The 144,179-nt window shown below is 42.4% G+C and overlaps 2 protein-coding genes and 1 pseudogene across 3 annotated transcripts; all 3 read right to left on the reverse strand.

The window, feature by feature from the left end:
• Positions 1 to 2,353: 2,353 nt before the first annotated feature.
• Positions 2,354 to 21,359, reverse strand: LOC311104931 (proton-coupled zinc antiporter SLC30A9, mitochondrial-like). The gene is made up of 18 exons (XM_084146917.1): positions 21,060 to 21,359; positions 20,281 to 20,429; positions 19,956 to 20,162; positions 18,872 to 19,022; positions 18,274 to 18,366; positions 17,968 to 18,050; positions 17,505 to 17,563; positions 14,277 to 14,347; positions 13,521 to 13,623; positions 12,535 to 12,590; positions 12,283 to 12,418; positions 11,966 to 12,005; positions 11,513 to 11,584; positions 11,139 to 11,246; positions 10,346 to 10,511; positions 7,955 to 8,084; positions 5,820 to 5,933; positions 2,354 to 4,086 (listed from the first exon to the last, which is right to left on the reverse strand). The coding sequence occupies exons 2-18, from the start codon at positions 20,387 to 20,389 to the stop codon at positions 4,042 to 4,044; spliced, it is 1,743 nt and encodes a 580-aa protein (XP_084003043.1). The 5' UTR covers positions 20,390 to 20,429; positions 21,060 to 21,359; the 3' UTR covers positions 2,354 to 4,041.
• Positions 21,360 to 24,454: 3,095 nt separating this feature from the next.
• Positions 24,455 to 108,565, reverse strand: LOC311104639 (glutathione reductase-like; annotated as a pseudogene). The gene is made up of 6 exons: positions 108,386 to 108,565; positions 31,639 to 31,809; positions 30,866 to 30,978; positions 28,165 to 28,291; positions 27,682 to 27,722; positions 24,455 to 24,604 (listed from the first exon to the last, which is right to left on the reverse strand). The product of its transcript is annotated as a glutathione reductase-like (transcript).
• Positions 108,566 to 115,776: 7,211 nt separating this feature from the next.
• Positions 115,777 to 127,695, reverse strand: LOC311104930 (heparan sulfate glucosamine 3-O-sulfotransferase 1-like). Its single transcript, XM_084146916.1, has 2 exons — positions 127,254 to 127,695; positions 115,777 to 117,902 (listed from the first exon to the last, which is right to left on the reverse strand). The coding sequence occupies exon 2, from the start codon at positions 117,764 to 117,766 to the stop codon at positions 116,825 to 116,827; it is 942 nt and encodes a 313-aa protein (XP_084003042.1). The 5' UTR covers positions 117,767 to 117,902; positions 127,254 to 127,695; the 3' UTR covers positions 115,777 to 116,824.
• Between the last annotated feature and the right edge of the window lie 16,484 nt (positions 127,696 to 144,179).

Consider the following 144,179-nt stretch of genomic DNA (forward strand, 5'->3'; position numbering starts at 1 on the left):
TGTACAATGCTGCTTGAACATGATTCTACAAGGCAGCACTGTAAAGAGGCTAAAAGCAAAGAGTAAGGCGCATCACTTTCACTCTCGACACTAGACTTTAATAGATGCCACACTGACTGCTAATCATTTATCATGTAGCTCATGATATGCCTGATACATTCGGTGGGATGTGGAGCATAATCCGATTTATTTCATACATTCTTAATCATAATCTAAGATTGGGGAATAATGTAAGGACATTGGGTCGTGGAGATGAAGAAACCCAATAGCATGGCCGATCATGGTCTATTGCGCCCCCATCCGTAGGTTAAATCTTGGAAGAGAGAAAAACGGTGCTGGAATATATATATATAAAAAATCGAACAATGCATTGCATTGGCCATATCATTAGCATATAGTATAACCTGTCAAATTTACTCTACACAACACCGTTTGTTGGTGGCGTTGCTATAGGCCTACGCACATGTTGATAACGGTTGATTATCTCAAGAGTGTGCCTTTGGTTATTTCCCACAGGTTTGCAATACGAGACATATGTAATCATGCTGTTTTATAGGCGTTGTTAATCCCACATTAAAAACGCATTATATTACTTAAGGGAGAAAAGGATACATGAAAGAAAACGACAAGATGGGCAGAAGCACAATTGACCTGGGAATGGCATGACATTGATGCGCACGCAATCTCAACGCCCGATTAAATATGTTACACGACATTTAATAAGAAAAAACCTTGAACGTAGCGTGTCCTTTTTCAGCATTTTCTGATGTGCCATAGTGGACAATTGTTTCTCCTTCGGAGAAGCCTACTTGGTCCTGCCGTGATGCTGTGCGTAATGTTTTTCAATGGTTGGTTAATGCGCATGCTGGTTGAATATGACTGTTTTTTATTGACGTCATCGCACAGGCTACTGCTTTTTCTTATTATATACAGAGCCTCATTCCTATAACTGCACCGTCCAATTGCCCACATTCATCCATAGGGAATGAAGATGCGCGCGTAGCCTATAAACACCAAAATCTGCATGATATGCTTTTCAGATAATTTAAATTGCCCTGCTGATAAATTGAAGCTTACGGGACTTATTTATTTTTAAGTTTTTCTTTTAACTCAGGGTGATCCAAGACAATCTTGTAGCCTATGTTGGCTATATTGATAACTAATAATTGACTAATACGTTTTATGCTTCAGCAAATGTTGCATAAAACATTAAGCATGGGTCAGAAATATCTAGCCTAGTGCAGAGAGGCCTGTTGTACTATATTGGTAAATACATCTAAATTGTTGCACCCTAATACTGGCGCCCAAACATTCAGCACCATGGACAGTTCCAACGCCACACTCAGCTCATAATAAGCGAAGATTTCACACATCTAGTCGCGTCTAGTTGTGTAGGGCTGTGGCTGTAAGGCCTGCACAATACACTGAGTGTACAAAACAGAAGGAACACCTTCCTAATATTGAGTTGCAGCCTCAATTCCTCCGGGCATGGACTCTGCAAGGTGTGGAAAGCGTTCCACAGGTATGCTGGCCCATGTTGACTCCAATGTTGAGCGTGAAAAAACCAGCAGAGTTGCAGTTCTTGACACACTCAAACCGGTGTGCCTGGCACCTTCTACCATAACCCATTCAAAGGCAGTTCAATATTTTATCTTACCCATTCACCCTCTGAATGTCACACATACACAATCATGTCTCAATAGTCTCAAGTCTTAAAAATCATTCTTTAACCTGTCTCCTCCCCTTCATCTACACTGATTGAAGTGGATGTAACATGTGACATCAATAAGGGATCATAGCTTTCACCTGGTCAGTCTGTCATGGAAAGAGCAGGTGTTCCTAATGTTTTGTACACTGTGTAGACTGCCATGCTTTTTGCTATCGTACACATTTCCTTTCCCCCTGAACTTGGAAACGTACTGTATACTACGGCCAGTTTCCTGGACTTTGATTGAGCTTAGTCCTAAACTTAAAAACACTTTTAACGGAGATTCTCCATTGAAAGCGCTTCTTCCAAGACTAAGCCTAATCTGTGTCTGGGAAACTGTCATATTGGGAATACATTTGAAGGTTATTGCAATACTGCTCTCCCTGTAGGTATCCAATAGGAACCCGAACCACCACTAGATAGTAGGGCCCCACAATAGAAAAAAGATAAGGTACCGGATGGGAAGACAGGGAGAATATTAATATTCTGTCTCTCAAGGGGACAAATACCCAGTGTGGAATTGTGATAGTCCAAAGTTTCACAGGCATTCCTTGTGTTGAACGACAGTATGTCCTCCCCATTAAAAACCATTACAGGAGTAATTCATCAGTCTTTGGGAAGATACTAACAACAACAAAAAAGATAGATGTTCATAAATGTATTTATTTATTTTAAGTCCTTCAGCAGTTATTCCATTGTTCTATAACCAAAGGGAAATCTTACATAATCAATGAACACATTTAAAAATATATCCACCCCCGACAAAACAGAAACAACTCCAGGCCACCTCTAAAGAAAGCAGAGTATGTATTCACCATTGGGGTATAAGCTTACAGCTGTGTCTCTGCAACCTGCTGTATATTGGCCAGACTGTCTGTTACATAAACACAGACTTCAAAGAAAAGCAGTCACTGAATGCAACAAGTCTGTTCAGGAGGGTGACATTTTACAGAACATTCAGACAGATATTAATTTTATAGCACAGCTATGATTTTCTGTCATATAGAATAGGAATCGTGTCAGCTCTATTCATTACATTTCTATCTGCAACGTTGTGAATGTTTTACCTCACTGAATACACCCCAGGTTGGAGCAGAAATATCAAGCTGGGAAGGTCAAAGTTGGGACAACGGCTGTACAAACATCACAATCTTTTATGGATAGTCAGAGCATTAATATTATGTATTATTTGTCCTGGTCTTATTAGTTTTTACACTGAACTGTCCACGGTAAAACATTAAGAGTTTTATTATTTCACAAAAGGCTCAGAAACAAATTGGCTACCGACAGCCCATTACTATTTACACTGGTAAAGGAGGGGACGTTCGTTCGGTCTGGGTGTCCGAAGACCACTTCATCTTTGGAGCAAAACACACAATCTGTCGTCTGCTGACAAGCCCGCTGAGAGAGCAAACGAGTGACCGTCCCCACGTTTGCAGAACTTCATAGCAACACGCAGAGGTCAGCTGTGCTAGCAAAAGGGAGCGAGGTAAGAGCAAGGGACACTACTGCCTACAACTGGATGAATTGGGAAATGATGCATCTTTAAGGGTGCCTGATACACCAGCAGCAACTGGTTTGATTTCTCATTAAGTGCTACTGTATTCAAGATCAGTCAGCTTACTCTTTTAAACATATAAAATCACTAATTCTTAGAACACTTTTGAACAACTCTTCTTTCATCAATGGTATATGCTACCAATAACATTGTTATTGGAACGCAATCTAGTCATCACTAATTCAAAATTCCAATCAATGAACTGGTGAGATGCCAGCTTTGCAGTGCACATAGGTACTTGTCCCAAAATATAAATAAAAAATATATATACTTTCTCTACATACTTCAAACTCATACTCAAGTAAACTCTTCTATGCTGCTTTTGTCAAGAGCACTTGTATAATTATTTGCATTCATAAGGGAATTTTTGCAGAGGGAGTGTGGTTCTATGTAGCTTCATGTATAACTGCTTATTGATACTGGTCCATTTGACTCTGAATAGTCCGAAGACATGATTTTTCAACACTTATTTTTCTTTGTGCAGAAACATGAACAAAAGTCAACGAATGAGAACTATATTCAAAAAGGTAACTGTACATCCACTGCCTGAGAGTGACAACGCACTACAACCATGTCTAAATAAATCAACACTGTCCCAGCACGTGTGTCTGGTGCTTATGTGATGCAGGGCTATTCTACAGTAAGACTTCTTCTGATGAGTTGGTTAGAGACGATGGGAGACAGTGGGAGGGAGATAAGCAGAGTGCAGAGGTCAGCTTGGCTCTCCTCCCCCCTTCTTGTTGTAGCACAACTTTCCCTGTGTAGATCCGTAGTGTTATAGAATCTCCAGGTCGACGTGCCGTACCTCTGGATTGCGTTGCTGTTGAGGGACAAAAAACACAACACATTAAATCTTACCACTTCTTTTTAGCATTAAATGAATGTCAACAATTATCTTGGATGATAATGGGATATCATGAGAGTGATATTTCTGGTTCTGATCACTAACCCATCATTGGACAGGAAAAGTTACAATGCTCACTCACCATTAAAAATACATAGTTTTATTAGACAAGTTTTAAAATAGACGTTTCGGCCTACAATGGCCTGCTTCAGAATAATCCCAAAGGGAATGGACAAGTTCATACAGGGCATGGGGAACACAATTAGGGAGAAAACTCTCTTCAGCTGGTGGTGCTAATGAGAGACAGCGTGGTAGACCATACAGGTTAGTACTAAGGGTCTGGTGTGCTGTGGTCAATGTCTCCACCTATTGATGAAATACAGAAGTGATACTAGTAAACAACAATTGGAAAACTGTGCAAGCTTTTTTAAACTACAGTAGGTGTAATTGATATACAACCACTACTATATAATACATGTTTAATATGTTGTGTATTGAAAAATGAACAGGGCTAAGCAAAACTAGGGATAGCAACAATAAACATCAAAAGCTCAGGCAAAGTGGTCTAACAACTGGTTTGGACAACAGTTAGTGAGCTAGTAAGCTCCCTCCATGTGTAAACAAGAAGTACAAATAGGGGGGGGGGGGGGGTTGTCAATGGACCAACAAAGGGATGGAGCTCGTCACCAAAGCATACTATAGTCCTCTTGATTAAGACTGGGGACTAAAGTATCTAAGTAATGGATCCAGAACGTCTCTCTGGACCTTCGGTGTATGTCAACATCGCCACAACGTTTGTTTTTACTGACTTGTTCAATTCCAAACAAAAAAACAAAACAAAGAGAATCACAAAGCGAGTGTCCTCTCTTTGAAATGGAGGGCCACTGGGCTGTTGGGGTCAGCACGTGTAATGGCACTTCAGTGCTCACACATTCTAGTGCGTAACTCCCTTGAAGTTTATCCTACGTAAAATAAGCCGCACGGCCAGCGAATCACATAGATCACATTGCGAGGTGATGATGGTACTTTTGATTTTTATGTCTCCACCCGGTCTGGGGTGCGAGAAACTTTTCATACGTTTGGTGTACTGGCATTGAGTAAATTGCCACACTTGTAGTTGCCGGGGGGAATATGCAGGAGGCTGGTCTTGTTTGCGCCTTGGCTGATGTCGGATCGGACAACACAGTCTTTAATGTTTTTAGCTCTACGGTAGGCGGCCGCAGACTGAAATGTATTACATAGAGTGGAGTCTGAGCGTAGAATATGCCAATGTTTTTTAATGATGCCTAGTAGTTCTGGACTTTGTGGGGTGTAGGTAGTGACCTGTTGGACAGAAGGTCTGGCTCTAGGGCTTGCTCAGTAGTTGTGCTGAACATCCATGAGTTTACTTTCAGCTTGATTTAACCATGTCTGATTGTAGCCCTTTGCTCTAAATCTTTCTAGGAGTTCATCCTTTCTTCTGTTGAATGCACTTCAACAGATCACCAACTAAGAGTTAATACAAGCTATGTGTATGGTGTTGAAATGTAACATGTTGGTGGTGGAGCTACGGAGGGGTAAGTACAGACATGCATTCCAATTCCCTAACATGAAGTGTGCACTCCCTTACTCTACTTCGTGGATTGGTTCTTCAAGCATTGAATCGATATAAGCATGTGCACACTTGGGGAGAAGGGTACATAGAGAATGGGAGTGCGGTGCCACTCTACCTTGAGTTCCTTCTCCAGGCGGTCCACCTCGGCCCCCAGGGTGTCGATGATGTTCTCACCGTGCTTCAGCATGAAGTTCTCCAGCTCATCAGTGGTCTTCACCTGCTGGATGTCCTATAAGCCACAACAAAGTAACACAAACATACAGGTAACTGCCAAAATAATGGATACACTTGAGTAAATGAGGGATACAAAGTATATTGAAAGCAGGTGCGGCTCCTGAGTTAATTCAGCAATTAACATCCCATCATGCTTAGGGTCATGTACAGTGCCTTCGGAAAGTATTCAGACCCCTTGACTTTTTCCACATTTTGTTAGGTTACAGCCTTATTCTAAAAATTATTACATCGTTCCCCCCCCCCCCCATCAATCTATACACAATACCCCATAATGACAAAGCAAAAACAGGTTATTAGAAATGTTTGCTAATTTATAAAAAAAACAGAAATATCACATTTACATAAGTATTCAGACCCTTTACTCAATACTTTGTTGAAGCACCTTTGACAGCGATTACAGCCTCAAGTCTTATTGGGTATGACGCTACAAGCTTGGCACACTTGTATTTGGAGAGTTTCTGCCGTTCTTCTCTGCAGATCCTCTCAAGCTCTGTCAGGTTGGATGGGGAGCGTCGCTGCACAGCTATTTTCAGGTCTCTCCAGAGATGTTCGATCTGGTTCAAGTCCGGGCTGTGGCTGTGCCACTCAAAGACATTCAAAGACTTGTCCCGAAGCCACTCCTGCGTTGTCTTGGCTGTGTGCTTAGGGTCGTTGTCCTGTTGGAAGGTGAACCTTCACCCCAGTCTGAGGTCCTGAGCAGGTTTTCATCAAGGATCTCTCTGTACTTTGCTCCGTTCATCTTTGCCTCGATCCTGACTAGTCACCCAGTCCCTCTCCCATCTCCACAGAGGAACGCCAGAGCTCTGTCAGAGTGACCATCGGGTTCTGTATGAACAAGGCCCTTCTCCCCCGATTGCTCAGTTTGGCCGGGCGGCCAGCTCTAGGAAAAGTCTTTGCGGTTCCAAACTTCTTCCATTTAAGAATGGAGGAGGCAACTGTGTCCTTGGGGACCTTCAATGCTGCAGAAATGTTTTGGTACCCTTCCCCAGATCTGTGCCGTGACAAAATCCTATCTCAGAGCTCTACGGACAATTCCTTCAACCTCATGACTTGGTTCTTGCTCTGACCTGCACTGTCAACTGTGGGACCTTATATAGACAGGTGTGTGCCTTTCCAAATCATGTCCAATCAATTTACCACAGGTGGACTCCAATCAAGTTGTAGAAACATCTCAAGGATGATCAATGGAAACAGGATGCACCCGAGTTCAATTTCGAGTCTCATAACAAAGGGTCTGAATAGTTATGTAAATAAGGTATTTCTGTTTTTTGATACATTTAACATTTATTTTCTAAAAACCTGTTTTCGCTTTGACATTATGGGGTAGTGTGTGCAGATTGCTGAGGATTTTTATTTATTTAATAACATTTTAGATTAAGGCTTTAACGTAACAAAATGTGGGAAAAGTCAAGGGGTCTGAATACTTTCCGAAGGCACTGGGCAGGCCATTATTTTGCTGGGCAGGCCATTATTTTGGCTACCATGGTTATGCCCCCATAGGATGACAATGCCCATAGGATGACTTTGCCCCCCATCCACTGGGCACTTGTAGAATCTATGCCAAGGTGCATTGAAGCTATTCTGGCTCGTGGTGGCCCAATGCCCTATTAAGACACTATGTTTGTGTTTCCTGTATTTTGGCAGTTACCTGTACACTCAGTACTTTGACTAGATAATCATGCACACACACCTAGCTCTGTTACATTCGGCGAGTCATGTATCATTAAGCAATATTCAGTCACTGTTACATAAAGTACAAGACAGTATTAAAATCAGTTTGAAATAAAACATTTCGCCAGCACCATCCTTCAGCTGTATACCAAAACAAGTGGAAGGGTTACCGTTTGGGTGAAAAACACAATTTCAGATTGCAGCTTTAAAGGATCGTACAATGGCTATCAATGCAGATGGATTACTAGGGATGTCTAACTCTCCAAACCAGAAAGACCAAAAAAAAAGCTATGGTGATAAACAGTCGCCTTCATGAAACACTTTTTAGCATTACATTAGCCTTACGTTGAGGATCTGTTCGATGTCCTGCTTCTCCAGGTAGGAGCGTGTCACCACCCTCCCGTCAAAGTCCACCTCCGCCTTGAAGCGCACTTTACTTAGCCCCAGGTCTGTGGCCTTCACATCGTGGATCGCCCTGGTCACAGCAAAAACCAAAAAAAAAGTGTTAGTTACATATTTTTTCAAATGTATTTTATATTAGAGACCACAAGTGTAAATGAGCTATGTATCCAACTCGTCGGCAATATTTATTTTGTGTATGGTCACTGACAAATAAACCATAACATTAATACATTTCAAGAGCAGATCACGTACTGCAGGGATCGGTAACATGCAGCCAGCGGGCCAAAACTGTGATTTATTTTGTTTTTTTAAAAGTAGTCGTTTCAACAAAAAAAAAAAAAAAAGGAGAAACAGGAATTCAGCTAAAAATGTGTTTAATTTAGGAAATACACTACATGACCAAAAGGTCATGGGCATTAATATGGAGTTGGTCCCCCCTTTGCTGCTAAAACAGCCTCCACTCTTCTAGCAAGGCTTTCCACTAGATGTTGGAACATTGCTGCGGGGGCTTGCTTCCATTCAGCCACGAGCATTAGAGAAGTCGGGCACTGATGTTGGGCGATTAGGCCTGGCTCGCAGTCAGCATTCCTATTCATCCCAAAGGTGTTCAGTGGGGTTGAGGTCAGGTCTCTGTACAGGCCAGTCAAGTTCTTCTACACCGATCTCGACAAACCATTTCTGTATGGTCCTCGCTTTGTGCACAGCGGCATTGTCATGCTGAAACAGGAAAGGGCCTTACCCAAACTGTTACCACAAAGCTGGAAGCACAGAATCGTATGCTGTAGCGTTAAGATTTCCCTTCAAAAGGAACTAAGGGGCCTAACCCGAACCATGAAAAACAGCCCCAGACCATTATTCCTCCTCCACCAAACTTTACATTTAAGTAATTTAGCAGACGCTCTTATCCAGAGCGACTTACAGTTAGTGAGTGCATACATTATTTTATTTTTCATACTGGCCCCCCGTGGGAATTGAACCCACAACCCTGGCATTGCAAACGCCATGCTCTACCAACTGAGCTACATCCCTGCCGGCCATTCCCTCCCCTACGCAGGGCCAATTATGCGCCGCCCCATGGGTCTCCCGGTCACGGCCGGGTACGACAGAGCCTGGATTTACAGTTGGTACTTTGCATTGCGGCAGGTAGTATTCTCCTGCCATCCGCCAAACCCAGATTTGTCAGTCGGACTGCCAGATGGTCAAGCGTGATTAATCACTCCAGAGAACGTGTTTCCAATGGCGGCGAGCATTACACCACTCAAGCCGACGCTTGGCATTGTGCATGGTGATCTTAGGCTTTTGTGTAGTTGTTCGGCCTTGGAAACTCATTTCATTAAGCTCCTGACAAACAATGTATTTCGGCTCTAATTTCTCAGATTCCAAAATGCTAATTAGCATCAAAGTAGACATCATGCAAAACTACAAATCCCTGCAAGCTCCTGAACATCATCTCTAGCTGACACCTTTGCTAACAGGTATTGTGTCAATTAAAAAACTTCAATTCACAAAACAGTTCACAGAATTGCCCATTTAAAGAAATGTAGCCGATTTATTCATTACTACATTTAGCTAACATTAGATAGTTAATCCAAAGATTCTTATCTTTGCCTCGAGTCGGCAGTCTCGTCCAGATCATCATGGCATTTGTAGTTCTTTATGATAGCCACATTAGCATTTCATTTTTGGGAGGGGTAAATACAGGCAAATATATTGATAAAAGTCACCTTGTCCTAGAGAGATTTACACGGTTATCAAAACGTCACGCCAGGGTAAGCCTACACAAAACACAGCCCTTATTTGAAGTGTTTCTAAAATCCCCTATGGGAAAAGTGAATGGTGGAAAAACGATTGGAACCATTTCCCTGTTTGAGCGCTAGGTTTTATGGGTATTATAACTCATAATGTGGTACTCTATGGTGTCAGTGCTGAGCGCTGAGGCCTGATTGTGTGGTGGGATAGGCCAGGGTCATGGTCATTAGGAGGTATGCAACAGAACACATTTTCAATCGCGTTGCATCTGAAAATGAAAAGGAGTGTTTCTTATTGGACCAAGTCAAGGTAGTCCCACCCTGTTTCAGTCTGTTTTTCCTTCTGATTGGTACCTAATGAACACAACCCTGGTACAGGGATAGAGAGGCCTGGGGCTGGAGCGCCACTGACCTAACAGCGATGTTGCAATAGTAAGACAAAAATGAGTGTTTCTTATTGGAAAACTCCAGGTAGTGCCCTCCTGTTTGTCTTTTTGTTTTTGTCATTACAAAAATAAATAAAACATCTGTTTGGTGCCTAATAAAAACGACCCTGGGACACTGGACATGGCGGCCACTGACTAACCGGACAGCGGGATCATTCTCCAGGAACTCCGTGAGTTTCTGGACGTGCTCGGCCTGGATGGAGCGTCCCAGCAGTGCCTCCGTGTTTGTGTAGATGAGGAAGGCTGACACTACGCCCAGTAGGGTTCCCACACCCAGAGAGCCCAGGCTGTCGTACAGCGGGTTACCTGGCACAGGGCACGAGGGAAAAAGAGAGAGTTGGTCTATGTCCAAAATTGTACCATATTCACGGTATAGTGCACTAGTTTTGACCAGGGCCCATGGGGCTCCAAATGGCACCCTATTCACTATTTAGTGCAGTACTATGTATTGCACCATCTAGGGAATAGGGTGTCCTTTGGGACGCATACTAAATAAGGAGTTGTGGCTTAACCATTGACGCGTTCCAGGTCATCTGCATTTGTAGGCTGCATAGGATGTTAGTACTGTGTATATATTTCAGACTCAGAATACACAGCACTGGTTCACACAGAATACATAACATTGGTAATATTAAGTATTTGACTGGCCAGAGAATTTAGACAGCTGGGTTACTGTTAGGGTAACTCGAGAACTCAAGTTGTGCAATGTTGGCCCACTGGAGGGGCCCGTGGTTGTGTGAGCACCTGGGAGTGAAGTGCCTACGTGTGGGGAAATGAATAGCATCTCTGTGTAGGTGTGTGTACACTTGTGAGTCCTGTGTGTGTGTGTATGTACATGTGAGTGAGATGAGCTGTGTGTGTGTGTGTGTGTGTGTGTGTGTGTACACCTGTGAGTACCTGTGAGTGAGATGAGCTATGTGTGTGTGTGTGTACCTGTGAGCGAGGTGAGCCCCATGCAGCTTGAGGCCATGATCACTCCCAGCACAGCAGCAGAGTCTTCCAGCAGCACCACATTAGTGCTGGGGTCTCGGCTTTGCATCACTGCACATCAAAACAACATACTGCTTTACTGATCACAACAATAACTACTGATGTACATACATATTGTAAGGGATGACATGTAGATAACTTTATCTCACAAAATCATTGATGTAGCTACATAATGCAATACATGCTAACAACTAACTTATAAAATAATTTGGAATTAAGACTGGGGTAATGTTAAAACTTGGGTAGGTACTCTAGTTATTGATGCATACCAGTACATCAAATAAAAAGGTTACAAAACAAATACGCATTGTACGAACCATATTCATAGAAGGACACTCCTTGCTGGCCAGCACTCTTTTTAATTTCATTGATGGCCACTAGCAGTGTTGCTGAGAGGGAGATAGAAGAAGCAAAAAGAAACATGCAAATCCATAGAACAGTCAGTGTACCTTCCTATTGAACACATATACTGCATTACATCCATTTTAAATACAAGTACATATCATGGGTTCCATAGAACAGTCAGTGTACCTTCCTATTGAACACATATACTGCATTACATCCATTTATTTTAAATACAAGTACATATCACGGGCTATCAAGCGTCTCAGAATAGGAGTGCCGATCTAAGATAAGTTCCCCCCCCGTCCAGGTAATGTTATTCATATTGACCTAAAAAGGCAAAACTGATCCCAAATCAGAACTCCTACTCCGAGACACTTGATGAATACAGTCCCAGAGGGTGATAGTAATTTCAGACCATAAGATACCTCCTTCTGAGACCAGAGATCCTGCCAATATACAGTAAGCCTGCAAGAGACAAAACACAAACCAACAATTAAGAGGGACATCGTTCCAAAAGCACGGTTCGATCAACCACTTTGGCAAATAGACAAGAGGACGTAACAGTTACTAAAATCAAAGATTATGTGAATGTTTGATACCGACAACATTGCAGTCGGACTGTGCAGAATCACTGTACAAATCTTGCATTCCAAATAGCTAGTATGTGATTAAGATGAGCTATTCTGCACGTGGTCATGCCCAAACTGATCCCCTCAGCAGCAGTAACAATGTGGCCACTCACCCAAAGCAGAGACTCGATTGGCTGTGGGTGCAGCAGTCCCATGATGCCGTGGTACCAAGAGAGACCCGCTCCCATCATGAAGATGCCCACGCCGCTGATGAGCGAGGCGATGTAGCGCATGTTGGAGAAGCCGTACCTTAAAGTCAGAGAATAAAACATGTGTTTTATATCTGCACTCACCCCCTCCAGAAGACAGACACACACACACACAGGTTGGAGCAGAGTATCATTTAATGGTGGTGTGGTCCTTACGGGTGGACAGCGTCAGGGTTCCGGACAGACTGGCTGATGCCGATTGCAAGAAGAGCCTGCAGGAGAGAGTGATGAGGTATAAATCGAATCTGCAGCCTTTACAAAATATACTGTATATGACACATTGTTTACAATGACTATCATACAGTTCATTCCAGCTCTGGCTTTTAAGACACTCATGGTAACTGGTGTTATCCATTGCAATCAGGGATGGGACTGTGATGGAACATTTTATGTTTGTGCTTTTCTAATAACAGTTTTCTGTGTTCATGCAAGTGACTGATTGAACGAACCCTCACTATCAGTATCTGTAAATTGGCACTACGCCCAGACCCTTGTTTTGAGAACGAAAGATATCGCAGTTCCAAGGTCTCAGCTTAGAGAGAAGAAGCCTCATGAGGTATTGGTCTGTCACATGCATGACCCAGTATAGGTCAGTCAAATGAATGAAGCAAACGTTAATTATGAATTAATTATGAATGAATAAGCTAAATCATGCAAATATAACTTGTCTGTATATAAGAGATCTAACGGGACTTCCCCGGGAGAGCTCCTGACAGACATTCACTATGGCGCATCAAGTTTGTTGGAACCTCTCCAGTTAACTGATAATAAACAATGATTCATTTAAGATTGACTTCGAGTGTCCCTGTGTAAGAATGTCCACAACAGGACCAACTCTATTAATCACGAATTCTAACTCATCCCTAATTGCAATATCAGGGTATGTGACGATATGTGCACTTCTTGGTAGCCAGTGGATTTGGAGGGCATGTCCCAATAACATATATTTCCTCCTGAAGTGTGCACTCATTCACTACTTCCCACAAATCTCAAAGCATTGGATTGATTGAGGCATGGGATCGTGGGAGTTTCCACAATATTTCCGATACCAGTCATTACCTTTCAAATCAGCGAAGGGGAGTGAACAAGGGCACACTTTAGGAGGAAGGAGAGATAATTAGGACATAGCCACTGTATCTGACCTGGTTGCAGGTGTCAGCCAGGGAGTGAATGGCCTCTGAGAACATGCTGGCTGATCCAGTGTACACCCAAGCCAGGAGCTTGAAGAAGAAATTCAGTCCATTACTGAGGGCAGAGAGAACAACACAATCAACCTTAAAAACCTACTCACATCAATCAGAGAGGACAATAAAATAGTAGTTTTCATATAGGGCGAGTTAAAAGTTTACGCTCTCTAATATACAATTCAATGGCCGGTGTTTAACCCATAGAATAATGTTTTGTTTTACTTCCTTTTCTTTGCATGATTGAGCATACTTTCCAACTCAATGTATCAACTGATAACAATTACTTGGATTGAGGATGTATCCAGAGAAGAGTTAAGACCCATACTGTGTGTCTTGTAAATTAATTACGCTAACTCCTAAACTTCCTGCATGACATGGGGGTTAATGTGAACAGACACAGTGGAGTCCCTCATGTGACTGTCATGCCTGCTAACTCAATAGCTCTAATCCAATACACCAACAGTGTCTCGTGTGAGAACCTACCCCTTGCCCTGATCAACTTGTACTTTACTCACATTTGAATCCCCGGCTGAAGAAAATGAAATGCAACTACAGTTAAACTATTCTGGCATGCATAAGAATAAATTGGCTGTTTTTTTGTGGGGTTTTCGTGAGTTTTCATGAAGGTCAATTTAACAGTAGGGTATGACAAAAGTAATGAGACACTATTCTGGGAGGAGGGGGGAAACAGGTGAGGAAAAGGAGACTTACATGCATATGGCCACCATCACCACCTTCCCCGGCCCTTGTGAAAATGTCGCCCTATTGCTGCCTGATCGGGGCTACATGACAGGAGAAGGGAGAGAAAAGATCAAGCCTACTGGAGATAATGTCTGCTATATCAGAATTATGATTCTAGGAAAAGCAATAGCGTCAATTCCATTCTAAATTAATTCAAATAAAGTATTTTTATCTGAGGATTTTCAATGAATGTCTTAATCTGGAATAGACCCCTACATAATATATACTTCCAGAGAATGTTACAAAATAAGTTAGAGACACTACCCATATTTCGTTTAACCATCAGAGCCCTTCCTATACAGTGCCTTCGGAAAGTATTCAGACCCTTTGACTCTTTCCACATTTTGTTACATTATTATTCTAAAATATATATATATTTTTTTATTCCCTCAGCAATCTACACACATTACCCCATAATGACAAAGTGAAAACAGGTATTTATAAATGTTTGCAAATGTACTACAAATTAAAAACAGAAATACCTTATTTACATACGTATTCAGACCCTTTGCTATGAGACTCGAAATTGAGCTCAGGTGCATCCTGTTTCCATTGATCATCCTTGAGATGTTTCTACAACTTGGAGTCCACCTGTGGTTTGGAACCACCAAGACTCTTCCTAGAGCTGGCCGCCTGGCAAAACTGAGCAATCAGGGGAGAAGGGCCTTGGTCAGGGAGGTGACCAAGAACCCGATGTTCACTCTGACAGAGCTCTAGAGTTCCTCTGTTGAGATGGGAGAACCTTCCAGAAGGACAACAATCTCTGCAGCACTCCACCAATCAGGCCTTTATGGTAGAGTGGCCAGACGGAAGCCACTCCTCAGTAAAAGGCACATGACAGCCTGCTTGGAGTTTGCCAAAAGGCACCTAAAGACTCTGACCATGAGAAACAACATTCTCTGGTCTGATGAAACCAAGATTGAACTCTTTGGCCTGAATGCCAAGCGTCACGTCTGGAGGAAACCTGGCACCAGCCCTACGGTGAAGCATGGTGGTTGCAGCATCATGCTGTGGGGATGTTTTTCAGCGGCAGGGACTGGGAGACTAGTCAGGATCAAAGGAATGATGAACGGAGCAAAGTACAGAGAGATCCTTGATGACAACCTGCTCCAGAGCGCTCAGGACCACAGATTGGGGCGAAGGTTCACCTTCCAATAGGACAACAACCCTAAGCACACAGCCAAGACAACGCAGGAGAGGCTTCGGGACAAGTCCCTGAATGTCCTTGAGTGGCCCAGCCTGAGCCCAGACTTGAACCCGATCGAACATCTCTGGAGAGACCTTAAAATAGCTGTGCAGCAACGCTCCCCATCCAAACCAAGCTTGAGAGGATCTGCAGAGAAGATTTGTAAAAACTCCCCAAATACAGGTGTGCCAAGCTTGTAGCGTTATACCCAAGAAGGCTCGATGCTGTAATCGCTGCCAAAGGTGCTTCAACAAAGTACTGAGTAAAGCGTCTGAATACTTATGTAAATGTGATGTTTTTTTAATATTTGTAATACATTCGCAAACATTTCTAAAAACCTGTTTTTGCTTTGTCATTATGGGGTATTGTGTGTTGATTGATGAGGGGAAAAAAACTATTTAATTAATTTTAGAATGAGGATGTAATGTAACAAAATGTGGAAAAAGTCAAGGCACTAGCTGAGTCAAAGGTAGCATATTTAGAGGATTTTCAGCACACAAAAATTAAGTACAGTATAGAATGCACCATCACATGCTAGGTGGTGCAGTACTGTACTGTAAAGGATCATTGAAAGGAGACCAGCGTTATACAGAGGCACTGTGTCAATGAACGTTGGTGAGAATGAAACAATGTCATGTAAATGCATACCCTACCGTTCAAAAGTTTGGTGTCACTTAGAAATGAGTTGCAAAGAAAAAGCCATATCTCAGACTGCCCATCTTAATCTTTTATTTTTATTGGCCAGTCTGAGATATGGCTTTTCCTTTGCAACTCTGCCTAGAAGGTCAGCATCCCGGACTCGCCTCTTCACTGTTGACGTTGAGACTGGTGTTTTGCGGGTAACTATTTCATGAAGCTGCCAGTTGAGGACCTGTGATGCGCCTGTTTCTCAAACTAGACACTAATGTATTTGTCCTCTTGCTCAGTTGTGCACCGGGGCCTCCCACTCCTCTTTCTATTCTGGTTAGAGCCAGTTTGCGCTGTTCTGTGAAGGGAGTAGTACACAGCGTTGTACGAGATCTTCAGTTTCTTGGCAATTTCTCGTATGGAATAGCCTTAATTTCTCAGAACAAGAATAGACTGACGAGTTTCAGAAGAAAGTTATTTGTTTCTGGCCATTTTGAGCCTGTAATTCGAACCCACAATTGCTGACGCTCCAGATACTCAACTAGTCTCAAGAAGGCCAGTTGTATTGCTTCTTTAAAATCAGCACAACAGTTTTCAGCTGTGCTAACATAATTGGGTTTTCATAAAAGTGTTTTCTAATGATCAATTAGCCTTTTAAAATGATAAACTTGGATTAGCAAACACAACGTGCCATTGGAACACAGGACTGATGGTTGCTGATAATGGGCCTCTGTACGCCTATGTAGATATTCCATTAAAAATAATCTGTTTCCAGCTACAATAGCCATTTACAACATTAACAATGTCTACACTGTATTTCTGATCAATTTTATGTTTTTTTTAAAAATGGACAAAAAAATGATTTTCTTTCGAAAACAAGGACATTTCTAAGTGACCCCAAACTTTTGAACGGTAGTGTACATTTTTCCTACTGATCCACCATGGGCATCGTACCCACAACCGTAGCGCCATGCTCTACCAACTGAGCCACACGGGACCAGTGATGCAGGGCTGTGAGGGTTAAATAACCCTGCACTGGGTCAAAGGTCACGTGAGGGATTTTGGTAGCAGCCAGCAGGACAGGTGTCCATTTCTCTGTCCATCACACTCAGTCTGGTCAGGAGATCCTGGCTCCCCATCCATTTTGTTGTGGCTATCATGATATGGCTAAATATATAGCATGGCTAATATGATAGTAAGAATTGTGGATAGTTGCGTTTCTATCCTCAAGATATCTTGGTAGATCTCCATAAATGACCACCACAGAACTTCTGGTCAAAATGTGTAACATGGATATATTTGCACTTTAAATATTAGCTAAGCTTGAAGGCTTTCAATAGGGAACCACATCACACTGCTTCAGGTCACATTGGCCCTGGACTCACCTTTGTGTTTCCCCAGAAATCTTTGTACTCCTTTAGCAACTGCTGATTCCGGAAAATATCTGAAAGACAGTGAAAAGGAGTGAAGAGAGCATAAACGGAGACAGTGAGTGCAAGCTCACAGCACAGACCATCATTGTAATTAATCGCAACACCACTGAGGAACCAGGTAGCCACTGGTGGGTCGTGTTCATTAGGGCCTGCACAGAAACGTTTTGTAACGGGAAATGAAAATGAGCATTTCTTATTGGACTAGCCAAGTTAGTCCGTTCTCTTCCATTTGTTACCTAATAAATATGACCCAGGCTACATGTCAATATGTAAAAACCACATCATCACACCAACTACACAGCCTAGGTTGGGCTGGGTTACAAAAAGAAAACAACACACATAATAAACAGAGCAAGTATAGACGGTTATTGTACAGTTAGTCACAGAATGCACATGCAGGGTGGAGGATACCTACTCTCTTCGTACTCTCTCTCCTCCACTTTCCTGAGTTTCCGCTCTCTGTCAAGGGCTTCAGGACTTCCCCACACATCTAGAGCTCTGGAAGTCCGATTGAAATAACATTTTCGTTTCGTATACAATATGGTCTACCTATTAGCATCAATATAGTCTACCTAATAGCATCACATTGGCTTAAGGTTGCTAATGTGCAGTCAACTGTAAAGTGCATGATTCCAACAATTGATGTTAATTTTGGTGCTGTAAACACTTGTTTTTTGTGACATGATTTTACTGGTAAGTAAGGAATGTAAAATGTACTAACTTGACTTCCACGTCTGATCGCAGGAATACAGTGAATGCCTCAGTGTCGTCGTGTGGGCTGCGTCGACGGATCTTCCTTAGCTGCTCCAGGTCACTAAGGTCACACGAAAGATAAAAGAGAGAAAGAAAAAGAGAGAAAGAAAGAGAATAGTCAGAAATAGCGAGCGAGACAGAAAGAGAGACAGCGACAGTGGGCTGAGTACATCAAGCAGTCCCTGCATCAATGACTGAGCCATGGGCATGTTAACTTCCCTTAATGTGATAATTTTACATTTTAGTCATTTAGCAGACGCTCTTATCCAGAGCGACTTACAGTTAGTGAGTGCATACATTGTTTCTGGCCATTGTGAGCCTGTAATCGAACCCACAGTGTGTTTCCCCATTAGCTCAGTGGAAGATTGTAATGCTAAGCAGCACTAGTATGGTCTGGAATACACTGAATTCAGAAAAGGATAGCTACAACTTCTTTCAAAGTGTACATTGCCCACGCACCAGCAGAAAACACACAAGAAATAGCAATACTTTTGCCATTGTGAGTTTTGGTTAACCTGTATCCATTAATGCCTAATTGTCAAAATTCCCTGTTATTGAGGGTTTACCTTGGCTTGAGACAGAACTCGTTCATAGCTCTGACTGCAGTGATAAAGTTGTTCTGGGTGTACTTGGATCCATAGTCCCTCTTCTTAAGCACAGCCCGCACTTTCACTTGAATTGTCTCAGTTTTTGTCAGACCTTGGGGCGTTGTTGACCCTGAGATTAAAAAAAAGAAGAGTGCCAATTTTTTTTTTTTTTACTGAACACCAGTGGTGTAAAGTACTTAAATAAAAATACTTTAAAGTACTACTTAAGTAGTACTTTAAAGTTTCTGTACTTTACTATTTATATTTTTGACAACTTTTACTTTACTACATTCCTAAAGAACATAAATTTACTTTTTACTCCATACATTTCCCCCTGACACTCAAAAGTACTCGTTACATTTTGAATGCATAGCAGGACAGGAAAATGGTCCAATTCAAGCACTTATCAAGACAACATCCCTGATCTGGAGGACTCGCTCAACACAAATGCTTAATTTGTAAATTATGTCTGCGTGTTTTAGTGTGCCCCTGGCTATCCGTAAATTTAAAAAACAAGAAAATTGTGCCGTCTGGTTTGCTTAATATAAGCAATTTTTAAATGATTTATACTTGTACTTAAGTATATTTTTGCAATTGCATTCACTTTTGATACTTAAGAATATTTGAAACCAAATACTTTGACTTTTTCTCAAGTAGTATTTTACAGGGTGATTTTCTATTAAGGTAGCTTTACTTTTACTACAGTATGACAATTGGGTACTTTTTCCACCACTGCTGAACACAATAACTAAAAAAGACATAGCTAGATAAGTCACATTGCCTATTCACCAGAACTACTTCCAGCTGTTTTAGGGGTTAGGGTCAAGCATGTTTAAAAAAATAATTAAAAAAATAATTATAAAAAAGAGTACCAGAACATAAAGACTGATAGAGATACTTTTCAATCCTATTTTGACAATGTTCTTACTACACCTGAACATAATACTGGGGTGTATTATTAGCGGGCACCATAGCAAAACGTATTACAAACAAGTTTGCTCCTGTTTGGTTCCTAGTGAATACACATACATATTGCCAAAACAGGACAAGCAGTGGCCATTACCTGGGGAGTCTGAGGAGAGTTGTGCAGCCCCAGCTAGCACCTTCTCCACAGTAGGCGGACTGTCTGGTCCTTGTGTAGTAGGAGGAGGGAGGCCATCCTTACTGCTGCTGGAGGTAGAATAGTACTGGACACGGTTTGTTGTTAGAGCGGCTACACGGAAGTCAGGGAGGCTGAACCACAGATTGTGCATCCCTCCATTCTGCCACCCTGTAGGGAAATGTGTGTTAGCTAAAACAGACTATTAGATACACTACACACATTTTGCACTGACAGTGTTATGCATAAAAAAAAGTGTCAAGCATTGACTTGAACATGTGAGCCTCACCGTGACATGGTCGGGCAACCCTGTGGGGTCGTTGTGACAGTGGGGTTCTGTGCTGCCGGTAGACCCTGCAGAATACTTGCCATGGTCTCTGTGCCAGGCCGGGGAACATCCTCGCAGTTGCGGGCTTCGTAGAGCAATGCTGGAACTTGCTGTTTGAGTGAGAACAAGCACTGTCAGTAGGCATCGGTTGAGTTCGGCCAAACATACCTAGCTATCTACACTAAGTTAACAAGACAAACCCGACTCGCCTCCCAAAGAAATCATCATCATGATGATACAACTACCATCTAAAATGATCGCAGTACCTGGATGTAGCTAGCTAGTTAGCTAATAATGCCGCATCACATCAATTAGCTAGTTCTAAGTTGGCTGACCGGCTAGTATAGCTAGATAGACAACTAGTTGGCTAACTAGCTAGGTTAGCAGGCTGAGGTTCAAATGACACAGAACTTGGCATTACATCGAAAGCGCCCTGTTAACCTGGTCAATGTTATGTTATAACAGTACTGTCAATACATAAAACGGAGGGACACTGTTACCTTGCGGTCTAGCTTGCTTGCTAGATAACTTGATCTTGGTAAGCCAGATAAAGCCAGCCACTGCCCCCGGCACTGGACGGTGAGAGGCCAAACGGGTTTGGAATACCTAGCTAGCTATTGGTTAGCTAGCTAACGTTAGCCTGCTAGCACATGCTACAATAAAGCATCTCCCTACGTATACATTCATTGTGCGTTTGTTTTGGATGGCAGATAGTCGTTGTTATTTCAGGACGGCCTTACCTTTCTTGTGTGATATTTGCTCCGCATATCTCAGTCCATTTTGAGTTATGTTAACCCGCTAGCAAGATAACCACTGCGGCCGTAAATAAATTCACTGAGACGAATGCCGCGTTGAAAGCAACTGGGAACTCGAATATCTCTGACTTCCAACTCCAGTGCGTTCAAGACAACTGTGAACTCGGAGGAAAAAAAACGAGCTCGTTTTGAACGGTTATCCAACTCGGAATTCCAAGTCAAAGGTCAAATCATAACATCAGTGATCTTCAGGTCGTAAAGTCAGAGCTCTAGAAAGATGCCAGAAATTCCGAGTTGAAATTCCAAGTTGGATGACCGTTCAAATCGATTTTTGCCAGTCGGAGCGCGTTTTTTTCGAGTTCCCAGTTGTTTTAAACGCACTGAAGTCAGAGATTTCCGAGTTGTTTGGAACGCGGCATCAGGACACTTTCTAAAGATCCGACTTTCGGACCTGAAAATCACTGACGTCACGATTTGACCTCCTTTTCTTCCGAGTTCTCGTTTGTCTGGAAAGCGTCATAAGTTATTTGCGTAGAGCTTCCTATTGTAATGGAGTTGGAGTTCCGTGGTTGCCATGGCGCCGTGCTGTAGGCAGAGAGCTTTGTAAATATTGTACATATTTTAATACTTTTAGCTAGGTGTTTTATGACAGATTTTTATTTTAAAAAACGTTTTATTTTGTTAGCTAATTAAGTTCTGATTGTATATACACTACTGTTCAAAAGTTTGGGATCACTTAGAAATGTCCTTGTTTTCGAAAGAAAAGCAAATGTTTTGTCCATAATTTTTTTATTTTTTTTTATTATTTTTTTCCACCTTTATTTAACCAGGTAAGCCAGTTGAGAACAGGTTCTCATTTACAACTGCGACCTGGCCAAGATAAAGCAAAGCAGTGCAATAAAAACAACACAGAGTTACATATGGGGTAAAAAACATAAAGTCAAAAATACAGCAGAAAATATATATACAGTGTGTGCAAATGTAGCAAGTTATGGAGGTAAGGCAATACATAGGCTATAGTGCAAAATAATTACAATAGTATTAACACTGTAATGCTAGATGTGCAAAATAACATCAAATTGATTAGAAATACAGTGTAGACATCGTTAATGTTGTAAATGGCTATTGTAGCTGGAAATGGCTGATTTTTAATGGAATATCTACATAGGCGTACAGAGGCCCATTATCAGCAACCATCAGTCCTGTGTTCCAATGGCATGTTGTGTTTGCTAATCCAAGTTTATCATTTTAAAAGGCTAATTGATCATTAGAAAACCCTTTTGAAATTATGTTAGCACAGCTGAAAACTGTTGTGCTGATTAAAGAAGCAATAAAACTGGCCTTCTTGAGACTAGTTGAGTATCTGGAGCGTCAGCAATTGTGGGTTCGATTACAGGCTCAAAATGTCCAGAAACAAATAACTTTCTTCTGAAACTCGTCAGTCTATTCTTGTTCTGAGAAATGAAGGATATTCAATGCGAGAAATTGCCAAGAAACTGAAGATCTCGTACAACGCTGTGTACTACTCCCTTCACAGAACAGCACAAACTGGCTCTAACCAGAATAGAAAGAGGAGTGGGAGGCCCCGGTGCACAACTGAGCAAGAGGACAAATACATTAGTGTCTAGTTTGAGAAACAGGCGCCTCACAGGTCCTCAACTGGCAGCTTCATTAAACAGTATCCGCAAAACACCAGTCTCAACGTCAACAGTGAAGAGGCGACTCCGGGATGCAAAGAAAAAGCCACATCTCAGACTGGCCAATAAAATATTAAGATGGGCAGTCTGAGATATGGCTTTCTCTTTGCAACTCTGCCTAGAAGATCAGCATCCCAGAGTATTTTTTTACTATTTTCTACATTGTAGAATAATAGTGAAGACATCAAAACTATGAAATAACACATTTGGAATCATGTAGTAACCAAAAAAAGTGTTAAACAAATCAAAATATATTTTAGATTCTTCAAAGTAGCCACCCTTTGCCTTGATGACAGCTTTGCACACTCTTGGCATTCTCTCAACCAGCTTCATGAGGTAGTCACCGGGAATGCATTTCAAATAACAGGTGTGCCTTCTTAAAAGTTCATTTGTGGAATTTATTTCCTTCTTAATGCGTTTGAGCCAATCAGTTGTGTTGTGACAAGGTAGGGGTGGTATACAGAAGATAGCCCTATTTGGTAAAATACCAAGTCCATATTATGGCAAGAACAGCTCAAATAAGCAAAGAGAAACGACAGTCCATCATTACTTTAAGACATGAAGTTCAGTCAATCTGAAACATTTCAAGAACTTTGAAAGTTTCTTCAAGTGCAGTCACAAAAACCATCAAGCAGCAATAATAATAAGAGACTTGCTTGGGCCAAGAAACATGAGCAATGGACATTAGACCGGTGGAAATCTGAGTCCAAATTTGAGATTTTTTGTTCCAACCGCCGTGTCTTTGTGAGACGCAGAGTAGGTGAACGGATGATCTCCGCATGTGTGGTTCCCACCGTGAAGCATGGAGGAGGTGGTGTGATGGTGTGTAGGTGCTTTGCTGGTGACTCTGTCTGTTAAACAAATCAAAATACATTTTATATTTGAGATTTATCAAAGTAGCCACCCTTTGCCTTGATGACAGCTTTGCACACTCTTGGCATTCTCTTAACCAGCTTCATCTGGAATGCTTTTCCAACAGTCTTGAAGGAGTTCCCACATATGCTGAGCACTTGTTGGCTGCTTTTCCTTCACTCTGCCGTCCAACTCATCCCAAACCATCTCAATTGGGTTGAGGTCGGGGGATTGTGGAGGCCAGGTCATCTGATGCAGCACTCCATCACTCTCCTTCTTGGTCAAATATCCCTTACACAGCCTGGAGGTGTGTTTTGGGTCATTATCCTGTTGAAAAACAAATGATAGTCCCACTAAGCCCAAACCAGATGGGATGGCGTATCGCTGCAGAATGCTGTGGTAGCCATGCTGGTTAAGTGTGCCTTGAATTCTAAATAATGTGGGAACTACACATGCGGAGGTCGTCCGATCCTACACTAGGAGCTAGATTTCCTTACCACCAATTCAGTGACTTGACAACAATGCCTGTAGATCCACCTCTTCCATTTCACAGTCATTAGAAAAATCTTGCATGTTTAATAAATTGATAAGCACTGTTAAACACCCACAGTACAGAAAAAAATAGTAACTTAATCGTCTTGGTCCCAAAAATTCAAACGAGGTAAACAAAAGAGGTAACTTAAAAGAAAGAAAATGGAAGTAGAGGGCTGTTATTGAACATTGGGCAGTCAAGCTATTGCAGAGGAAAAGGGTCAAGCCACTCGTTTCCTGGTATGGTGATTCTCGCTGGTGCTGTATAGGAAATGAAGGGTCGTCGAGAGGTTTGCGTTGTTAACACATCGTAACAAACTCCTCGGACGAGGTGGGGTGAATGGCAGTAGTCTTGTCAAAGTCTGCTTTGGTTGCGCCCATCTTGATGGCTACTGCGAAGCCTTGCAACATCTCGTCACAGCCAATGCCCTGCATATGAAGGCCAACCACCTGGGGGGAAGGAGACAGGTCATTTTTGTTAGAGAGGCAGGCTAAACATGCTGTCATGAATCTTTTGTGTGTTGAGCTGAATATAGAGGGTTCTAGGGTAGTGTTTTCAATTCTGGGTCGTGTTCATTAGGGCATGCAATGTAGAATTTGAAATGTACCACAACAGAAAACTAAAACGATATTTTCCTATTAGACAAGTTTAAGTAGTCCCACGCTGTTTCAGTCCGTTCTCTTCTGTTTGGTGCCTAATTGTCACATTGTATAATGATTAGAAGACAGGCGCAGGAATACATATTAGGGTTTTTATTTACTCCACCCAACACAAACATACATACATACACCAAAGGGATGTAACCCAAACAAAGAGCGAGGTGTAACCTCCACACAATACACGGACGAGACCCGTAAACAACAAGAGCACTATACACGGTACTCACGAGACCAACAGACATGGGAACAATAATTGACAAGGACAATGGGGAACAGAGGGCACATATATACACACACTAATCAGGGGAAATGGGAACCAGGGGCCGTACCCCTCACAGTCGATGAGGTACTGGAGACGCCCTGCCCGACGCCTCGAATCCAGGACTTCACGAACCGAGTACGCCAGACCTCCCTCTATGTCAAGAGGAGGAGGCGGGGTGTCACTGGATCCAGCCTCAGCGAGGGCACCAGGCACCACTGGCCTGAGGAGAGACACATTAAAAGTTGGGTTAATGCGGTAATCAGCAGGGAGTTGCAAATGGTATGTTATCTCATTAGCCCTCCTCAGGACTTTAAACGGCCCCACAAACCGCGGGCTCAGCTTCCGGAAGGGCAAGCGGAGGGGCAGGTTCCGGGTGGAGAGCCAGACCTGGTCACCTGGAGAGAAAACAGGCGCCTCACTGCGGTGGCGGTCGGCCTGTTCCTTGTGCCGACGCACGGCCCACTGGAGACGAGTGTGCGCAGCGTTCCAGATCTCCTCAGCGTGACGAAACCACTCGTCCACCACAGGGGCCTCGGTCTGGCTTGGATGCCAAGGTGCCAGGGCCGGCTGATACCCCAAAATGCACAGGAAAGGAATGAGGTTAGTGGAGGAGTGGCGGAGGGAATTCTGCGCGTACTCAGCCCAAGGTAGAAAATGCGCCCACTCCCCTGGCCGTTCCTGACAGCAACACCTCAGGAACCTGCCCACTTCCTGATTGACCCTCTCCACCTGCCCATTAGCTTGAGGACGGTACCCGGAGGTGAGACTGACCGTGACCCCCAGGCGTTCCATGAACGCTTTCCATATGTGTGAGGTAAACTGAGGACCACAGTCTGACACAATGTCCTCCGGGATCCCCTAGTGCCGGAAGACGTGCGTAAAAAGAGCCTCCGCGGTTTGCATGGCCGACGGGAGCCCAGGCAGAGGAAGGAGACGACAAGCTTTGGAAAACTGGTCCACAACGACGAGAACGGTGGTGTTCCCCTGGGAGGGGGGAAGGTCAGTAACAAAGTCCACTGAGAGGTGAGACCAGGGTCATTGTGGAACCGGCAGGGGAAGGAGCTTTCCATAAGGGAGGTGTCTGGGTGTCTTAGACTGGGCACAGATGGAACAGGAAGAGACGTAAACCCGGACATCCCTAGCCAAGGTGGGCCACCAGTACTTCTCAGTCAGGCAGGCGATGGTACGGCCTATCCCAGGATGACCCGACACAGGCGCCGTGTGCGCCCAGGAAAGGAGGCGGTCCCACACAACCATGGGCACGTAGGTGGTTCTCCTGTGCAGATGCGGGTTCCATACGCAGGGCCTGCCGTATGTCGGCTTCCACGTCCCACACCACTGGCGCAATGGAGGGATGATGGGGGTCTCCTCTTCCTGCCTCTCCTCTGCCTGGGTTGGAGCATGGGAATTCCCTGGGTTGTCACCTCCTTGCCTATTAGTGGATAGAGGGCAGGTCGGGGAGAAATGACCCCTTTCTCCACCATAGGAGCAGAGGCCCAGATTCCTCCTTCTCCTACGCTCTGCCTCTTGCAAACGTACAGAGCACACCTCCATCGGCTCTAGCCACGGAGCAGATGTAGCCATGGGCTCTGGATTCAACGCAGGTCTTCATCCGGACCGCAGGAGGTTCTCCAACCAGATCGTCATGCTGATCGTCCGGTCAGTGCCGAGATGACTGTGGCAACCCTGTCTCTCCCGGAGACAGCCTCGGCGTAGCGAGCAAGGTACAGGTCGCATTGCAGAAGGAATCCCTTGCATCTCGCTGGCGCGCCGTCAAAGCACTCCGGGAGGGCCAGGGGTATTCCGCGGACCGGCTCAGATGGAATGGAGGCAGGTAGTGGTGGTGTGGGGGCTGGGGCCGGAACCAGTGCTGGGGACTGGAGGGACTGCACTTTCCCCTCCAACCGCAGGATGGTTGCCAGCACACTGTCCATGGCACTACCATGTCTGGAAAGACAATCCTCGTGATGCTGGACTGCCTCCACGATTGTCGCCAGCTCGGCCTTTCCCGCTGTCTCCATTTTTATGGGTCTATTATTCTGTCACGTTGTATAATGATTTGAAGACAGACGCAGGAATACGTATTAGGGTTTTTATTTACTCCACCCAACACAAACACATGTGTATATATATATATATATATACAAAAGGGATGTAACCCAAACAAAGAGCGAGGTGTAACATCTACACAGTACACTGGACGAGACCCGTAAACAACAAGAGCACTCTACACGGTACTCACGAGACCAACGGACATGGGACATTAATCGACAAGGACAATGGGGAACAGAGGGCACATACATTATATACACATACTAATCAGGGGGAATGGGAACCAGGTGTGCGTAATGAGACAAGACAGTCCGGGGTTGGTGGAAATGATCCATGTCAGTGACGCCTAGAAAGCCGGTGACGTAGACCTCCGGAACTGGTGAACGGAATGAGCAGCAGTACCGGGTGGATCCGTGACACTAATGCACACAACCCAAAGATTTGTTCAAGCCCAGCTATGAACACACCTGCTTCATCAAATCAAGGGGTTGATTAGTTGATCAGGTGTGTTAATACTGTGCTAGCCTAGGGCTAGGTTTAAGGAGCCTCTCACCTTCTCCTCCTTCCCCACACACACCAACTTCATGAATCTTCCTGGTGGTGATGGCGGGATAAATGGGGGTGAAGTACGTCTTGTAAGACTTCACGTTCTCCCTGCTTTTAAATCGCCTCCTCTGTAACACAAGGAGACCATAGACCATCAGCTTCTCTACTAACGAACAACAGAAAACAAGGCTGCATTCCAAATGGCACCCTATTCCCTATATAGGGTAATACCTTTGACCAGGGCCCATAGGTTCAAAAGTGGTGCACTATATAGGGAATAGGGTGCCATTTGGGATGCAACCAATGGCTGCAGTGCAATGTTATAGACAACAATAGTTGCTGGGAAGAATGTCACACTTTTGTCAGTTAGGCTGGGTATTTGTCCAACAGACTGACAGAGAAACAAACCAACTCATCCCACTTCAGTGGAGGACATTTACGATAAGGGGAACCACCCACTTGAGGACCTCTTTGGTAAGGGCACACTCACCTTCTGTGAGGCCCACCGTGTCGATGGGTGGTTGGCTAAAAAAACGGAATGTTAGAGTAGTCGACCTTGGCATCCTCCTTGCCGTCAAACAGTCTGTGTGCCAGCTTTCTGCCCGCTGCAATGGCGACTGTGTCACGTTCGTTGTGTAAAGGATCGGACCAAGGTGCAGCGTGGAATGCGTACATAGTCGTTTATTTTAATAAACACCGACAAAATAACAAAATCCAACAGAACGTGAAGTTCAAGAGGCTAAACATCAAACAAGCCAAACAGAAACAAGATCCCACAACTAAGGTAGGCAACATGGCTGCCTAAGTATGATCCCCAATCAGAGACAACGACAGACAGCTGCCTCTGATTGGGAACCACACCCGGCCAACATAGAAATATATAAACTAGATTTCACACCCTGCCCAACTCAACTAGAGATCTCAATGTCAGGGCGTGACAGACTGCCCAAACCCAACAGAACAAATGTCAAAATCGAGATTTGCAATGCAAAAATGTATCTGAGCTATCGACGGTACACCATGAGGTAACATTGCTATTTTTCTTTCTTAACCATAACAGACAATCTATTCAACAGAATTTTACTGAGGGCTCCCGAGTGGTGCAGCGGTCTAAGGTACTGCATCTCAGTGCTTGAGGTGTCACTACAGACCCCCTGGTTCGATTCCAGGCTGTATCACAACTGGCCGTGATTGGGAGTCCCATAGGGCGGCGCACAATTGGCCCAGCGTCGTCCGGGTTTGGCCGGTGTAGGCCGTCATTGTAAATAAGAATTTGTTCTTAACTGACTTGCCTAGTTAAATAAAAATAAAAGCTGTACGTGGTTGGAGTTAAATTACCTAAAAGGAGCTGGCCGGACTGACTAGTCATGGTAAAAAGGCTACTTTTAGTGTTAAACAGCGTAAAAACAATGATGCACTCCTCTCGTGGAATTGTATTCCTTTACTACTACATATATGATATTTAGTGCTATTTGCAAGTGGAAATGCTATATATATATATATATATATATACAGTGGGGAAAAAAGTATTTAGTCAGCCACCAATTGTGCAAGTTCTCCCACTTAAAAAGATGAGAGAGGCCTGTAATTTTCATCATAGGTATACGTCAACTATGACAGACAAATTGAGAAAAGAAAATCCAGAAAATCACATTGTAGGATTTTTTATGAATTTATTTGCAAATTATGGTGGAAAATAATTATTTGGTCAATAACAAACAAGCAAGATTTCTGGCTCTCACAGACCTGTAACTTCTTCTTTAAGAGGCTCCTCTGTCCTCCACTCGTTATCTGTATTAATGCCACCTGTTTGAACTTGTTATCAGTATAAAAGACACCTGTCCACAACCTCAAACAGTCACACTCCAAACTCCACTATGGCCAAGACCAAAGAGCTGCCAAAGGACACCAGAAACAAAATTGTAGACCTGCACCAGGCTGGGAAGACTGAATTTGCAATAGGTAAGCAACTTGGTTTGAAGAAATCAACTGTGGGAGCAATTATTAGGAAATGGAAGACATACAAGACCTCTGATAATCTCCCTCGAACTGGGGCTCCACGCAAGATCTCACCCCGTGGGGTCAAAATGATCACAAGAACGGTGAGCAAAAATCCCAGAACCACACGGGGGGACCTAGTGAATGACCTGCAGAGAGCTGGGACCAAAGTAACAAAGCCTACCATCAGTAACACACTACGCCGCCAGGGTCTCAAATCATTCAGTGCCAGACGTGTCCCCCTGCTTAAGCCAGTACATGTCCAGGCCCGTCTGAAGTTTGCTAGAGTGCATTTGGATGATCCAGAAGAGGATTGGGAGAATGTCATATGGTCAGGTGAAACCAAAATAGAACATTTTGGTAAAAACTCAACTCGTCGTGTTTGGAGGACAAAGAATGCTGAGTTGCATCCAAAGAACACCATACCTACTGTGAAGCATGGGGGTGGAAACATCATGCTTTGGGGCTGTTTTTCTGCAAAGGGACCAGGACGACTGATCCGTGTAAAGGAAAGAATGAATGGGGCCATGTATCGTGAGATTTTGAGTGAAAACCTCCTTCCATCAGCAAGGGCATTGAAGATGAAACGTGGCTGGGTCTTTCAGCATGACAATGATCCCAAACACACCGCCCGGGCAACGAAGGAGTGGCTTCGTAAGAAGCATTTCAAGGTCCTGGAGTGGCCTAACCAGTCTCCAGATCTCAACCCCATAGAAAATCTTTGGAGGGAGTTGAAAGTCTGTGTTGCCCAGCGACAGCCCCAAAACATCACTACTCTAGAGGAGATCTCCATGGAGGAATGGGCCAAAATACCAGCAACAGTGTGTGAAAACCTTGTGAAGACTTACAGAAAACGTTTGACCTGTGTCATTGCCAACAAAGGGTATATAACAAAGTATTGAGAAACTTTTTTGTTATTGACCAAATACTTATTTTCCACCATAATTTGCAAAGAAATTCATTAAAAATCCTACAATGTGATTTTCTGGATTTTTTTTCTCATTTTCTCTGTCATAGTTGACGTGTACCTATGATGAAAATTACAGGCCTCTATCATCTTTTTAAGTGGGAGAACTTGCACAATTGGTGGCTGACTAAATACTTTTTTCCCCCACTGTATATATATCACTAGATATCTAGACACTACTATAGTTCAAATTGGCCACACTTCACCCATGTCTGGCACAGCCTACCAGGAGTGAGGAGGGCCTTCCCGCACACGTCTCCCACAGAGTAGATCCCTTTGGCGAGTGGTGTTCTGGAACTAATCTACAACGATGAAGCATCTCTCATCAATATCCACACCCTGTCGAAGAAAACATCAAACGGTCTTTAGCCTTTTACTGCAGTTGGCTTAATCAGGGTCACACAGAGTGTTTCTTGGTAGTCTTAAACAAATCTACTTTGAAACAAATGTATACACCTCACACACATGGTTACGGGCTTTAGAAAAAAGAAGACACCTGTACCATGTCAGATATAGAGTTGAAATGTATTCAATTTTGAGTTTGCGTCCCAATATCATACTTTATATACAGAACTGTTTGACATAGAAACAACAGATTGAGTTTTTTTTCCAAAACAATGTTTATTAATTATGAAAAATATTAATAACATTCCACCCAAGAGGCCACCAGGTCATTTGACTGCAGGAAAGGGCTATTAAGCCACACATTCCATACACTGACACAGGGTTTGTCCTTTAAATGGAAATCGTTTGACTGTATTATTCACAACACTCATACATGTAGCTGAAGCTGCATTACTTTAAAAACATTTAATTTATATTTTTGCAACATCCATGAGAAGACAGTGAGCAATGCATGCAATGGGATCTCAGTCTACAGTATTCCCAAACTCATTTCCGAATCAAGTCCCTTGCCATGTACTGAAATTATACGGTTTTGGCAACATCTCCATATTTTCTCAAGAGACTTTTGTAAACAGTCTGAGGAGTGATCTTTGCCATCTGGCTGAGGTTGAGGTCGGCGGTGTTGGGCTCTCGGCCGATGGCCCACAGCAGACAGTCCACCTCCTGGATAGTGCCGATCTTCTCCCCGTCGTTCTTCTTCTCGGGGTCTTTGGTGACCAGTGTGACCTCCAGCAGGCCATTGTCTGTCTTACTCACCGACTTCACCTGCCAGCAGACAAAGGTTATAGCAGATAGACAATCAGCATGTTTCAGGGGATCAGTTTGAGCAAGGAAATGCGCATAATCGCTGATCTTGGTGATTTGTAGCTAGTGATTCTGCACAGTCTGACTTCAACATAGTCGATCTCACCACAAACAATAACCACTTTGGGATAAGAGTGGATGGAGTATGTGCATGCTATGCATAAATGTTCATAGACAAAATTGTGGATGCATTATAATCATAATGTTACTCAAAACAAGACAATTAATCGGTATAGACTATCCTCATTAAATAAATTATTTTACCTTAGTATTTTTCCACAACTCAATTCCAGAGATCTGCAATTCTTTGGTGCAATTTGAGCTTATCGAAGTTTCTCAACACCTGTAGTGCAAAAGTGAAAAGGATTAGACAATATAGACACGCCATCTTGTGGTCAACTCTTGTACATGGCACACCTCTATTCGAATTGAAAACTGTCACTAGTGTTTGTGGGATGGATATATAAGCCAATGGTTGCCTGGATTGTTTAATCTTTGTCTGGAAAGCTTTTGTTCTCCTATTTCCAACAATGTGGATGTATTCCTACTGCTACTGAAAAAGTTAATTGATAATCATAGTAGAATGGAATTGAATGTGAAAATGAAAATGTATGCACTCACTAACTGTAAGTCGCTCTGGATAAGAGTGTCTGCTAAATGACTAAAATGTAAAATGTAATGTCATAGACTTACTTAGCCTACATTCCATTTCAATGTTCACTTAGTGTCAGTCTCTAAAACAAGCACCTGTGTCTGAGTTAAATGTGCATGTTTCCTTGCAGGATTTATAGAGACGAGGAGGCATCATCAGAAAGGATTCAATATTTAGCCATTCTCGGGTTCCATTTACGAATTGGGTAAAAAAAAATCATCGATAGGGTAATGAATTTGACACGCTAAGAAAGTTTTAGAAAGAGCAATTTTGACTCTGAACAATCCACTAGTTTTGTTTACCTATATTCACTCAGGAAATGTAGGCTCACTTAAAACTGTGTTTTAAGTGAGCTTTTGGGATTTTCATCCGTTATTACTGGACTAGGTAAAGGGGCACTCCAAGATTGAACATTTAGCTTGCTTTTCCAACCATCCCGACCAGTGTTTCCCACAGGAATTTAGATTACTTGTCATGGTGGCAGGCTGGGAAGGGCAGCATGGTGCGACTGGGGAGGCTTGCACCACTGCTGCTGCCCAAATTTATTATTCTTGTGAGCCTACAGTATTCTGGCAAATGAAGTAAAAGCTGTTACAAATGTGAATAACAACAAAAAAATCCAGAAAAACGCATGTCAAAAATGTTATAAATTGATTTGCATTTTAATAAGGGAAATAAGAATTTGACCCCCTCTCAATCAGAAAGATTTCTGGCTCCCAGGTGTCTTTTATACAGGTAATGAGCTGAGATTAGGAGCACACTCTTAAAGGGAGTGCTCCTAATCTCAGCTTGTTACCTGTATAAAAGACACCTGTCCACAGAAGCAATCAATCAATCAGATTCCAAACTCTCCACCATGGCCAAGACCAAAGAGCTCTCCAAGAATGTCAGGGACCTACACAAGGCTGGAAAGGGCTACAAGACCATCGTCAAGCAGCTTGGTGAGAAGGTGACAACAGTTGGTGCGATTATTCGCAAATGGAAGAAACACAAAATAACTGTCAATCTCCCTCGGCCTGGGGCTCCATGCAAGATCTCACCTCGTGGAGTTGCAATGATCATGAGAACGGTGAGGAATCAGCCGAGAACTACATGGGAGGATCTTGGCAATGATCTCAAGGCAGCTGGGACCATAGTCACCAAGAAAACAATTGGTAACTCACTACGCCGTGAAGGACTGAAATCCTACAGCGCCCGCAAGGTCCCCCTGCTCAAGAAAGCACATATACAGGCCTGTCTGAAGTTTGCCAATGAACATCTGAATGATTCAGAGGAGAACTGGGTTAAAGTGTTGTGGTCAGATGAGACCAAAATCGAGCTCTTTGGCGTCAACTCAACTCGCCGTGTTTGGAGGAGGAGGAATGCTGCCTATGACCCCAAGAACACCATCCCCACCGTCAAAAATGGAGGTGGAAACGTTATGCTTTGGGGGTGTTTTTCTGCTAAGGGGACAGGACAACTTCACCGCATCAAAGGGACGATGGACGGGGCCATGTACCATCAACTCTTGGGTGAGAACCTCCTTCCCTCAGCCAGGGCATTGAAAATGGGTTGTGGATGGATTTTCCAGCATGACAATGACCCAAAACACATGGCCAAGGCAACAAAGGAGTGGCTCAAGAAGAAGCACATTAATGTCCTGGAGTGGCCTAGCCAGTCTCTAGACCTTAATCCCATAGAACATTTGTGGAGTGAGCTGAAAGTTCGAGTTGCCAAACGTCAGGCTCAAAACCTTAATGACTTGGTGAAGATCTGCAAAGAGGAGTGGGACAAAATCCCTCCTGAGATGTGTGCAAACCTGGTGGCCAACTACAAGAAACGTCTGACCTCTGTGTTTTCCAACAAGGGTTTTGCCACCAAGTACTAAGTCATGTTTTGCAGAGGGGTCAAATACTTATTTCCCTCATTAAAATGCAAATCAATTTATAACGTTTTTTCTGAATTTTTTGTTTGTTATTCTGTCTCTCACTGTTCAAATAAACCTACCATTAAAATTATAGACTGATCATGTCTTTGTCAGTGGGCAAATGTACAAAAACCGCAGGGGATCAAATACTTTTTTCCCTCACTGTACATCTCTCAATGCTCTTGGAAACGTATCAGTGTTTCCTAGGATCATGTTTCGGGTCTTTCAACATTATGCAGCCACGCATCAGACCTTAGCTTGTGTCATGAGTGACATTATGCTAGTTCCCATGGATTTACTGATCCCCCGCCATTTCACGGTGTGACTGGCCAACTCCCTGTCACAAAACAACGATATGCACTTGTTCCTATCATTCAGTACAATCGTGGAAGGATGGTGCCAACGTGTTCAAAAAATTGTGGAAAACTGCTGACAGGCAACCTTAATCCCTATCATCAGATGACATGTGCGAAGAGGTTCCACCATTCTGAGAGACTGCAGGAGAGTGTATGTCAGGTCTCTGAATAGGCTGGGTTACAATCACCAGACAGTCAACCTCACAAACACGTTTGTGGATTCTCACACAACACATTGAAAGAGTGTGGCAGACAATAAAGGGGCAGGTCTGGAGGCTAAAGGCCACTCAAATTTTATTGAGTGGATGTACTGGTTGGGTAAAGAAAATAAGAAAGGAGTACTCTCTCTTCTCTTCAAAAACATCCGATTAGTATATCGGCTGTAAGATTTTCACTCTCAGCATGCACCCACTAAAGGAAATGTTTTCTCAAGACTATTCCAAGCTGTAAGATCAGACATTGTTTGTAACTTAAGTAGGGTCAATGTTATCTTTCAAATTAATGTGTTTCATTCTTTTGACAGGGTTATAACCATGTTTTGTTGCTATCAGTGTTTTTTGGGTCACTCCAGGTAAATTTTTTTGATATCACATGAAATGGGAGACTATGGATACATATCACTGTCCGATCAACAGGCTATGTACCAACCCTCAAGAAAGTGTATTGCCAAACTTCACCTAATGCTATCAAAAACACAAAAACACTTTGAGACATAGTAACTACATATTAATTACATGAGTAAATCACAAGGAATAAATACACAAGTGTGTAATGATAACTTGGCTATATACTACACGGGGTACCAGTACCAAGTCGGGTACGAGGTAATTGATGTAGATATGTACATATAGGTAGGGATAAAGTGACTAGGCAACAGGATAGATAATAAACAGTAGTGGCAGTGTATGTGATGAGTAAAAATAGTTAGTGCAAAAAGGGTCAATGCAGATAGTCTAGAAAGCTATTGGTTAACTATTTAACTATTTAGCAGTCATATTGCTTGGGGATAGAAGCTGTTGGTTCAAGACTCGGTGCATCGGTACCGCTTGACATTTGGTAGCAGAGAGAACAGTCTATGACTTGGGTGGATGGAGTCTTTGACAATTATTAGGGCCTTCCTCTGACACCCCCTTGTATAGAGGCCCTGGATGGCAGGAAGCTCGGCCCCAGTGATGTGCTAGGCCATAAACACTACCCTCTGTAGCACCTTGCGGTCGGATGCAAAGCAACTGCCATAACAAACGGTGATGCAACCAGTATAGATGCTCTCAATTGTGCAGCTGTAGAATTTTGGGGGGATCTGAGGGCCCATGCAGAAACCTCCTGAGGGGGAATAGGTTTTTATGTGCCCTGTTGTATTGGTGTGTTTGGACTATGATAGTTTGTTGGTGATGTGATAGCGGGATTTCTTACAAGTCTCCAGATTAGTGTCCCGCTCCTTGAAAGCGGATGCTCTAGCCTTTAGCTCAGTGCAGATGCTACTTCTGGTTGGGATATACAGTGGGGGAAAAAAGTATTTAGTCAGCCACCAACTGTGCAAGTTCTCCCACTTAAAAAGATGAGAGAGGCCTGTAATTTTCATCATAGGTACACGTCAACTATGACAGACAAATTGAGAAAAAAAATCCAGAAAATCACATTGTAGGATTTTTTATGAATTTATTTGCAAATTATGGTGGAAAATAAGTATTTGGTCACCTACAAACAAGCAAGATTTCTGGCTCTCACAGACCTGTAACTTCTTCTTTAAGAGGCTCCTCTGTCCTCCACTCGTTACCTGTATTAATGGCACCTGTTTGAACTTGTTATCAGTATAAAAGACACCTGTCCACAACCTCAAACAGTCACACTCCAAACTCCACTATGGCCAAGACCAAAGAGCTGTCAAAGGACACCAGAAACAAAATTGTAGACCTGCACCAGGCTGGGAAGACTGAATCTGCAATAGGTAAGCAGCTTGGTTTGAAGAAATCAACTGTGGGAGCAATTATTAGGAAATGGAAGACATACAAGACCACTGATAATCTCCCTCGATCTGGGGCTCCACGCAAGATCTCACCCCGTGGGGTCAAAATGATCACAAGAACGGTGAGCAAAAATCCCAGAACCACACGGGGGGACCTAGTGAATGACCTGCAGAGAGCTGGGACCAAAGTAACAAAGCCTACCATCAGTAACACACTAAGCCGCCAGGGACTCAAATCCTGCAGTGGAAGACATGTCCCCCTCCTCATGCCAGTACATGTCCAGGCCCGTCTGAAGTTTGCTAGAGTGCATTTGGATGATCCAGAAGACGATTGGGAGAATGTCATATGGTCAGATGAAACCAAAATATAACTTTTTGGTAAAAACTCAACTCGTCGTGTTTGGAGGACAAAGAATGCTGAGTTGCATCCAAAGAACACCATACCTACTGTGAAGCATGGGGGTGGAAACATCATGCTTTGGGGCTGTTTTTCTGCAAAGGGACCAGGACGACTGATCCGTGTAAAGGAAAGAATGAATGGGGCCATGTATCGTGAGATTTTGAGTGAAAACCTCCTTCCATCAGCAAGGGCATTGAAGATGAAACGTGGCTGGGTCTTTCAGCATGACAATGATCCCAAACACACCGCCCTGGCAACGAAGGAGTGGCTTCGTAAGAAGCATTTCAAGGTCCTGGAGTGGCCTAGCCAGTCTCCAGATCTCAACCCCATAGAAAATCTTTGGAGGGAGTTGAAAGTCTGTGTTGCCCAGCGACAGCCCCAAAACATCACTGCTCTAGAGGAGATCTGCATGGAGGAATGGGCCAAAATACCAGCAACAGTGTGTGAAAACCTTGTGAAGACTTACAGAAAACCTTTGACCTGTGTCATTGCCAACAAAGGGTATATAACAAAGTATTGAGAAACTTTTGTTATTGACCAAATACTTATTTTCCACCATAATATGCAAATAAATTCATAAAAAATCCTACAATGTGATTTTCTGGATTTTTTTTTCTCATTTTGTCTGTCATAGTTGACGTGTACCTATGATGAAAATTACAGGCCTCTCTCATCTTTTTAAGTGGGAGAACTTGCACAATTGGTGGCTGACTAAATACTTTTTTTCCCCACTGTATATGTGAGGTCGTCGATGCACTTATTAATGAAGCCGGTGACAGAAGTGGTAAACTCCTTAACGCTACCGGATGAATCCCAGAACACATTTCTGTGTGTGGAGTAAAGGTGATCTAGAGTTTTTTCGACTCTAGTTGCACAGGTGACATGCTGGTAAAAAAAACTGGTAAGACAGATTTCAGTTCCCTGCATTAAAATCACCGGCCACTAGGATGTGCATATTTGCTTATGGCCCTATACAGCTCGTTGTGTGTGGTCTTAGTTCCAGCATCGGTTTGTGGTGATAAATAGACAGCTACGAACAATAAAGATGAAAACTCTCTTGGTAAATAGTATGGTCCGCAGTTTATCATGAGGTTGTTAACAAAGAGACACACATCTCTCCCCTTAACCTTATCTGAAGCTGATGTTCGGTCTTGACGACACATAGAAAAACTAGCTAGATGTTGTTCAGCCACGGCTCCGAAAATCATAGTATATTACAGTTCTTCAGGTCCCATTGATAGGATAGTCTCGAATGAAGCTCGTCCAGTTTGTTCTCTAGTGATTGTAAGTTCGCAAATAGAACGGAGGGTAGAGGTTGTTAATTAACTCGCCAGCGTAGTCTTCTCAGGGAGCCCGCTCATTTGCCTATCTTGCGACGTTTCTTCCTCTTTCGAGTCCTGGGGATTAGGGTCTGGAATGAGCAGTACATCCACAGCTGCTGACTCGTTGAAGTAGAAATCTTCATCCAAATCGAGGTTAGTGATCGCAGTTTTGATGTCCGGAAACTGTTTTCGGTCATAGGAAATGATGTAATTTAAAAAAACACACAAAGTAGCAGAATTGGTCAATAAGACAGCAGCTAGCCATTGTAGCGCAAGCTTCCCATTTGGGTAACACTTTATTTAAAAAAAAACTGATGAAAGTCAGATGTTTCTATTTCAAACAGTTTTGTCATATTTCAGTGTTCTGAGATGTATATAAAGTGTAATAGTGTGATGCAAACTCAAAATGGAATACATTTCAACACTACATTATATTTGACATGGTATATGTTCTTCTTTCTTTTATGCCCATAACCATGTGTGTGAGGTGTATACTTTGTTTTAAAGTAATTTGTTTAAGACCAAGAATCACTCTGCGTGAGAATGATTTAGCCCACTGCAGTAAAAGGGCTCCATTCAATCTGCATCGCTGAAGCGTAACAGATAGAGCGCAAAAAATGTCAACGTAATTTCCTATTGAGCCGACGTCTGCAGCGTTTACCATGTATGCAGTCGCCGATAACGTGGGAACATTGCCTTTAAATTTCAATCACGCTGTAATGCTGTATTTTGCAATACGGTTTGAATAAAACTATACCTTTTTGATATCCTGGATGTTCAGTCCTTGCATCCATAGCTGTGTGTATGAATTTGAGAGTCGTTACATTTCTCAAGGCCCATCCCTCAGCTTTTTACCAAAACACAGGTGGGGAGAACACTTTGTTAATGTTTAAATTAAGGATTCTAGCTTTAAGATTAATTTTGAAGCACATTATTGTCCTTTTTGGTTTGGTAGAAATCACCCATTTGGAGATGTGTGTGGGGTATTCAGGCCGCACACCTGACAAGTTATTTCCTTGGGGACAAAGACATGCTGCTCCACATCATCTTTGGTTTGAGGCCACTCATGGTGTTGTTGGCGTTTCACTGAGGCCTGCTCTACACAGCATAAAATAAGACAGCCTTTAAATTGGATTTACCATACTCGAACCAGTATAATATAAATAAATATAATATGCCATTTAGCAGACGCTTTTATCCAAAGCGACTTACAGTCATGCGTGCATAATTTTTTTTTTGTGTATGGGTGGTCCCGGGGATCGAACCCACTACCTTGGCGTTACAAGCGCCGTGCTCTACCAGCTGAGCTACAGAGGACCACAGTTGTAGTTTATTTTCTATGTTTAAATTGGAGATCAATGCAATTGAAGGTAAGCAAAACGTTGTGATGGCCAGGCCTTATTTACCTGGGGTATTGTGCCTTTGTTGTAACCTAATTCAAGAATGAAATAATGTTTTATCATAAAACATTGAAAAGTGAATTAGATTAGTGGGTTTAAAGGACTTCACGAAAATTCCTCCTATGTACCTTACGTCTGTGTGGAGTTGAGATTCAAAGTCCAGTGGATATCTTTGGAAAAATTTGTATTTTCACATTTTCATGTCAACTAGGGCAGTCAAAAGATTGAAAAAAATTGAATCGGTTATCACAGGATTTGCTGTGAATAATCACGAATAATCACGAATTCATAACTGTATGAAATTGAGCTGTATTTGTTTTAAAATACAAAAACCATTACAAGAATATTGCCGTTTTGAATTTGTCCAAAGTAACGGTTAGCAAAATCAGGTAAGTTGGTAAACACACTTTCTTTAACCTCAAAGTCATGAGAATGCGCTGACCAGCTGGCAAGTGTCTTCACCACATTTTCAACCTATCCCTGGCCCGGACTGTAATACCAACTTGTTTCAAGCAAACCACCATAGTCCCTTTGCCCAAGAATGCCAAGGTATGCCCTGTAGCACTCACATCTATAGCCTTGAAATTATTTGAAAAGCTGGTTATAGGCTCACATAAACACCATCATCCCAGACACCCTGGACTCAAACCAATTGGCATACCGCCCAACAGATCTACAGATGATGCAATCTCTATTGCAATTCACACTGCCCTCACCCACCTGGACAAATGGAATACCTACAGTGGGGAGAACAAGTATTTGATACACTGCCGATTTTGCAGGTTTTCCTACTTACAAAGCATGTAGAGGTCTGTAATTTTTATCATAGGTACACTTCAACTGTGAGAGACGGAATCTAAAACAAAAATCCAGAAAATCAAATTGTATGATTTTTAAGTAATTCATTTGCATTTTATTGCATGACATAAGTATTTGATCACCTACCAACCAGTAAGAATTCCGTCTCTCACAGACCTGTTAGTTTTTCTTTAAAGAACCCTCCTGTTCTCCACTCATTACCTGTATTAACTGCACCTGTTTGAACTCGTTACCTGTATAAAAGACACCTGTCCACACACTCAATCAAACAGACTCCAACCTCTCCACAATGGCCAAGACCAGAGAGCTGTGTAAGGACATCAGGGATAAAATTGTAGACCTGCACAAGGCTGGGATGGGCTACAGGACAATAGGCAAGCAGCTTGGTGAGAAGGCAACAACTGTTGGCGCAATTATTAGAAAATGGAAGAAGTTCAAGATGACGGTCAATCACCCTCGGTCTGGGGCTCCATGCAAGATCGCACCTCGTGGGGCATCAATGATCATGAGGAAGGTGAGGGATCAGCCCAGAACTACACGGCAGGACCTGGTCAATGACCTGAAGAGAGCTGGGACCACAGTCTCAAAGAATACCATTAGTAACACACTACGCCGTCATGGATTAAAATCGTGTAGCGCACGCAAGGCCCCCCTGCTCAAGCCAGCGCATGTCCAGGCCAGTCTGAAGTTTGCCAATGACCATCTGGATGATCCAGAGGAGAATTGGGAGAAGGTCATGTGGTCTGATGAGACAAAAATAGAGCTTTTTGGTCTAAACTCCACTCGCCGTTGTTGGAGGAAGAAGAAGGATGAGTACAACCTCAAGAACACCATCCCAACTGTGAAGCATGGAGGTGGAAACATAATTCTTTGGGGATGCTTTTCTGCAAAGGGGACAGGACGACAGCACCGTATTGAGGGGAGGATGGATGGGGCCATGTATTGCAAGATCTTTGCCAACAACCTCCTTCCCTCAGTAAGAGCATTGAAGATGGGTCGTGGCTGGGTCTTCCAGCATGACAACGACCCGAAACACACAGCCAGGGCAACTAAGGAGTGGCTCCGTAAGAAGCATCTCAAGGTCCTGGAGTGGCCTAGCCAGTCTCCAGACCTGAACCCAATAGAAAATCTTTGGAGGGAGCTGAAAGTCTGTGTTGCCCAGCGACAGCCCCGAAACCTGAAGGATCTGGAGAAGGTCTGTATGGAGGAGTGGGCCAAAATCCCTGCTGCAGTGTGTGCAAACCTGGTCAAGACCTACAGGAAACGTATGATCTCTGTAATTGCAAACAAAGGTTTCTGTACCAAATATTAAGTTGTGCTTTTCTGATGTATCAAATACTTATGTCATGCAATAAAATGCAAATTAATTACTTAAAAATCATACAATGTGATTTTCTGGATTTTTGTTTTAGATTCTGTCTCTCACCGTTGGAGTGTACCTATGATAAAAATGACATACCTCTACAAGCTTTGTAAGTAGGAAAACCTGCAAAATCAGCAGTGTATCCAGGCTCTGTCGTAGCCGGCCGCGACCGGGAGACCCATGGGGCGGCGCACAATTGGCCCAGCGTCGTCCAGGGTAGGGGAGGGAATGGCCGGCAGGCATGTAGCTCAGTTGGTAGAGCATGGCGTTTGCAACGCCAGGGTTGTGGGTTTGATTCCCACGGGGGGCCAGTATAAAAAATATAATAAAAATCATGTATGCACTCACTAACTGTAAGTCGCTCTGGATAAGAGCATCTGCTAAATGACTAAAATGTAAATGTATCAAATACTTGTTCTCCCCACTGTATGTAAGAATGCTGTTCATTGACTACAGCTCAGCATTTAACACCATAGTCCCCTCCAAGCTCATCACTCAGCTTGGGACCCTGGGTCTGAACACCTTCCTCTGCAACTATAACGTAACTCCATCCATGATCTAGCGAGCTGTAGTTCAGCCCACACACAAGCTCACGTCACAGTGTGAAAATCTAATCTGTTACAGGGAACAATAGCAAGTCTATTTTTCTGCAGAGAAGTAGCTAATCTTTCCCTCATTGGCTTTCATGGTATCTAGGTTTCCTTAGCATCTTGTACACAGCCCACAGCCCTTGCGGCTAGGACAATGGGGTGTCCTGTGTGACTGTTTGAATCCCTGTTGTTTGTTGCTGTTTTCATCTGCCCTGTGACCTGCCCTGTCTAGAACTGCTAGGAGTAAAGCGTAGCCTACGTTGCTGCCATGAAAAAAGCGAATATCGTTCAGGACAGTGGTCTTTTCAATTAACAAAAAGAGTTCTACAAGCAGTTTTTACAACAACAATAAAATAGCTTCAAGAGTTGTGTCCAAATACTGGTTGAGTCAATTAATAGAAGAATGGACGACCTTACCAGAGAAGTCGAGGACCTGAAGAACAGTTTGCTGTTCTCCCAGGGTCAGCTCGATTAGTTTAAAACAGGAGAGCAGAAAGACGACAGCAATCTGCAAGTCATTGGGAGAAGACATCAGTTCTGTATGTGAATCCATGATAACAATGACAAAGAAATCTGATTGTCTCGAGGGATAATCAAGGCAGAACAACATTGTTGTGAACGGAATTGCAGAATCTCCCCATGAGACCTGGACGTAGTCTGAGGACAAAGTGAGGGAAATGATGATTGACAAACTGAAGATGGACCACAGGAAGATTGAGGTTGAGCGCACCCATAGGACTGGAAAACCCACCACTGGTCCAGGTGTTCTGGAAAGAGCCAAGAACTTGAGAGGAAAGTACATCTTCCTCAATGAGGACGATCCCGAAGCTGTGCGCCAGAAGAGGAAATAACTTATCCCGGCCATGAAAGCTGCCAGAGTGCATGGTGACATTGCTTACATTTGCTATGATAGGATCATTGTCCACCCTCCCTCCAAAAATCGTGGAAGGGATTAGAGAGCCAAGCCTGTGGGTTCGTAGCTTTAATTCCGAAAGCACACACACCAACAGATTGATGGACTGCTGAATAATGTGTTTTTGTTGTTGTGTCGTATCGGGTGAATGGTGGCATATTATTGCTGTCAACAAAGAGTCCGTTTATGCTGCATCGTGTTAGAGGCTTTTATTAAAATCACGAGGTTACAGCATAAGTGACAGGTGACATGACACCCGGAGAGCGACGCCTCAGAATGGCTGCTCGTTCCCACTTTCTTCTTCATTTCCCCCCCTATTTATAACCAATGATGCTCCCTCTTCTGGCCAATCACCAGTCTCCCCTGTCTACAACACACTTCCGGTCTGTTGTGGGTGACGTTACACTAAAACATATACTAACATAAACAACATTCCATTTCTTCATGAAAAACATTTAACAAAGACATAATCTTCAGATACGATATTCCCCCCTTCGAGACGAACAGTCTCGAAAACAAACAGAATAGGATTATGACTAGTAACAATTTATCTTATTGAGTAAACATTCTCCTCTAGAGTGTAAATACCTTTCTATGAAATATGAATAACTGTTTATGAAGTGTGAATACATTACTATATTTATGAAGTGTGAATATATTACTATGACATATGAACAAATCTTTATGGAGTGTAAGAGCGAAAAACTGTCCGGCAACCTTCCATCCATCAATCAAGACAGTAAAATTATCTCACGGTCCCTCTGCCCCAGGCAACCACCTTCGGTACTCCAGATAACCTCATAAACCATGTAAATGCATTTGAAACTATGATGCAATTAAATACACATGTAAGCCCCTGCAAACAAAATCCTATCCAAAAACATCCACTTGTAAGGCTGGTCAACCCATTGGACCTTACAGTGAACCTCTCCCTGCCTAGACTTTCATGTCCCTAAACATTCACGAAATAAACAAAAACATCTAAGATCCTCACATGTATTCAATAACATCAAACATCATTCTACAAAAATTAATACCTAAGAATATGACACAAATTATGTATTACACATCAACTATGTCTATATTTCATTGCAGACACTGGAATGTAGTCCACTACACTTCATCTCCCTGTAGTCTCCTCTTCCAATGGATTTGTTGATGATGGAATCGGCCACACTCTCCTTGTTTCATCTCCTCCAGTCATATTGTCCCTTCATATTGTCGTTGTTTGAGTATTTCAATCTCCATATGTTCCCCCAAATGCTTCTGGAAGAAAAAGAAACGACCAAACAGTATCTTTTGCAAAACAACACTTTCAAATTGAAATCAATATCAACTAAGAATATAACAATGATATATAAATGATGTATGAATCACATTAACCATTCCCCCCTTTGATTCATAAATCATACTAAAAATCACACTAATATTGGATTTTTTTTTTGGGAAAATGATCAAAACATCAAAAATGATATTTATCCATTCAGTTCCACTGGTCCATCTTTATCCGGATCAAGAACAGTCAACACCGGCATCTGAGTGTTGTCTCCAGGCATCACTCTCCAACCTATCTCAATATCATAGCTTTCTCAAAGATCAGTAACAAATTACAAACATCACACAGTGCTATCAAAGCTGAAACTAAAATCTGACCCATCACTGCCCCTACTGGGCCTAACTGATCTTGCAACCAAATATTCTCAGACCTCCCAAATGCATCCCTTATATTCTTCAATGCATATCTAACTATCTGAACTATCTGGACTCAAAGTATAACTATTATCATCAATAGGATCTTCCCAAATGTTACACCATACCATGGAAAAAATCCCCCCTTCTCCCTTAGATTTATCCTTCAATGATAGGCTTGAAGACTATGACATGTCGCCATGTCACCCTTTTAACCCTAGATTTAGCTGTGTCCGGTGCTATCCCTCTTATAATGGTAAAAACCTCATATGGAAGCTTCAACGTTGACATGTAACAAAATCCTGTCCATCCATAATGTAAGAATATATATGCTTTATCACCACAAACCCTCCAAATATCTCTAAAATTCCCCATAGTCACATTGTCAGGCAAAAGCTAATCTTTTAACCATCAAAGTCCTGCTGTTCCTACTAACTGGTACATAAAAAGTAACATATTTGTCATCTCTAACCTTATGTTCATACATACCCAAAGTTATCATATAGTCCTCACAATCTGATATTCCCATAAACATACCCCTTATATCATATGTTCTATTAGAACAAAAACAACTTTTAGCCCTCAATGGTTACACCTCAAATGCTTCAGTTACGCTGTTACCTGATTTTTCTTTACCATCCAACAAATTCACACAAGTCAATTCACTTAACCCAATAACACCTAACCCTAGGCTTAAACAAATGTTTTGACAACGACATTATTTTATCTATTACTGACTGTTGCTGTTGATACAACAGTCATGACAACACATAAGATTGACACATACTTGATAGAGGTCGAACGACCGTCTCTAACATGTTTGACTGGAATTCTAACCAGACATGGACCCTCAAGATTCCTCACTGACCTTACAGAATGAGCTGCTGGAACCTGCCCATCTATCTCTAATTTTCACAACAGAAGAATCAAACCACTCCCTTTAGTTTCTCTCTTCCCTAACGAGCGGTACTGATCAGATACCTCTCCTTGTCTGTCATTAAAATCAAAGACCTCATCCTGTCCTCCATGATGAATCTATATTCTCTCTACTACTATCTGTTCTCCTATTTTAACCCTATTGGTACTATAATTGACAGCACTCTCCATCCGTAACATAACCCATGAGTCCTTCTTGCTACCCCCTTTAATTTCAGAAAAGTTGTTGTCGATGTCATACTCCCTACATTTGCTATTGCCATCGTATCACTAATCCCTTCCAAAGTTACCATTAAAGTAGTTGATGTATTAACCTTAATTACTTCTAGTGCAAAAGTTCCCATTATTCCTGTGTATTATCTACTGTTGGAGTGACTACTGTAATCTACTCCTCCTGAACTCCCTTGGTGACTGTGAAACTTCAACAGATTTCCAATCTTCCATCATAAGCGTCACTTTACGAATTACATATCCTTTTAACCAATAATTCTTAACCGGAACAAATTCTAATGCTTGCACTAGATAAGTACACATATATTCTCCCTGACCTTTCTCTGTAACATTACGCAACATAAGTGAACAGTCACTCCTAACCCTCTTCCAAACCATACCTCCTTTGACTAGGTGCAACAGCTTCTACTCCTGGTCCTGATAACAATACTTATTCTCCATAATTATCTCTCCATATGGGAGAAACGTCCCCATCCTAACCCTAATAAGTATTTTTCCCTAACATTGGTGCTGGATTGGTTGTCTTTGCTTGTACTTCCATCTATCACCACTAGTGTCACTTTTTCCCCAAATCTCAGTCCTTTCTCTAATCCCTGACTTTCAAACTTTTGATTATAAACAATACACCTATAATTACCTTGATCTCCCTGCTGGGAACTGTAACTATAGATACTCAATCACCCTCAATCTTCTCTTATCATTCAGCAACACATACTTTCTCAATGCATCTGCCCCTAACAGATCTAACCTCCTACCATATCTTCCCACTAAACTTTAAAATGTCCTTCACTACTGTTCTCTCTCTCTCTCTTACTACTAACTTTGAAACTTAGCTTACTGTCTTAGAGTTCATTCAACCTAGTTCTCCTAACTTATTTTAATCTAATCTTTTCCCTCATAACATTTAAAAACTTTTTCCCCTGATTTATTCACAAAATCCCTTTACCACCAAATTTTTAGAATATGTGATAGAGAAAGTCTCCACCTGCCTTTGACTCATTACACACAGACTTGGCAAACTAAACACCTTTTAGCCTAGCCTGAAATCTCTTGGTGTAAGAATGTAACCCAGAATAACAGTCACCCCTTTTTAACTTTATTTTCCAGACAGATTGTCTAGTGTACATCCTATTGTACAGTTCAATTTACACAATGCATCTTTTTCCAATAATGCAATAGGTATATGCTCGAATATTAGTATCTTAAGAGTAATTAACTGTTTACTACCTCAAATCCCTATCCTAATTAGTCAATTTTACATAGTGAGATGTTTAACCTCTTTAGGCTGAACACAGATAAGTTTTTCCACTATTCACCATCACTTCTAATGGTCGGTTTTACTTCAATTGTTAGATATTTTCTCTTCTTCTCTAATCGATGCTATCAGCTAACACCCCATTCCGGATCTTCTAGGCACTCTAGAATCCTTAGGGTTCACCTGGAGAACAGGTGATCTTGAATTGCCCCTGTATCTTCCTTAAAAATGTTCTCTGTTTTTCCTCCTGACTTGTTGCACTCACAGGTAAAGTACCCAACCTGTCCATAATTATAACAGTCTTCTGAAAGTTGCTGGAAGTGTAGCTGAAATCTTCCTCCTTCTATTTATTCTCGTCCTCTTCCTCTCCAATTCTGTGTCTGTCCAGAAACTGGCTGTGGATATGGAACATTTGGTACCCCCCTTGGCTGGTACAATTGCATTTAATATTGTTCAGTTGAAGCTGTAACAGTGATTGTTGATTTGGTTCACTCTGATTCTTCATAACCAAAGCTTCTCTTCTCCTTCTTCTCCAGTTGTAAGTTGTATTTGATTGAGTTTTCAGAGAGTTTCTTGGTCCTGTTCCTTCTCGCCGTTGACATATCAGTATTCTTCAACAGCTTATACTCTAAGTTCTGTCCTCGAAATATCATCTTCCATCATCTTCTTACTTTTCTTCAGCATCTTGGCCTCAATGTATTCTTCTTCTCCTCCAATTATTGGGATTAAAAATGTTCTCAGCAGTTTCTCCTCTTCTGTATCTTCAGCTGTGTTACTTCTTCTAAACTATTTGCTTTATCCAGGCATGATAAACATCGGTCTATATCTCTATTTCTTCTTTGCTAGTCATTGTAGGATAAAATCCTCTTGAACATAAAGCACCTTTAATCTCCAAATCTTCATCGCTTTCTTCATCTTGGCTTTCATCAGAGATCAAATCTCGTGTATCCTTCTTCTTTCAACTTCCTTCTGATCACAGAGTCATATCCACCCATGCATGACCTCTTCATCATCACTCTCATCTTCATCATCCTCGTCTTCTTTAACCTCACTCTTCTCTTCCAGACATCTCATTTTCTTCCTTCTGGAGTTTTGGATTCACCTTTATCGTCGTTTCTGCTTGTCCTCTATCTATTATTCGTTCATCTCTGATGCAACAATCACCCTGCTGGATGATCACTGAAAGCTGAGGATAAACATCCCTAAGCTCTACTTTTTGCTGAATCCGTATGTGAGAAAGGTGTACTAACTTCTGCCATTAGTTTTTCTAACACTACTTTCTAACACTACTTTAGTTAAAGGATTACTATTTTTTCCCTATATCAATCGGTGTAATCACCTTCATCTAGCCTTGCTGTCCTTTCTCCCCATTGTAACAACCCTTTTATATTCCTTTATTATGAATTATCTTATTTTAGACTGTATAGGCTACGGCTTCCCCCCCTGTAATTATTAATATAACACTAACAACTCAAAAAAAATAAAAAATAAAAATCCTGAATAATTAAAACCAATTTTTATTCCTATATCCTATGTCACCAATTTATCCATTAGTGTTGGCTATCTTACCACAACCCATCAAATGCAAGTAAATGCAAGTTAGTCAACTTCAGACTAAAATACCCATAAACAAAGCCTCTAACCCTTCAATACTACAATTCCCATAAACCCCTTGCTCTATCAGCACCTAATTATCTTAAATTTACAGAATAATGTCAGTCCTTGATTCCCAACACAATTCCAATCAAACCCCAGTGATGAACAGAGCCTCCAAAATGCAATTTTTCATGAAATAGTATTTGCCAAGCCTATGTGAAATTGTCATCAAATATTTTGTAAGGGATGATTTTGTGAACTAGCCTGATATCTGATCCTCTGCCTCGTCACACCTTGTCACGTGACGCACGTCAGTCACACGTTAGCCCCTCCTCTCTCCTGTCGTATCGTATTGCTCCTCTCATATGCCAGAAAAACAGAGACACAGAATCACATTTTAGTAGTTAATGCAATCACTGAGTTATTTCAACCATATTCAATATTCCTTCGTTCACCCATTATTCACTCTAAGACTAACCTCAGAACTAAATAGATCGCTCAAAAACATTTTTATTTTATTTTAATCCGTCATTTAATTTAATTCATTATACTCCGTCAACATATATTTAATTTATAAATTCAATAGGTCACAAAACAAGTTTCATCTTTAACCAACCGCCGATGTAACAACTAGAATATTCGTGTTAAAATTTCTCCTCTGTCTGTCTATTTCTGTCTCCCCCTGCAGGGTAACCCCAGATGGGACCTATGACCTTTACCCATAATGCAGTGTTTTGTAGGCTTAGCACAACCTCATGTCGTAGTTTTAGCCCCGTAAAATCAAAACGTGTCCTAATCTCGTGCCATAAACTCCTCCTTTCTGTAGTGGTGTCGCAAAATTAAACGCATGCGCAAAGCATTCAATGATACGATTCCCGGACAATAGAACGATAGCATTACGCTACAGCTTCACTATTTTATACCTTATACTCACACAATTACACATAACAGAGCTCACATTTGCGTAGAACTTTAAATTCTACACACACATACATATTTTAAGAGGCTTAGTCCATCGCAATGGGACCTCTAAGGATACATTAGCATGTAGCACACCACACAATTAGCATTTAGCATTAGCCGCCCTGTACCATGTAGCATGAAACACACTCCCATTTAGCATTAGCCTCAGCCTCTAGCTAACTGCGGCCTACCCAGCCCTAAGTAACCTGCACTGCCCTTATTCCTTTTAAACATATTTATCCTACCGTTTTTGTTACCGTGGCTTAATGAGCATTACACCGAGAAATTAGACCCAATCAGACATCCCGTCGGACGAAAGTCAAATCATAATCACAATCAGATAAACCCCATTAAATCCGAGCTCTCTTTAAAAAAAAAAAACACCGTCCACCCATTCTATCGTGCAAACGGATTTGCCGGCCCAACATCTAAAATGGCCCCCCCTGGAGGTCTTAAGTGGTACAGTGCCCTAATGATGCGCATATCCGCCTTTATTGTACACTTTCAATACTTAAATCATACCGTTTAATGCTCTAAAAACGTCCAATTATCTGCCGTTTCCAATGGAATAAATTTTAACAGACTCTGGTCATCAGCAATAACGCCACCCGAGGCAAGGTTGTATGGTACATCTCTCCAGTGTACACAAGTCGTATCCAATCTAACAAACTCCGAAGCGGTAAGAAAAACTCACCCTTTTTGGCCATGCTTCAAAGCGAGTTAGCCTGGCGGTTGACTGAAACAAAGAAGAGACGCAACCCAGCCCCACGTTGGGTGCCATTATGTCGTATCGGGTGAATGGTGGCATATTATTGCTGTCAACAAAGAGTCCGTTTATGCTGCATCGTGTTAGAGGCTTTTATTAAAATCACGAGGTTACAGCATAAGTGACAGGTGACATGACACCCGCAGAGCGACGCCTCAGAATGGCTGCTTGTTCCCACTTTCTTCTTCGTTTTCCCCCCTATTTATAACCAATGATGCTCCCTCTTCTGGCCAATCCCCAGTCTCCCCTGTCTACAACACACTTCCGGTCTGTTGTGGGTGACGTTACACTAAAACATATACTAACATAAACAACATTCCATTTCTTCATGAAAAACATTTAACAAAGACATAATCTTCAGATACGATAGTTGCTTTGTTTGTTCTTTTTCATATTATGTCTGTCTCTGATAAGCTACACATGTGGCATTCTACGTAGCCTTAGAAATACCATTTCATGAAATCAATAACTTGCTAACATCAGATAACCACTCACTTGGATCATTCCTTTGATGATACAGCAGTAGGAATACAAGGATATAACATCTACAGAAGAGACAGGAATGCTGTTGCTGTATATTTTCAGAGTCAAGTCACATCCCTGTAATGCTTAGAGAAGATCTCATGTCAGGTGTTATTGAAGTGTTGTTCACCTGCGTCATCTAAAGCCTATTCTTTAAGGGTGTTGCTATAGGCCACCAAATGCTAAAATTCAGTATCTAGATAATGTGTTTGAAACGCTTGATAGTGTATATGATGTAAACAGAGAGGTCTACTTTCTTAGGGACCTGAATATTGACTGGTTTTCATCAAACTGTCTGCTCAGGAGGACTCAAGAGGAAGCTTCTCACTGTAATCTGGTTCAGGTTATTAATTAACCTACCAGGGTGTTTACAAACACTACAGGAACTACAGTTGAAGTCGGAAGTTGTACCTGTTTCCTCCAGCATTTTCATAAGGTCCTTTGCTGTTGTTCTGGGATTGATTTGCACTTTTCGCACCAAAATACGTTCATCTCTAGGAGACAGAACGCATCTCCTTCCTGAGCGGTATGACGATTGCGTGGTCCCATGGTGTTTATACTTGTGTACTATTGTTTGTACAGATGAACGTGGTACCTTCAGGCGTTTGGAAATTGCTCCCAAGGATGAACCAGACTTGTGGAGGTCTACACATTTTCTTCTGAGGTCTTGGCTGATTTCTTTTGATTTTCCCGTGATGTCAAGCAAAGAGGCACTGAGTTTGAAGGTAGGCCTTGAAATACATCCACAGGTACACCTCCAATTGACTCAAATGATGTCAATTAGCCTATCAGAAGCTTCTAAAGCCATGACATCATTTTCTGGAATTTTCGAAGCTGTTTAAAGGCACAGTGAACTTAGTGTATGTAAACTTCTGACACACTGGAATTGTGATACAGTGAATTATAAGTGAAATAATCAGTCTGTAAACAATTGTTGGAAAAATGTCTTGTGTCATGCACAAAGTAAATGTCCTAACAGACTTGCCAAAACTATAATTTGTTAACAAGACATTTGTGGAGTGGTTGAAAAACTAGTTTTAATGACTCCAACCTAAGTGTATGTAAACTTCCGACTTCAACTGTGTATATATATATATATATATATATATATATATATATATATATATATATAGTGCATTCTGAAATTATTCTGACTCCTTTAATATTTCCACATTTTGTTACTTTACAGCCTTATTATAAAATTGATTAATATATTGTTTTATAAATCTACCCAATACCCCATGATGACAAAGTAAAAACAGGTTTTTAGAATTCTTAGCAAATTTATAAAATAATAAAAAAAACGGAAATACGACATTTACATAAGTATTCAGACCCTTTACTCAGTACTTTGTTGAAACACCTTTGGCAGCGATTACATCCTTGAGTCTTCGTGGGGATGACGTTACAAGCTTGCCCCAGTCTGAGGTCCTGTGCGCTCTGGAGCAGGTTTTCATCAAGGATCTCTCTGTCCTTTGTACCGTTCATCTTTCCCTCAATCCTGACTAGTCTCTCAGTCCCTGCAACTGAAAAACATATTCACAGCATGATGCTGCCACCACCATGCTTCACCGTAGGGATGGTGCCAGGTTTCCTCCAGACGTAACGCTTAGCATTCATGTGAAAGAGTTCAATCGTGGTTTCATCAGACCAGAGAATCTTGTTTCTCATGGTCTGAGAGTCCTTTAGGTGCCTTTTGGCAAACTCCAAGCATGCTGTCATGTGCCTTTTACTGAGGAGTGGCTTCCATCTGGCCACTCTATCATAAAGGCCTGATTGGTGGAGTGCTGCAGAGTTGATTGTCCTTCTGGAAGATTCTCCCATTTCCACAGAGGAACTCTGGAGCTCTGTCAGAGGTACCATCGGGTTCTCGGTCACCTCCCTGACCAAGGCCCTTCTCCCCCGATTGCTCAGTTTGGCCGGGTGGCCAGCTCTAGGAAGAGTCTTGGTGGTTCCAAACTTCTTCCATTTAAGAATGATGGAAGCCACTGTGTTCTTGGAGACCTTCAATGCTGCAGACATTTTTTGATAACCTCCCCAGATCTGTGCCTCAACATAATCCTGTCTCAGAGCTCTACGGACAATTCCTTCAACCTCATGGCTTGGTTTTTGCTCTGACATGCACTGTCAACTGTGGGACATTATATAGACAGGTGTGTGCCTTTCCAAATCATGTCCAATCAATTGAATTTACCACAGGAGGACTCCAATGAAGTTGTAAAAACATCTCAAGGATGATCAATGGAAACAGGATGCACCTGAGCTCAAGTTCGACTTTCATAGCAAATAATCCATATTTAATTAACGTGTCTAATGCACGTTTTCAACTTGTCTCAAACTGGCTGTACTTTAGTCAAATCATTATGAGATTGTTTGAAGACATTATAAAGTCTTACAATGCCTTACAATTGCATCATTCCTGGATATTTTAAATAAACTGTTACTGACACACACTGTAAACATTTATCCTAAACTTGTGCCTCAAGTTACTGGGTCTTGGTTTGCGTAAAAAAGGCTTGACAGCAAAGTCCCACAGGAAACTGTGGGTTGCTATTTCGAGTTGACATAGTGAGGTAAGGATTCACAGGTGGGTTCATTTGTATCTTACAAGCTGCACATCAGCCTTCCATTCCACTCCCCATCTCTGGATGTGTGTGTGAGCAGCAAGCAGGAGGGCAAGGAGTGTGGCCAGTGGGTTATCTGTGCAGAGTGAATAATTAACGGTATATGGAGATAGGGATCTGTAAACAGCGGGGTCGGATGCTGCTGGACGGATATCGGCCTAGGCACAGGAAGGGGTGGTGGTGGTTGTGGAAGGAGCAGCATTGCTAAACCCAACCCTTGACACCCAGAGTAGCATGGTCATGGGATGATGGTAATGGATGGATGTCCTAGACTGACTGAGTCAACCACAGATATGGAAGTTGATCAGTAAACTATTCACATGTACTTTATGCATTACTGTGTATAATTTCAAGGTACTGATTCAAGGCTAAAATGATCAGCCACCGTCAAGATTATTTAACTTCATTTCCAGACATAGATTTTGACAATCATTTTGTGAGCAAACAAAACCCCAATGGAAAAATGTCTGAATAACTAACTTCTTCTGTAGGAAGTAGAGATAGTCCACTAATAACTGCATACATTAGATTTTCTCTAGATTCAAATGGCTCCCTGCAATACATACTGAACCAAAATATAAATGCCACATGCAACAATTTCAATTGAAATTCATTAGGCCCTAATCTATGGATTTCACATGACTGGGACTACAGATACGCATCTGTTGGTCACAGATACCTTTAAGAAAAGGGCCTCACAATGGACCTCAGTATCTAGTCACAGTATTTCGGTGCAAAAAATTGCCATCAATCAAATGCAATTGTGTTCGTTGTCTGTATCTTATGCCTGCCCACACCATAACCCCACCGCCAACATGGGGCATTCTGTTCACAACGTTGATATCAACAAATCGCTCACCCACACGACGACATACATATAGTCTGCGGTTGTGAGGCCAGTTGGACGTACAGCCAAATTCTCTAAAACGACGTTGGAGGCAGCTTATGGTAGAGAAATGAACATTCAATTATCTGGCAACAGCTCTGGTGAATATTCCTGCAGTCAGCATGCAAATTGCATGCTCCCTCAAAACTTGAGACATCTGTGGCATTGTGTTCTGTGACAAAACTGCACATTTTAGAGTGGCCTTTTACTGTCTCCAGCACAAGGTGCACCTGTGTAATGATCATGATGTTTAATCAGCTTCTTGATATGCTACACCTGTCAGGTGGATGGATTATCTTGGCAAAGGAGAAATGCTCACTAACAGGGATGTAAACTAATTAGTGTACAACATTTGAGATAAATAAGCTTTTTGTACGTATTGAACATTTCTGGGATGTTTTATTTCAGGTCATGAAACATGGGACCAACACTTTACATCTTGCGTTTATATTTTTGTTCAGTTTAGGAATACTGGGTGTTATTGTTCATTTCTGATAAAACCTGATGACATGTTTTTTTACACAGACCCTCATGGCCATCAAAAAATATGCCATATCCTGCTGCACTGTTAAGTGGTGCTTTGATTCCGTGTGTGAAATTCTGTGGTCTTTTCTGTCCAAAAGTATTAGTAAAAGCTGTCAGTAAAAGCTACTTTGTAAATCCTGTGATTGGACGCATACCTCATTTAGCAGTCTGAAAGCACACTGGGCTGATGTGTGAATGACTCAGAGGAGGTGTTTCATGTTATTGTCACACCCTGGCTCTGGGGACTCTATATGCTGAGCCAGGGTGTGTAGATTCTATGTATTTATGTTCTGATTGGGAGCCATATTTAAACAGTCTGTTTCCCTTAGTGTTTGTGGGATCTTGTTTCCGTTTGGTTGTTTCTGTGTTAACCGTAGGACTGCACGTTTCGTTTATTGTTTTGTTGTTATATTATCACTTAAGATAATAAAGTTAAGTATGTTCGCAACTAACGCTGCGCATTGGTCTACTCCGTATAACGATCGTGACAGTTATCATCTCTTATGCAACAACAGACTTGACCTCTATGCATGGAAGACAGAAGACTATTTGCAGACTCTAGAGAGCGTGTGGGTCGTTCCACGAAATGAGTGCCATTTGCGTCCCTTAGATATTTTAAGTGGACATTGTGCACAAATACTGCATTTTAAAAGCCTGTTATATTAAATGAAGCGCCCTTTAATATAGACCACATGGAAAATTCAATAAATGTTCCTCTGTGCATCCTCTATGACTTCTAGGAAGATTTTAACCAACTTAACCGCAACATCTCGCTAAGTTTCCTCCATCAATGTAAAGCCCTAGTTATTTTGTTGCTATGAAAAAGTCCTTCCTGAAGATTATTATTTATTTAATTTTATAGTATTAGTGAGTAATTTTAAGGTAAACCCTGTTACATGAACTGAACTCTTGTTTAATATGGTGAAACTATTCCTTTTTAAATATATTTTTCAAAAGACATTGAACATCTATTAGTAAAATCACAGTGTAAAAGCAGGTGAGCTCGTTATACTTTTTTTCTGGTGTTTTGCAGTGGAAAACTGAGCGGGTCAACCCTGTTACCCAGGGACTGGAAGCTTGTTCTGTGCAACAGAGAGGGGCAATTGAATGCAGCTTCAATAAAATATTTAAATGCTTTTAACAATTTAAATATTTTAATGAAGCTTGCATTCAATTGCCCCTCTCTGTTGCACAGAACAAGCTTCCATTCCCCCTGTCACAAGGAGATTTATGGCGGTTTTAAGATGAAGTCATCAACCCTGTTACGGTCAACCCTTTTGCTTTATTTGCCACTTAATAAGCACTTACTATAGTATTTTTTTAGAGATGGGAAAAAGTGTTTTTTATTAAGTTTAACATGTGCTCGTTATGACAGAATGTTGAAAATAATGTGAAAGAAAATGTGGGGTTTTCATCAAGTTACAATACTCAAAAGGCACCTAATTGGTGGAAAGACCCATAAATAGCAAGATGGAAAACTTGTTTTCTTTTCATATTAGACACATCTGCTTCGGTGCATGCCTGTTTAAAATTTTGAAACTTTTGAAGACCTTCAGCGTGATTATGTTAGCTTGAGCATAATAGACTCCACCTGCACCGCCTCCACATAAAAAAAAACTTGATGGCTGCATCTTAATAGTCTGATGTGGCCTCCTCTCATAGTCTACTGATCTGCCCTGATCTGTAATGAGCAGGATTGGCAAAACCGTGGTGTCCGCCTCATTGCTTTCACCTATCCTGTGTGCCCAGATCATTGCAGATGAAGGTAAGGAAATGGAGAGGGGACGTTAATGTAGACTAGTGAGATGCAGCCAATGTGTATCAAACTGAAACTCCTCTTTGTGTCACACTGTATTAAACATTGATAAAACATAAGCATAGCATATCTTAACATTAACACATGGAGACTAGCATTCTATTTAACATTCATCCCACAACACATTAATCCATACATAGGCATCACCATACAGTGTAGGGCCTACTACAACATGCATCATGGTGGTGGTGCCATTGTCGTGGCAAAGCTAACACACTGGCGAGGGAGCCTGAATTTAGGTCAAATTGCAGTCGGAGAAGACTCCCAGATTATTGCTTTGTTTACCCCAGTCATTCCTCCCGCTGTGGCGCGGAGTCTTGGAAGATGTGCCTGAGATAATGAGGTGAATACTAGGCTGCAGGTTACTAGCAGGGTGTAATGTGATCTATGCTAACTGTTAGCGATTAGTTAAATAATATGCCCTAGCGTCTCACTTAGCCTCAGTGCGCTAGCTGACGTCTAGGCTAATCTCACTGTAACGCTAATGTGATCTACGTCAGTGGTTTCCAAACTAGTGGGTCCACGGTCAGATCTCAAAAAATGTATTCATACATTTCATTTTTTTCATAAACAATCCTTGCAACAACAGATTAAACACATTTGGCCAAGGGGTCTGTGGAATGAATTTAGAGGGTGCAATACAATACAATACAATACAATGTAATATCATTTGTCTACAATATACCCTTAGATGCACATCAGGGCCTGGGAGGCTCACAGGGATCCACAGTACGCCATCAAAACTGCAAAATTGTCTCTCTGCCCCATGTGTGGGAAAATCTGTAGAGTTGCAGGAAATTAACATTTTTCACTCCGATACGAAGAGGGGGACATTTAAAATGTTCTTTCCCAGGACCCGAGACTTGGTTAGTCCGTCCATGCACTGCAGCAGTCAAAGTAAATCTCCTTGTATGCTATTTTTATCACACTCTAAAGTCAGAGTTGTGTTCTGATTTTGAGGGGGTCCCTGATGATTTTGCTATCACAAAAAAAGTTTGGGAACACCTGATCTAAGCTAACTGTTAGATAATATTTAGAGTATCTTTCTCAGCATTATGTTAACGCTAGCAAACTGTAATTCTAACGCAAGTGAGCTTTCCCTAAATGGTTTATTTGTTTTTATTCTGGTGCCCGCAAGTCAGCTCCAAGGCTAAAAGGATCCCCCTTTCAGCACCAACAAAGTAGGCTAATTGACAGGGAAATTAGACGTCTAAACTAGAAAATGTCAAATTAATCTCTGGTAGAAATGTACACGGTTTTATTGTGATAGAGTTGATTTTTCTCTCTCTGCACTTAAAAAGATGAAACTTTCAAAATGCTGGGTCACTTTACTTTGTTATCATCCATTGTTCTTTAGAAAAGAGAATAAGGACTCAGAGTGAGGCTCTCTGAAAGTGGGGAAAATAAACCAACAAAGCAAACGTTAAGAAGAAAAGACCCACTTCCCAAAGAGACTTTTAAACATTTATATCCTCCTTTGCATGTAGTACTTGGCAAACAGCTTTTGAGTTCATGTTTTTTTTTCTACTCACATGAAGTAAGCTGAGACAAAATCAGCTGAATAGCTTTATATGGGGGGAAAAAGCAGTCAGATTTGCACAGAGAGATATATACAGAGAGGTATACAAAACAAAATGATAGCATTTTGAATACTCTACCATTAAACAACTCAACCACACATACTATGCACTCATACATTATTCAACCATAAACACAGCATGTACCCACACACTTCCATATCCAGCCATCACTATCCACCTGTGAGTGACCTGCTGCAATAATAGTAAAGTAAAGAGTAGAAAGTGCTCAGCTTCAGTGGCTCGCAATGAGCAGATATCAGCTGTAATTGATGGAGAGTCTAAGGCCCAGGTTAATTACTTAGTATGCGTCCCAAATGGCACCCTGTGGAATAGGGTGCCATTTGGGATACACCCTAAGCCCCTGGACAGTTCTACTCTGGTCTTTACCAGCCTGGCCACCTCAACTCAGGTCACCTGAGAAAGACTGGTGAGTTAGGCATCCGTCGCTCGACGGTGCAGTGGTCCAGCTCTCAGGCCCCGCCGTAGCATCCAGTATAAGTACCACTATATCACCTTGGTCCCAGTCCATTTAAATTAACTCCAGCGGGGAGAATGTATTTAATCTCCTTTGCACTCACTGTCTGAGAGCAGGATAGCCATTCAATCCACATAATCAATGGTTTCACTACGGGTGGGCCTATTTAGTGAACTGTAGTATATACACTTATTCTTACTCTAAATATGAGAGGGTATTAGAGAATTGAAATTAATGGCTAGGAATATGGTATTAATGATTTGATTTTAATCAACAGGCATAAGATGGAGGGAAATGTTACATTGACTTTATAGTAATAAATGAAGTCTCAAAGAAAGTAATGGTTGGCAGTATGCCCTGGAACTTTTTAGGGCACAGACACTTGGGCTCGCCGTGCCTCTTAGGATGTGTCCTATCAGATCTGGCCAGAGAACATCTGCTGACATTAATATTTCAGGGTCCTGTTGTCTTATGTAAGACCATATATTTTTTTTTACTAGAAGCACCAAAGCCCCTCAGACTTCCTGGTTTTATTTACTGCTTTACTCCTATGGGTACATAAATATTTAGAGGTTGTCATAGTAGACATACAGTTGCAGTCGGAAGTTTATATACACCTTAGACAAATACATTTAAACTCAGTTTTTCACAATTCCTGACATTTAATCCTAGTCATTGGTCAGTTAGGATCACCACTTTATTTTAAGAATGTGAAATGTCCGAATAATAGTAGAGAGAATGATTTATTTCAGCTTTTATTTCTTTCACATTCCCAGAGGGTCAGAAGTATACATACACTCAATTAGTATTTGGTAGCATTGCCTTTAAATTGTTTAACTTGGGTCAAACATTTCGGGTAGCCTTCCACAAGCTTCCCACAATAAGTTGGGTGAATTTTGGCAAATTCCTCCTGACAGAGCTGGTGTAACTGAGTCAGGTTTGTAGGCCTCCTTGCTTGCACACGCTTTTTCAGTTCTGCCCACACATTTTCTATAGGATTGAGGTCAGGGCTTTGTGATGGCCACTCCAATACCTTGACTTTGTTGTCCTTAGCCATTTTGCCACAACTTTGGAAGTATGCTTGGGGTCATTGTCCATTTGGAAGACCCATTTGCGACCAAGCTTTAACTTCCTGACTGATGTCTTGAGATGTTGCTTCAATATATCCACATAATTTTCCTTCCTCATGATGCCATCTATTTTGTGAAGTGCACCAGTCCCTCCTGCAGCAAAGCACCCCCACAGCATGATGCTGCCACCCCCGTGCTTCACGGTTGGGATGGTGTTCTTCGGCTTGCAAGCGTTCCCCTTTTTCCTCCAAACATAACGATGGTCATCATGGCCAAACAGTTCAATTTTTGTTTCATCAGACCAGAGGACATTTCTCCAAAAAGTACGATCTTTGTCCCCATGTGCAATTGCAAACCGTAGTCTGGCCTTTTTATGGCGGTTTTGGAGCAGTGGCTTCTTCCTTTCTGAGCGGCCTTTCAGGTTATGTCGATATAGGACTCGTTTTACTGTGGATATAGATACTTTTGTACCTGTTTCCTCCAGCAACTTCACAAGGTCCTTTGCTGTTGTTCTGGGATTTATTTGCACTTTTTGCACCAAAGTACGTTCATCTCTAGGAGACAGAACGCGTCTCCTTCCTGAGCGGTATGACGGCTGCGTGGTCCCATGGTGTTTCTACTTGCGTACTATTGTTTGTACAGATTAATTTGGTACCTTCAGGCATTTGGAAATTGCTCCCAAGGATGAACCAGACTTGTGGAGGTCTACAATTTTTTTGAGGTCTTGGCTGATTTCTTTTGATTTTCCCATGATGTCAAGCAAAGAGGCACTGAGTTTGAAGGTAGGCCTTGAAATACATCCACAGGTACACCTCCAATTGACTCAAATGATGTCAATTAGCCTATCAGAAGCTTCTAAAGCCATGACATTATTTTCTGGAATTTTCCAAGTTGTTTAAAGGCACAGTCAACTTAGTGTATGTAAACTTCTGACCCACTGGAATTGTGATACAGTGAATTATAAGTGAAATAATCTGTTTGTAAACAATTTTTTGAAAAATTACTTTGTCATGCACAAAGTAGATGTCCTAACCGACTTGCCAAACTATAGTTTGTTAACAAGAAATGTGTGGAGTGGTTGAAAAACAAGTTTTAATGACTCCAACCTAAGTGTATGTAATCTTCCGACTTCAACTGTACTTAGCGTACTCTTATGTCTATTCCAAAATATCCTAAGCAGTCCAGCAGAATTCTGAGGCAGAAGCATTGAACTACTTTACCATTGTAGTATCTGAAAGTCTATGATTTTGCTGACGTTTGCAAATGGTGTGTTAGAGGAACTTGGCTCTGCTTGAGGAAACATCTGGAAAACATTACTATAGGGGCCCCCTATAACAGAGGAGAGTCTGCTATGTAGAGGCCAGGGATTGGTCTATTAAAATCACGCCATATAATGTTACATAGGATATAAATACCATGTTTTGAACAAAGGACGGAGAGAATAACATATTAGAGATTGGGTCAGTTGTTCTCCGGATTTCTGCAGGAGTCTGTAAATTGATACTGTAATCTTTGATGTAATAAACCATTATAATCAAGGACAGTGTCAGCGGATTCCTTGTCTACACAGCATATCAGCATCGTTGTCTTGACGCCACAGAATGGCGACGAGGATTTTTGGGACGAGTTGCGTCTTTTCTCGGCGTTCCGTTCACGAGCTGCGAGCTGACTCCCGCTAAAGAGGCCGACAGATAAGGTGAGATTTCTCACAACTTTGGGCGCTGGTCAGTTCGTGTGCTTGTGTGTGTGTGCGTTGAGGGGATGTACCGTTTTAGGACTTGCGTGTGCGCTTTACTGTTATTTGCTGTGTGATGAGAATCCGTTCTAAATTTATAAATTTGTTTGCGTTGGGAACAATGCAAACAGGGGGGAGTGTCTATAGGAATTGTTAACACTGGGCACACGGATATTTGGCTTGAATAACATTTAAAGGAGTGTACCATGAATAAGGAAATATTATGAAGGAATAAGGCCAGGAAATAAGGAAAAAGTATACTATTAGGACGTCGCTGATTTAAGGAAGCCCTCAAACGAGGCGATCATTATGATGGGCCGAAAATCCTGAAAACTCACTAGATTGATTTTTAAGGTCAGTTCTGGGAACTGGAGTTTGTGGAAGATACATTCCATTGCACGTTACCTCTCGACATATAGCTGACGAGGTACAGTGGGGAAAAAAAGTATTTAGTCAGCCACCAATTGTGCAAGTTCTCCCACTTAAAAAGATGAGAGAGGCCTGTAATTTTCATCATAGGTACACGTCAACTATGACAGACAAAATGAGGAATAAAAATCCAGAAAATCACATTGTAGGATTTTTAATGAATTTATTTGCAAATTATGGTGGAAAATAAGTATTTGGTCAATAACAAAAGTTTCTCAATACTTTTTTATATACCCTTTGTTGGCAATGACACAGGTCAAATGTTTTCTGTAAGTCTTCACAAGGTTTTCACACACTGTTGCTAGGGTATTTTGGCCCATTCCTCCATGCAGATCTCCTCTAGAGCAGTGATGTTTTGGGGCTGTCGCTGGGCAACACGGACTTTCAACTCCCTCCAAAGATGTTCTATGGGGTTGAGATCTGGAGACTGGCTAGCCCACTCCAGGACCTTGAAATGCTTCTTACGAAGCCACTCCTTCGTTGCCCGGGCGGTGTGTTTGGGATCATTGTCATGCTGAAAGACCCAGCCACGTTTCATCTTCAATGCCCTTGCTGATGGAAGGAGGTTTTCACTCAAAATCTCACGATACATGGCCCCATTCATTCTTTCCTTTACACGGATCAGTCGTCCTGGTCCCTTTGCAGAAAAACAGCCCCAAAGCATGATGTTTCCACCCCCATGCTTCACAGTAGGTATGGTGTTCTTTGGATGCAACTCAGCATTCTTTGTCCTCCAAACACGACGAGTTGAGTTTTTACCAAAAAGTTATATTTTGGTTTCATCTGACCATATGACATTCTCCCAATCCTCTTCTGGATCATCCAAATGCACTCTAGGAAACTTCAGACGGACCTGGACATGTACTGGCTTAAGCAGGGGGACACGTCTGGCACTGCAGGATTTGAGTCCCTGGCGGCGTAGTGTGTTACTGATGTTAGGCTTTGTTACTTTGGTCCTAGCTCTCTGCAGGTCATTCATTAGGTCCCCCCGTGTGGTTCTGGGATTTTTGCTCACCGTTCTTGTGATCATTTTGACCCCACGGGGTGAGATCTTGCGTGGAGCCCCAGATCGAGGGAGATTATCAGTGGTCTTGTATGTCTTCCATTTCCTAATAATTGCTCACACAGTTGATTTCTTCAAACCAAGCTGCTTACTTATTTCAGATTCAGTCTTCCCAGCCTGGTGCAGGTCTACAATTTTGTTTCTGGTGTCATTTGACAGCTCTTTGGTCTTGGCCATAGTGGAGTTTGGAGTGTGACTGTTTGAGGTTGTGGACAGGTGTCTTTTATACTGATAACAAGTTCAAACAGGTGCCATTAATACAGGTAACGAGTGGAGGACAGAGGAGCCTCTTAAAGAAGAAGTTACAGGTCTGTGAGAGCCAGAAATCTTGCTTGTTTGTAGGTGACCAAATACTTATTTTCCACCATAATTTGCAAATAAATTCATTAAAAATCCTACAATGTGATTTTCTGGATTTTTTTTCCTCAATTTGTCTGTCATAGTTGACGTGTACCTATGATGAAAATTACAGGCCTCTCTCATCTTTTTAAGTGGGAGAACTTGCACAATTGGTGGCTGACTAAATACTTTTTTCCCCCACTGTATATGTTCGAAGTAACCTCTCATTGAATATCTGCAACTCGAGGTAGCAGAAATTTAGGATGGAACAATGAGAAATAAGGAGCGATGGTAGCATGCTTAGTGTATTGTATGAACGGATGCATTCCTCTTGAATTGTGTGTGTGTGAGAGGAAGACAGCCTATGCGTGTGTGTGTGTGTAAAAGGGGAGGTCTCTGCTGTGTGTCGACTAAGGCTATGAGAACAGGGGTTTTAGTTTTTTTGTAAGGAAATATGTTAGTTAAGGTTAAAACCTTATGAGTCTCCATTAGAGAGAACGTTAATACTTGTTAACTATATATGAGCCACCGGGAGGACCTTTGATTCTATAGAAGAGAACGTTTAATAATTGTTAACTATATATGAGCCACCGGGAGGACGTTACGGTTAAAACCTTGAGTCTCTATAAAATGAGTCTCTATAAAAGAGAACGTTTAATAATTGTTAAAAAACTATGAGCCCCTGGGAGGACGATTATTTGTAATGTATAAGAAAATAACTATAAATCTGCAGATTAGAATAAGTGAAGATAAGAAACTTCGAAGTAGGATTTGTGTTCTATGTTCTGTGTTGGTTTGTGAGTTTTGTTAAGTGTTACTGTTTGTCTGTGTTGGAAATAACGGAGGGACAGCTGGTCTGTCTGCTTTCTGTTGTTTAGCTTGGAGAGAGCTGCTTGGGAGAGCTCCTCTCGCTTTGAAATCGCACTGGTGAATGAGCTGCGCATGCGTGGGATTTTATGAGTTCAGAGTTACGCAGAGCAAATATGCCACTCCCCTGCCTGCACTGAGCTGCTGTGACACGCAGACTTAGTGCTGCAGGGGTGTGAAAAGGGGGAGACTTTGAATACACACGGATAAAGTATTCTGTTTGATAAGTGGCTGTTGCTTAACTATGAAACTATTTGATTGAGATCTATTGAATTTATAAATGAGAGATATGTTGACGGATCCAGTCCAATCAAGGCCAGTACTGTTCTGTTCACAAACTTACTTTCCCATACAGGACATTGTGTGTACGTAGCATATTTCATGTTGTGACAATTTGACAGGGACTTGGCAACAGACTGATCAATTGATGTAATTAAGAATTGCACATTGGAGTTTTTTGTGCATGGGTTGGTTTGATTAGAGTTGTGTTGGAAATCCAGCACTGACATTATTCTGTAAAATTAAGGAAATTGGGTGATTATTAAGCAATTGGTTTGTGAGTACTGTAGTGTTGCTCGATTACAGGTCTTTCTTTTTTGGATTGCTCTGAAGTTGACTAGTTTCCTTTACTTTTCCTGATCGGATGTGGTAAGATTGCCACTAATCAATAATTTGGTAAAATAAAATAAAATAAAAATAAATAAGTAGATAAATTGATGGATGAATTAATTGATAAATTAATTAATTGGTTGATTGATTGATTGATTGATTATTTAATTAATTATTTAATTTTAAAAAAAGGAGGGAAACATAAGCTATATAGTCTAAAGTATTTTTTGGTTTACAAATTAATTGGTTTAAAATAATAATAATAAAATAATTCACAATAAAGGAATATAAAAGAGTTGTTACAATGGGGAAAAAGGACATCAAAACTACGAAAGTAATTACTCCTGTTGATGTAGTACAAAATAGTAATCCTCTAGTTAATGGTATTGCAAGGTTATCTGGAAAATGGAATAAACGTTGGCCTGACATTGAACAACCATGGCCAGTGGAAGGGACTCTTACCCCAGACGTCATCAAGATAATGAAAGTGCTTGTGTCGACTTATAAGGCAGATCAAAAGAAGGGGAAAAAAGGGGAACAACGTAAAGAAAAGAGACAAAGAGAGCTGGGTGTTCTTAAGCTGTTTGAAAATGAAGGACAAAAACTGATACAAAAGATAAAAGAGACAGAGGTATAGAGAAATGGCAAAAGAGGTGAAGGTAACAGAAAAACTAATGGCAGAAGTCAATACACCTTTCTCACATACGGATTCAGCAAAAAGACCCCAACTTATGAGGAAGAAGTAGAGTTTAATGACGTCTATCCTCAGCTTCCAGTGATCATTCAGGAGGGTGATTATTGCATCTGAGATGAAGATGAACGAATAATAGAGAGAGGACAAGCAGAAACGACCATAAAGATGATTCCAAACTCCAAAAGTAAGAAGAAAACGAGATGTCTGGAAACTAAGGGTGGAGTGAGGTTCAGGAGGATGGAACTTGAAGATGATGATGATGATGATGATCAGAGTGATTCAGAAGAGATCATGAGTGGATATGACCCTGTGGTCAGACAGAGGTTGGCCAGAGCGGAAAGAAGGGGTGATGGAAGTTGGAAGGAGAAGGATACAGAGATCCGAGCTCTGATGAAAGTCAAGATGAAGACAGCGATAAAGATTTGGAGATTAAAGGTGCTCCATATTCAAGAGGATTTTATCCTACAATGACTAGCACAGAAGAAATAGAAAAAGATATAGATCGATGCATATCATGCCTGGATACGGCCAATAATTTAGAAGAAGTAAGAGAACTGGAAGAACAACTCATGAAGCTGAAGATACAGAAGAAAAAACTGCTGAAAAAAGGATCCCAAGAATTGGAGAAGAGGTATACATTGAGGCCAAGACAAGGGAGCACAAGTAAGAAGATGATGCCAGTGATAATTCGAGGACAGAACCTGGAGTATAAGCCTTTGCAGAATACCGATATGTCAGATATACTTGAGAAGCTGCCTACTCTTCAAGATGGAGCATATCCTTAGATTTCTAAGTTGGAATGTACACCAGACGGCTGTCTGGTAGAAGTGCCAAGAGGCTTCCGGAATATCCATTTCATTGTACGCTCAAGTATTTCAAGAATGCTGCCCAATCGAACTCAGAGGAATGGTTGAGTCATCAACCAAAGAAAGTTCAACTCAGCTCATGTTGCATAATTTTAGGACCACAAGGAGCAGCTATGAAGATAAACACAGACGATTATCTGGATAAAGAATTTCAGATTGAGAAGAGTGTGCCACATGTGACCTTGTTGGTTTCTCAAGGCTATGAGCAGAAGCAAATAGGAGAAATTATGACAGAAGCAGAGAAAGCTGTTTTCGTACCGATGAAAGATAATTTGGCGATTTGGAGGAGTGAAGATCAGCGATTTCTCAAAATCATGATTTTGGCTCAAGGACAAGGAGAGCCACAAGCTGTACGGATGACACATGAATCTATTTGCAGTGCGAAGATGGATTCAGACCCTATGAAAGACGAGATGTTGCAACAAGTTCCAGAATGTTTGTGGTCTCAACGCAGTACCGATATTGGACTTGTGAAATCAGCCCAACTGGTGAAAGTTGAACTTCGACCAGGAGCCAGACCTCCTTGGAAGAATCAGTATCCATTGAAAGATGAAGCAATCCAAGGGATCAAACCACAAATTAAAGGACTCGAAAGCAGGTGTTTAAAGGACAACAAAAAATCCTCAGAGTAACACACCTTTGTTGCCTGTGAAAAAAACAGATGAAACTTATCGTGTGGTTCATGATTTGAGAGCGGTGAATGAGGTAGTGACTGACTTTCCAGCAGAAGTGCCAGACCTTGTTATCCCAAATTCCTCCTGATGCGACACATTTTACGGTGTTAGACTTATGTGGTGCATTTTTTAGTGTTCCACTTAGTGTAGAAAGTCAGGGTTTATTTGGGTTCACATATAAGGGACAGTTCTATGAGTACAGTCATTTGCCACAGGGGTACAAGCATAGCCCGCACATTTTCAATAAAGTACTGAAGGATGATTTGGTAGGGGTAGATCAGATATTGCAAAGCACTGTCATTCAGTATGTAGATTATATAATTATCTGCTCACAGAATAAGGAAACATGTCATAGAGACTCAATTAAATTGCTACAGGTATTGGCAGAAAAGGGGCATAAGGTTTCACAGAAAAAGTTGCAATATTGCCAGGAGAAGGTTGTTTATTTGGGTCAGAAAATAACGCATGGACACAGAAGCATTTCGGACAGTCAATTGGAAGCTATTCGTAAGGCTCCGAAGCTTAGAACTGTCAGAGAGATGAAGACATTTCTTGGTATTGCTGGTTATTCTTCAGCTTGGGTTGAGAGCTATGCTAGTTTGAAGGGACTTTTGAGAGCTATGGTTAAGGATACTGGAAATGGTCAACTCCATAGCAATCTTTCCTGGACACAGGAAGGTCATGTGGCATTTGAAACGATCAAACAGTGGTTGCAGGAGGCACCTGCACTCACACTACCAGACTACTCTAAGAATATTTTTCTATATGTGTCTACTTCTACTGGAGGTAAATATGCATGTGCAGTTCTTTGTCAGCCGACAGGCACAGGGACGAATCCTCAGCCTATTTCCTACTACTCTACTGCCTATTCAGAAGTAGAACTAGGGCTACCACTGTGCTACAGAGCAATGGTAGGAGTATATTCAATGTATGACAAAGCATCATCTGTTACGATGGGTTACCCAGTAACAATTCTTACCCATCATAGTCTCAGAAATCTTCTGAACTATGGAAAATATACATTGACTATGCCTAGGCTCTTAGAGCAGGAAGATGTCACCCTAGTGAGGTGTGATACGGTGAATCCAGCCGAGAATTTGCCAACTTCAGAGGATGGTGAGCCACATGATTGTGTCCAAGAAGCAGAGAAATACTCAAGGCTTAGATCAGACTTGCAAGCCTTTCCATTACGTGAGGCAGACCTGGAGTATTGGACTGATGGGTCTTGTTATCATGTGGGAGATAAATTGTGTGCTGGCTATGCGGTAGTTAAAGCCCAAGGAACTGGATTTGTTGTTGAAAAGGCTGAAGTAATACCACAGCCTGCGTCTGCACAACTTGCTGAACTTGTGGGGCTAACAGAAGCGTGTTTGTTAGCAGAAGGAAAGCGAGTGACGATATACACTGATTCAGCATGTGCATATAGTGTATGTCATTTGTTTGGAGCAGTGTGGAAAGGTCAAGGGTTTAAGAAAACGGATGGTTCTCCGATACAACATCATGCGCAAATAATGAAACTGTTGCATGCTATGATGAAGCCTAAAGAGATAGCGATAGCTAAGTGTGCAGCTCATAAAACAGATGTGTCAAAAGTCACACAAGGGAACAAAGCTGCTGATGAAGCTGCAAAAGCCATCAAAGGAGCGGACAAATTGGGCAGAGTTTTTCTGGTCACTCATGGAGTGGACTTGGAAGACAAAATTACGCTTAAGGATGTGATTTTGATGCAGGAAGCTGCTTCTACGATCGACAAACAGTTATCTAGACCGAGGTGCCGTCAAAGATGCTACTGGTCTTTGGAGAAACCATGAGGGGTTGATAGTAGCGCCTCTAGACCTATTAGGTCTGATGATTCAGGAAGCACATGGGTTAGCTCATGTTGCAAGGGGGGAGGTTAGGAGAAAGATCACAAAGGAGTATGGTTTTTTGGGCACCATATTTGCTTGAACAGGTTGACTATGTCATAGGCAGGTGCACAATCTGTCTGAAAAAGAATGTTCGCAGGGGTGTGACTGTTCTTCCTGGTCACATTCCTACACCGAGAGGTCCTATGCGTGAGTTGGTTATCGACTTTGTTGATGTGATAAAACCAGTTGATGGGAAAAGATACATGTTGGTGGTTGTAGATAGATTTTCACGATGGCCGGAGGCCTGTCCAACCAAGCGAAAAGATGCTCAGTCGGTTGCTAAGTTCTTGTGTAAAGAAGTCATAAGCAGGTGGGGACTTCCCGATCGAATATCCTCAGACAATGGGAGATAATTTGTGGACAAATCAGTGAAATTGATGTTGCAAACATTGGGAATTAAGCAACGTCTTGGAGCAGTTTATCACCCACAAAGTCAAGGGATTTGTGAAAAAATGAACGGTGTCTTGAAAAATCGCATTGTCAAAATTAGCCAGCATACGGGTCTAAACTGGATAGCGGCGCTTCCTTTAGCATTAATGGTGTGTCGCTCAAGTGAGTTGCGTGATCTACGTATGACACCCCATGAACTGGTCACAGGAAGAAGGATGCCTACGCCTTGTTTGCGAACAAGCGGAAAGGGTCCAAGCTTGGCTCTTTTGGAAGATGAAATGAGAGCGTACGTTACATATATGGCCAATTTTCATAAAAAGTTGTCCACATAGGTTTATGACAGGCAAAGAAGAGAAGAGGTGCAGGAGAAGCTTGATGAGCAAAAAAGGAGTACAGTGCAACCTGGGGACAAGGTGTTCGTGAAGGTATTTAGAAGGAAGTGGTATAACGAACGTCGTGAAGGACCATTTGAAGTTGTTCGTAGTACTGGAACAGCTGTCCAGGTTAAAGGGTCTCCAACGTGGGATCATTTGTCACATTGTGTTAAAGCGCCTGGAGAGGAGGTGCCACGCGCAGAGAGACAGGATGTTGAAGGCTCAAGAGAGCAGCATGAAGATAGGGAAGAACAGGCAGAAGGAGAGATGCATGACAATATCCAGAGTCAAAACCCAGAAGGAGAGATTGTCCATGTTGTGGACAACGTTGATGATAATGTGTACACTTCTGATGATGCCAGAGATGACTCTGCAATGGATGGAAAGGAAAGGAGATTTGGGGACATTGATTTTCAATACGTCCCAGAAACAACAGGGAATATTTCACCAAGGGCAACTCTGTTACAGGAGAAGCTGATGATTTGGTTAGACAAAGTAGGCCCAGACCAGTTAGGAGAAAAGTCAGACCAAAACGTTACGAAAACTAGATTTGAAGTAACTCTAGGAAAGTCAGCTCAGCTTCCATGCCAGTGCACGAGAGAGAACAGTGGTGAAGGGAAATGTACAGTTCAGTGGGAAGATAGCTATGGCAGGAGTTTAGATCTGTTAGGAGCAGTTGCATTGAGAAAGTATGCGTTGCTGAATGATAAGAGAAGACTGAAGATTGAGGGTGATTGCAGTCTCTATGTGTACAATTCCCAGCAGGAGGATCAAGGTGATTATAAATGTATTTTTTATAATCCACAGTTTGAAAGTGAGGGATTAGAGTCGGGACTGAGAGTTAATGTAGTGACACTAGTGGTGATAGATGGAAATACAAGTAAAGAGCTCCAAGCTGTTGGGAAAATAGATGAATCAACAGCAATGACATCGACACTTCAGCCTAATACAACAACAGTGAGAAGCAATTCAACTCTTTCAACATTGACAGTTATTAAAGCTATAAATGTATCACATTTGATTACAATGGCGCCTCAGAAAATCGCTCCAACACCAATTTTAGAAGAAAAGACTGTCATTATGGTTAGGATGGGTGGTACAGCTCATCTTCCTTGTAGATGTGAGAGACGGAGTGGGGGTGGTGACATTCCTCCCACGTGGAGAGATAATTATGGAGAAGAAGTGTTGTTATCAGGACCAGAAGTAGAAGCTGTGCCCCCTAGTCAAAGGAAGTATATTTTGTACAACGATATGAAGTGGAAGAGGGTTATGAGTGATTGCTCACTTCTTTTGCGTAATATTACATGGGAAGATCAGGGAGAATATACGTGTACTTATTTAGAGCCAGCGTTTAAATTTGTTCTGGTTAAGAATTACTGGTTGGAAGGCTATGTAACTCGTAAGGTGACGCTTATGATGGAAGATTTAAAGTCTGTTGAAGTTTCCACAGTCACCAAAGGAGTTCAGGAGCAGTATATTACAGTAGTCACTCCAAGAGTAAATAATACACAGAGGACATCTGTCACTTTGCCCCTGGAAATAATTAAGAGTGTTAATACATCAACTAAAGCCACTATTTTAACAGTAACTTTGAAAGAGATTAATGTTACGACGGCGATAACACATTTCGGAAATGTGACACAGACACCAACAACAACTTTTCTGAAACTAAAGGATGTAGTAAACGTGACTCAGAAGTCTATGATACAGATGGAGAGTGCTATAAATGGTAGTAAGGATAGTGTTGAAATAGGAGAGCAGATGGTAGCAGAGAATGATGTAGATTCATCTGAAATAGTGCAGAATACTATCCCGGAGGTACAGGATGAGTTCTTTAATTTTGATGGAACACCAGAAGATATATCTGATCAATACCGCTCGTTAGGGAAGAGAGAAACTAAATGGAAGGCATATGGATTTGATTCTTCTGTTTTGCAAATTAAAGATGGATGGGCAGGTAGGAATCTATGGTTCCAGCAGTTAACTAATTCTGTAAGATCAGTGAGGAATCTTGAGGGTCCATGTCTGTTGAGAATTCCAGCACCAGGCACATGGGGTTCAATCTTAGAGACGGTGGCTCAACCTCTATCAACTGCGTGTCAATCTTATGCTTTATCATGGCTGTTGTATTAGCAACAATCATTAACAGATATAATGATGTCGTTGTCGAAGCATTTGTTTAGGCCTAGGTTTAATTGTTCTTGGTTAAATGAATTACTCTATGTGAATTTGTTAGATCGGAAGGAAAATCAGTTAACAGCGATTCCTGAAGCATTGGAGGTGAAACCCGTGAGGGCTAAAAGCTGTTTTTGTTCAAATAAAACATATGATGGACCGGGTATGTTTATCGGAATATCAGATTGTGATGATTATATGATGACTTTGGGTTAGCATGAACGTAAGGTTAGTGATGAGACATATAAAGTAACTTTTTATGTTCCATTTAGTAAGAAGAGCAGGACTTTGATGGTGAAAGATCAGCTTTTGCCTGGCAATGTGACTATAGGGAATTTGGTGAGATATGTGGTGGGTTTGTGGTGATAAAGCCTATATATTCTTACCCCATGGATGGACAGGATGTTGTTACATGTCGACGTTGAAGCTTCCATATGAGGTTTATACCAATCAAAAGGGGGAGGCACCGGACACTGCTAAATCTGATTCTAGGTCTGGAAATAGGGTGAAAAGGGAAATGGCGAAATTTCATAATTTGGAATCCTACCATTGGAGGATAAGTCAAGGAGAGAAGTGGGGACTTGGACTTTTTCCATGGTATGGTGTAAAATTTTTGGCAGATCACATTGATAATATTACCTGTACTTTCCAGGGTTTTGCAAATGAAACGATACGAGGGTTTAACCTTCTGTCAAATACTCAAAGAAGTCATAGACTGACGCTGTTGAAACATGACATGGCTCTTGACTATATTTTAGCCAAACAAGGTGGCTTATGTTTGGCTATGAACTTGACGGGGGATGATTGTTATACTTTGATCCCAGATAGTTCCGATAATATCACTAGTGTTATAGATGCATTGAAGAGTATAAGGGATGCGTTTGGTCGATCTGAAGGAGCTGGATGGTCAGCGAAGGCTTGGTTGCAAGATCAGTTAGGACCAGTGGGAGCAGTGATAGTTCAGATTTTAGTAGCAGCTCTTGTAGCGCTGTGTGTGATGTTTTGCTTTTGTACTTTGTTATTGACTTTTGCGAAGGCTATGATATGGAGATGGGTTGGAGTTGTGATGCCTGGAGACAACACTCAGATGCCGTTGTTAACTGTTACTGATCTAGATGGAGATAAACAAGTGGGACTGGATGGAGTTTTGATGGATAGATATCCATTTTGAATATCCAATCATTTTTCACGTCTTTACATATTATTGTGATATTTAGTATTTTCTTATGAATCAAAGGGGGGAAATGGAATGTGATTCATTTTATATATAATGTTTTATATTATTGTTGATATTGATGTTTTAATCTTCATGTGTTGTTTTGCAAAATATACTGTTTGGTCTTTTCTTTTCTTCCAGAAGCATATGGGGAATGTGAAGAGTGGGATTGAAATACTCAAACATGGACAATATAAATGGATTGGAGGAAGCAGAACAAGGACGGTGTGGAAATGTTCAGATTCCATCATCGACGTTGCATTGAAAGTCGACACTGTGGAGGAGCTGCAGTGTAGTGGACTACATTCCAGTGTGATATTCTTTCTGTATTAATTTTTGAAGAATGATGTTTTCTGTTGTTGGATGCATGTGGGGAACTCAGATGTTTTTGTTTATTTCGTTGAAGCTTAGGGATATTGGGTCTAGGCAGGGACAGAGAGAATCCACAGGAGAGTCCGATGGGTCGACCAGCCTGAATGTGGACATTTTTGATTGTATTTTGTTTTCTGAGGTTTTCATGTGCGTTCAATTGCATCATAGCTTCAAATGCATTGATAAAGATTTATAAATTGATCTGGAGTACTTAGGTGGTCGCCTGGGGCAGAGGGGCCGTGAGAGAATTTTCCTGTCTTGATTGATTGATGGATATTTGGAATGAAAGCTGCCAGACAGGTTTTTCGCTCTTACACTCCATAACAATTTATTTACACTCCATAACAATTTATTTACACTCCATACAAAAATTTGTCTATATAAAAATGTGTTTACTCTCCATACATTTTGGTTTATTGCTAAAGTTACTCAAGAACAAAATTTTTAATTTGTCATAATCCTATTATTTTTGTTTTCGAGACTTAATTAGTCTCGAAGGGGGAAAATATGTAGTATCTGAAAGTCTATGATTTTGCTGATGTTTGCAAATGGCGTGTTAGAGGAACTTGGCTCTGCTTGCGGAAACATCTGGAAAACATTACTATAGGGGCCCCCTAAAACAGAGGAGAGTCTGCTATGTAGAGGCCAGGGATTGGTCTATTAAAATCACGCCATGTTATGTTACATAGGATATAAATACCATGTTTTGAACAAAGGACGGAGAGAATAACATATTAGAGATTGGGTCAGTTGTTCTCCGGATTTCTGCAGGAGTCTGTAAATTGATACTGTAATCTTTGATGTAATAAACCATTATAATCAAGGACAGTGTCAGCGATGCATATCAGCATCGTTGTCTTGACGCCACACCATATAAAAGGATATATGTTGAAGTTTGGTACAAAGCTAAAATCTAACATTGTAAAGGTGGATAACCCAAGGTGATAGTGACATAAAGCTCTTGCATGAAAAAAATATGCAATAGTGGGTAAATTTAGGGCTTATGGATTTTAGGAAGTTACAGGCACCAGTATCTTAATTCTCAGGATTTTGTTGTCTCAATGTGATGAACAATAAAAAACAATACAAAACAATTCAATTCACCCTCCACCGGAGAGCTATTACAGTTGAATTACTTAGAACATTGTGGTGACAGCAAGTTGAGCCAACTTTTTTAAGGCTTGCCGCAAGCCTCCAAAGTCATATGGTCAAACCTTAAGAATCTCCTATTTGAACTAGGCTGTTCTGAGGTTTGTAAGCCAGGATAAACTGAGATGAAGCTTCTCGTCCCCTGAGGAGAAGAAGGCTGGCCTGTGGTGAGCACCATTAGATGGGGCAACCACACCTAACATGCGCGGGCACACACACACACACACACACACACACACACACACACACACACACACACACACACACACACACACACACACACACACACACACACACACACACACACACACACACACACACACACACATTAAACTGGAAAGTTTGAACTTTGGTGCCCTTACAGACAGTTTTGACACCTTTAAAGTAGGTGGAGCCCTGCAGTGATTTCTCAAGTGAAAGGTTTTGCTGTCTTTTCCTTTTTCTCTGTGGTCTCCTGTGGCACAATTCATCCACAAAGTTCAGAGTTTGAAGAATAGCTATAGCTAACCACAGTTGGATACTCTATGTCTAAAATGTAAATACTTTTATTGTGGATTCATTACAAACTCCAACTCTTACACAGAGAACTACTAACCCACTCAAATGTAGCCACCTAACAAATGCAGGTATGCACTTCACACTCGAAAATCAACTGTTACAGCTTGAGACAAAAAATTAAATAGCTGCTGGCATCACACTTGTCATAACCCAGTGTACTACCTTTGAAACACAACGCTAAACCCTTTTCCACGACCATGACACTGAAAATGTACAGTGTTTCATAGATATGGAATGGACAAATTAAATGTTATCTAAAAAGAAAACACACAGTTCTCTAGCTTGTTGCTCTCTGTGGGATAAAAAAAAGTCATTTTACTGAGATATTTTACTGAGATGTGCAGGGTTTTGAGAGTGTACATATAGTGAGGGGTTCCAAGCATAACATTGGCATTCCAAACTGAAACCTTCCAGAGCAGAGCAGTAAAATTATTACATCAAATTGAATGATTCGAAAAATGTAAACCCATTTATGTTCAGTGTTGGGGGTAACGCGTAACTCGCAATAATATGACTTTCTGCGGTAACAAGTAATATAACAGAGATACTGTTCCAATTTGAGTAATAATATTACAGTTACTGATCAAATAAATTGTTATCATTCCCTTCCTGTTAGAGTAATTTATCCAAATAAACATGTGTGATTATTATTCCCTCGCTGTTGGCACAATACAATAAACCCCCCCCACCTCAGATTCTAATTGTTGTCGTCCTCTCACCAAGTTCCTGTTTACGCATGCACACACTTCTACTAACTGCTTTAGTGAGGGAGATTACAATTGTCGGAAGTGTCTAAAACATTGGAAGTACTACCATTAATTTGATTTGGAAGGACAAAATTACAAGAATATAACTGTAAAATGTGAACTGTGCCCAGGCGAGAAACACCTCTCCACTGCTAGAAACAAGACTTCCAATCTCTTGAAGCACCTAGTACAGGAAATGCTGCCCTTATCCACGATAGAATCCCCCTCTTTCAGCCAGATACTTAGCAATGTAACCTTGAGATTGTTTACATTGAGTGAGGACGCACAATGTTTTGGGGTGTAATGCAAAAGTAATATAAGGAGTACTAAGTAATAAGTAAAGTAATTCGTCATTCTTGAAAGAATTAATGAGTAATAGGTAATATATTACTTTTTTTGAGTAAAGACCCCAACACTGCTTATGATGGGGGAACCACTATTAGATAGTGCCATTTTGCTCCAGTACTTGTTATAACAGATATTGCCCCATCCCGTGCTTCAATGGTAATTGGATGTATCTATGATTGTGTTCTTGAGGCCTCAATCATTCAAAAGGTCTTAGAATTCTGAGCTTCCTGCTGTGCTCCTATGGTACACACAATATGTCTGCCAGTCCACCCATCCCAGAACATTGACTTGAATAGGAATGTCCATTCTATTTATTCTATTTCTATGGTTACCAGAACTAACAACCTCCCATTCTGAAACAGTCCAATATTTACATTGAGTCTTAGCTCATATAGACTCTCTGCAGCATGGATCTCCGACTCTTGTCCTCTAGTCTAGAGCTAGTGGATATGCAGGCTTTTATTCCAACCTGGCACTATTTGGCATCAACAACCAAATCTTGTGTGCACACATGCCAGCTACTACTTTATAGGTCACGAGAGACTATCGCAGAACTAACACACCTGTTTCAAATTTATGGTCTCTAGTAAATCTCCAAGAACAGAGTTGGAGATACCTACTATTGTTGGGGGAGAAGCCTGCTTTACAGTATGGCTCTGGTCTGGTTACGTTCAGTTCTACCACACAGTAGAATTATAAGCACTGCTTAAGTAACAATGGAATGCAAATCTCTAAAAAGGAGAAAACAGAGGACTTAAACTGAGTTCTCCCTAACTCCCTCTGCTTTCTTAATCCAGAGACCCCTGCCTTTCATCTCCACTCACCATCACAGTACCACTGGAATTCCAAATGGGTGTGAATGTTTTTCCACCCTGTTTTCTCTCAGCGGCTTATTAACAATCGTGCCCCGAGCCGCAAATGGCATCTCCGAGGATGGGGCGGCCATTCATTCCTCTGCGGAGGGCACACAAAGTAAATCAATTCTTCTGGCGACGCGGTTCATTGAATAACAAATCACAGGGGCAGACATTGCTTTTCCTACCACTAAAAAAGCCGATTGCAAGGAGCTTCTCCCCTCACAGGAGGCTGGGCCCATAACACTGTGGTTTATCACTGGGAGAAGGGTAATACAAAGACAGGGGTCAAGCTGCCTGAGCAGACAGAAAGAAACACACACGCATGCACATACACACTCACACACACCTTTGCGTTCCAATATGCTCCCACTTTAGGTAAATATATATGTATTTTCACACCGTGAAGTCACATTTACACCAAAGATCTTCAAATGAAATCTGTCATTCTGATGGGAGAGCACATTCATGTCACCATTCAACACAATCATGACCTTGACATTTACTCAGTATCGTCAGGGAAAAGACTACTTCCCCCTCATATCTCAGAGTGCAAAAAAATACATTTCGGTATCTCATTTCCTTCTGTCTCTCTCTAAACCAAATCATTTGTATGGAATATCAGCCCGTTGTTAGAACCTGTCAAGGCAGTTCATATAGTCTCCTGAGGGGGAAAAGGCATTGTCGTGACCTCTTCATGACTGTCTTGGTGTGTTTGGACCATGATAGTTTGTTGGTGATGTGGACGCCAAGGAACTTGAAACTCTCGACCCGCTCCACTACAGCCCCGTCGATGTGAATGGGGGCGTGTTCGGTCATCCTTTTCCTGTAGTCCACGATCAGCTCCTTTATCTTGATCACGTTGAGGGAGAGAGAGGTTGTTGTCCTGGCACCACACTGCCAGGTCTCTGACCTCCTCCCTATAAGCTATCTCATTGTTGTCGGTGATCAGGCCTACCACTGTTGTGTCGTCAGCAAATGTAATAATGGTGTTGGAGTCGTGCTTGGCCACGCAGTCGTCGGTGAACAGGGAGTACAGGAGGGGACTAAGCACGCACATGTTATTTACCTTATTTATTCCTGTGACCTAGAAAATGTGCTGTTTCAATCCACCTTGTTGTTCCATGCACAGACAATGTGCTTTAGGGCTTTATTCAATCTTTATCGCTGAAGCGCAATAGAAATGTAAAAGTAATTTCCGATTGAGCCGACATATGCAGTGTTACCGCGAATGCAGTCTCTGCTAACACGGGAGCGTTGCCTTTAAATTTACTCGGAATTTGGGCGATACGGATTGAATAGTGCCCTTATCATGCCTATCTGCTATGGGGGGGGGGTGTTACTAATGCATTACCGTACAGTTCTCTTGTGATGTTGAAAAAAAAAACATTCTCTGTATGACTTGGATTTTCCCAACATATAATACTAACAAACAAAACCCAAAGAATTAAGAACAAAATTGTTGTGGCTTATGTCCCAAAAACAGCTAAATTGAAAGCCTGCAAACAAACAACCCAAAGGACATGAGAAGAAAATGCCAATCATCGCATGATAATGTAAAGTATATCCTGCCTGGTTGACCCTGTCCGGGGGTATCGTTGGACAGGGGCACAGTGTCTCCCGACCCCCTTTGTCTCAGCCTCCAGTATCTATGCTGCAATAGTCTATGTGCTGGGGGGCTAGGGTCAGTCTGTTATATCTGGTGTTATTCTCCTGTCTTATGCGGTGTCCTGTGTGAATTTAAGTATGCTCCCTCTAATTCTCTCTCCCTCTCTCCTTCCCCTCCCGGAGGACCGGAGCACTAGGACCATGGCTCAGGACTACCTGAACTGATGACTCCTTGCTGTCCCCAGTCCACCTGGTCGTGCTGCTGCTCCAGTTTCAACTCTTCTGCCTGCGGCTATGGAACCCTGACCTGTTCACTGGACGTGCTACCTTGTCCCAGACCTGCTGTTTTCAACTCTCTCTCTCTCTCTACCGCACCTGCTATTTTAACCTCTAAATGCTTTATAAATCAATTTGATTGATTGATTGATTGATTGATTGATTGATTGATTGAAGTAGCTCGAGTGCCATTCTCTCTCTGCATTGGCAAAGTCCTTTGTTGTTGTTGTCGAGCCAAACAATTTTGACTTTGGCAAGGTGACGATATAGGGTTGTCGACTGCTAGAACCGTCTGGCACTCAGGTTAATCAAGGAGTCCGTTAGTAACATTATCATAGGGTTATCAAATCTCCCACTTTGGTGGGAAATCAAGGCAAAATCAATTAATTTTACTGAGCGAGGTGACCATGTTTTCTGTCTGAAACCTAAAAAGTATGTGAGACTAAATACATAATGGAATAGTGAAGGACTATTGATTGTAAGGCTGAGCACACATGGGACGATAAGCTGCTAAGAGCCTTTTAGAGTGTCGCTGGATTACTCTATGTATCTCTCTTTCTCTTTCACATGAACACGCTCACACGCTAACACACAGACATTTCAGTGACACACACACAGTGACAGTTGGACACGTACACGCGGGCACATGAATAAGGAAAGATACACATGCACACGGATGACTGACAATGGATCACACATCAGATTATTAAATATGTGGTGGGGTAGAGATCATACATGGTGAATTGAAGGAGCTAGGAGAACTTATAGCATGCTAGCTGAAGTGTTGGTGGAAAGCCAAGCCTACCATAAGCAGTCAGTCACTGGGCCGACTTAACAGTGTGTGAAATGAAGAGGGAAATAGAAGTGGTCAGACATTAAGCCACCCTCAGACTTCTCCTCACCCAGCTCTCACAGACCAGACAGCAGCTAATGGAGCCCCCAGAGCCCAGGGACTGCTATCACACGCCAACAGGGCTGGAGTTCCACTTCTTGTCATTTAGTGGAGCTATAAAATAGACACAAAAAGATGACACAACAGTGGTAGGCCTGATCACAGACAACGACGAGACAGCCTATAGGGAGGAGGTCAGAGACCTGGCTGTGTGGTGCCAGGACAACAACCTCTCCCTCAACGTGATCAAGACAAAGGAGATGATTGTGGACTACAGGAAAAAGAAGAGGACCGAGCACGCCCCCATTCTCATCGACAGGGCTGTAGTGGAGCTGGTTGAGAGCTTCAAGTTCATTGGTGTCGACATCACCAACAAACTAACATGGTCCAAGCACACCAAGACAGTCGTGAAGAGGGCACGACAAAACCCATTCCCCCTAAGGAGACTGAAAATATTTGGTATGGGTCCTCAGATCTCAAAAGGTTCTACAGCTACACCATCGAGAGCATCCTGACTGGTTGCTTCACTGCCTGGTATGGCAACTGCTCGGCCTCCGACCGCAAGGCACTACAGAGGGTAGTGCGTCTGGCCCAGTACATCACTGGGGCCAAGCTTCCTGCTATCCAGGACCTCTATACCAGGCGGTGTCAGAGGAAGGCCCTAAAAATGGTCAAAGACTCCAGCCACCCTAGTCATAGACTGTTCTCTCTGCTACCGCATGGCAAGCGGTACCGGAGCGCCAAGTCTAGGTCCAAGAGGCTTCTAAACAGCTTCTACCCCCAAGCCATAAGACTCCTGAACATCTAATCAAATGGCTCCCCAGACTATTTGCATTGCCCCCCCACCCCTCTTTTATGCTGCTGCTACTCTCTGTTTATTATCTATGCATAGTCACTTTAATAACTCTACCTACATGTACATATTACCCCAATTACCTCGACTAACCGGTGCCCCACTGTATATAGCCTCGCTATTGTTATTTTTACTGCTGCTCTTTAATTATTAGTTACTTTTATTTCGGATTATTTTATATTGTATTTTTTTTGGTATTCTTTCTTAAAATTGCATTGTTGGTTAAGGGCTTGTAAGTAAGCATTTCACTGTAAGGTCTACATCTGTTGTATTCGGCCCATGTGACAAATAACATTTGATTTGATTTCATGCTAATTTGAGGATAGTGAAATTGTAGTGTGGGTATTATATTGGGTTGATATATTGTTACATATTATGTACCAGGTTGTTCGGGTCCTGGATGCTGGTTGACTGAAACAGCATTTCAGATGTGTAAATCAGAAAATATACCACATGTATGATGCAAAAATACTTGTTTACTGTTCTATTTATGCTGGTAGCCAGTTAATTTAGCTGTTTGCTTGAGTAATTGGAGATGGAAGGGAGTTCTATACGATCATGGCTCTGTATAATACTGTGCGTTGCCATGAATTCGTTTTGGACTTGGGGACTGTGAAGAGACCCCTGGTGGCATGTATTGTGGGGTATGTATGGGTGTCTGAGCTGAATGTTATTTGATTATGCAGACAATCTGGAATTTTCATTACAGTAATATTTCTCGTAAAAAACTAGAACAGAAGCAGTTAATCTTTCGTCAACCATCAAAAAGGAAAGACTGGCATGCATGTTGTTGATGTTAGTTCTGTATGTGCAGTTGAGGCAAGGCATGCTGCTCTGTTTTGAGCCAGCTGCAGCTTTGCTAGGTCTTTCTTTGCTGCACTTTACCATATTACCGGACAGTAATTAAGATGGGACAAGACCAGAGCTTGAACAACTAGTACAGTTGATTTTTGTATAAGAAACGCAGAACATATTTTTATAACAGACATACCCCTCCCCATCTTCACAACAACTTTGTCAATATGACTTGACCATGATAATTGACCATCCAATGTTATACCTAGGAGTTTAGCTTCCTCAACTTGCTCAATGGTCACACCCTTTATACGCAACTCCAGCTGAGGTTTAGGTCTCACAGAATGTTTTAAACCAACTACAATATTTTGGTTTGAGATGTATTTAAGACCAGACTATTATTAATCACCCCATTGTGATACTGACTGTAACTCCTTATTTTGAATTGCAGTGAGCTCATTGGCTTTGGGTGCTGACATGTAGAGTGTGGAATCATCAGCATACAGTACATAGTCATTCTAGCTTTGTGTAAGACCAGTGGCAAATCATTTGTAAAAATAGAGAAGCGTAACGGCCCAAGGGGGATACCGCACTGTAAACATCTGATGTTAGAGTAGCTTCCATTGAAGAATACTCTCTGGGTTATATTGGATAAATAGCTCTCCAACCATGTGATGGCAGGCGATGAAACGCCATAGTAAATGAGTTCTTCAATAACAATTTATGATCAATAACATCAAAGGCTGAACTGAAATCTAACAACTATCATCTAACTATCATCTCATTATCCATTTATTTTAACCAATCATCTGTCATCTGATTCATTGCAGTACAATTTGAGTGCCCTTTTCTATATGCATGCTGAAAGTGAGCAGTTAACTTGTTCTCTAAAAAAATAGCATTGTATTTGGTCAAACACATTTCTCTACATCAGTTTACTAATAACAGGCAGCAAACTGATTAGGCCACTGTTAGAGCCAGCAAACAGTGCTTTACTATGTATTTTTAAGCAGTGGAATTACTTTAGTTTCCTTCCACGCCTGTGGGGACACACACTCCTTTAGGCTTTGGTTAAAGATATAGCAAATAGCGGTGGCAATACAGTCTGCTACCATTCTCAATACTTTCCCATCAAGGTTGTCTATAATTGGTGGCTTATCATTATTTATGGATAACAATAGATTTTCCACCTCTGCCACATGAACTTTACCAAATTCTAAACAGCAATCCTTCTCTTTCATTATTATATATTTTATTTAAAAAATATGATTCACTATTCAATGTCGTCATTTCACTTCTGAGTCTTTCCACTTTACTAGTGAAATAGAAATTGAAATGATTGGCAATATAGAAAGATTTAAGGTACTCCAAATTCTTTTCCGATTGTGTTTTATGTCTATTATCTTGGTTTGGAAATGCTATTTCTTATTTTTTTGATAAGTTTAGTATCAATATTTCTCAATTTACAGTATGTCTTTTGCATCATTTATTTGAACCATACCAATTTAAATGAATCTTCAATCCAGAGGGCTCTAGCAGTTCTCACAGTTATTTATTTTTTACAGGTGTATGCTTGTCAACAATTGTCATGAATAATTTTACTAACGCTTCCAGTGCTGCATTCAGTTCCTCATACACACCAGACCAACATACATTTTTTACATCTTCAACAAAAGAGTCCTGAGAAAGCATTTTGTTTGATCTCTTATTCTGCAAATTACTTTAGGCCCAACCTTTGGCACTCTGGCTTTCCTTGCATTTGTCACAATGTTATGGTAACTACAGCCAATGGGAAATGATATCGCTCTGAAGCAAAGCTCTGCAAGATTATTTATTTAACTAGGAAAGTCAGTTAAGAACAAATTCTTATTTACAATGACGGCCCACCAAGGGGCAAAAAAAAGCCTCCTGCGGGGACGGGGGCTGGGATTTAAAATAAAAATGTAGGACGAAACAAAACAGACGAGATATTATGAATACAAGTGGATGTCACAGATCCAACACTATTGGTATGCACTCTAGTTGGTTGAGTGATAACCTGGGTCATATTACAGGCATTAGTCAATTGATAGAACATGATTTGGAAAGGCTATATAAGGTCCCACAGTTGACAGTTCATGTCAGAGCAAAAACCAAGCCATGAGGTCGAAGGAATTGTCCGTATAGCTCCGAGACAGGATTGTGTCGAGGTACAGATCTGGGGAAGGGTACCAAAAAATGTCTGCAGCATTGAAGGTCCCCAAGAACACAGTGGCCTCCATCATTCGTAAAGGGAAGAAGTTTGGAACCACCAAGACTCTTCCAGGAGCTGGCCGCCAGGCCAAATTGAGCAATCGGGGGAGAAGGGCCTCGGTCAGGGACGTGACCAAGAACCCAATGGTCAATCTGACAGAGCTCCAGAGTTCATCTGTGGAGATGGGAGAACCTTCCAGAAGGACAACCATCTCTGCAACACTCCACCAATCAGGCCTGTATGGTAGAGTGGCCAGACGGAAGCCACTCCTCAGTAAAAGGCACACGACAGCCTGCTTGGAGTTTGCCAAAAGGCACCTAAAGGACTCTCAGACCATGAGAAAAAAGATTATCTGGTCTGATGAAACCAAGATTGAACTCTTTGGCCTGAATGCCAAGCGTCACGTCTGGACGAAACCTGGCACCATTCCTACGGTGAAGCATGGTGGTGGCAGCATCATGCTGTTGGGATGATTTTCAGCGGCAGGGACTGGGAGACTAGTCAGGATCGAGGGAAAGATTAACGGAGCAAAGTACAGAGAGATCCTTGATGAAACCCTGCTCCAGAGCACTCAGGACCTCAGACTGGGGCGAATGTTCACCTTCCAACAGGACAATGACCCTAAGCACACAGCCAAGACAACGCAGGAGTGGCTTCAGGACAAGTCTCTGAATGTCCTTGAACGTCCCAGCCACAGCCCGGACTTGAACCCGATCGAACATCTCTGGGAGACCTGAAAATAGCTGTGCAGCGATGCTGCCCATCCAACCTGACAGAGCTTGAGAGGATCTGCAGAGCCAAGCTTGTAGCGTCATTACCCAAGAAGACTCGAGGCTGTAATCGCTGCCAAAGGTGCTTGAACAAAGTACTGAGTAAAGGGTCTGAATACTTATGTAAATGTGAAATTTGCAAACATTTCTAAAAACCAGTTTTTGCTTTGTCATTATGGGGTATTGTGTGTAGATTGATGAGGGAAAAAACTAACAATTTAATCCATTTAAGAATAAGGCTGTGAAGTAACAACATTTGGAAAAAGTGAAGGGATCTGAATACTTTCCGAATGCACTGTACACAGTATTAGTATGAGCTATTTTTTGCCCTTTCCGGGTAGCTTATCAGAGATATACATCATATGGAAAATAACAAACAAAGCAATAGAAAAAATAAATAATTATTCAGCTGTCCATTAACCAGTTGGTGTGTGTAAATGTGTGAGTGCTGCTGGGTTGACGCTACGAACACACAGGCTTGCTCTCTCATCCCTTCCAGGCTTTTGGGAGGGAGGGTGGATATGGAGCCGGTCATAGCGGATGTATGCAATGTCCCAACATGCTCTGGCAGCTTTCATGGCTGGGATAAGTTCTTCCCTCTTCTGGCGCACCCTTCAGGATATTCCTTGTTGAGGAAGATATACGATCCTCGCAAGTTCTTGGCTCTTTCCAGAACAGTTACCTTGTCCTTGAACCTCAAGAACTTGACCACTATCGGCCTGGGCCTGTCACCTGGGCCGGTTGTGGGTTTTCCAGTCATGTGGGCGTGCTCCACCTCAATCTTCCTCTTCCAATCTTCAGTTTCTCAGTGATCATTTCCTTCACTTTGTCCTCAGACGGCGTCCATGTCTCATGTGGAGATTCTGCAATTCCGTGCACAACAACGTTGTCCCTCGAGATAATCAGATTTCTCCATCATTGTTATCATGGATTCACATACAGAACTGATGTCCTCAATTACTTACAGATTGCTGTCATCTTGCGGTTCTCCTGTTTAAACTCATTGAGCTGACCCTGGAAGAAATGCAAACTGTTTTTCTCTGGTCAGATCATTCATTACTTTATTAGTTGACTCCACCAGTATTTGGACACACTTGAAGCTATTTTCTTGATGTTATAACAACTGCTTGTTGAACTGTTTTTGTTTGTTTAAAAGATAATTCACCTGTGATAGAGAGACTTTGGCTTTTGTCATGATAGCAACGTAGGCCAATGGAAACAGCAAGACTTTAGGGTTTGGCAGTATCCCGGGACAGATAGAAGCGGTCCCAGCAACTGAGGCTAACAGCGTCACTGGATCCAAATTAAACAGGTAGGCTAGTAAACAAACATTTTTCAGAAACGTTCAAAAACAAACTGAGCTCTCTCTCGTTCCGCGTTCAGCATGCGTTGCGCTCTGATAATAGCAAAAAGGCACATCTGGGGTGTGTGGATCATGGCCATAGAAACAATTGACATAACTGTGCAATTTTAAACAATAATTGCAGGGGTGAGGGAAGGTTATTGACAATATAAAGAGATGTATAGGTAATAAAATTGCTATGGATCAAGATTAAAAAGATACTCTTCGCCAACAAACTGTTTCGCTCACAGCAGATTGATTGCAGACATAAGGTGTACTTCAATGTTTCTTTCAGAGGTGCAAAAACAAATACATCAATTTGACAGCAGAGAGTAACATTTGAGCAAGATTAACTCAATTTCCAACTTATAAAAAGGAAGTTTATAGAATCCTGGCAACACACTAACACAGTAGTAGTTCTCAACCATAGTGCTGCTGTTGACTTTAGCCAACTTCCACTGTAGAGAGGAGTGCCCTTACCGAAAGACAGGCTTCTGGTGAACAGCTGTGGCAAACCTTTGGCCAATTTGCCGAATATTTGCGTCAAGCTCATATTTTCACATGCAAATTAGTTTTGTGGCAAACTGTTGAAGTAAATTTGCAGCAACTTGTGAACTTCTGGCGAACATTCTGTTTGCTGCAAACTCAGTATGGATATGCAAAATAGATCAGGTTTTTGGTTGCTGTGTGTTAAACCTTTTCCCTTTATTCAGATTACAACCACTCATTTTCAGTAATTTGAAAAGGAAATAATCTCCCAAATATCACTATTTCTAAAACAAGCCATAGAAAGTTGGTTGCAATTTCAATTTAATCCTCCAGAAACGACAGAACAAATAATGCAACAGATATTGTGGTTAAATTCAAACATACTAATTGACAAAAAACCTTTATTTTTTGACAGAATGTTTAAAAAAGGTATAATCATCGTAAATGATATCATCAGTAGGACTGGTGGAGTTATGTCGCACATGCAGCTAACAAAAACATATGGAAATGTCTGCTCTACCCAAAATTACAACCAAATAACTGCAGCCTTACCGCAAATGTGGAAGAGGAAAGTGGAAGGGGGAGAAAGTAAGGAACTTGTCTGTCGGCCTTGCATTAAAGAACATAATTGGTTAAGGAAAACTGTGATAAATAAAAAAGTATATCAGTTTCACTTAAGGACCAAAGGATTGACAGCCGTCCCATATAGATTGCAAAATAGTAATGACCTCCCGATCCCATGGCATAGTGTTTATGAACTGACACGCAAAACGACACCGGATTCAAAAATTAGAATCTTTCAATTTACATTATTATATAAAATTCTTGCTACCAATAGAATGTTATTTATATGGGGGATACAATCTTCCCAGCTCTGCAGATTTTGCTGTGAAGAGACAGAATCATTAGATCATTTGTTTTGGTTCTGTCCATTTGTAGCTTGTTTTTGGACACAGGTCCAGGAATGGCTAAAGGATTGCAATATTTACCTGGAGCTAATCTTGCAGATAGCATTACTGGGTGATCTGAAAAGTCATAGTCAATCGATCAATAATATAATCATACTTTTAGCAAAAATGTTTATTTTTAATTCACAATCTGTAGAAGCAATGAGAATAGAAAGGTTCAGAACTTTTGTAAAACATCACAGTACGGTTGAAATATATATGGCAAATAGAAATCCTATATGGATGGTGTTAAGAGATAGATGGGAGGTGTTGAATGGAGTCGAAGGATGGGACTAATAACAAATAACAACAAATAATAACAAGATAACTAATAATGTAAGCATACTGTGTCCATAATAAGTATATAGGTTGTATGTTGGGAGCTTTTGGGAAAGAGCACAGTTAGAAAGATATGGCATATAGACGCAAACCGGATGGACATCATGAAAATGATCGGAGAGGTTGAGAGTAGAAGAAGTTCAGGAGCAAAAACAAATAAAAGTAATAAAGGGGAGTATATATAAAAAACATGGGGGATTGGAAGTGATGCAGACAATTACATTGATGGAAGTGACAATCTATCTGCAATATTAAGCTGATCTAGCCCCTAAAAAATACAAAAATATATAAAATTTAAAAAAGCATTGAGGCACACTGACAATGCCATCACACAATTTATTTGGTATATTTTATAGCCATTTACATCAATCAACACCCAATCCCTGTTTGATGCCTACATCTTCCATTCCTTTGGGGCTGGGGCTAATAGGATCATTCATACAACACTATCCACATTTCCATCCAACCATTTCATGCCGAAGAATTACCTGACGCATGAAAAAATTCACGGCCGGGCTGATGGAAACATGAAATACTGGTACAATTTTAGAACTGTCTACAGACAATTTGTGCGTTCGACATGGGATATTTTTGTGTTGTTAACATTTATTATTATGCGAGAAATTACTGGAAACTCCTTTATGTGCAAATATTGACATAATAACCATCATATTGAAGTAAACTTGGAGACATGCGATTATATGTTGTGTTTTCCTACCACAAATGCTCATATTGTTTTATACAGATTTTAAAATATTCTAATGAAAATCTGTCTCAAATTGGATGGAAACCTACCTAATGTCTTGGAGTGTGCAGTTATGCGTAACAGATTTTGGAATGCTGTTCCTTTCATTCAAGGTCTACAAGATGCCATCTAATTTCCCCATTAATCTCCCTATGCCTATCCACTGTTTAAACTTACAGGCTGCAAGTCAATGAAGGACTTTCTGGTCTCATTGAAGCTGGGTCAGAATGTCTTCCTGCCTATCTTGTAGACTGGTGTTGTTGGGAGGACCACTGGGTGAGGTCAAAAGAGGAGAGGAGTGGAAAGAAGGAGGCAGAGAGAAATTAGTCAAAGGTAGACGTAGGGAGGTTAAAGTCACCCAGAACTGTGAGGGGTGAGCCATCCTCAGGAAAGGAACTTATCAAGGCGCTATATCAAACTTTAACACACGCTATATCAAATAAAATCTACTTTTGTCACATGCACAGGATACAGAAGGTGTAAACGGTACAGTGAATGTGTTACTTGGATAGTAGCAATATCAAAAACAGAAAGTGTCGAGATAAAAATATTTCATAAATATTTTATCATTATTAGATGACGCTTACCCGACACTCGTCTAAATTGATTGGTCATGTGAAGGAAATGCTATAACCACCCCCCAGCCACATCTAGCTAAGTGGATGGGTCACTATTGTCTAGACATGTACACATGTTCATGAAGTACAATAGATGGCCGTAATCACCCCCAGACACACCTGGCTAACTTGATGGGTCATGTAATAATCTGGCAGAAGTGGAGTCTTTTGTTTAGACATGTAGTTAGCTAGGTAGCTAGCTAAACAATGAACCGGCATAATCCCAACTCATGCTACTACCAATACAAACATTGTCATAGCTGTAGTATGAATCTGCAGGTAGCTAAAGCTAACAAACTAGGTTCAATGTTAGCTAGCTAACATTAGGCTATAACTAGCAATGCAAATGGATTTCTGATTCAAATAATTTTACTACACAGATCATACACGTAATATTAGCTAGCGAGCCAGCAAGCTAATGTTTGCTAGCTAACTAACAGTACACTTTAACTTGCAATAAAAATCACTTTCTGACTAAATTAGAAACATATCTGAAAATGTGGCTAGACTCTTACCCGTATACGTGGATGGACCTTTCACGGCAGACTGGAAACATTTAACTCTGTTTTGTTTGTAGCTACATTTTGTTTGGCCAGCGTTGTGTCAAGTCACTCTGGTTCACACTGACCGTGGCGTGTGCAGAAAGTAGCCCATCACTTTTTCCAACTGATCTGTCGATAGCGCCTGCTAAATTCAGGGCATCAAGGTTGAGAAAAGTAGCTACAATTTTGTAGTTCTCGATGGCTAACGTTATATCTTTCAAAAACGGCGCAGTAGAAAATACTATCAACACATACTGAACAGCTCACGTTATAGACAGAAGCATGCTACATGGCAGACAAATCCAAATGCATCTTATGGCATGTCCAGCCCATCCATTATCTCAGCCAATCATTGCTAGCGGGAAGGTTCCGGTCTCTTTCCGTGGCTAAACCAACTAGGGTCGTAATTTAACAATTGTTTTTGTATTTATGGATGGAATACATGTTTGTTATTATGGCACATGAACGTTCATATGTTCCAGAAGGCATTTCTGCCCAAAAACACGTTAATGTTTAAATGCCGCTCCTGTGAAGTAGTGACGTGCGACATATGCCTAGTTTCCTGAAACGAGTCACATATGGCTCACTGCAAATCGTGTTACTGAGTGGACAATGATTTTCAATGGTCTTGCGAGATGAAACAGATATGTCTCCTTAAACGCTTCTGTTTTCGACATGAAAAGAGATGGATGAGACCTGATTTTAGTTTGAGAGAATACTGTACGAAGCAGTTCATATGGATTCCTTGATGCTCTTGAAGAGTGCATATAACAAATTACTTTAATGTATGCTTTTGCCTTGTAATGCAAACAGTGAATTGATAATAACACAAAACAAATCATAAGGCTAGGGAAATGTATCGACAAATATTACAACAACAAGCAACACTCAAACATGATGGAGGATAAACGAGGAGAATCAATCTCCAAGAGAAAACGCGACTCCTCGACGGATACAGATGATTTATGCTTTTCACCACTGGGACTGGTAAGTGTGGAAAGCGATATGTTGAAGTCGATAAATTGGGCATACTAGAATTGGTCAGTAAGGATGTAAAGGAGTTGAAGGTGAGTCTTGAAATGAGTGACGAAAAAGCAGCGATAATGGAGAAAGATACAAAAAAGCTGAAAGGGACAGTTACTAAGATAGAAACGGACGTTAAGGAACTTAAAAAGAAGTACAACTTTCTGAGAGAAGCCTTACTAGACATACAGACAAGATCAATGAGAAAAAATCTAGTACTTTCGGGTATCCAAGAAAAAGGAGAGTTTACCGAAAAAATTGTGGAGGACTTCTTTCTTACAGCGCTTCAAATCCCACTCGATGCTGTCGATAAAATCCAACTCGAACGTGTACACCGTTTCGGACAAAGAGGACAGAGATATGAGCGTCCAATCGGTGCCAAATTTGCTTTCTTTAAGGATAAAGGAATGGTTAAAAGGTAAAAGACTTGCTGGCACGAAAATAGGCATGAATGATCAGTTCCCGAGGGAGATTGCAGAACGGCGCAAAGTTCTGTACCCAATCTTCAAGGAAAATAGATTAAAAGGGAAGCGTGTTGCTCTCGTAGTCGATAAACTGTATGTTGACAACCAAATGTTCCGCGACACAAGACTACTCCATGGCTATTCTGAAAGTTCTAATAGAGGAGTCGAATAATGGAACACCCAATACTAGCCATGGTAGGGATTGTAATAATAAAGCACATTTATAGTATTTATAGTATTTTATAAAGGGATAAGATGGTATTGCAAGAAAGGATAACAAGCAAAATAATACATCTTGAAATATAACTAATTAGAATTAAAGTACTCAATCAACATAGTGGAGATAAAAACATAGCAAACAGAAGACATAGAAGGTACAGTATGTGGGTATGTGTGGATGTATTGTGATGGAAGGAGTGCTGTACGTTTTTGTGTTTGGAAAAGTGTGGCGTTAAGTGAGTGAGAAAGGAAATGGTTTCATATCCCAGAACCAACGTGTGTCTGTGAGCAGGGGTTGTGAGAGAGAGCTTTCCATTTTGTGCAGATGAGGGATATACATCTATTTTTATTTATTTATAGTCCTATCATGATGGAACGGTCCCCAACCCTATACCCTAGACACCCACCTGAGCGACCCATACACCAAAGAGAAGTCCACATCTGTTTTATGGCCCTGCTGTAAGTTGCCTATATGCCCCCTCAAGATTCTGAGCCTGCCTGGCAGGGTTGGTCCTACAAGCCAGAGCCCCCTGATGGGAGAACATAATATACAAGGAAATTCTCAAAGCTGCTAATGAGAACCTTGAAGACCTTGTACCTAGCCGGTGGGGATTCCGGTGGGGTACCCACACCCAGGTAGTGGCAGTGCTGGCAACACTGGCTGCAGTAACCCATGTGGAGGGGGCATATTATTGTGGCCCTGGTGGCACAAAAATAATCAAAGGTCTGACTGCACGGAGATGCTTGTGAAAAATGGTTACAACGGGGGACCAGAGTGTTTGTGTTTCAGGGGAAGAGGGTGCACTCGATCCCTCCGATGTCAACAACTACAGACCAGTATCCCTTCTTTCTTTTCTCTCCAAAACTCTTGAGCGTGCGGTCTCTAGCCAACTCTCCTGCTATCTCTCTCAGAATGACCTTCTTGATCCAAACCAGTCAGGTTTCAAGACTGGTCATTCAACTGAGACTGCTCTTCTCTGTGTCACGGAGGCTCTCCGCACTGCTAAAGCTAACTCTCTCTCCTCTGCTCTTATCCTTCTAGACCTATCCGCTGCCTTTGATACTGTGAACAATCAGATCCTCCTCTCCACCCTCTCCGAGTTGGGCATCTCCGGCGCTGCTCACTCTTGGATTGCGTCCTACCTGACAGGTTGCTCCTACCAGGTGGCGTGGCAAGAATCTGTCTCCGCACCACGTGCTCTCACCACTGGTGTCCCCCAGGGCTCAGTTCTAGGCCCTCTCCTATTCTCTCTATACACCAAGTCACTTGGCTCTGTCATATCCTCACATGGTCTCTCCTATCATTGCTACGCAGATGACACACAATTAATTTTCTCCTTTCCCCCTTCTGATAACCAGGAGGCGAATCACATCTCTGCATGTCTGGCAGACATATCCGTTTGGAGATCGGATCACCACCTCAAGCTGAACCTCGGCAAGACAGATCTGCTCTTCCTCCCGGGAAAGGACTGCCCGCTCCATGATCTCGCCATCACAATTGACAACTCCATTGTGTCCTCCTCCCAGAGTGCAAAGAACCTTGGCGTGACCCTGGACAACATCCTGTCGTTCTCCGCTAACATCAAAGCGGTGACCCGATCCTGCAGGTTCATGCTCTACAACATTCACAGAGTACGACCCTACCTTACACAGAAAGTGGCACAGGTCCTAATCCAGGCACTTGTCATCTCCCGTCTGGATTACTGCAACTCGCTGTTGGCTGGGCTCCCTGCCTGTGCCATTAAACCCCTACAACTTATCCAGAACGCTGCAGCCCGTCTGGTGTTCAACCTTCCCAAGTTCTGTCATGTCACCCCGCTCCTCCACACACTCCACTGGCTTCCAGTTGGGCTCGCATCTACTACAAGACCATGGTGCTTGCCTACGGAGCTGTGAGGGGAACGGCACCTCCTTACCTTCAGGCTCTGATCAGACCCTACACCCAAACGAGGGCACTACGTTCATCCACCTCTGGCCTGCTAGCTCCCCTACCTCTATGGAAGCACAGTTCCCGCTCAGCCCAGTCAAAGCTATTCGCTGCTCTGGCACACCAATGGTGGAACAAGCTCCCCCATGACGCCAGGACAGCAGAGTCATTGATCACCTTCCGGAGACACTTGAATCCCTACCTCTTTAAGGAATACCTGGAATAGTATAAAGTAATCCTTCTACCCCCCCACCTAGTGAATGACCTGCAGAGAGCTGGGACCAAAGTAAGAAAGCCTACAATTAGTAACACACTACGCCGCCAGGGACTCAAATCCTGCAGTACCAGACATGTCCCCCTGCTTACATGTCCCTGCCCGTCTGAAGAGTGCATTTGGATGATCCAGAAGAGGATTGGGAGAATGTAATATGGTCAGATGAAACCAAAATAGAACTTTTTGGTAAAAACTCAACTCGTCGTGTTTGGAGGACAAAGAATGCTGAGTTGCATCCAAAGAACACCATACCTACTGTGAAGCATGGGGGTGGAAACATCATGCTTTGGGGCTGTTTTTCTGCAAAGGGACCAGGACTACTGATCCGTGTAAAGGAAAGAATGAATGGGGCCATGTATCGTGAGATTTTGAGTGAAAACCTCCTTCCATCAGCAAGGGCATTGAAGATGAAACGTGGCTGGGTCTTTCAGCATGACAATGATCCCAAACACACATTACATTTTTACATTTTAGTCATTTAGCAGACGCTCTTATCCAGAGCGACTTACAGGAGCAATTAGGGTTAAGTGCCTTGCTCAAGGGCACATTTACGTCATTTAGCAGACGCTCTTATCCAGAGCGACTACAAATTGGTGCATTCACCCTATAGCCAGTGGGATAACCACTTTACAATTATACTTTTTTTTTTTTTTTTTTTTGGGGGGGGGGGGGGGTAGAAGGATTACTTTATCCTATCCCAGGTGTTCCTTAAGGAGGTGGGGTTTCAAATGTCTCCGGAAGGTGGTGAGTGACTCCGCTGTCCTGGCGTCGTGAGGGAGCTTGTTCCACCATTGGGGTGCCAGAGCAGCGAACAGTTTTGACTGGGCTGAGCGGGAACTATGCTTCCGCAGAGGAAGGGGAGCCAGCAGGCCAGAGGTGGATGAACGCAATGCCCTCGTTTGGGTGTAGGGACTGATCAGAGCCTGAAGGTACGGAGGTGCCGTTCCCCTCACTGCTCCATAGGCAAGCACCATGGTCTTGTAACGGATGCGAGCTTCAACTGGAAGCCAGTGGAGTGTGCGGAGGAGGGGGGTGACGTGAGAGAACTTGGGAAGGTTGAACACCAGACGGGCTGCGGCATTCTGGATGAGTTGTAGGGGTTTAATGGCACAGGCAGGGAGCCCAGCCAACAGCGAGTTGCAGTAATCCAGACGGGAGATGACAAGTGCCTGGATTAGGACCTGTGCCGCTTCCTGTGTAAGGCAGGGTCGTACTCTCCGAATGTTGTAGAGCATGAACCTGCAGGATCGGGTCACCGCCTTGATGTTAGCGGAGAACGACAGGGTGTTGTCCAGGGTCACGCCAAGGCTCTTCGCACTCTGGGAGGAGGACACAACGGAGTTGTCAACCGTGATGGCGAGATCATGGAACGGGCAGTCCTTCCCCGGGAGGAAGAGCAGCTCCGTCTTGCCAGGGTTCAGCTTGAGGTGGTGATCCGTCATCCATACTGATATGTCGGCCAGACATGCAGAGATGCGATTCGCCACCTGGTTATCAGAAGGGGGAAAGGAGAAGATTAGTTGTGTATCGTCAGCGTAGCAATGATAGGAGAGGCCATGTGAGGATATGACAGAGCCAAGTGACTTGGTGTATAGGGAGAAAAGGAGAGGGCCTAGAACTGAGCCCTGGGGGACACCAGTGGTGAGAGCACGTGGTGCGGAGACAGCTTCTCGCCACGCCACTTGGTAGGAGCGACCGGTCAGGTAGGACGCAATCCAGGAGTGAGCCGCGCCGGAGATGCCCAGCTCGGAGAGGGTGGAGAGGAGGATCTGATGGTTCACTGTATCAAAGGCAGCAGACAGGTCTAGAAGGACAAGAGCAGAGGAGAGAGAGTTAGCTTTAGCAGTGCGGAGAGCCTCCGTGACACAGAGAAGAGCAGTCTCAGTTGAATGACCAGTCCTGAAACCTGACTGGTTTGGATCAAGAAGGTCATTCTGAGAGAGATAGCAAGAGAGTTGGCTAAAGACGGCACGCTCAATAGTTTTGGAAAGAAAAGAAAGAAGGGATACTGGTCTGTAGTTGTTGACATCAGTGGGATCGAGTGTTGGTTTTTTGAGAAGGGGTGCAACTCTCGCTCTCTTGAAGACGGAAGGGACATGGCCAGCGGTCAAGGATGAGTTGATCAGCGAGGTGAGGTAGGGGAGAAGGTCACCGGAGATGGTCTGGAGAAGAGAGGAGGGGATGGGGTCAAGCGGGCAGGTTGTTGGGCGGCCTGCAGTCACTAGTCGCAAGATTTTATCTGGAGAGAGAGGGGAGAAAGAAGTCAAAGCATTGGGTAGGGCAGTGTGAGCAGGACCAGCAGTGTCATTAGACTTAACAAACGAGGATCGGATGTCATAAACCTTCTTTTCAAAGTGGTTGACAAAGTCATCCACAGAGAGGGAGGAGGGGGGGGGGGGGGGGGGGGGGGGGAGGATTCAGCAGTGAGGAGAATGTGGCAAAGAGCTTCCTAGGGTTAGAGGCAGATGCTTGGAATTTAGAGTGGTAGAAAGTGGCCTTAGCAGCAGAAACAGATGAAGAAAATGTAGAGAGGAGGGAGTGAAAAGATGCCAGGTCGGCAGGGAGTTTAGTTTTCTTCCATTTCCGCTCAGCTGCCCGGAGCTCTGTTCTGTGAGCTCGCAATGAGTCATCAAGCCACGGAGCTGGAGGGGAGGACCGAGCCGGCCGGGAGGATAGGGGACACAGGGAGTCAAAGGATGCAGAAAGGGAGGAGAGGAGGGTTGAGGAGGCAGAATCAGGAGATTGGAGGGAGAAGGATTGAGCAGAGGGAAGAGATGATAGGATGGAAGAGGAGAGAGTAGTGGGAGAGAGAGAGCGAAGGTTGCGGCGGCGCGTTACCATCTGTGTAGGGGCAGAGTGAGTAGTGTTGGAGGAGAGCGAGAGAGAAAAGGATACAAAGTAGTGGTCGGAGACATGGAGGGGAGTTGCAGTGAGATTAGTAGAAGAGTAACATCTAGTAAAGATGAAGTCAAGCATATTGCCTGCCTTGTGAGTGGGGGGGGATGGTGAGAGGGTGAGGTCAAAAGAGGAGAGGAGTGGAAAGAAGGAGGCAGAGAGAAATGAGTCAAATGTAGACGTAGGGAGGTTGAAATCCCCCAAAACTGTGAAGGATGAGCCATCCTCAGGAAAGGAACTTATCAAGGCGTCAAGCTCATTGATGAACTCTCCAAGGGAACCTGGAGGGCGATAGATGACAAGGATATTAAGCTTAAATGGGCTAGTGACTGTGACAGCGTGGAATTCAAATGAGGAGATAGACAGATGGGTTAGGGGAAAAATTGAGAATGACCACTTGGGAGAGATGAGGATTCCTGTGCCACCACCCCTCTGACCAGATGCTCTCGGGGTATGCGAGAACACATGGTCAGACGAGGAGAGAGCAGTAGGAGTAGCAGTGTTTTCAGTGGTGATCCATGTTTCCGTCAGCGCCAGGAAGTCGAGGGACTGGAGGGTAGCATAGGCTGGGATGAAGTCAGCCTTGTTGGCGGCAGAACGGCAGTTCCAGAGGCTGCCTGAGACCTGGAACTCCAGGTGTGTGGTGCGTGCAGGGACCACCAGGTTAGAGAGGCAGCAGCCACGCGGTGTGAGGCGTTTGTGTAGCCTGTGCGGAGAGGAGAGAACAGGGATAGGCAGAGGCATAGTTGACAGGCTGCAGCAGATGGCTACAATAATGCAGAGGAGATCGGAATGAAATGAACTAAACATCTGGGAAAGGAGAGAGCAGGCCTCCCTCACCAAAAAAAAATAAATATATATAACTCTCCCAACTTCCACCTCAGAAACTATAATTGTTTCACTGAACCACCCGAGTAAAACTCTCCCAACTTCCACTTTAGAAATTAGAATTGTTGTAAACTACAGCAGACTGTTATCAGTAGCTGTAATTAAGTACAGCAGCTACCAACCACCTAACGTTAATGCCTCGGATGAGGTTAGAAAAACAGCTGAATGGTAGCAGCTAGCTGGCTCAATCACAGGTACTCTTAAGCATGAAATAACATTGGAAACAATTAACCACAGTTGCAAAAAGTTACCAGTAGCTACTCGCTAGCTGGCTAGCTAGCTTTGTTGGTCCAAGTAGTGGGTAAGCTAGCCTCGTGCTTCGCTGGGGTCTGCCGAATACAATACTTACCTACAATAATTACCTACAATAACCTTCAATAACTACCTGAGTAAGCTACCTATAATACCAAACTACAATACCTACCTACAATCTAAATACATGGTTTAAGCTTAACTCAACACCATATAAGAAGCCAAGCTTACCTTTCATAACGCAGCAATGATTAAACGTTGGGTAGCTAGCACAAAGATATTGTATTTAGCTACCACAGTACAGCCAGCTGGTAGTGTTGGCTGGCTAGCAATGGCTGCTGTGTTGACTTTGTTTGAAAAACGGCGTCGCTGCGAACGAATGTAGCTGGCTAAAAGGATATTGTTTTTAGTTGCTACCGTTGCTAATAGCTACTCGCCAGCTAATCCAGGAGGTGAGTTAGCTAGCTAGCTTCGTGCTACACCCGGCACCGCCGAATACAAAAGTAACCTACAATAACTACACAACAGCTACCCACAACAGCCCACGATGCCTACCTATACTACTTAATAATATACAGCCCACGATGCCTACCTATAATACCTAACTACAATCTAAATACATAGTTTAAGCCTTACTCGACAAAGCCCAAGCTATGTATAAAGCCAAACTGGCAGACTGCAATCAGTAGCCGTAATTAAGTACAGCAGCTACCAACCACCTAACGTTAATGATAATGAGGTTAGAAAAACAGCTGAATGGTGACGGCTAGCTGGCTCAATCACAGGTACTCTTAAGCGTGAAATAACATTGGAAACAATTAACCACTGTTGCTAAAAGTTACCAGTAGCTACCCGCTAGCTAGCTAGCTAGCTAGCTTTGTTGGTCCAAGTAGTGGGTAAGCTAGCCTCGTGCTTCGCCGGGGTCCGCCGAATACAGTCCTTACCTACAATAATTACCTACAATAACCTACAATAACTACCTGAGTAAACTACCTATAATACCTAACTACAATACATACCTACAATCTAAATACATGGTTTAAGCTTTACTCAACACCATATAAGAAGCCAAGCTTACCTCCTGCTAGAGAAAACACAACCTCTCCCGACCACCGTAAATGCCATTACCCACTAATATTTTTAAAAGTGTAGTAATGATTTTACATATTTAGATATTTGTTTAATTACTTTGAAAGCAGTCTATGGACAACTGCTGATGTAAAAAGGGCTTTATAAAATACATTTGATTGGTTCATTGATTGACTTACAGAGGTGGCGTAGTGAATGTCCTTCCAGACGGCCGTCTCGCGAGAGAGGTCCGACGCCTCAAACAGGTTCGTAAGAAGCATTTCAAGGTCCTGGAGTGGCCTAGCCAGTCTCCAGATCTCAACCCCATAGAAAATCTTTGGAGGGAGTTGAAAGTCCGTGTTGCCCAGCGACAGCCCCAAAACATCACTGCTCTAGAGGAGATCTGCATGGAGGAATGGGCCAAAATACCAGCAACAGTGTGTGAAAACCTTGTGAAGACTTACAGAAAACGTTTGACCTGTGTCATTGCCAACAAAGGGTATATAACAAAGTATTGAGAAACTTTTGTTATTGACCAAATACTTATTTTCCACCATAATTTGCAAATAAATTCATTAAAAATCCTACAATGTTATTTTCTGGATTTATTTTTCTAATTTTGTCTGTCATAGTTGACGTGTACCTATGATGAAAATTACAGGCCTCTCTCATCTTTTTAAGTGGGAGAAATTGCACAATTGGTGGCTGACTAAATACTTTTTTCCCCACTGTATATATTGAGGTGAGAGCATTGGAAATGCTTTTGGTGGTTGACCTGCATCTGTTTTGTGGGTGGCACTGTGTGCTGTTTTTGAAGGATGGGTCCTGGCCTCTCGGGGGGCCTAGGGATCCAGGGGGATGGGGGTGGTATATCGATCACTGGGATCACAACCCAACTTGGGATGGAGAGGGGCATTAGTGGGGGAAATAGTGGATAACAATTGGAGGGTTACTTAGTAGCATTGCAAATATCATGGTACAGCTATATGGACACTCAATCACTATTGTATTTTTTATTGGTAAATGTACAAACATACACTACCATTCAAAAGTTTGGGGTCACTTAGAAATGTCCTTGTTTTCCATGAAAACATACATGAAATGAGTTTGAATAGGACATATAGCAAAATGAATAGGAAATGTAGTCATTGACAAGGTTAGAAATAATGATTTTTAATTGAAATAATAATTGTGTCCTTCAAACTTTGCTGTCGTCAAAGAATCCTCCATTTGCAGCAATTACAGCCTTGCAGACCTTTGGCATTCTAGTTGTCAATTTGTTGAGATAATCTGAAGAGATTTCACCGCATGCTTCCTGAAGCACCTCCCACAAGTTGGATTGGCTTGATGGGCACTTCTTACGTACCATACGGTCAAGCTGCTCCCACAACAACTCAATAGGGTTGAGATCCACGACTATGCTGGCCACTCCATTATAGACAGAATACCAGCTGACTGCTTCTTCCCTAAATTGTTCTTGCATAGTTTGGAGCTGTGCTTTGGTTAATTGTCCTGTTGTAGGAGGAAATTGGCTCCAATCAAGCGCCGTCCACAGGGTATGGCATGGCGTTGCAAAATGGCGTGATAGCCTTCCTTCTTCAAGATCCCTTTTACCCTGTACAAATCTCCCATTTTACTACCACCAAAGCACCCCCAGACTATCACATTGCTTCCAGCATGCTTGACAGATGGCATCAAGCACTCCTCCAGCATCTTTTCATTTGGTCTGCGTCTCATAAATGTTATTCTTTGTGATCCGGACACCTTAAACTTCAATTTGTCTGTCCATAACACTTTTTTCCAATCTTCCTCTTTCTAGTGTCAGAGTTCTTTTGCCCATCTTAATCTTTTCTTTTTATTGGCCAGTCTGAGATATGGCTTTTTCTTTGCAACTCTGCCTAGAAGATCAGCATCCCGGACTCGCCTCTTCACTGTTTTACATTTAAGTCATTTAGCAGACGCCCTTATCCAGAGTGATTTACAAATTGGTGCATTCAACTTATGATAGCCAGTGGGACAACCACCCTATTATAATTTTTTTGTAATGGGGGGGGGGGGGGGGGTTAGAAGGATTACTTTTATACTGTTGATGTTGAGACTGCCAGTTGAGGACCTGTGAGGCGTCTGTTTCTCAAACTAGATACTAATGTATTTGTCCTCTTGCTCAGTTGTGCACTGGGGCCTCCCACTCCTCTTTCTTTTCTGGTTAGAGACAGTTTGCGCTGTTCTGTGAAGGCAGTAGTACATAGCGTTGTACGAGATCTTCAGTTTCTTAGCAATTTCTCACATGGAATAGCCTTCAGTTCTCAGAACAAGATTAGATTGAAGACTTTCAGAAGAAAGTTATATGTTTCTGGCCATTTTGAGCCTGTAATCGAACCCACAGTTGCTGATGCTCCAGATACTCAACTAGTCTCAAGAAGGCCAGTTTTATTGCTTCTTTAATCAGCACAACAGTTTTCAGCTGTGCTAACATAATGGCAAAAGGGTTTTCTAATGATCAATTAGCCTTTTAAAATGATAAACTTGGATTAGCAAACACAACGTGCCATTGGAACACAGGACTGATGGTTGCTGATAATGGGCCTCTGTACGCCTATGTAGATATTCCATTAAAAATCATCTGTTTCCAGCTACAATAGCCATTTACAACATTAACAATGTCTACACTGTATTTCTGATCAATTTGATGTTATTTTAATGGACAAAAAAATTGCTTTTCTTTCGAAAAGAAGGACATTTCTAAGTTACCGCAAACTTTTGAACGGTAGTGTATATTATGAAAAATAGATTTGAAACCTGTATCTCATTATGGTAAGTGGTGAAATAAGTATAGCCAGCTATAATTGTAATGGCTTAGCAGATAATAACAAAAGAAGAACAATATTTACATGGCTCAAAGAGAAGGAATATAATATCTATTGTTTACAGGAAACTCATTCAACAATTCTAGATGGTTGTGTGGAAAAAGGACTGGGGGGGGGGGGGGGGGGGGGGCATGCTCTTAAGGAAATCATGAATGTCATTGAAACATTAGAACTAGTAGATATATGGAGGCTTAAATATCCTGACCTAGTGAGATATACATGGCGGAGATTCAATCAAGCTAGTCGTCTTGACTTCTTTCTTATGTCATTCTTCTTGGCACGAAAAGTTTAAAAAGTGTTGATAGGGGACAGAATGCGGACCATCATATAATTGGTATATACATTACTCTTACTGAATTTCCACGTGGGCGAGGATATTGGAAATTTAATCAAAGACTATTGGATGATAACTTGTTTTTAACTAGGACAGAGGAATTTATAACAGATTTTTTCCTAAATAACATAGGTACAGCAAACCCCCTTATTGTATGGGACACTTATAAATGTGCCTTTAGAGGCCATGCAATTCAGTACTCATCTCGAAAACAAAAGCAATTTAGGTCAAAAGTATCCATACTAACAAATGAAATAGAAGGTCTAACAGAGGCTCTGAATAAATTAGAGTAAAATCAAAAAGAAATGGAGAAACGTATTCAAGAAAGATCAAGTGTAATATATTATAAAAAATAAAGCAAACTGGATGGAATATAGGGAAAAATACGCCAAATTCTTTTAAAATCTTCAACATAGAAATGCTACCAAAAATAATTTACTGAAACTGGTTACAAATGATGGAGTCACCCATGATTCACCAAATTATATTTTGAAGGAGGACGCAAGGTACTTTAAGCATATGTTTTCGTTTCAGTTGCCTCCATCTCCTCAAACTGAAGCTTATTGTAGGGATTTTTTTTCTTTTGATAATGTAAAATTAACAGCCATACAGAAAGACTCATGTGAAGGTGAAATTACAGAGGAGAAACTTCTGGATGCAATTAAAGACTTTAAGTCCGGAAAACTCCAGGGTTGGATGGCATACCAGTCGAGGTATACCAAACCTTTTTTGATATACTTAGAGGACCGTTATTAGTATGTTTTAACCACTCCTATGTAAATGCTAGATTATCAGACACTCAAGAAGAAGGTCTGACTTCATTATTACTGAAACAGTATACAAGTGGGAAATATAAAGATCCAGTCCATTTAAAATATTGGATGCCCCTTACACTTCAGTGTTGTGATGCAAATATTCTAGCAAAATGTATAGCGCATAGGATTAAAAAGGTATTGTTGGAAATTCATTCTAATCAGTTTTTTTACATGGAAGATACATTGGAGATAATATAAGGAAAGTACTGGAAATAATAGAACACTATGAAAAGTCTGGGAAACCAGGCCTGCTATTCATAGCAGACTTTGTAAAGGCATTTGAAAAAGTACGACTGGAGTACATATATAAATACCTGGAGCATTTCAATTTTGGAGAATCTCTTATAAAATGGGTTAAAATCATGTATAGTAACCCTAGTTGTAAAATAGTAAATAATGGCTTTTTCTCCGAAAGTTTTAAACTGTCAAGAGGAGTAAAACAAGGTTGTCCACTATCGGCATATCTATTTATTATGGCCATCGAAATGTTAACTATTAAAATCAGATCCAACAATAATATCAAGGGTTACAAATCCAGGGCTTAAAAAGAAAGGTGTCATTGTACGCTGATGATTCATGTTTTCTTTTAAATCCACAACTTGAATCCCTCCACAGCCTCATAGAGGATCTAGATACATTTTCTAACCTCTCTGGATTACAACCAAATTATGATAAATGTACTATATTACATATTGGATCACTAAAAAATAACAATTGTACATTACCATGTAGTTTACCAATAAAATGGTCTGATGGGGATGTGGATATACTCGGAATACATATCCCAAATGAAATAAATTATCTCACTCCAATACATTTTAATAGAAAGTTAGCAAAAATAAGATCTTGCTACCATGCAAAGGTAAATACCTGTCTATTTGTGGAAAAATCACCCTGATTAACTATTTAGTATTATCCTAGTTTACCCATTTGCTTTTGGTCTTGCCCACGCCTAGCGAACAGTTATTTAAATTATATCAGAAAAAAAATATTCAATTTTATTTGGAACGGCAAGCAACACAAAATTAAATGGGCCTATTTATATAATGAATATGAATTTGGAGGACAGAAATTATTAAATATTAAAGCATTAGACCTATCACTAAAAGCTTCAGTCATACAAAAGTTAAACTTAAATCCGATCTGGTTCTCTAGCAAATTAGTCAGATTGTCTCACCCCATGTTCAAGAATGGCCTTTTCCCCTTTATTGAGATTACAACCTCTCACTTTCAGTTATTTGAAAAGTAAATTGTCTCCCAAATATCACTATTTCTAAAACAAGCCATAGAAAGTTGGTTGCAATTTCAATTTAATCTTCCAGAAATGATAGAACAAATATTGCAAAAAATATTTTGGTTAAACTCAAATATACTAATTGATAGAAAAGGTATAATCTTCGTAAATGATATCATAGGTAGGGCTGGTGGAGTTATGTGCACATGCAGCAAACAAAAACATATGGAAATGTCTGCTCTACCCAAAATTACAACAAAATAATTGCAGCAAAAAATGGAATAGGGAAGTGGAAGGGGGAAAAAGTAAGGGACTTCTCTGTCGGCTCTGCATTAAAGAACATAATTGGTTAAAGAAAATTGTGATAAATAATGAAGTATACCAGTTTAATTTAAGGACCAAAGGATTGACAGCCATCCCATATAGATTGCAAAATAGTTGGGAAGAGATTTTTGACATACCGATTCCATGGCATGGTGTTTATGAACTGATACGCAAAACGACGCCGGATTCAAAACGTATAATTTTTCAATTTAAATGATTATACAAAATTCTTGCTACCAATATAATGTTATTTATATGGGGGATACAATCTTCCCAGCTCTACAGATTTTGCTGCGAAGAGACAGAATCATTAGATCATTTGTTTTGATACTGTCTATTTGTAGCTTGTTTCTGGTCACAGGTCCAGGAATGGCTGAAGTATTGCAATATTTACCTGGAGCTAACCCTGCAGATAGCACTACTCGGTGATCTGAAAAGTCATAGTCAATCGATCAATAATATAATAATACGTTTAGCAAAACATTTTCATTTACAATCTGTAGAAACAATTAGAATAGAAGGGTTGAGAACTTTTGTGAAACATAACAGTACAGTTGAAAAATATATGGTAAATCCAATATGGATGGGGTTAGGCGATAGATGGGAGGTGTTGAATGGAGCTGAAGGAAGGGACTAATAACAACTAACAACAACTAATAACAACAAGATAACTAATGTAAAGCATACTGTGTCCATAATAAGTATATAGGTTATAGGTTGAGAGATTTAGTGAAAGAGCAAAGTTACATATACACGTACATATACACATACATATACACATACATACAGTGGCTTGCGAAAGTATTCACCCCCCTTGGCATTTTTCCTATTTTGTTGCCTTACAACCTGGAATTAAAATAGATTTTTTGGGGGTTTGCATTATTTGATTTAAAAAACATGCCTACGACTTTGAAGATGCAAAATATGTTTTATTGTGAAACAAACAAGAAATAAGACAACTTGAGCGTGCATAACTATTCACCCCCCAAAAAAGCAATACTTTGTAGAGCCACCTTTTGCAGCAATTACAGCTGCAAGTCTATTGGGGTATGTCTCTATAAGCTTGGCACTTCTAGCCACTGGGATTTTTGCCCATTCTTCAAGGCAAAACTAATCCAGCTCCTTCAAGTTGGATGGGTTCCGCTGGTGTACAGCAATCTTTAAGTCATACCACAGATTCTCAATTGGATTGAGGTCTGGGCTTTGACTAGGCCATTCCAAGACATTTAAATGTTTCCCCTTAAACCACTTGAGTGTTGCTTTAGCAGTATGCTTAGTGTCATTGTCCTGCTGGAAGGTGAACCTCCGTCCCAGTCTCAAATCTCTGGAAGACTGAAACAGGTTTCCCTCAAGAATTTCCTTGTATTTTGCACCATTCATCATTCTTTCAATTCTGACCAGTTTCCCAGTACCTGCCGATAAAAAACATCCCCACAGCATGATGCTGCCACCACCTTGCTTCACTGTGAGGATGGTGTTCTCGGGGTGATGAGAGGTTTTGGGTTTGCGCCAGACACAGCGTTTTCCTTGATGGCCAAAAAGCGGAATTTTAGTCTCATCTGACCAGAGTACCTTCTTCCATATGTTTGGGGAGTCTCCAACATGCCTTTTGGCGAACACCAAACATGTTTGCTTATTTTGTTCCTCAAGCAATGGCTTTTTCTGGCCACTCTTTCGTAAAGCCCAGCTCTGTGGAGTGTACAGCTTAAAGTGGTCCTATGGACAGGTACTCCAATCTCCGCTGTGGAGCTTTGCAGCTCCTTCAGGGTTATCTTTGGTCTCTTTGTTGCCGCTCTCATTAATGCCCTCCTTGCCTTGTCCGTGAGTTTTGGTGGGCGGCCCTCTCTTGGCAGGTTTGTTGTGGTGCCATATTCTTTCCATTTTTAAATAATGGATTTAATGGTGCTCCGTGGGATGTTCAAAGTTTCTGATATTTTTTTATTACCCAACCCTGATCTGTACTTCTCCACAACTCTGTACTTCTCCCTGACCTGTTTGGAGAGCTCCTTGGTCTTCATTGTGCCGCTTGCTTGGTGGTGCCCCTTGCTTAGTGGTGTTCCAGACTCTGGGGCCTTTCAGAACAGGTGTATATATACTGAGATCATGTGACACTTAGATTGCACACAGGTGGACTTTATTTCACTAATTATGTGACTTCTGAAGGTAATTGGTTGCACCAGATCTTATTTAGGGGCTTCATAGCAAAGGGGGTGAATACATATGCACACACCACTTTTCCGTTATTTATTTTTTAGAATTTTTTGAAACAAGTAATTTTTTCATTTTCACTTCACCAATGTTGTGTATGTCCATTACATAAAATAAAAATAAAAATCAATTTAAGTTACAGGTTGTAATGCAACAAAATAGGAAAGACGCCAAGGGGGATTAATACTTTTGCAAGGCACATATATACACTGCTCAAAAAAATTAAGGGAACACTAAAATAACACATCCTAGATCTGAATGAATGAAATAATCTTATTAAATACTTTTTTCTTTACATAGTTGAATGTGCTGACAACAAAATCACACAAAAATTATCAATGGAAATCAAATGTATCAACCCATGGAGGTCTGGATTTGGAGTCACCCTCAAAATTAAAGTGGAAAACCACACTACAGGCTGATCCAACTTTGATGTAATGTCCTTAAAACAAGTCAAAATGAGGCTCAGTAGTGTGTGTGGCCTCCACGTGCCTGTATGACCTCCCTACAACGCCTGGGCATGCTCCTATTATTACGCACACCTGTTCCCCATCGTTACGCACACCTGGTCATCATTTACTCCATGATTACTCCCCCTTTATTTAGCCCTCAGTTGACATCAGTCATTAGGCAGTATTGTTTTCTCTCACGTTCTGTACGCGTCTCATGTTTGTTCATCGGTATTGTTTCTTTATTAAACTCACCTTCTGCACCTGCTTCGTAAATGTTACAGAATACTACCTCTGAAAAATGGAAGCAGCAGAGGATAACAACATCTTCCAGACAGTCAAGGAACATGGTCATTACATTTACATTTTAGTCATTTAGCAGACGCTCTTATCCAGAGTGACTTACAGTTATTGAGTGCATACATTGGTCATCTACTCCACCAACACCACGACCAGCTGGCGCAACTGGGTACAGCAGTGGAGGAGGCCCTCCGCGTTCTCCACTGCCTCGACACCACCAGCGAGGCTTTCCATACCCCTAACAGAGGGCCTCCTACCACGGGTCGTTACAGTGAGCCAGTCCCCCAGCCTACCCAGCCGTCCACCCAGGTCAGTGATGCCCGACTGTCCCTTCCGGAGAAGTATGACAGTACTCCATCGAAATGCTGTTGCTTCCTACTCCAGTGCTCCCTCTTTCACCTATCAGATGGTAGCCCCCACCACCGAGAGGTCCAAGGATGGCAGGGTCATTAACCTGCTGACCGGACGGGCATTGGAGTGGGCTACGGCCGTCTGGGAGAGAGGACAGGAGGACCTAGGTTCCTATGAGAGGTTCATGGCTCTGTTCAGGGCGGTCTTCAACCATCCTCCAGAGGGCAGAGTGGGAGGTGAGCAACTTCTCTAACTCCAGCAGGGTGCCCAGACTGCTGCGGAGTACGCCCTCACCTTTCGTACTGTGGCAGCCTCCAGCGGATGGAATGAGCCGGCGCTCCGCACTCTGTTCCGGAGAGGACTGCGCGAAGAGGTCCAGACAGAGTGGCATGTCGGGATGACAACCTATCCTTGGACGTCTTTATCGCAATGGCCATCCGTCTGGATAACCTTCTTCGGGAGCGCTGGTGCCCACCTTGCCTCCCTCCTTTGGCTGTCCTGAGACTGAACCCATGGAGGTAGGGGCCACACACCTCTCTGCGGCGTCGTCGGAGACAGCTGGGGCTCTGTCCCTATGCTTCAGCGGTGTCCGGTGCGTCCTAACCCGGGGTCCACTAGAGCAGAGGGGCGGCCACGTGATCTTCCATCTCCCAGGGTAGACGTGAGTTTTCCATCATTTTCCGCCAAACCCTTTCTGGTTCCATTTCACTGGCTGGCTGTCCCTCAGGTGTTGTCTCTACAGCTCCAGGCCTTCGCCTCCGCCCTGAACATAAATTCATACCCACTCTCCTTTTCCTGTCCAAGCCCTGGATAAGCGACCATTGGGATCCGGCACAATTACGCACATCACAGCACCACTCATCCTCACCGTGGGACCCATGCACCAGGAAAGCCTTCCCTTCTTCATCACGCACCCGTACACAAAGTCATCCTCGGCCTCCTGTGGCTTCAACTTCATAACCCCGCCATCTCCTGTTCGAGGATGAGAATCACTGCCTGGGGACCAGGATGCCGGAGGATCTGCTTTCCCGCACCCTGTGGTTCCATATCAGTGGAGGGTCCTGTGAGTGTCCTCCAGCCCATCAATCTGTCCTCCTGTATCATTGGCCCCGTGTTTTGGGGCATAGATGTGGACATCCGCCAGGAACTGGAGAGGGAACACTCTCCTGCTACCTGCCCTCCAGAGCACATCTACGTCCCCACGGGGCTGAGCGATCGGCTGTTGACCTGGACACACACATCCCTCACCGCTGGACACCCAGGTATCACTCGCACCATCCAATCCCTCTCCAATAAATAATGGTTGCCCACCTTGGCGCAGGACATCACCCAATATGTAAACTCATGCTCTGTATGTTCCCAATCAAAATCTCCCGGGCACGCTGCAGCAGGGAAACCACTTCCCGTGCCTCAGCGGCCTTGGTCACATCTCTCCATAGACATTGTAACTGATCTCCCTCTTTCTGATGGTTTTACCACTATTATGGTTGTTGTTGACAGATTCTTTAAATCCTGCCGTTTTCTCCCTCTCTCTGGTCTACCTAACGCTCTCCAGGTCACTGAGGCACTGTTCCAGCAAGTCTTCCGGCACTATGGCCTTCCAGGGGACATCGTTTTCGACCGTGGTCTCCAATTCACATCGCGGGTCTGGAAAGCCTTTATGGAAAAGCTGGGGTCCACGGTCAGCCTCACATCCGGGTACCAGCCTCAGTCCAACGGGCAGGTGGAGAGGACCAACCAGGAGCTGTGGAGGTTCCTAAGGAGTCACTGACAGGACTGGCAGGGGGAGTGGGCCCGGTCCCTTCTCTGGGTCGGAATACGCCCAGAACTCACTTCATCACTCCTCCACTGGGCTGACTCCCTTCCAGTGCGTCCTGGGATATCAGCCGGCCCTGGCTCCGTGGATTCCAAGCCAGACTGTGGCCTCTGCAGTGGACGAGTGGTTCCGGCGCCCACGTGAGGCTCCAGCGTGCCGTCCGCCGTCAGAAGGAACAGGTGGACCGCCACCGCAGTGAGGCTCCCGTGTTCCATCCTGGGGATCGCGTCTGGCTCTTCACCAGGAACCCTGCCCTGCCAGAAGCTGAGGCCCCGGTTTGTGAGGTCCTTCAAGGTTCTCCGGAGGGTCAATGAGGTAACCTATCGCCTAAAACTCCCCTATAACTACCGGATCTCACCCTCCTTTCATGTTTCCTTCCTCAGGCCGGTGGTTCCTGGTCCCCTGGCTGATGCCGTCCCCCGCGACACCCCTCCGCCACCCCTGGACATCGAGGGGACCCCCACCTATGTTGTAAGGTCCCTCCTGGACTCCTGACGTCGTGGGGGTTGGCTCCAGTACCAGGTGGACTGGAATGGGTACGGTCCTGAGGAGCGCTCTTGGGTGGCGGACATCCTGGACCACAACATCATCCGTGATTTCCATCTCCGCCATCTGGACCAGACCTTTCCTTGCACTCGGGGCCGTCCTCCTGGCCAGCGTTGTCCTGCAGCTGGGAGTAATTACTCCATGATTACTCCCCTTATTATTTAGCCCTCAGTTGACATCAGTCATTAGGTAGTATTGTTTTCTCTCATGTTCTGTACGCTTCTCATGTTTGTTCATCGGTATCGTTTCTTTATTAAACTCACCTTCTGCACCTGCTTCCTGACTCCCAGCGTATATGTTACAAGTAAGGCCAAAATGTTTTTCCATCAAATATACAGTACCAGTCAAAAGTTTGGACACACCTACTCATTCAAGGGTTTTCTTTATTTTTACTATTTTCTAAAGCGTAGAATAATAGTGAAGACCTCAAAACTATGAAATAACACATATGGAATCATGTAGTAACCAAAATATATTTTAGATTCTTTAAAGTAGCCACCCTTTGCCTTAACAGCTTTGCACGCGCTTAGCATTCTCTCAACCAGCTTCACCTGGAATGCATCTCCAACAGTCTTGAAGGAGTACCCACATCTGCTGAGCACTTGTTGGCTGCTATCCCTTCACTCTGTGGTCCAAATCATCTCAATTGGGTGGAGGTTGGGTGATTGTGGAGGCCAGCACTCCATCACTCTCCTTGGTCAAATAGCCCTTACACAGCCTGGAGGTGTGTTTTTGGACATTGTCCTGTTGAAAAACAAATGATAGTCCCACTAAGAGCAAAACAGATGGGATGGCGTATCACTGCAGAATGCTGTGGTAGCCATGCTGGTTAAATGTGCCTTGAATTCCAAATAAATCACAGACAGTGTCACCAGCAAAGCACCATCACACCACCTCCATGCTTCACGGTGGGAACCACACATGCAGAGATCATCAGTTCACCTACTCTGCGTCTCACAAAGACACAGCGGTTGGAACAAATCTAAAATTTGGACCAAAGGAAAGCTTTCCACCGGTCTAATGTCCATTGCTCATGTTTCTTGGCCCAAGCAAGTCTCTTCTTCTTATTGGTGTCCGTTCATAGTGGTTTCTTTGCAGCAATTCGACCATGAAGGCCTGATTCACGCAGTCTCTTCTGAAAAGTTGATGTTGAGATGTGTCTGAACTCTGTGAAGCATTTATTAATTTCTGAGGTTGGTAACTCTAATGAACTTATCCTCTGCAGCAGAGGTAACTCTGGGTCTTCCTTTCCTGTGGCGGTCCTCATGAGAGCCAGTTTCATCATAGATGTTTTTTGCGACTGCTCTTGATGAAACGTTCAAAGTTCTTAATGTTACGTATTGACTGACCTTCATGTCTTAAAGTAATGATGGACTGTAGTTTCTCTTTGCTTATTTGAACTGTTCTTGCCATAATATGGACTTGGTATTTTACCAAATAGGGCTATCTTCTGTATACCCCCCCTATCTTGTCACAACACAACTGATTGGCTCAAATGCATTAATTCCACAAATTAACTTTTAAGAAGGCACACCTGTTAATTGAAATGCATTCCAGGTGACTACATCATGAAGCTTGTTGAGAGAATGCCAAGAGTGTGCAAAGCTGTCATCAAGGCAAAGGGTGGCTACTTTGAAGAATCTCAAATATAAAATATATTTTGATTTGTTTAACACTTTTTTGGTTATTACATGATTCCATATGTGTTATTTCATAGTTTTGATGACTTCAGTATTATTCTACAATGTAAAAAAATAGTAAAAATAAAGAATAACCTTGAATATATATATATATATATATATACTGTATATATTTATACTTCAAGGGGTCTTAAAATTCTAACTCAAATAGTTAAATGGTCCTTGGTATGACCTTCTTAAAATAATTCCATATAGCTTAGCTCTGCAAGTTGATTGTTGATCATAGCTAGACAGCCATTTTCAAGTCGTGCCATAGATTTTCATGCTAATTTAAGTCAAAACTGTAACTATGCCACTCAGGAACATTCAACGTCATCTTGGTAAGCAACTCCATTGTATATTTGGCCTTGTGTTTTAGGTTATTGTCCTGCTGAAAGGTGAATTTGTCTCCCAGTGTCTGTTGGAAATGTTTTCCTCTAGGATTTTGCCAGTGCTTATCTCTATTCCCTTTCTTTTTATCCTAAACCCCCCCCTAGTCCTTGCTGATGACAATTATACTCATAACATGATGCATCCACCACCTTGCTTGAAAATATGAAGAGTGGTACTCAGTGATGTGTCATGTTGGATTTGCCCCAAACATAACACTTTGTATTGAGGATATAAAGTTAATTTCTTTGCCAAATGTTTTGCAGTTTTACTTTAGTGCCTTATTGCATGTTTTGGAATATTTTTATTCTGTACAGGCTTCCTTCTTTTCACTCTGTTATTTAGGTTAGTATTGTGGAGTAACTACAATGATGGTGATCCATCCTCGGTTTTCTCCTTACACAGACATTAAACTATGTAACTGTTTTAAAGTCACCATTGGCCTCATGGTAAAATCCCTGAGTGATTTCCTTCCTCTACGGCAACTGAGTTAGGAAGGGCGCCTGTATCTTTGTAGTGACTGGGTGTATTGATACACCATCCAAAGTGTAATAACTTCACCATGCTCAAAGGGATATTCAATGTCTGCTTTCTTTTACCCATCTAACAAAAGGTGCCCTTCTTTGCGAGGCATTGGAAAACCTCCCTGGTCTTTGTGGTTGAATATGTGATTGTAATTCACTACTCGACTGAGGGACCGTACAGATAAGTATGTGTGGGGGTACAGAGATGATGTAGTCTTCCAAAATCCATGCAACTTATTATGTGACTTGTTACGCACATTTTTGCTCCTGAACTTATTTAGGCTTGCCATAACAAAGGGTCTGAATACTTATTGACTCCAGACATTTCAGCTTTTCATTTTTAATTAATTTTTAGGTTTTAAATCAACTTGTATATTTTATTGCATTTTTATTGAATATAGCTATGATCCCCCTTACATCTTAATGTAATGACATGATAAAAATTGCAGATTATTATCAATGACTTATCAACAGCTGTAGCAATGTGTCCAGTGTAGGAAATTCTCACTGGTACCCTAGTTTATAGACCCATATGCAGGGTGGCCAAGCAGCAATTCCGAGTCTGAAATGTTTGTGAAAGATCTCATCTTTCTCAATGTTCATCTCCTTTTAACCATTCTAATACAAATGAGTCCATCTTTATTACTGTGTTAATCCTTCACTTTTAAAAATCATATAATATTATCTACAGTACACTATATACACATAGCAGTACATGATGTGTACATAGCAATGACCATAATACTTATTCGACCCTTAGCTTAAGAATCCATTGAGTAACATAAAGTACACATATTCTCTCTATTCAGTATGAATGTGCCTGAAAATGACAAAAAATAAAATAAAAAATAAAATAACCAGTGGTGGAAAAAGTACTCAATTGTCATACTTCAGTAAAAATACCGTCATAGAAAATGACACAAGTAAAAGTCACCTAGTAAAATACTACTTGGGTAAAAGTCTACAAGTATCTGGTTTTAAAAGTACTTAAGTACAGCAAAAATCCAGAAAATCACATTGTAGGATTTTTTATGAATTTATTTGCAAATTATGGTGGAAAATAAGTATTTGGTCACCTACAAACAAGCAAGATTTCTGGCTCTCACAGACCTGTAACTTCTTCTTTAAGAGGCTCCTCTGTCCTCCACTCGTTACCTGTATTAATGGCACCTGTTTGAACTTGTTATCAGTATAAAAGACACCTGTCCACAACCTCAAACAGTCACACTCCAAACTCCACTATGGCCAAGACCAAAGAGCTGTCAAAGGACACCAGAAACAAAATTGTAGACCTGCACCAGGCTGGGAAGACTGAATCTGCAATAGGTAAGCAGCTTGGTTTGAAGAAATCAACTGTGGGAGCAATTATTAGGAAATGGAAGACATTCAAGACCACTGATAATTTCCCTCGATCTGGGGCTCCACACAAGATCTCACCCAGTGGGGTCAAAATGATCACAAGAACGGTGAGCAAAAATCCCAGAACCACACGGGGGGACCTAGTGAATGACCTGCAGAGAGCTGGGACCAAAGTAACAAAGCCTACCATCAGTAACACACTACGCCGCCAGGGACTCAAATCCTGCAGTGCCAGACGTGTCCCCCTGCTTAAGCCAGTACATGTCCAGGCCCGTCTGAAGTTTGCTAGAGTGCATTTGGATGATCCAGAAGAGGATTGGGAGAATGTCATATGGTCATATGAAACCAAAATAGAACTTTTTGGTAAAAACTCAACACCATACCTACTGTGAAGCATGGGGGTGGAAACATCATGCTTTGGGGCTGTTTTTCTGCAAAGGGACCAGGACGACTGATCCGTGTAAGGGAAAGAATGAATGGGGCCATGTATCGTGAGATTTTGAGTGAAAACCTCTTTCCATCAGCAAGGGCATTGAAGATGAAACGTGGCTGGGTCTTTCAGCATGACACTGATCCCAAACACACCGCCCGGGCAACGAAGGAGTGGCTTCGTAAGAAGCATTTCAAGGTCCTGGAGTGGCCTAGCCAGTCTCCAGATCTCAACCCCATAGAACATCTTTGGAGGGAGTTGAAAGTCTGTGTTGCCCAGCGACAGACCCAAAACATCACTGCTCTAGAGGAGATCTGCATGGAGGAATGGGCCAAAATACCAGCAACAGTGTGTGAAAACCTTGTGAAGACTTACAGAAAACGTTTGACCTGTGTCATTGCCAACAAAGGGTATATAACAAAGTATTGAGAAACTTTTGTTATTGACCAAATACTTATTTTCCACCATAATTTGCAAATAAATTCATAAAAAATCCTACAATGTGATTTTCTGGATTTTTTTTTTCTCATTTTGTCTGTCATAGTTGACGTGTACCTATGATGAAAATTACAGGCCTCTCTCATCTTTTTAAGTGGGAGAACTTGCACAATTGGTGGCTGACTAAATCCTTTTTTTCCCCACTGTAGGTGTGAATTGGACCATAATTCTGTCCTGCCTGAACATTCTAAATGTAACAAGTACATTTTGGTGTCAGGAAAAATATATGAGAGTAAAAAGTATATATTTCATTAGGAATGTATTGGAGTAAAAGTTGTGATTTAATTTTTTTTGTGAAGTAATGCACAGATACCCCAAAAAACTACACTGAACAAAAATATAAACACAACATGTAAAGTGTTGGTCTAATGTTTAATGAGCTGAAATAAATAATCCCTGACATTTTCCATACACACAAAACGCTTATTTCTCTCAAATCTTGTGAACAAATTTGCTTATACATATCACTGTTAGTGAGCGTTTCCCCTTCGCCAAGATAATCCATCCTCCTGACAGGTGTGGCATATCAAGAAACTGATTAAACGGCATGATCATTACACAGGTGCACCTTGTGCTGGGGACAATGAAAGGCCACTTTAAAATGTGCGATTTTGTCGCACAACACAATGCCACAGATGTATCAAGTGCTGACTGCAGGAATGTCCACCAGAACTGTTAGCAAAGAACTGAATGTTCATTTTTCTACCATAAGTTGGCTCCAACGTCGTTTTAGAGAATTTGGCAGTACGTTCACACGGCGTCACATCCGCAGACCATGTGTAACCACGCCAGCCCAGGACCTCCACATCCGGCTTCTTCACCTTTGGTGATCGTCTGAGGGGGTATTTCTGTCTGTAATAAAGCCCTTTTGTGGGGAAAACTCATTCTGATTGCCATTCATTTCTATTGGGAACAAAATAATCTGAAACACAACCAAAACAAACAGAAAATGCATCCAACAAATTTGTAGAATCACAAGCTTGATGTAATCATTGCGTGCTATGAATATCGGACCAAATACTTAACTTTTTAATACTTTAATACACATACAGTATGTGATTGTCCCAATACTTTTGCTCCCATAAAATGGAGGGACTACGTACAAAAAGTGCTGTAATTTCTAAATGGTTCACCCGATATGGATGGAAATACACTCAAATTAAAGCTGACAGTCTGCACTTTAACCTCTCAGTCATTGTTTGATTTTAAATCCAAAGTTTTGAAGTATAGAGCCAAAGTAGAAAAAATGCTTCACTGTTACAATAATTACAGAGGGCACTGTATCTTTTATATTCTGTACACTAGCTTCAGCATTAGCTCTTTGACATGAGAGTCAGAACTGTGGTTAATACAAACACGCCCGAAACAGGCTCTGTATTGTTATGCACAGACACAACCAAACAACAACTCAGTTCCAGTTGAATGTTCGGCCCACCAGCTCAAATAACTTCCTATTGGGTTCATGAAAGAATCGGTAGAGTTTGTGGAGGATGGCGGGAGCCACGTGAGGGTGCGCCCTGCCCTTAGAGTTATGTAAACAACGCTCTTGCCCGTGGTCCCTCAGGCAGTAGAACCCTTTAGTCTTGTTAAAGTAGAAGTTAGATGCGTTTATCTGCGGTTCTAGGTTCAGGAACTTCTCAACTCTCTTCATCTCCGGGAAGGGGTCCCTGATCAGCTTATCCCCATCCACCACGTGGATGCTCTCTAGGGGGAAGTAATGTAGCCAGTTCTGAAGGTGCAGGTGGTACAGGCTGCGGTTGAGTGCTTTGTATCCTAGGTTGATCTCCCCGTCCTTCACCAGCACCGACTCAATGGGCTGGTAGCGCTTGTGCTTCTGCAGATGGTTGTAGAAGACCTGGGTGTAGTCCGACAGAACCCGGTCGGTTGGGTCCCGGAGAATGAGCATCAGCTTGATGTCTGGTTTCATGCGATGGATGCGTTCGGGCACCATGCTGGAGGTGAAATAGGCAGGGGTTTTCTCCACGGTCAGCTGGTCGGAGAGGGAGAAGGGCATCTGGCTGAGATACCAGGGTATGCCCTTCTTGAAGTGGCTCTCCCAGTCGAAAAAATGCACCTCGTTCTCGGCTGCCGCCACCGCGCTGTGCAGGCTGAGCATCTCGATGAGCGCCCGCGTGCCGCCCTTCCGCACGCCGATGATGATGATGTGGGGCAACTGCTGGAAGGTTCCGTTGGGGTGACCAGTGGCCCCGGTGTTGTTATGGGCCAGGGGGGAAGAGGCGGTGAAGGACGGAGGGGGTCCCCGGTCACCGTTGCCCCTCTCCGCGGTGCTGGAGGGGATAGGGGGTGACTGCAATGCTAAGAAGAGCAGCCCGAAGAAAAAGGCCGCCATGAGGGAAGTCCTCAACCTGGTGGATTTCAGCCTGATGAAAGGAGCAAAACGGTATTCCACATTGAAAGAGCAGCTGAGGACGACAGTCCAATTGAGAAAGAAAAATGGTGCCTCTTCTCTGTTGATTACAGCAACACTGCCAGGAAAAAAGAACAGAGGTGTGATTAGATGACACTTGACACTGCAGCTGATAAGTGTTAGTTGGTAGGCGAGGAGGTGATGGGGTGAGGTTGTGTTTCTCTAAGCGGGGAGGTAAGCTTCGCTTCTTCTTTATATGTGTAGAGTAAAGCTTAAACCATGCATTTAGATTGTAGGTAGGTATTGTAGTTAGGTATTGTAGGTAGTTTATCCAGGTAGTTATTGTAGGTAGTTATTGTAATTAAGTATTGTAGTGTATTCGTCTGAGCCCGGTGAAGCACGAGGCTAGCTAGCTAACCCACTACCTGGACCAATAAAGCTAGCTAGCTAGCGAGTAGCTACTGGTAATTTGATAACTGTTAGCAACTGTGGATAGTTGTTTCCAATGTTATTTCACGCTTAAGAGTACCTGTAATTATTGTAGGTAGGTATTGAAGGTATTGTAGATAGTTTATCTAGGTAGTTATTGTAGGTAGTTATAGCCAACTTTACCAGCTAGCAGTCAACACCGCAGCCACTGCTAGCTAGCCAACTCTACCAGCTAGCAGTACTGTAGCAACTAAATACATTTCAACGGAACGATTTGATTAGTGTAAAGTTAGCTAGCTACATAGTTGTCTTGGTATCAAAGACAAATGTGTAGTATAGAGAAACTATCGAGGTTAGCTAGCCAGCTACATTTTCAAACAGTTAACACCGCAGCCACTGCTAGCTAGCCAACATTACCAGCTAGCAGTACTGTATCATTTTAGTCAATGAGAATTTTGCAACGTAAGCTTCACTTTCTGAACATTCGAGATGTGTAGTCCACTTGTGTAGCTAGCATGACTGACTTTGTGCGAGCTAGCCAACGTTTAATTACTTCTGCGTTATGAAAGGAACTAGACACGGACATGAATGATCCATTGGTAGTTTGTTGGAACCAAGTATTGGTGCTAAACCGTGTGTTATTGGATGCTAGCATGCTAGTTAGCTATGGCGTCATAGGATACGGTGCCCTGGGCGGTTTTCACAGAAAATACTGTACCAAGTTAGCTAGCTGAATAAACTAAGTTAGTCTATTCCTGGAAACATAGAACTACTGTAGATTACAACAATTATAATTTCTAAAGTGGAAGTTGGAAGAGTTGTATTTGAGTGTTTCAGTGAAAGGTTAGTGAGGGAGGCCTCACTTCCCCAGATGTTTAGTTAATTTCATTCCGATCTCCTTTGCACTAGTGTAGCCTTTTCTGTAGCCTGTCAACTATGTGTCTGTCTATCCCTGTTCTCTCCTCTCCGCACAGGCCATACAAATGCCTCACACCGGGTGGCTGCTGCCTCTCTAACCTGGTGGTCCCTGCACGCACGACCCACGTGGAGTTCCAGGTCTCCGGCAGCCTCTGGAACTGCCGTTCTGCAGCTAACAAGGCAGAGTTCATCTCAGCCTATGCTACCCTCCAGTCCATCGACTTCTTGGCGCTGACGGAAACATGGATTACCACTGAAAACACTGCTACTCCTACTGCTCTCTCCTCGTCTGACCATGTGTTCTCGCATACCCCGAGAGCATCTGGTCAGTGGGGCGGTGGCACAGGAATCCTCATCTCTCCCAAGTGGACATTGTCTCTTTCTCCCCTGACCCATCTGTCTATCTCCTCATTTGAATTGCATGCTGTCACAGTCACTAGCCCATTCAAGCTTAACATCCTTATCATTTATCGCCCTCCAGGTTCCCTTGGAGAGTTCATCAATGAGCTTGACACCTTGATAAGTTCCTTTCCTGGGGATGGCTCACCCCTCACAGTTCTGGGTGACTTGAACCTCTCTATGTCTACCTTTGACTCATTTCTCTCTGCTTCCTTCTTTCCACTCCTCTCCTCTTTTGACCTCACCCTCTCACTGTCTCACTGTCGCAGGCAATACGCTTGACCTCATCTTTACTAGATGCTGTTCTTCTACTAATCTCACTGCAACTCCCCTCCATGTCTCCGACCACTACTTTGTATCCTTTTCTCTCTCGCTCTCCTCCAACACTACTCACTCTGCCCCTACTCAGATGGTAATGCACCGTTGCGACCTTCGCTCTCTCTCTCCCGCTACTCTCTTCTCTTCCATCCTATCATCACTTCCCTCTGCTCAATCCTTCTCCCTCCAATGCTGCCTCCTCAACCCTCCTCTCCTCCCTTTCTGCATCTTTTGACTCTCTATGTCCCCTATCCTCCCGGCCGGCTCGGTCCTCCACTCCTGCTCCGTGGCTTGACGACTCATTGCGAGCTCACAGAACAGGGCTCCGGGCAGCCGAGCGGAAATGGAGGAAAACTAGACTCCCTGCCGACCTGTCATCTTTTCACTCCCTCCTCTCTACATTTTCTTCCTCTGTTTCTGCTGCTAAAGCCACTTTCTACCACTCTAAATTTCAAGCCTATGCTTCTAACCCTAGGAAGCTCTTTGCCACCTTCTCCTCCCTGCTGAATCCTCCTCCCCCTCCCCCTCCCTCCTCCCTCTCTGTGGATGACTTCGTCAACCATTTTGAAAAGAAGGTTGACGACATCCGATCCTCATTTATTAATTCAAATGACACCGCTGGTCCTGCTCACACTGTCCTACCCTATGCTTTGATTTCTTTCTCCCTTCTCTCTCCAGATGAAATCTTGGACTTGTGACGGCCGGCCGCCCAACAACCTGCCAGCTTGACCCTATACCCTCCTCTCTTCTCCAGACCATTTCCGGAGACCTTCTCCCTTACTTCACCTCGCTCATCAACTCATCCTTGACCACTGGCTATGTCCCTTCCGTCTTTAAGAGAGCAAGAGTTGCACCCCTTCTCAAAAAACCTACACTCGATCCCTCCGATGTCAACAACTACAGACCAATATCCCTTCTTTCTTTTCTCTCCAAAACTCTTGAGCGTGCCGTCTTTAGCCAACTCTCTTGCTATCTCTCTCAGAATGACCTTCTTGATCCAAAGCAGTCAGGTTTCAAGACTGGTCATTCAACTGAGACTGCTCTTCTCTGTGTCACGGAGGTCTCCGCACTGCTAAAGCTAACTCTCTCTCCTCTGCTCTCATCCTTCTAGACCTATCTGCTGCCTTTGATACTGTGAACCATCAGATCCTCCTCTCCACCCTCTCCGAGTTGGGCATCTCCGGCGCGGCTCACTCTTGGATTGCGTCCTACCTCACAGGTCGCTCCTACCAGGTGGCATGGCGAGAATCTGTCTCCGCACCACGTGCTCTCACCACTGGTGTCCCCCAGGGCTCAGTTCTAGGCCCTCTCCTATTCTCTCTATACACCAAGTCACTTGGCTCTGTCATATCCTCACATGGTCTCTCCTATCATTGCTACGCAGACGACACACAACTAATCTTCTCCTTTCCCCCTTCTGATAACCAGGTGGTGAATCGCATCTCTGCATGTCTGGCAGACATATCAGTGTGGATGACGGATCACCACCTCAAGCTGAACCTCGGCAAGACGGAGCTGCTCTTCCTCCCGGGGAAGGACTGCCCGCTCCATGATCTCGCCATCACGGTTGACAACTCCGTTGTGTCCTCCTCCCAGAGTGCAAAGAACCTTGGCGTGACCCTGGACAACACCCTGTCGTTCTCCGCTAACATCAAAGTCGTGACCCGATCCTGTAGGTTCATGCTCTACAACATTCGCAGAGTACGACCCTACCTTATACAGGAAGCGGCACAGGTCCTAATCCAGGCACTTGTCATCTCCCGTCTGGATTACTGCAACTCTATGTTGGCTGGGCTCCCTGCCTGTGCCATTAAACCCCTACAACTCATCCAGAACGCTGCAGCCCGTCTGGTGTTCAACCTTCCCAAGTTCTCTCACGTCACCCCGCTCCTCCGCACACTCCACTGGCTTCCAGTAGAAGCCTGCATCTGCTACAAGACCATGGTGCTTGCCTACGGAGCTGTGAGGGGAATGGCACCTCCTTTACTTCAGGCTCTGATCAGTCCCTACACCCAAACAAGGCATTGCGTTCATCCACCTCTGGCCTTCTGGCCCCCCTACTTCTGCGGAAGCACAGTTCCCGCTCAGCCCAGTCAAAACTGTTCGCTGCTCTGGCACCCCAATGGTGGAACAAGCTCCCTCACGATGGTAGGACAGTGGAGTCACTCACCACCTTCCGGAGACACTTGAAACCCCACCTCTTTAAGGAATACCTAGGATAGGATAAAAGTAATCCTTCTACCCTCCCCCTACCCCACTCCCCCCCCCCCCAAAAAATAATATATATTGTAAAGTGGTTGTCCCACTGGCTATCATAAGGTGAATGCACCAATTTGTAAGTCGCTCTGGATAAGAGCGTCTGCTAAATGACGAAAATGTAAATGTAAATAAGTAAGTAAGTAAGTATCTCTCTCAGAATGACCTTCTTGATTTGATTTTGAAGTAAATAAATAAGACCAATCCCCCCAGGCTCAGTATATTGTATGCCCTCATTCATGTTTACAAGAGCTCAAAATCAATTACATTTACATTTACATTTTAGTCATTTAGCAGACGCTCTTATCCAGAGCGACTTACAGGAGCAATTAGGGTTAAGTGCCTTGCTCAAGGGCACATTAACGTCATTTAGCAGACGCTCTTAGCCAGAGCGACTCGCAAATTGGTGCGTTCACCCTATAGCCAGTGGGATAACCACTTTACAATTTGGGGGGGGGGGGGGGGGGGGGGGGGGGTTAGAAGGAACACTTTATCCTATCCCAGGTATTCCTTAAAGAGGTGGGGTTTCAAATGTCTCCGGAAGGTGGTGAGTGACTCCGCTGTCCTGGCGTCGTGAGGGAGCTTGTTCCACCATTGGGGTGCCAGAGCAGCGAACAGTTTTGACTGGGCTGAGCGGGAGCTATGCTTCCGCAGAGGAAGGGGAGCCAGCAGGCCAGAGGTGGATGAACGCAATGCCCTCGTTTGGGTGTAGGGACTGATCAGAGCCTGAAGGTACAGAGGTGCCGTTCCCCTCACTGCTCCATAGGCAAGCACCATGGTCTTGTAGCGGATGCGAGCTTCAACTGGAAGCCAGTGGAGTGTGCGGAGGAGGGGGGTGACGTGAGAGAACTTGGGAAGGTTGAACACCAGACGGGCTGCGGCATTCTGGATGAGTTGTAGGGGTTTAATGGCACAGGCAGGGAGGCCAGCCAACAGCGAGTTGCAGTAGTCCAGACGGGAGATGACAAGTGCCTGGATTAGGACCTGTGCCGCTTCCTGTGTAAGGCAGGGTCGTACTCTCCGAATGTTGTAGAGCATGAACCTGCAGGAGCGGGTCACCGCCTTGATGTTGGCGGAGAACGACAGGGTGTTGTCCAGGGTCACGCCTAGGCTCTTCGCACTCTGGGAGGAGGACACAGCGGAGTTGTCAACCGTGATGGCGAGATCATGGAACGGGCAGTCCTTCCCCGGGAGGAAGAGCAGCTCCGTCTTGCCAGGGTTCAGCTTGAGGTGGTGATCCGTCATCCATACTGATATGTCTGCCAGACATGCAGAGATGCGATTCGCCACCTGGTTAATCAATCTAGTATGCTACGTGCAAGCGTAAATTCTTTAGTTTGCGCAGAGCTCTATAGTTGTTGAACAGTTGTCATGTATAGATGACATAACTCATCTACCTGTCAATCTCTCATCACAGTGTACATACACTACATATACAAAAGTATGTGGACACCCCTTCAAATTAGTGGATTTGGCTATTTCAGCCACACAAGTTGCTGACAGGTGTATAAAATCGAGCACACAGCCATGCAATCTCCATAGCCTAACACTGGTAGTAGAATGGCCTTACTGAAGAGTTCAGTGAATTTCAACGTGGCACCGTCATAGGATCCCACCTTTCCAACAAGTCAATTTGTAAAATGTCTGCCCTACTAGAGTTGCCCCGGTCAACTGTAAATGCTGTTATTGTGAAGTGGAAACGTCTAGGAGCAACAACGGCTCAGCCGCGAAGTGGTAGGCCACACAAGCTCACAGAACGGGACCGCCGAGTGCTGAAGCGCGTAGTGCGTAAAAATCGTCTGTCCTCGATATGCAACACTCACTACCGAGTTCCAAACTGCCTCTGGAAGCAACGTCAGCACAATAACTGTTAGTCGGGAGCTTCGTGAAATGGGTTTCCATGGCCGAGCAGCCACACACAAGCCTAAGATTACCATGCGCAATTCCAAGTGTCGGCTGGAGTGGTGTAAAGCTTGCCGCCATTGAACTCTGGAGCAGTGGAAACGCGTTCTCTGGAGTGATGAATCACACTTTACCATCTGGCAGTCCGACGGACGAATCTGGGTTTGGCGGATGCCAGGACAACGCTACCTGCCCCAGTGCTTAGTGCCAACTGTAAAGTGTGGTGGAGGAGGAATAATGGTCTGGGGCTGTTTTTCATGGTTCGGGCTAGGGTCCTTAATCTAACGCTACAGCATACAATGACATTCTAGACGATTCTGTGCTTCCAACTTTGTGGCAACAGTTTGGGGAAGGCCCTTTCCTGTTTCAGCATGACGATGCCCCTGTGCACAAAGCGAGGTCCATACAGAAATGGTTTGTTGAGATCGGTGTGGAAGAACTTGACTGGCCTGCACAGAGCCCTGACCTCAACTCCATCAAACACCTTTGGGATGAATTGGAACGCCGACTGCAAGCCAGGCCTAAATCGCCCAACATCAGTGCCTGACCTCACTAATGCTCTTGTGACTGAATGGAAGGAATTCCCCACAGCAATGTTCCAACATCTAGTGGAAAGACTTCCCAGAAGAGTGGAGGCTGTTATAGCAGCAAAGGGGGGACCACCTCCATATTAACGCCCATTATTTTGGAATGAGATGTTCGACGAGCAGGTGTCCACATACTTTTGGTCATGTAGTGTATCTTTCCAGAGTGCTAATAAAATAGAAACCAACTATTGTATTGCATGATTAAATAATTATGTAAATTACTCTGATGTAGTATGATGTGCATGATGCTTAATTGCAATATTACTTTGATTTGTTAAACAGAAATCAATTGGTTTCTCCCAATCTCTATTTAACCCTAAGGCATTGCACATTGTCTCTACAGAGGCAAATCATCATACAGACACTCAAGTCTCCTGAGTGGCGCAGTGGTCTAAGGCACTGCATCGCAGTGTTAACTGTGCCACTAGAGATCCTGGTTCGAATCCAGGCTCTGTCGCAGCCGGCCGCGACCGGGAGACTCATGGGCGGCGCACAATTGGCCCAGCGTCGTCCAGGGTAGGGGAGGGAATGGCCGGCAGGGATGTAGCTCAGTTGATAGAGCATGGCGTTTGCAACGCCAGGGTTGTGGATGTGATTCCCATGGGGGGCCAGTAAAAAAAAGAAGATATGTATTCACTAACTGTAAGTCGCTCTGGATAAGAGCGTCTGGTAAATGTAAAGACATAAATAAGGGGAACCTGAGATATTATAGGTTTCTTTAGATGTATGGTCACTGTAAACGGGGTGTCAATCAAGTACTTAGTGTAGTTGCTAAAAATAATATATAAGAATGCAAGCGCAATAGTCTGCAGAAGAAAGGAAACTGAGTGATAATATATTATAGTAGGCAATAATTAACTAGCCCTATAACCTTTACTGCGCTTATAGTCTATAACAGATAAATATGCTAAAACAGATAAAAATACTCCTTATGGAACAGCGGGGACTGTGAAGAGACACACACACACACAGGCACAGACACAGACACACGCTTACACATACACATAAGACACGCACTCTACACACATGTACACATGGATTTGTATTGTAGTAGAGTAGTGGCCTGAGGGATCACACTTAATGTGTTGTGAAATGTAATATCATGTAATATTTTAAATTGTATATAACTGCCTTAATGTTGCTGGACCCCCAGGGATCCTTAATAAATACCAATATTAACAGGGGTTCCAAAACTTTTTCACTCGGGTCCTCCCTTCCAGGTTTGGGGAATATCCCGCACACGCACCATTTTTATTTCTACGGGCACAAGCACTGTTCATGACACAAACTGTTCACACCCCTCTTGTTGGTGGCGAGAATTTTGCAGGTTTAAACCTTATTTCCTGCAATTCTACACATTTTGTCATGGGGTGCAAAGGAAATGTTGCAGTTTTAAAGCTCATTTTCTTGCAGTTGTTTATATTTTGCCATTTCTAATGTGTATTCATGTAATATTTGAGTGATGCAAAAATTACAACAATATCTATCGGCTAAAAAACCTAAATAAAACAACTTTAGTTGTAGTTATAAATAGCTCTCTAAGGTATGCAATGACTAACATGACAAGAGGAACTGATGATGCACTACCCAATTAGTCCTAAAAAAGCTTTCCAGATTCCAGTAGCGGTGTGTGGGTAAAATCACTGGGGAAGCCAATATTTTGGTAGCCTACAGCAGACAGAATAGAGTCTTCACTTTTCAGCAGGAGCCATTTGCTTTCCAACCTGTGTTTTCCCGCGATTGTATTTGACACATTGCAAAAGGTCAGTTTGTCCGGATGCTGTTCACTGACAGATTTGCTGTGCATTCCTGACTGTTAGCCATACCTTGGGCTCCACACAATCCACAGCTAGGCTATTTTTAAAAACAACCTATTGATCCTCCGTGGCTAAATTATAGGTCTACTCATGGTGTAGTAGGCTATTCTGAATTATTTCATTTATTTCTCAACAGACAGCAGTGATTGTATAACTTTGGCATATTTATGTGAATTTACCAGGGGTGCTGCAGCCCCTCCTGCACCCTTCCCACACCTATGATTCTATTAGGATATAACTGGTGCTGCTGCATGTAGAGTAGGCTATCAGCCAACCAGACTGAATATTGATGATGCAAATCAAGTGTTGTCATGTGTTAATCAAATGTTATGCTGCTGTGGCTAGGTAGCTTGGTACACACAGCCAACCGGTGAACACATTTCAAGCCATGCATGTTTGGATACCGGCGCAGCGCGCACGCAATCGCCATACAGGGCAGACGAATGGACGGGGAGGGGGGTGGCGAACTTAACGACGACTTGGGGGCAGTGGGTTCAGAACAACAACAAAAACTGTATACAAAAAATGTATAATTATACCACCACCCAAAAGGGCAGTTCCCACTGGGCACACACTGGTTGAATCAACGTTGCTTCAACTGAAATGACGTTGACCAACGTGGAATAGATGTTGAATTTACCTCTGAGCCCAGTGGGTTGGCACCTATCTGTGCACGTGCCTGTGTCAAACATATGTAGATAGGTATGCCATTTTTCTACATGTTCAAACCCCTACAAAACAGATAGTCAGCATGCCTCTCATGTTTGGAGCAATATAACAAAGCATTCCTCATCTGCCCTTTTAGCTTTCAGTTCTACCATTGGAATGCGATATAAATCTTACCTTTGTATTTGTCAAATGAACCACAATTCATTGCGCAATCCTTTTCAATGTTCTTGGTGAGGGAGAGTCCTTTAAAAATGAACCCACTGTGCAAAAACTGGTTGAATCAACGTCTTTCAACCCAAAAATCTATGCGATGATCTTGAATCAACATGGAAAGATATCGTCTTTTTTTAACCTAACTTTTGACCTATATTCAATAACATGGTGAAACGTTTTGTTGATTTCAAGTTGAATTCACAATAGTTGACAACTCAACCAAATGTAAAATAAAAATAAATGACATTTAACTGACATCTGTGCCCAGTGGGAAGTCAGGGATCCACCAGTGTGAAAATCTATTCCAGATTCATCAAAAATCGCAAATACTGCTGCAGCTTGACAGTGTCGGTGATCAACTTTACTTACACGTCCCTCTTCTTCTAGTGTTGCGAGCTCCTGTGATTCCTCCTGTTTTGGAGTTTCAGCTGGCTCTTGGCTCACACGCCCACATTACACACTTTGGAGACCACTCCCCCTTTGTGACTCACGCCTCGATCACACCAACATTGATTTGCGCAAAATGTTACGCAGTATCATTTGGATTTGTGTGCAAGAAAAGTTCAACATTCACCTTCTGCTACCATTTCTGTCAAGCCCTCTAAGCATACAGTTTGACGCATAAATTAGATAAAGCCAACATATGAACCACACAGAACGCACTGCAACTGCCTCTGCAACACAAAGCTGCAAGGCAAACGCAGCGTTCCATTGGAAATGAATGTACTTTTGATGTATCAAAATGCAAAACACTGTCGGTGTAATCGAGGCATTAGTCTGCAGGTAATGACAGATAAAGTTTATGGAAATGATAATGAGTAAGTAGGCATACATGTCGTTCTGATTTCTGACATCTTTCGGGTGAATTTCGGACAAAGTAGGGCAGCAAAATCATGAAGTTTGATCTGTCAGTGTGTGACTGTGTTACAGGTGCAGGCAAATAACACTTGAAGCTGGATAAACAGAGTTAGTTTATCAGCTAGTGTACACTTTGAGACGTTATGAATCAGATATATCCAGTGTTGTCACAGTTATAATGTTTACATAAGTCATAATGTCACACAAGCCTATAAGACAGCTTGATTTATGTCAATCATATACATTGAACGTTTTTATAGACCAAGACCGCCAAATGTTTAGCATATTCAATCAACTTTCAGAGGAGCAGTTTTGAGTGATATTATAATCAAATACTGAGATGAAATCTCTGCACTTTGTGAAGAAAGATCAAACTCAAGGGGTTGTCTGGCCATGTAGGTCAATCAAGGCTTACAATGAAACAGAAAAACATATAGGCCTTTCCACAAATGATGGACAGTGAATGAAGGAGACCTCTTCCATCTCCATATGTCTTTGGTCCATGATAGTGCAAGTGTAACTGTGGGTACAAAACCAGGCTGCATAATCACACCTGTTGACACTAGGTGGGCAATCGCAACTTCCCAGAAACCAATTTTTCTGATTCAGTACTTTCTCCTGCCTCTGAAAATCACGACCATTCGAAAATCCAAATAGAACTTGTGTACATTATTTTGACGGTGAGTTTAACCGTGTGTGCCAGCCAGTGCTCAATGCTGAGCCACACTGTTAAAATGACACATTTCGTTTTCACTCTCTGATTTGTATCCAGAAACAAAAAAGACAACAATACAATTATTAAGTCGTTCAGGGTTACTGTACACAGACACATTTTCTCCAATTAGCAAAGATGGTGACAGTTCCCTGTGAGCCACTCATGAGTGTCCTTTCTCTCAGCATGGGAATGTCTGCAACAATCTGGTGAGAAACTATGTAGATGGACCCATTGCCAAAGTGGGGCAAAGGGTCAAAATTGCTCAACGGAGCGAATGTACTTGATTGTTATTTACTGTTGTAAAATCAGAATCTCTGTAATGCATAGAGTAGGCTACAGCTGAAGTCATTCCTTCATTGGAATGAACAGGACTAGGCTCAGTCACAAACTCAAATATGCATGCACTGTACAGTATGTAGGCTATGTGGAAATGAATGGAAATGAATGGGAAGCAATGGGAGTATCAAGCAGAAGTAGGGGGAAATACTATAACTTTGATTTTACTGTTTAGTTATATGTTTATGAATGAGCCCAAAATATATAAAATAAAGAGCAAGGGGTATGCCCCTATGCAAATACGTTACCTGTGGTGCAGATAAGGTAGTAGCTGCCCAGTTAGCAAAATTACTCCGGCGCAGTTGTGGGCCACATACTTTGTTTTTCTGGCCCAGTATACGCATGGGTCCCCGGCCCAAAGCTGGCGCACATACTGCATCACCATCAGATTAAAAAGAAGCGGCCCAGATCTGGCCCACACATTGTAAAATGATTAATTCTAAAAGGTCTGGCCCACAGGTCTGGCCCACATACGGCACAAAGGTTCAGCTGAGTTCCCGCCTAGGTCCCCAGTCCAGATGCTGGCTGCCACACGGACCTTATATGGGGATACAATAAACCATCTAATCCCCAAATTACATTTAAATACTCAATTAAATGCTGTATTTAAACGACCAATAAGGGCAGTTGCAGATGAAGTAAATAAAAAATATATCTGGTTTATTACAAGTTGGAATAGGAAACATGAAGCACAGAAAAACAGACATCTTCTGACATGAAGTGCAAAAAATGCTAATATTAGGTACTATTGACATGCATTGGATTGGCGCCACAAATGCAAAAAAGTTTGCATTTGAAACTGGCCAGGTAAACAAAACCAAAGCATGGACTGCTGTCATACTTTGTCCATAGACTGCTTACAGCAGTGTTTCCCAAACTTTTTTTTTGCACTAGCACTGCACAACTGATTCAAATGATGAACTAATCATCAAGCTTTGATTATTTGAATCAGCTGTGTAGTGCTACGGTAAAAAACAAAACGTGCACCCCTTGGGGTCCCCAGGACCGAGTTTGGGAAACGCTAACTTGCTGGGTAAAGACATTTGGGTGAACGTTTGGCTTCCCCTTCCCATGGGAAGCCCACTGGTGTTGATAGGATTAATTGTTTTCTGTATTTGATTTCGGAATTTTGAACTGTTGTGCTTTATTAACTATTTGTGAGCCCAGTGTAAGTAGGAAGAGACAATAGTAATTAAAGGGATAGTCATACTCAAATGATACACACGTAAACAACAGGAGGTCAAAACCTGAGAATTCTACCTGGTGTTGATAGGGTTAGTGTATATTTTCTGAGTTGCTGGAAGGAGAGCCAAGGAAGATGTGTCTATCCTCGGCGTTGGATGAACACATCCTCCACATCTCTCCCTTCACCAGCTGGTACTGAAGCATGAATGAGTGAGGTATTGCTGCCCTGCAGAAGAAGAAGAGACAGGGAAGATGTGTCTATCCTCGGCGTCGGATGAACACATCCTCCACATCTCTCTACATGAGTGACGTCCTGTATGTGTATATTGCTGACCTGCAAGAGAAGGGGAGACAGGGAAGATGTGTGTCTATCATCAGCGACAAATGGACACATCCTCCCCATCTCTACCTTCACCAGCTAGCACATACCATCCCTCAATCCATACCATTCCCCACCCTCAAAATACACCCCTTTCCCCAAGTCCATCATGGTATAGGTGCCTCCACACCCCAGGCTCGTCTCTTTCTCCTCGTCTCTTTCTCCCTCCTTCCCGGTCTGCTGCCTGCAAACACCTTTTCATGACCGACTCCACTTCGCTCTCAGACGCTTAAGATGTTATCGGATTCTTCCAGACAGCAGCTAATGAACAAGAGCACAAGTGTTTGCAAATATGTGAAAATATAGTTGCAACAGGGTGAATGGAATATATATAAAAAAACATTAGATACAAAGTGGAATGAAACTCACCAGTTTCAGTTTGAAGTCAGCTCCCTGAAGATTGTTTTACATGCTCTGGAGACCTTGTTAATTCTTCGACGGCAGAAGGCCTTCTTCAATCACATATTCTGCAGCATTCTGCTATGATGCGTAGCATTAGCGTTTGCTGTTCCAGGAACTTTTCTTGCTTGGTGAGCATTTCCCAAACTAACACTGAAATACATTTTAATGGGCATTTCACTATAACACAACAAGGTGGACTAGAGTGAGGTAAGTGTGTATTGCTGCCCACCAGGAGAATGAGAGACAGGGAAGATGCGTCTTTCCTGTGCAACAGATGGACACATCCTCCCCATCTCTCGCTTGTGTGTCTGATGAATCCTTGGGTTTTCTTGTGGTGGTGTCTGCCGGGGCCAAGGTCTTACATGGTCTTGATGAATCTGGTGGACTAGAGGTGGACAAGAACAAAGAGACTTGGATTAAGAAGAGGGTGGACTGTCTAAAAAATTAATGGGAGCTAGGAAAGGAAAGAAGGAAAGGGATCTAGGAAAGGAAATAAGTAAAAATAGAAGATGTTTCTGAACACGTCTCCGTTAATGTGGATGCTACCATGATTATGGATAATAATTAATTAATTGTGAATGATAAAAAGTGAGAAAGTTACAGAGGGACAAATATCATACCCCCCCCAAAATACTAATATCCCCTATTATTGGTAATGGTGAGAGGTTAGAATGTTTTGTCGTAGCCTCGTAACTTTCTTCACTCATTATTATTCATGATTCATTTATGATTTTTCTTAATCATGGCATTATCTTTTGACTACTTTAATATGGACTCCACAAGGTGTCGAACGCGTTCCACAGGGATGCTGGCCCATGTTGACTCCAATGCATCCCACAGTTGTGTGAAGTTGACTGGATTTGGAAAGGCACACACCTGTCTATATAAGGTCTCACAGTTGACAGTGCATGTCAGAGCAAAAACCAAGCCATGAGGTCGAAGGAATTGTCTGTAGAGCTCCGAGACAGGATTGTGTCGAGGCACAGATCTGGGGAAGGGCACCAAAACATTTCTGTAGCATTGAAGGTCCATCATTCTTAAATGGAAGAAGTTTGGAACCACCAAGACACTTCCTAGAGGTGGCCGCCCGGCCAAACTGAGCAATCGGGGGAGAAGGGCCTTGGTCAGGGAGGTGACCAAGAACCCGATGGTCACTCTGACAGAGCTCAGTTCCTCTGTGGAGATGGGATAATCTTCCAGAAGGACAACCATCTCTGCAGCACTCCACCAATTAGGCCTTTATGGTAGAGTGGCCAGACGGAAGCCACTCCTCAGTAAAAGGCACATGACAGCCCGCTTGGAGTTTGCCAAAAGGCACCTAAAGGACTCTCAGTCCATGATAAATAAGATTCTCTGGTCTGATGAAACCAAGATTGAACTCTTTGGCCTAAATGCCAAGCGTCACGTCTGGAGGAAACCTGGCACCATCCCTACTGTGAAGCATGGCTTTATCTTGGCCAGGTCGCAGTTTTAAATGAGAACCTGTTCTCAACTGGCTTACCTGGTTAAAGAAAGGTGAAATAAAAAATAAAAAAAATGGTGGTGGCAGCATCATGCTGTGGGAATGTTTTTCTGCGGCACGGACTGGGAGACTAGTCAGGATAGAGGGAAAGATGGTCCTCTGTAGCTCAGCTGGTAGAGCACGGCGCTTGTAACGCCAAGGTAGTGGGTTCGATCCCCGGGACCACCCATACACAAAAATGTATGCACGCATGACTGTAAGTCGCTTTGGATAAAAGCGTCTGCTAAATGGCATATTATTATTTATTATTATTATTATTATTATTATGAACAGAACAAAGTACTGAGAGATCCGTGATGAAAACCTGCTCCAGAGCGCTCAGACTGGGGCAAAGGTTCACCTTCCAACAGGACAACGACCCTAAGCACACAGCCAAGACAACGCAGGATTGGCTTCTGGACAAGTCTCTGAATGTCCTTGAATGGCCCAGCCAGAGCCCGGACTTGAACCCGATCAAACATCTCTGGAGAGACCTGAAAATACAGTAGAAGTCGGAAGTTTACATAAACTTAGGTTGGAGTCATCAAAACTCGTTTTTCAACCACTCCACAAATTTCTTGTTAACAAACTATAGTTTTCATTATTTCACAATTCCAGTGAGTCAGAAGTTTACATACACTCATTTGACTGTGCCTTTAAACAGCTTGGAAATTCCAGAAAATGATGTCATGGCTTTAGAAGCTTCTGATAGGCTAATTGACATCATTTGAGTCAATTGGAGATGTACCTGTGGATGTATTTCAAGGCCTATCTTCAAACTCAGTGCCTCTTTGCTTGATATCATGAAAAAAAAAAAAAAAAACAGCCAAGACCTCAGAAAAGTTATTGTAGACCTCCACAAGTCTGGTTGATCCCTGGGAGCAGTTTCCAAATGCCTGAAGGTACCACATTCATCTGTACAAACAATAGTACGCAAGTATGAACACCATGGGACCACGAAGCCGTCATACCGCTCAGGAAGGAAATGCGTTCTGTCTCCTAGAGATTAACGTACTTTGGTGCGAAAAGTGCAAATAAATCCCAGAACAACAGCAAAGGACCTTGTGAAGATGCTTGAGGAAACAGGTACAAAAGTATTTATATCCACAGTAAAACAAGTCCTATATTGACATAACCTGAAAGGCCGCTCAGCAAGGAAGAAGCCACTGCTGCAAAACCGCCATAAAAAAAGGCAGACTACGGTTTGCAACTGCACGTGGGGACAAAGATTGTACTTTTGGTGAAATATCCTCTGGTCTGATGAAACAATAATAGAACTGTTTGGCAAGAATGACCATTGTTATGTTTGGAGGAAAAAGGGGTGGCTTGCAGGCAGAAGAACACCATCCCAACCATGAAGCACGGGGGTGGCAGCACCATGCTGTGGGGTTGCTTTGCTGCAGGAGGGACTGGTGCACTTCACAAAATAGATGGCATCATGAGGTAGGAAAATTATGTGGATATATTGAAGCAACATCTCAAGACATCAGTCAGGAAGTTAAAGCTTGGTTGCAAATTGGTCTTCCAAATGGACAATGACCCCAAAGTTGTGGCAAAATGGCTTAAGGACAACAAAGTCAAGGTATTGGAGTGGCCATCACAAAGCCCTGACCTCAATCCTATAGAAAATGTGTGGGCAGAACTGAAAAAGCGTGTGCGATCAAGGAGGCCTACAAAGCTGACTCAGTTACACAAGCTCTGTCAGGAGGAATGGGCCAAAATTCACCCAACTTATTGTGGGAAGCTTGTGGAAGGCTAACCAAAATGTTTGTCCCAAGTTAAATAATTTAAAAGTAATGCTACCAAATACTAATTGAGTGTATGTAAACTTCTGACCCACTGGGAATGTGATGAAATAAATAAAAGCTTAAATAAATAATTCTCTCTAATATTATTCTGACATTTCACATTCTTAAAATAAAGTGGTGAAAAAAAGTATTTAGTCAGCCACCAATTGTGCAAGTTCTCCCACTTAAAAAGATGAGAGGCCTGTAGTTTTCATCATAGGAACACGTCAACTATGACAGACAAAATGAGAAAAAAAATCCTGAAAATCACATTGTAGGATTTTTAATGAATTTATTTGCAAATTATGGTGGAAAATAAGTATTTGGTCAATAACAAAAGTTTCTCAATACTTTGTTATATACCCTTTGTTGGCAATGACACAGGTCAAACGTTTTCTGTAAGTCTTCACAAGGTTTTCACACACTGTTGCTGGTATTTTGGCCCATTCCTCCATGCAGATCTCCTCTAGAGCAGTGATGTTTTGGGGCTGTCGCTGGGCAACACAGACTTTCAACTCCCTCCAAAGATTTTCTATGGGGTTGAGATCTGGAGACTGGCTAGGCCACTCCAGGACCTTGAAATGCTTCTTACGAAGCCACTCCTTCGTTGCCCGGGCGGTGTGTTTGGGATCATTGTCATGCTGAAAGACCCAGCCACGTTTCATCTTCAATGCCCTTGCTGATGGAAGGAAGTTTTCACTCAAAATCTCACGATACATGGCCCCATTCATTATTTTCTTTACATGGATCAGTCGTCCTGGTCCCTTTGCAGAAAAACAGCCCCAAAGCATGATGTTTCCACCCCCATGCTTCACAGTAGGTATGGCGTTCTTTGGATGCAACTCAGCATTCTTTGTCCTCCAAACACGACGAGTTTAGTTTTTACCAAAAAGTTCAATTTTGGTTTCATCTGACCATATGACATTCTCCCAATCCTCTTCTGGATCATCCAAATGCACTCTAACAAACTTCAGACGGCCTGGACATGTACTGGCTTAAGCAGGGGGACACGTCTGGCACTGCAGGATTTGAGTCCCTGGCAGCGTAGTGTGTTACTGATGGTAGGCTTTGTTACTTTGGTCCCAGTTCTCTGCAGGTCATTCACTAGGTCCTCCCGTGTGGTTCTGGGATTTTTGCTCACCGTTCTTGTGATCATTTTGACCCCACGGGGTGAGATCTTGCATGGAGCCCCAGATCGAGGGAGATTATCAGTGGTCTTGTATGTCTTCCATTTCCTAATAATTACTCCCACAGTTGATTTCTTCAAACCAAGCTGCTTACCTATTGCAGATTCAGTCTTCCCAGCCTGGTGCAGGTCTACAATTTTGTTTCTGGTGTCCTTTGACAGCTCTTTGGTCTTGGCCATAGTGGAGTTTGGAGTGTGACTGTTTGAGGTTGTGGACAGGTGTCTTTTATACTGATAACAAGTTCAAACAGGTTCCATTAATACAGGTAACGAGTGGAGGACAGAGGAGCCTCTTAAAGAAGAAGTTACAGGTCTGTGAGAGCCAGAAATCTTGCTTCTTTGTAGGTGACCAAATACTTATTTTCCACCATAATTTGCAAATAAATTCATTAAAAATCCTACAATGTGATTTTCTGGAAAAAATATTCTCAATTTGTCTGTCATAGTTGACGTGTACCTATGATGAAAATTACAGGCCTCTCTCATCTTTTTAAGTGGGAGAACTTGCACAATTGGTGGCTGACTAAATACTTTTTTCCCCACTGTAACTGACCTAAGACAGGGAATTTTTACATTTTACATTTACATTTTAGTCATTTAGCAGACGTTCTTATCCAGAGTGATTTACAGTTAGTGAGTGCATACATTTTTCATACTGGCCCCCCGTGGGAAATAAACCCACAACCCTGGCATTGCAAGTGCCATGCTCTATCAACTGAGCTACACAGAGCTACTAGGATTAAATGTCAGGAATTGTGAAAAACTGAGTTTAAATATATTTGGCTAAGGTGTATGCATCCAGGCTCTGTCGTAGCCGGCCGTGACCGGGAGACCCATGGGGCGGAGCACAATTGGCCCAGCGTCGTCCAGGGTAGGGGAGGGAATGGCAGGCAGGGATGTTGGTAGAGCATGGCGTTTGCAACGCCAGGGTTGTGGGTTCGATTCCCGCGGGGGGCCAGTATGAAAAAATTATAATAATATGCACTCACTAACTGTAAGTCGCTCTGGATAAGAGCGTCTGCTAAATGACTAAAATGTAAATGTAATGTAAACTTCCGACTTCAACTGTAGCTTTGCATCAACGCTCCCAATCCAACCTGCCATACCCAACAAGACTCGAGGCTGTAATCGCTGCCAAAGGTGCTTCAAGAAAGTACTGAGTAAAGGGTCTGAATACTTATGTGAATGTGATATTTCATTTTCTTATTTTTTTAAAATAGATTTTCTAATATAGCTAAAAACCTGTTTTTGCTTTGTCATTATGTGTAGATTGATGAGGGAAAAAAACCATTTAATCAATTTTAGAAGAAGGCTGTAACGTAACAAAATGTGGAAAATGTCAAGGGGTCTGAATACTTTCCGAATGCACTGTATGGCTAAAGGAATTGACGTATTCAATTTGGCTACGTAAAGTAAAGATTTAACTTTTTAGCTTTTTCAAGTCATTTTGGTTGCCACTTCCATCCTGGGTGCACACACTTCAAACCACTTGTGGCCCTATCACTGTATTAATGACATTGGGTCACATAACACACGACACAATTTACAATTTTGTAATTTAGCAGACGCTCTTATCACTACTGGTGTAATATATTTCTGGCCACTGGTTGGTTTTGTGTTGGTTTTGTGGCGCTGTTCCACTCCCCATAGGCCACTGTAGAAAGGACACTTTCAGACTGTCTATACTTTAATGTTAGCTACCTCACGGCGCAAGGAGCGAACAACCATCACTGTAGACACAGATCTCAGTTATTTAACGTCAGTTATTACCGACCGATCTGGCATTTCTCTATTGATGAAATGGATTGTTTTCTTTGTAGCTAGCTATCTAGCTGGGTTGTAGGCTACAGTAGGCTAGTAGAGCAACGTTACAGTAGCTAGCTACACCTTTTCTGAATGACAACAATGTAGCCTGAACACTGTTCTGTCTAGCTAGTTGGGCTTAGAAATTGATAAATGAACATATGGAGAGACCACAAATTCATGCAGCTGTGGTCGTGTCACTTGTTTAAAAGACAAAAAAAAATTCACAAACTGATTAAACTTGATTAAAACTTGTAATGTAATTACTGTTTTAAGTGCAGTGTACCAACTTCTGAGGGAATAAACTCTCTTATGTTTATTTTAATAAACAGAGTAAACTTTGTTATCATATGATTCATGTTTTAAGTAGAGTGTAACAAGAATTGTAAATGTGTCCCTGGGTGGGATCGAACCATGTCTAAAAAAACGGCAGAAAAGGTCAGATAAGGTCACCAAAATCGTGCTACGGCTTTATCCAGAGCGACTTACAGTAGTGAGTTCATACATTTTTTTACTGGTCCCCCATGGGAATCAAACGTACAACCCTGGCGTTGCATGGACCATGCTCTACCAACTGAGTCACGCAGGACTATACAACTGAGCACGGACATCGCACAGACACCATTTCACTGTAGGGCCACAAACCCCACACCATACTCTTCAAGCCATTCATTTTCCTATGACAAAGAATGCAGACTGGTGTAGTTTGTTCCTATACACATTTTAAGTGCTGCTATGGCCAACCAACAGTCTTTCTGCATTGATTTTTATTTGCAGGTCAGTAATACTTAGATTTTTCTCTAATCCCAAGAACAGTGAACTCAGCAGAGTTTGAGAGCCGAGCGGTATAAACATACTTTGAAGATGAACAAAATCTTCGAGCCGCCCACGTTATCTTTGCAATTGCACACTTTCACAGCACATAAAAGTGCCCTCCATGCCACACCAGTGGCTTAAACTCTCTGACCCATCAAAATGGACTTGGCCGTGAGTGAAAACCCGTTAAGAACTCGTTTAAACTGGCGATGTGGTTTGAATTGAATACTGCTGTAGTGAAATATTCTGTATATGGAATTAATGTGTGAAATGTTTACAAGGTGTGTAGCAAGGACTACCTTGAAATGTATGTTTAGAGTGTCGTTTTAAGCTGTACTTACACACCCCACTGGACACAAAATAGTTGAATCAACATTGTTTCAACGTCATTTGTCACTGTATTGTGACGTGGAATGTATGTGGAAAATACATTGGATTTGAACAAAGTAATCCATTTAAATTGTTGTTTTCAGGGTGAAATTTAACCCACAGGAATATGTCATCATGGTAAACAAATTTCAACATATACAAACCTAGTATAAAATGCATTGAATTTGTACCTTTAAAACAATGTCAGATTTTCAACGTTATATCCCCTATCAGAAAAAAAACAATAGGCTGGATAGCACTTCCTACTGGAAAATGTATCTATCTATAGCTACCCATTGGTCTCCCATCCAAGGTTTTCACCAAGCCCTTCTTAGCTATGTATTTGTCCCTGACTATTACCAAAATGATATAGTGAGAATGATTGTTGAGAGATCGCTGCTTGAAAACAAAATAGATTGACTGTTGCTATCAAAATCATTCCAAAGGGTTGGTTTAAAAGAGCAAATTAAATGTGACCATACTTTATCACTCATATATCATCAATGATGCTATTTAAGCCTCTAGCATTTGCAAAGTAATCAACAGCAATTGTTTCAATTCAACCCAGAATTCCACAAAAATTGACAGTGTGACGACCCTCCCACTCTGTCTGCCGTATTCTCTCTTTGCTCTTGTTTCCTTATTAGGATGCCGGTGGGCGGAGTTGGGAGGGTCGTCAGCTACATGGGAAACACCTGGGCCGGGTGTGTCCCAGCATAAATGGACCTCTTCCACATTCATTGAGGAGACTCTCTCCAGGCAGATACTTTGACTTTGGTTGTGGTATTTTTGTGGCCTTTTTGGTTGTTTGCTTTGGCAACTCTCAACACTTTTCCATATTACATTTATGCATGCAAACACTCACTTACACTACTGATTACACACACCATTGTTATTTGATTTAGTTTACTTTAGTTAATAAATATATACTTTGAGTATTCCTTGTCTCCACGTGTCTCCCTTTTGTTACGAACTTGAGCCGGTTCGTGACAACAGTACAATAGGCCTAGGGTTTCAAGCTCTGGTTGATATCAAATGAAATTATATTTAGTGATATTGAATTGTGTTTGTTTGTCAATGCAACCAAATATCATCATTTGAAGGAGATAGTTCCATCTGTGCCACTAATTAGTTTGGCTTTAATTCCTGTTAGTCTACAAATTAATGATATGTTGGTCTCCATCTCAACCAAAAATCTAAGTTAAAGTATAAGACTAAATCAAATCAAACTTTATTTAAAGTGCAATTAAAGTTTGATTTGATTTAGTCCTATTCTTTAACTTAGATTTTTGGTTGAGAAAGAGATGTTAATTATTAATTTGTAGACAAACTGGAATTAAAACCAGAATAAGTCAGTGGCACAGATGGAACTATCCAAACAGAAGATAAATAGGTAGCCTAGTGGTTAAGAGCATTGGGCCAGTAACTGAAAGGTTGCTGGTTTGAATACCGGAGAAGACTAGGTGAACAATCTGTCAATGTGCCCTTGAGCAAGGCACTTAATCCTAATTGCTCTGGATAAGAGATTGTGCTAAATGACAAAAATGTAATATATCTCCTTTAAATGTTGCTATTTGGTTGGAAACACTGTTCAATCACTTCTGCAATACAACAAATAGCCTGTTAACTTGTCGACAAGTTAACAAATGTTATGTTGGATTCATGTCTCCAACTCAAACAAAAATAAAAGTTAAAGAATGGGATTAAGCCAGTGGCTCAGATGGAACTATCTATGCGGTAGATACATCTCCCTTAAATATTGATATTTGGTTGCGTTGTCAACCAAACACAATTCAAAATTACTTTTGTAATACAGTAAATAACCTAAAGCTTTCTAACAAACTAATGTAGCATTCAACCCTAAAATGAGTAACACATTCATGGCCACATTTTGAGGTTACTGTAACTATACATTTCTTCGTATGTAATCATATAAAGTGTGCATGTTCAAGATAGCATGCATAGGTTGTCACAGGTCTGTGGAGATCTTCACAATTCCTCTAATAATCTGTGCATAATCTCAAATGGCATTGGTCACTTGAACCATATACTTTTAATGTAAACTCAACTGCAAAGCAACTGATTTGGTTCTGCTATTATATGAAGCACAGTGATAACACATTCATCTGTTGTATAAATAAACAAAATATCTGACATTGTATTCCCATTTGAAGCTTTTAAATGGTTGAAAGTGCAGTGATGGACATTTGGGTAACAACTAAACAAAAAATCAGACATTGTTTTTCCATTGGAATTTGGTAGTGCTTCTAGATGGTTGAAAGTACAGTGAAAACACATTGGAAATTCAACTAACTTTTGTCTGTCTTTTTGAGTAGGTGAATGTAGGTTGTAATCTCATAGATCAACGTCTCTACCAAATATTAAATTAAATGAAATCATGCCACAGGTGTAGACCTTACTGTGAAATGCTTACTTACAAGCCCTTAACCAATAATGCAGTTTTAAGAAAATAGAGTTAAGAAAATATTTACTAAATAAACTGAAGTAAAAAAAAAAGTAACACAATAAAATAACAATAATGAGGCGATATACAGGGGGTATCGGTACTGAGTCAATGTGCGGGGGTACAGGTTAGTTGTGGTAATTTAGGTAATTTGTACATGTTGTTAGGGGTAAAGTGACTATGCACAGGGGAGGTGTCAATGAAAATAGTCCAGGTGGCCATTTGATTAATTGTACAGCAGTCTTATGTCTTGGGGGTAGAAGCTCTTAAGGAGCCTTTTGGACCTAGACTTGGCGCTCCGCTACCGCTTGCCATGCGGTAGAAGAGAGAACAGTCTATGACTTGGGTGACTGGAGTCTTTGACAATGTCTGGGGCCTTCCTCTGACACCACCTGGAATAGAGGTCCTGGATGGCAGGAAGCTTGGCCTCAGTGATGTACTGGGCCGTACGCTCTACCCTATGTAGCGCCTTACGGTCGGACGCTGAGCAGTTGCCATTCCAGGCGGTGATGCAACTGGTCAGGATGCTCTCGATGGTGCAGCTGTAGAACTTCTTGAGGATCTGGGGACCCATGCCAAATCATTTTAGTCTCCTGAGGGGGAACAGGCATTGTCGTGCCCTCTTCATGACTGTCTTAGTGTGTTTGGACCATGATAGTATGTTGGTGATGTGGACACCAAGGAACTTGAAGCTCTCGACCCGCTCCACTACAGCCCCGTCGATGTGAATAGGGGCTTGTTCGGCCATCCTTTTCCTGTAGTCCACGATCAGCTCCTTTGTCTTGCTCACGTTGAGGGAGAGGTTGTTGTCCTGGCACCACACTGCCAGTTCTCTGACCTCCACCCTATAGGCTGTCTCATCGTTGTCGGTGATCAGGCCTACCGCCATTGTGTCGTCAGCAAACTTAATGATGGTGTTGGAGTCGTGCTTGGCCACGCGGTCGTGGGTGAACAGGGAGTACAGGAGGGGACTAAGCATGCACAACTGAACGGCCCCCTTATTGAGGATCAGCATGGCCTACCATTACCACCTGGGGGCGGCCCGTCAGGAAGTCCAGGATCCAGTTGCAGAGGGAGGTGTTCAGTCCAGGGTCCTTAGCTTATTGATGAGCTTTGTGGACACTATGCTGTTCAATGCTGAGCTTTAGTCAATGTATTACCCAATTATTACTCACATATTACCCAATTATCCATGTTGAAATGACGTAGTGTGCCCAGTAGGACCCTCCCACACACTCACATTCTGTTTTAGGTGTTGAAATGTAACTTGGGTTATAGATAAGAAGATCGTGTACAGTATACAATGAGAATTGCACCGGACACACAGTTGTTTCACCTACCACCTGTGGACATCCTTGAAGCAAAAGCAAAATCATTCCCTCATATTGTTTGATGGGTAAGCACAGCCATTTGTGTACTGATCAACTTGTAATGTCAATGTTCAACCCCAATATTCCTAGTTATAACACTATTCAAGTCATTTTACTGATAGCACTTTCACTTACTAACCAGGTTTCCATCTATCTTTTTTATGCACGTAAAGTACATGTCGGATAAAAAGGCCTGATGGAAAATACAAATTGGTCTGTAAACTTTCCAAATGTCAACAAAACAAAATACGCTAGACAAGGTGGAATCTTTTTGTGTACAATTACTTATGAGAGAAAAGGTGGTGGAAATGCTTTTATGAGCAAATATTGATATAATAAGTCACGCAATGTCACGTAATGACATGTAGTGTGGTCCTCCCACTACGACTTGGGAAAGCATGCAGTTTATTAGGCTACAGATTAAATAAATTATGATGAACTTCACAGGGTGGTGAAAGTGCAAGGTGATGAGCTTGATGCTCCTTTCTAATACATTTTGGGGGTCTTATTCTGGTGAAATGATGATCGATGCTTGGCTGCCGGTTGACAAATTTTAATAATCTTGGTCTTTTGTCCAAAATAATCTCATCATGTAGGCTATACCTGCACTGTATCTATGAGATGTTGACTAGCGCGCACATGCCAATACCAGATTGGGCACAGTCGCTATTTAACGCAAACATTTTTGTGACAAAACCATCAGTAGAGTTGAAAATGCGATGGAAACCCATTTAACTTGGATTTTGTATTCTGTACAATTTAACCGCAAAAGTAATTTTTATGTGCACTATGTCATCACGCACAGACTTTTATCCGCAACAAGTCAATTTGATGGTAACATCTTTGGTGGGAAAATGTGCATATTTTTGTAATGCGGATTTTAGAATATTTGCATGAAAAGCTGTCCCCAATTGGATGGAATCCTAACTACTGATTGATTTGAATGTTGATAGATGTCACGACTTCCTCCGAAGCTGCCTCCTCTCCTTTTTCAGGCAGGCTTCGGCATTCGTCATCACCGGCCTTCTAGCCACTGCCCCATCACATCTCATCATTCCATTTGTTTTGTCTTGTCTATTACACACACCTGGTTCATATCCCCTCATTAGTACTTGTATAAGTGTTCCCTCTGCCCCCTTGTCCTTGTAGGTGATTGTTTAACTCTTCGGAGTCTGGAGCTTTTTTGGCCGTTTTTGGGTACCTTCAATTTTGCCCTGATATACTACATAAAGAAATGTTTACCAGACCAATGTTGGGTATCTTTTTTTTCAGCACAACCTCACCTATATGATCTGTTAGTAAGTTTTTCACTTTGACATACTATTTCAACACACTGGACCCAAACACACACAGAAAACACAAAGTCCGTTTAGAAAAAAGATGGTTTTTTTATTGTAAAACCCTCAAACATGGTGAACCAAGCATTTAAAAAGCTTCAAATTGAACCACAAGGTGCAAATATGAACATATAAAAGTATTTTGGTGATATATACAAGCAATAAATAACTATTTACAATAAAAAGTAGGTATAACCACTGGCGTTTTTCTTCTATTCTAACCCTAAACCTTTTTGTGCCACTCCTCAAAACAGTTTCTGTCCAAAATGAAAAAAAAAGCTTCAAATTGAACCACAAAGTGCAAATATGAACATATAAAAGTATTCTTGAGATATATACAAGCAATACACAACTATTTACAAAAAAAGTAGGTATAGCC

Source organism: Coregonus lavaretus (genome assembly GCF_964263955.1).
Source record: "Coregonus lavaretus genome assembly, chromosome: 29".
NCBI lineage: Eukaryota > Metazoa > Chordata > Actinopteri > Salmoniformes > Salmonidae > Coregonus > Coregonus lavaretus.

What these genes read in the sequence shown, in the direction of transcription:
- LOC311104930 (XM_084146916.1), bottom strand. Translation starts at nt 117,766, where the DNA reads ATGGCGGCCTTTTTCTTCGGGCTGCTCTTCTTAGCATTGCAGTCACCC.
- LOC311104931 (XM_084146917.1), bottom strand. Translation starts at nt 20,389, where the DNA reads ATGTTCCCCGGCCTGGCACAGAGACCATGGCAAGTATTCTGCAGGGTC. An exon ending in AACCCTGACGCTGTCCACCC is followed by an intron (nt 12,419 to 12,534) that starts GTAAGGACCACA and finishes TCTGACTTTAAG; the next exon opens with GTACGGCTTCTCCAACATGC. An exon ending in CAATCGAGTCTCTGCTTTGG is followed by an intron (nt 12,006 to 12,282) that starts GTGAGTGGCCAC and finishes TGTCTCTTGCAG; the next exon opens with GCTTACTGTATATTGGCAGG.